Consider the following 144,179-nt stretch of genomic DNA (forward strand, 5'->3'; position numbering starts at 1 on the left):
GCAGTTTAAAACGTTTTTCCCCGATTGCCAGTACAAATCACTTCCTGTTTTCTTACACACGCTATCACTGTGCGTAAAAAGTCGTGACCCACCACACGTCAACATTACGCAGAGCTTTCATCTTCCTTGCCCCAGCGTGTATAGATCCGTTTCAAACCTCAGATCTGTGTAATGGCGCGTTTGCTCGGAAGAAGTGGAATCGCTGCGCGGAGATACGAAAAATATAGACACAACTGGGTTTTAATAACTCAATGCGTCGACATTAGTTGCGGTCACGCTTACTCTCTGTAATCGAGGATTGTTTTTTATTTGGCTTTTCGCTACTTTGTATCATCACTCACGTTTGCTGGTAACGCGGACGTGTGGGAAGGAGAGTGGACCAAAAGAATCACTTGTCTCTGTAGGACACCTTCCCTTTTCATCTATGATTGAAACACGTCACAGAATTAATTAATAGCGCCATAGAATAACTATTACGTGGCCAAAGAAACACTTGGGGAGATCCACAAATAGTAAAGAGACACGGATCTATTGTATTTTTACAGTGCTCGGGAGCTTGCAAACCCGTACCACCACTACCAGTACTCTCTCCTCCACCTTTTTAAATTAAAAAGTTAGGATTTTCTTAAATATTTCATGTTAAAGAGCAATATCTTCGGCAGCTTGACCGGTATACAGACTAAGCAATGGAAAAAAAGGCGACAGCAAGCCTGCGTTTTATCATGCACACTGAACCAGAGGAAATACTGGTCGGCCCGAAACGTCGTCTGTTTACTCCCACCCATAGATGCTGCCCGACCTGCTGCGCCTCTCTAGGTAGGTCTTGCTCGAGATTTCCAGCACCTGCAGTACCTCTTGTGTCAAAAAGGAGATAAACTGCTGCGCTCCGGCCCAATTCAGTGGGGGTGGTTAAAGGTCTGTTTCTGCCTCTATGGTGCTCACATAAAGGGGAAGCAGGGGGAGGGAGAATGGAGCAGAGGCTGATGGAGGGGATTATGCCTTCTGGATGAATACACTAGGACTTAAATGCATTTGGCTCCCGGGACTCTGTCTACACTTCTCGCTGCCTCAGTGAAGCAGCCAGGACCCACAGATTCTAGATACTTTCCTTGTTAATGGCCTTGCACCTTATTGCCCTTTCTCTGTAACTACACCATTTTATTCTTCATTCTGCTACTGTTCTGCCTTGTAACGCAACGGCACGGGAAACAAAGCTTTTCAGCGTGAGAGGGTACATGTGACAAGAATAAAATACTATTGGGCTGCAGGAAACCACAAGCATTTACTCACTGAGTAGACTAAACTGGTTTACAGAAATTGGTTTACAGAAGTGAGCAAGAGGAGAGAAAGATGGAAAAACACACAAAAAGCTGGAGGGACATGCGGGTCAGGCAGCATCTATGCAAGGGAATTGGCGATCAATTTTGTAGGTCAAGACCCTTCATCAGAACTGGAAAGAAAGAGAGGAGATAGCCAGTACAAAGAGTTGGAGGGGAAGGATGGAGAAAGATCTGGCGGTGATAGGTGGACCCAGATGAGGAAGGGTGAGGTGTAAACGGGGGAGCAGAGAGTGGAAACAGTGTCAGAAGCTGAGAGATGGTAGGCGGAAGTGACAAAGTGCTGAAGGTGATGGAATCCGGTAGGAGAGGGAGGTGGGGAAGATCGGACAACTGTGTGAATGATGGGCATATTATCACCTTCCAGTTCTGCCACCATTCCGACTTCTCCTCCATCATCTGCTTATCGCCACCTCATCTGGATTTACCTGTCTCCTATCAACTCTTGCTACACCCCTTCCTCTACCTTTTTTTTTAAAGCTGTCAATCTCCTTTCTTTCTCCAGTCCTGATGAAAGTTCTCGACCAGAAACATCTACTGTCTATTTTCCTCTGTAGATGCTGCCTGCTCCAAATTTTTGTGTGCTGACACAGATTTCGGCATCTACAGTCCCTTTGTGTCACCAGAGAAAGTACGTGATAAGGAGATAACAAACTCCAGCTTGTGAATCTTGAGAGACAGATGTAGGTAGTATCTTAATGTCCAGGACTAGCTCAGAAGAAATTTCCTACAAATAAAAATTGTAGTCATCCAGCATGAAACAGATCCATCACTAAGCATTGTGATACAGTATACAAATTCCATTTACCAGAACTTGGTCCACAACCTTTTATGCCTTGGTTATCCAAGTATCTGCCCCCACAACCAACTCAGGCTATATTTTCCAAATTGCCACGAGCCTCTGAGTGAAGATGATCTTCCTCAGATCACCTTATTCTAAGGTCTATGTTCTCTAATTATAGACACCTCTGTTACAGGGAAAGGGTTCCTGCCGTCCATCCTTTTTATGCTGCTCATAATTTTGTACACCTCTATTTACTTCCCCCTCAGCCTCCTCTGTCACAGCAACAGATTCGGCAGCGCAGTAGAGTCGGCAATTGCGCTTGTGAATTTGTACGTGTCAGCTAATTATTATTTAATCGTGACAGTATTTAACTCCATACCTGTTCTCAAAGTGCTTGTCGAGACTTGGACAGAGCACAGCAATGCTTCACTGCCTGTTTGCTTTTGGCCTTTCAACTGACTCTGAAGTCTAGCGGTATTCATTTAATGTTTAGATTTTCATTTCAGACGCAATGTAGGCTTCGTTTTCCATTTGAGAGTTTTAATTACAGCCCTGTTTGGCCCAGCGTTTATTGTTTTATTTTCCCTTTAACACTGTTCGCATTAAAGTTTGTAAACCATCAACCTGCTTCTGTGTCTCCCACTCCACACTTGGGCCATATCCAGGTTCGGAAGCTCAATTGCCGTATCTACTGCGCTGCCAAATCTGTGGTTGTGACATCCTCTGTTCCAAGAAAATCAAACCCAGCAGTGCATCACTGAAATGCTCACTCTAAGGCAAAATCTGCAAATTCTCCAGTATAATCACATCCTCCCTGTAGAGTGATGAACAGAACTTCACACTGTATTTCATCTGTAGCGGACTAATTTTTTATATAGTTGTACCATATCCTCCCTGCTCTTACATTCTATACCTTTGGCTAATGAAGGTTAGTATCCAGTATGCCTTCTTCATCACTGCAGTACCCCTCTATTCATAGCGCAAAAATGCATCATGTCACGCTTATCAAGATTAAGTTCTGTCTTCCCTTGCTCTGTCCAATTGATCAATATTGTTGGGTAGCTTAAAATATACTTATGATCAATTTTCATGTCATTTGCAAACATATTAATTATCCTCCAAGTCTTTAATGTATATAAGAAACAGTAAAGGCCTCAGCATTCATCCATTTCAATTGCAAAAGCAATCCTCAAATGCCCTTTATTACCAAGTCAGCTTTGGATCCATATTAGAAAGAAATATTAGGAAGAGTAAGCCCATCAGTTTAGATCCCTGACACAAGCTATTTCTATTCCTCTTTCTTTCATTTTTAAAAAAAAACTAAATCACAATGCCATATTAGACCTCGAGGTGAGTTCTGGACAGATTCCAATCAATTTTTTGAATGTGGATTGCCACCTCTACAACACAGCCAGATTCTGGCCTTGATTCAATTTGGCTGCTCCCAAAATTCTCATTATTTCAGCTTTACTGCAAGACTTAACTAATATAGTGCTCTTCTGGCCAGCCTCCTTCAATCTACCCACCATTCTTCTGATGCTTCCCAAGTCCTAACTTACATCATCTCCTTCTACCATGCTTGCTGTCCAAATTTCTGCACTGTTTCACTTCTCTATCACTGTACAAGGCTCCAGCCCTATAACCCTCCAAGTTATCTGAGGTTCTCCAATTGTCCAATACTGGTATTCATGTCTTCAGGTGAGACATTAAGCACAGGAAATCCACCTAAAACTTCCTACCTATCTATTTCCATTTCCCCCATTAAAACACTCCTTAAAACCTATCTGTTGAATCATGTTTTTAGTCATGTGTTCCATTATCTTTTCCAATGTCAATTTACTTTGTTTGATTATACTCCTTTGAAGCACTTTGGGGCATTGTTGTTACACTAAAGGTGCTCCATAATTGAAAGTTGTCAGTGTTTGTCAATGTCCAAACAACAATGAGGACATGAAAGAAATGAAAGTAAGATTAGGCCTTCGTGACTGTCATATGATACAATGAAATCATGGGTGATCTTGTCTGTTGCTAGATATCAGCTTCCATCTGCCTAACACCACCCTCCAAAAGTAAAAGTTCATGGTGAATGATGCACCATCAATAACTCTCTCTGAGATGTGAAGGCGAGATATCGGCTTTTATTGACTGGAAGAAAGAACAAGCAGTGGTTGACCACCATACTACATCCTGGAGACAGAGAGGCCGGGCTCAGGCCTCAATCGCCTTTATACCGGGGTCTGTGGGAGGAGCCACAGGAGCAGTCAGCAGGGGGCGTGACCAGACAGGTATATGTAGTTCACCACAGTGAAATCCTGGAAAGTGTCCAAACCGCTTTTCTTATCTTGGAAAGCCATCTCTCAGGGGAAAAAAAACAGGCATTGATGATGAGTCACTATTCCTTTCAGTACTTAAGCACAGACTCTGAAAGATTAAGAAAGTGAGGGCTTGAAGGTCAAGACTTCAAATGCAGAACAACACCCGTCTTCCATGGTGCGGAAGTGATCTGTCCCCCTTGTACGCTCCTGAGGTTTTGACTACCTACACCCTGTACCTCAACACATAGTTGATGTTTTACCAATACAGTCTCAACAAAATGAATTGGAAGGTTAAACAAAACCTTATTTCTATTCCAGACCAACATACCCATTACTGAGGCCTTAATTATATTCTTCTCCAATGAGCAGACATTGTCGTTTACATGCCTGACACCATACTCCCAAAGCTCTATACCAAATTCTTTCACCTGGAGTGATCATCCCGCTGGGTGGGCAGAGGAAAAGATTCAAGGATGTGTTCAAGTTTTCTCAAAGAATTGCATTGTTCTTGGTGATTTTCTGGCCTATTACCACTTGAAGTTAGAGGGCAAAAGATTAAATTGGAAGTAAGGCCAACTTCAGTCCTGAATGCTTCAATCACCATAAGACCATAAGATATAAGAGCAGAAGTAGGCTATTCGGCCCATCAAGTCTGCTCTGGCATTCAATCATGGACTGATCCAATTCTTCCAGTCATCCCCACTCCCCTGCCTACTCCCCATACCCTTTGATGCCCTGGCTAATCAATAACCTATCTAATTCTGCCTTAAATATGCCCAATGACTTGACCTCCACAGCCATTCGTGGCAACAAATTACACAAATTTACCACCCTTAAACATCTTTAAGCAATCCTTAATTTACAATCCTTAAACATCCATGGCTGTAAGGAGGCCAGAATACCAAAGTTCAAAGTCAATGTATGATTGAAGTATGTATACATTACCATAAAACAGCTTCAGGTTCTTTTCTTTTACAGAAATCAGATTTCTGCTTTAAAACAGAAAATGTTTTAAACAGGCCTGGCAGCACCTATGGAAACAGAAACAGAACTAATGCTTTGGGTCAGTGACTTCTAATAAGAATCATTAAAAATAAAACAAGTTAGTTTTAAGTTGTAGAGAGGATAGGTAAATGATGGAAAGGATGACTGGAATACTTCTGATAGGAAGAGGGTAAGGTTGCAGTGGGTATATGTGAGGTCAACTGTGGGTCTGTTTAGTGGGAAAAATTAAATCAAAGCTACCAGAATGAGAAGAGTTGGGGAGTGAGAGTATAGATAAAGAAACTTGAATCCATGTGAATAACAAGGCTGCAGGGCAAGCTGTGCTAACATTTTCAGTTTTTATTTCAGATTTTTATGCAGTTTTTTATTTTTGAATTTCAGTTCCTTTTTGTGTGAAAATTACTTCTGATTTATCTCAGAGACAGTCCGATTCTGAGCCCAATTAATTCTGATTTCCCTCCTAGATGGTCTAATTTTGAGTCCAATATTACACTCCTTATTCTTATTCTCGTCCATTGTGGAAAATATTGCCTTTGTGTCTACACGATATAATGTTATAAACATTTTGATCAGATTGTCCCCTGACTCGTATATATACTGTATTGCTATGCTTATGGGGGAAATAGCTCTCCAAATACAAAGCTTGATGTTATTGGGGAAAGTGGTCTTTCGCCGATATTGACCCGTTTATAATAGCATAGCAGCCGGATCCCGGTAAGTTTGGACACTTTAACTGGGGCAGTACATTTTTATATGCTTCTAAAACAGATGGTGTGATTCAAGATTGTTGCTTAGTTGTTAATGAATCAACCCTTCCTGTTATTTTATCCATTAAATTAAGTAACGCTTTAGATGATATCTCAGTTTAGGTCGAGTTTCAATAACCCCAAGCCCGCATACTCCACGTCTGCTTGACAATAGTTTTTACATTACAATATAATCATGCACCAATGTGATCGAATTTGCATAACGCCAAGAACTACTGACATTCCATGGAAGAGGGAATAACTGGCTTTCTCACTGGATCATGAGGCTCGTTTCTAAAGGTCACGTTAATACAGACATACGCATGAGCTCATACATTTAAATTTAAGCGATGCAATTTGGCATTCTCTTTCTCTCCGAAGTCGGCCGTAAATGCCGAGTTCGGCCTGACTGCAGGAAAAACGCAAAACGCTTGGTCAATCAGTCTGATAGGTAGTGCCCGTACAACTGAATCGAAACTCACAAAACAAAAACGCCTTTTTGCTTTCGCTGCTAGTTTCGCCGCTTGAGCGGGTTAGCAAGAATTGTGCGCATGTTGACTTTAGTTTACAATCCCTGACGAATACACACGGCGAATATAAGTGGATTTCGGGATGAATTGACAAAGCTGTATAGTTGTTTTTCGGCTGGTTCCCAGTTTCAAAGTACAGGTAATATATTAGATCAGTTATGCCACCTAAATTAAGGGATTCATACATGAGGTTGACAGGGTCTGAGTTTTCTCGTGTACTTCCCCGTATCGCTGAAAAACGGGAAGGCCCGGTTTCACTTCTGCTGAGCCCTTTGACCTAGTTTTTGAAGGTTTTCAATAAAACTTTCAAAAATGAATCATTTCTTTTGTTTTTGAGCCCTTCTGAAGAATCAGGAAAGAAAACCTTTGTGGTGAGACTTGCCCTGGATAATTCCGAAGACTCACTGCCCTTTAAGCGTCCTTCTTGCTCATTTCTGTTCAAAATGACAGCGGGTGTAGTAAGATAAGATGAAGCAGGGAAGGAATCAGAAGAGGGTAGTGAGGGAGGGGTGAAGGAGGACGTGGGCATGGACGAGATGCTGTGTCTATGTCCCTCTATGCTTAGAACATCTGCCCATGGGGTCCATATATATGCAAAGTCTGTGCATAGGATTTAGGCCTCTCTTAAGACCCAATGATAGTTGTGCAATAGCCACACCATAAGACATAGGAGCAGAATTGGGCCATGCAGCCCATCGAGTCTGCTCCGCCATTCAATCATGGCTGATCCCTGATCCCACTCAACCCCATACACCTGCCGTCTCACCATGTCCCATACAGCATGACAGCACAGAAACAGGCCCTTCTGTTCATCTGCTTCATGCAAGCTGGGTCTTCTGCCTGGTTTCATCTATCTGCACCAGGAATATAGCCTTCCATACCTTTCATTTCAACCTGCATCTACCACTTCCACTGGCAGCTTGATCTGCATTTACCCCACCCTTTGAGTGAAGAAAATCCCCCTCAGATTCCCCTTGACTATTTCACCTTTCATCCTAAACCTATGACCTCTAGTTCTAATCTCATTGAAGCTGAGGGGGAAAGCCTGCATGCACTCACTCACCCAATCCCCTTTATTCTCCTGAAGTCCTACCCTATTCAGGACCTCAAGCCTCAGCAGCGCCCTTGTAGATTTTCTCTGCACTCTTTCAATATAATTGATAGATTTCCTGTAGGTAGAGGACCAAAACTTCACACAGTGCTCTGAAATAGGCCCTACCAATGTCTTATACAAATTCAACATAATAATTCAACTTTTGTACTCAATGCCCTGAGTTTTGAAGGCCAATGTTCTAAAAGCTGTCCTTACAACCCAATCTACCTGTGACACCCCTTTCAAGGAATTATGGAACTGTATTCCCAGATCCCTCTGTTTTACCACACTCCTCAGTGTCCTACCATTCACTCTGTAAGTTCTACTCCTGATTGGTCCTCCCAAAGTGCAATACCTCACACCTGTCTGCATGAAATTCCATTTGGCATTTTTCAGCCCATTTTCTCAGCTAGCGAGATCATTCTGCAAACTTTGATAGCCTTCCTTACTGTTCACTATCCCACCAAACTTGGAATCATTCACACATTTGCTGACCCAGTTTATCACATTAACATTTAATCATTAATATAGATGATAAATAACAATGGATCCAGCACAGATCCCCATGGCACACCACTAGTCCCAGGCCTCCAGTCAGAGAGACAACCATCTCTGGTTTCTCCTGCTAAGCCAACATTGAGTGCAACTGCCTTCTTCATCCTGAATGCCAAGCAAGTTCACCTTCTGGATCAACCTCCCATTCAGGACTATGTCAAAGGCCTTGCAGACAATGCCCAATACCTTCATCAACCTTCTTGGTAACGTCCTCAAAAAAGCATTGTGGTTAGACAAGACCTGCCACACACCAAGCAGACCCTGTCCAAATACTTAGGTATCCTGTCCCTTAGAGTACCCTCCAGTAATTTACCCACTACTGCTGTCAGGCTCACTAGTTTATAATTCCCTGGCTTATTCACTCTGCAGCAGAATAACATTAGCTATCCCCCAGTCCTCCAGCCCATCACTGATGGCTAAGGATGTGTTAAATATCTCTGCCAGGGCCCCTGCAACTTCTGCGCTCGACTCCATGTCATTTTGTATGGCAACATAATCAGGCTGCATGGTATAAACTTACAACAGATCCAAAACTGGCCCTCCATGTGGCTCTGTAGATAATCCTCGGCGGCAGAGATGTACAACAACACTGCCTGTAACCTGGTGGTCGGGTTATCCTTCAACCTACCATTAGTTCGGCTTGTTCAGCACCGGTAGTGTGGGCCGAAGGGATTGTTCTTGCGTTGCACTTCTCTACGTACAATCAAGCAAGGGGATACATCCCAATTTTATGATGAATGACACGCTCTGAGCAACACCAGGCACACCTAAAGATGAAATGCCGATTTGGTGAAGATGCCTCACTTTATTAGGTACACCTGCTCATTAATGTAAATATTTAATCAGCCAACCATGAGGCAGCAACTCATTGCACAAAAACATGCAGACACGATCAAGAGTTTCAGTTGTTCAAAGCAAACATCAGAACAGGGGAGAAATGTGATTTCAGTGACTAACTGTGGAATGATTGTTGGTGACAGATGGGGCAATTTTCTGGAATTTTTACACATAACAGTCTCTAGAGTTACAGAGAATGGTACAAGAAACAAAAAACATCAGTGAGTGGCAGTTCTGTAAGCAAAAATGCATTTTAATGAGAGAGGTCGGGGAGAATGCTGGATTGTGCATAATTAGGCACTTGGCAAGAGCCAATAAAAAGGTTAGGCTGAAGAGGAGTGGACATTGTGGGAGTGGGCCAGAGTTAGAACAGGGAGCTCAGGCTTTGGCTCATAGGGGCTTCGGTGGGGAGATGCAAATGCTGTAGGTAGATTTTTTAATTTAATTTTTCTTTCTTTCTTTCATATTGCACTATCAGAGTAGTGGGGATGCCAGACAGGCATCTGCCTTATTTTCACCATGGACGTCCAGTCCCTATATACCTCCATCCCCCACCAGGACGTTCTCAAAGCTCTTCACTTCTTTTTGGAGGAGAGTGGTCTCCTCCATCTAGCGGAATTAGTTCTTACTCTCAATAATTTCTCCTTTGGCTCCTCCCACTTCCTCCAAATCAAGGGTGTAGCCATAGGCACCCACATGGGTCCCAGTTATGCCTGCCTTTTTGTTGGCTTTGTGGAACAGTCCAAGTTCCAAGTCTATACGGGTATCCGTCCCCCTCTTTTCTTTCTTTGCATCGACGACTGCATTGGCACATGCTGAGCTCGTTGACTTCATTAACTTTGCCTCCAACTTTCACCCTGCCCTCAAATTTACCTGGTCCAATTCTGACACTTGCCTCCCCTTTCTTGATCTTTCTGTCTCCATCTCTGGAGATGGCTTATCTACTGATATCTACTATAAGCCTACAGACTCTCACAGCTGTAGGCTGGATCTTCCCACGCTGTCTCTTGCAAAAATGCTATCCCCTTCTCACAATTCCTCCATCTCCACTGCATCTGCTCTCAGGATGAGGCTTTTCATTCCAGGATGAAGGAGATGTCTTCCTTTTTTAAACAAAGGGGCTTCCCTTCTTCCACCATCAACTCTGCTCTCAAGCGCTTCTCTCCCATTTCCCTTACATCTGCCCTCACCCCATCCACCCGCCACCCCACTCGGGATAGGGTTCCCCTTGTCCTCACCTACCACCCCACCAGCCTCCAGGTTCAACGTATAATTCTCCGTAACTTCCGCCACTTCCAACGGGATCCCACTACCAAGCACATCTTTCCCTCCCCCCCCCCCCTTCTGCTTTCCGGAGGGATCGCTCCCTACGCAACTCCCTTGTCCACTCGTCCCCCCCATCCCTTCCCACCGATCTCCCTCCTGGCACTTATCCTTGTAAGCGGAACAAGTGCTACACCTGTCCTTACACTTCCTCCCTCACCACCATTCAGGGCCCCAGACATTCCTTCCAGGTGAGGGGACACTTCACCTGTGAGCCAGCTGGTGTGGTATACTGCATCCGGTGCTCCCGGTGTGGCGTTTTATATATTGGTGAGACCCAACACAGACTGGGAGACCATTTCGCTGAACACCTACGCTCTGTCTGCCAGAGAAAGCAGGATCTCCCAGTGGCCACACATTTTAATTCCACGTCCCATTCCCATTCTGATATGTCTATCCATGGCCTCCTCTACTGTCAAGATGAAGCCACACTCAGGTTGGAGGAACAACACCTTATATACTGGCTGGGTAGCCTCCAACCTGATGGCATGAACATTGACTTCTCTAACTTCTGTTAATGCCCCTCCCCTTTTTACCCCATCCCTGAAATATTTAGTTGTTTTTTCTCTCTCTCTGCCCATCACTCTGCCTGTTCTCCTACTCCCTCTGGTGCTCGCCCACCTCCTCCTTTCTTTCTCCCGAGGCCTCCCGTCCCATGATCCTTTCCCTTCTCCAGCTCTGTATTACTTTCACCAATCACCTTTCCAGCTCTTAGCTTCATCCCACCCCCTCCGATCTTCTCCTATCATTTCGCATTTCCCCCTCTCCCCACTACTTTCAAATCTCTTATTATCTTTCCTTTCAGTTAGTCCTGACGAAGGGTCTCGGCCCGAAACGTCGACAGTGCTTCTCCTTATAGATGCTGCCTGGCCTGCTGTGTTCCACCAGCATTTTGTGTGTGTAGGTTAAGAATCGGATGATTTAGCAGATGAATGTGTGGTTGAGGAATTGGTGCAGGAAGCAAGGTTTCAGATTTCTGGACCATTGGGAGAAGGAAGGTATGACCTGCACAAAAAGGATGGGGTACACCAAAACACAAGGGGGACCAACGTCTTTGCCAGGTTTGCTAGCGCTGTTGGGGGATGAGAGTCGGAGAACAGGACTGAGGATGGGAAGTTGGTATACAATAGATGCAATGTGTAGTGAGATTGTGAGGAAGGACAGGCAGATGACGGTGAAAATTGCAGTCAGTGGATGAGTTCAAGTGTAACATGGGAGCAAAATAGCAAAGAGTGATGAATACAAGATAGAAGATATTATACTTGAATGCATGCCATATATGGAATAAAGTAGATGATCTTGTAGTGCAATTCAAAATTGGCAGGTATGATGATATGGGCATCACTGAGTTGTGGCTGAAAGAAGATATAATATTTGGTGCTTAAAATCCACAAATACACCTTGTATCAAAAGGACAGGCAGGAAGGCAGAGGGGTTGATCTGTTAATTAAAAATTGAAATCAGATCCTTAAAAAGTGGTGACAAAGGATCGGAAGATATAGAATCCTTGTGGGTAGGGTTACAAAGTTACAAGGGTAAAGAGAGCCAGAGCTATATGTAAGTCCTCCGAATAGTAGCCAGGATGTGGGTAGAAATTACAATGAGAGATAGAAAAGGGATGAAAAAAGGGGAATGCTACAATTGGCATAGGGGATTTCAGTATGCAGGTCGATTGGGAATATCAGGTTGGTGCTGGATCCCAAGAGTTTGAATTTGTAGAATGCCTACAAGGTGGAATTTTAGAAAAGCTTGTGGTTGACCCCACTAGGGAAAAGGCAATTCTGGATTGTGTAATGAACCAGGTTTGATTAGGGAGCTTAAAGGGAAAGGATCCCTTATAGGAGGCAGTGATCATAATCAGATAGAATTCACCCTGCAGTTTGAGAGGGAGAAATTAAAGTCAAACGTGTCTGTTTTACAGTAAAGGGAATTATGGAGGTATGAGAGCAGAGCTACCCAAACTTGATAAGAAGGGGACATCAGCAAGGATGACAGTAGAACAGCAATGGCTGGAGTTTTTGGGAGCAATTTGGAAGGTGAAGGATTGATACGTCCCAAAGAAGAAGTATTCTAAAGAGAGGTTGAAGCAAATGTAGTTAACAAGGGAAGTCAAAGACAGCATAAAAGCAAAAGAGAGGGCACATAATATAGCAAAAACTAGCAGGAAGTTAGAGGATTGGGAAGCTTTTAAAAACCAACAAAAGCCAACTATAAAGCCATAAGGGCAGAAAAGATGAAATATGAAAGTAAGCTAGCCAATAATATACACGAGGATATTAAAAGTTTTTTCCAGATATATAAAGAGTAAAAGAGGAGAGAGTGGGTATTAGACTGCTGGAAAATGACACTGGAGTGGTAGCAATGGAGGACAAGGAAATGGCAGGTGAACTGAAGAAAGTATTTTGCATCATCTTCACTGTGGAAGACATTAGCAGTATGCCAGAAATTCAAGAGTGTCAGGGGGCAGAAGTGAGTGCAGTTACTATTACTAAGGAGAAGGTGCTTGGGAAGTTGGAAGTTCTGAAGGCAGATAGATCACCTGCACCAGACGGACTACTCCCCAATGTTCTGAAAGGGGTAGCTGTAAGAGATTAGGGAGTATTCTGGATGTATGTGAATATAGCAGGTATTAATTCAAGCAAGAGCCATTCTTCAGTTCTTAATGTAAAATATAAATTACAAGCAGTAAATGGAAGATAAAAGCTGACTAAGAGATATGGTTTGCAAAATGGTGACCATGAGATATTTGAGTATGCATCAGCCAAATATTAAGAGTTGTGTTAGTTGGCCAGCATCAGTCCTGGCAACTATGGGTGTAAGTAATTTGCACCATTGTAACTTGAGTTAAAAGAAGCTTGCAGTCCAGACTGATATGGTAATGTCAACAGGTTTCCCCAGCAAAGGTATTTGCAAATTCAAAGGTTGGCTGGCACTAAAGATATGCAATTCAATGGAAGCATTGTCAACTCAAAGTATTGAAGAAAACAAATGTCATTGCAATGATTGAAATTGTATTGAATGATCTACTATGACCATTGATATTCAGGTTATAAAAATGCAAAGTACTTTTGAGTTTGTGAGACTCTCCAGAGAAGGTCTCCAGGAGAACGTCTGCTTGTGACGAATAAAGACTTCTGTATAGCCAGCATCAGTGTCTCTCCAGTGACTTTGACCACAGTCACAACATTAGTAATGATCTTTCAAGAATCACTAGGTTCTGGAGTAGTTCTGGAGGACTGGAAAATTGCAACTGTCACTCCATTCTTTAAGAAGGGAAGGAAGCAGAAGAAAGGAAATTATAAGCCAATTAGCCTGATGTAAGTGGTTGGGAAGATGTTGATATTAGGGACAAGGTCTCAGTGCACTTGGAGGCACATGGTAAAAATAGGCCATAGTCAGCATGGGAAAACCTTGCCTGACAAACCTGGTGGAATTCTTTGAAGAAATAATATGCAGGATAGACAAAGGTTGTTGTTGTGTACTTGAATTTTCAGAAGACCTTTGACAATGTGCCACACATGAGGCTGCTTAACATGTTTTGAGCCCATGATATTACAGGGAAGATTCTAGCATGGATCAAGAGTGGCTGATTGGCAAAGGGCAAAGAGTGAGAATAAAGGGACCCTTTTTCTGGTTGGCTGCCGATGACTAGTGGTGTTCTATAGGGGTCTGTGTTGGGACCGGTTCTTTTTACGTTATATGTCAATGACTTTGATGACAGAATTGATGGCTTAGTTGCGAAGTTTGCAGATGATACAAAGATATGTGGAGGAACAGGTCGTATTGAGGAAGTAGAGAGGCAACAGAAGGACTGACAGATTTGGAGAATGGTCAAAGAAATGGCAGATGGGATACAGTGTTGGGAGGTGTATGGTCATGTTCATGCACTTTGGTAGAAGAAATGAAAGGGTTGGCTATTTTATAAATGGAGAGAAAATACAAAAAAAAAGGAGACACAAAAGGACTTGGGAGTCCTTGTGCAGGATTCCCTGAAGGTTAATTTGCAGGTTGAGTCTGTGATGAGGAAGGCAAATGCAATGTTAGCATTCATTTCAAGAGGACTAGAATATAAAAGCAAATATGTAATGGTGAGACTTTATAAAGCACTGGTGAGGCTTCACTTGGAGTATTGTCAGCAGTTTGAAGCCCCTTATCTTAGAAAGGATGTGCAGAAACTAGATAGGGTTCAAAGGAGGTACACAAAAAAAATTCCAGAATCAATGACTTGTCATATGAAGAGCATTTGATGGTTCTGGACTGATTTCACCTGAATTCAGATGAATGAGGGATGACCTCATTGAAACCTATTGAATAGTGAAAGGACTTGATAGAGTGGATGTGGAAAGGATGTTTCCTATGGTAGGAGAGGTTCAGCTCAGAGGACACAGCCTCAGAATAGAGGGGCGTCCTTTTAGAATGGAGATGAGGAGGAATGTCTTTAGTCAGAGAGTGGTAAATCTCTGGAATTCATTGCCACAGACGGCTGTGGAGGACAAGTCTTGATGTGGATTTAAAGCAGAGATTGATAGATTTTTAATTGGTCAGGGCATGAAGGATTATGGTGAGAAGGCAGGAGATTGGGCAGAGAGGAAAATTGATCAGCCATGATGAACTGGCAGAGCACACTTGTTGGGTCAAACGGCCTAATTCTGCTCCTATATCTTCCATCCATGCTAATATTTTTCCTTTAATACCTTGGGCTCTTACCTTGTTAAGCAGCCTCATGTGTGGTACCTTGTCAAAGACCTTCTGAAAATCCAAGTATACAACGTGCACTGACTCCTTTGTCTATTCTGCTTGTTATTTTCTCAAAGAATTGCAACAGATTTTTAGGCAAGGTTTCCTCTTAAGGAAATCATGCTGATTTTGGCAGTGTTCATGGGTTCATTTCCATTAAGTAATCTGATAGCAGAGGGAAAGAAGCTCTTCCTGAAATGTTGAGTATGTGTCTTCATCCTTGCTGGTAGCAATGGGAAGAGAGCATGTCCTGTGTTACTGGGATCCTTAATGATAAATGCTGACTTTTTGAAGCATCAGCTTTTGAAAGTGTCCTCAATGCAGGGGGGGAGGTTAGTGCCCATGATGGATCTGGCAGAGTTTACAACTTACTGCAGCTTCTTCTGATCCACTGAAGTGGCCATTCAATACCAGACAGTGATGCAACCAGTTAGAATGCTCACCAAGGTGCATCTGTAGAAATTTGCGAGTGACTTTGGTAACATACCAATTCTCCTCAAACTCATAATGAAATATAGCTGCTGTTGTGCCTTCTTTGTAATTGCATCGATCTGTTGGGCCTCAAAGATGCTGACAGCAAGGAACTTGAAACTGCTCTCCCTTTCCACTTCTGATCCCTCGATGAGGACTGTTGTATGTTCCCTTGACTTCCTCTTCTTGAAGTCTACAATTAATTCCTTGGTCTTACTCATGTTGAGTGCAAGATTGTTGTTGTGGCACCACACAACTAGCTGATCTATCTTGATCCTATATGCCTTCACATCACCTGAATTTCTGCCAAATAGTTATGCCATCGGCAAATGAATGGATAGAACCGAGCTACACACACTCATGGGTGTAGAGAGAGTAGAGCAGTGGCTAAGCACACATCTTTGAGGTGCATCAGTGTAGATGGTCAGTGAGGAGGAGATATTATTTCTGATCTGCAGTGAGTGTGGTCTCCTGGTGAGGATGTCAAGGATCCAATTATAGAAGAACATGAGGACACCCAGGTTTTGGAGCTTTTTGATTGAACTGAGAGTACAATTGTGTTGAATGCTGAGTTGTTTTCAATAAACAGCAGCCTGGCATAGCTATTGCTGTTGTCCAGGTGACTTAAGGCCAAGATGAGAGCCGGTGAGTTTGCATCCAATATAGACCTTTTGGGGCAACAGGCAAATTGCAACAGGGCCAGGTCTTTGTTTATATTGATTCTAGCTTTGACCAACCTCTCAAGACATTTCATCATTGTAGATGTGAGCAATATTCATTGAGGCAGCTCACCCTGCTTTTTTTGGGCACTGGTTTGATTGTTGCCCTTTTGAGCAGGTGAGAACATTCAACTGCAGCAGTGAGAGATTGGAGTTGTCCTTGAACACTTCCACCAAATGGGTGGCACAGGTTTTTAGCGCCTTGGGTACACCATTAGGACCTGATTCCTTGCACGATTTCACGATCATAAAAGATATTTTGACGTTGGTCTCTGAGACAGAGATCACAGGGTCACCAGATGCACAGAGATTTTAATCTCCCTTTCAAAGTGTGTGTAAGAGGCATTGCGCTCATCTGGAAGTGAAGCATCATAGCCATTCACGCTGTTAGGTTTTACTCCGTAAGATGTAATGGCCTCCAAACCCTGCCAGCACTGGCGTGCATCTAATTCTTTCTCTAGCCTCAATCGGAATTGTATTTTGCCCTTAAAATAGCCTTCTGTAGGCCGCACCTGGACTTCTTGCGTAATTCTGGGACAACATTCTTGAATGCCACAGATCTAGCCCTCAGCAGACTATGAATCTCCTAGTTCATCCATAGCTTTTGGTTTGGGTATGTCCAGTATTTTCTCGAAGGTAGGCACTCATCCACACAGGTCTTGATGAAGTCGGTGACAAATGTGGCATACCTAATCAGACACGAAGATGAATCCCTGAATATTGTCTAGTCCACTGACTCAAAGCAGCCCTATAAGCATTCCTCCACATCCCTTAACCAGCGACCCTCACCACTGATGCCGAGGTCTTTAGTCTCTGCCTATACACTGGGAGTTAAAGTACATCCAGATGATCGGACTTTCCAAAGTATGGGTGTGGGATGGCACAGTAGGTGTTCTTGATGGTGGTATAACAGTGGACAAGTGTGTTGGCTACACAGGTTCCACATCTCAAAGACAAAGTTTTTTTATATCAGAGTACTATATGTCAGCACAATCAACCCTGAGATTCTTTTTCCTGTGGTTATACTCAGTAAATGTATAGAATAGTAACTAAAACAGGATCAATGAAAGATCAAGTAGAGAAAACAATATATAAATAAATAGCAATAAATAATGAGAGCATGAAATAACAAGATAAAGAGTCCTTAAATTGAGATAATTGGTTGTAAGAATATCTCAATAGATGAGTGTAGTTATCCACTTTTGTTCAAGGGCCTGATGGTTGAGGGGTAGTAACTGTTCAAGGGCCTGATGGTTGAGGGGTAGTAATTGTTCAAGAGCCTGATGGTTGAGGGGTAGTAACTGTTCTTGAACCTGGTGGTGCGAGTCTACAATCAGTTCCTTGGTCTTGCTGACATTGAGTGAGAGGTTGTTGTTACAAGACAGCTCAGCCAAATTTTCAATCTCCCGCCCGTATGCTGAATCATCACCACCTTTGATACGACCCACAACAGAGGTGTCATCAACAAATTTGTATATGGTGTTGGAGCTGTGCTTAGCCACAGAGTCATAGGCGTAAAGTGAGTAGAGCAGGGTCTAAGCACACATCCCTGTGGTGCTCTTGCGCTTACGGAGATCGTGGAGGTGTTACTTTTACCAATCCAAACTCTCTGGAGTCTGCAATTGAGGAAATCCAGGATCCAATTACACAAGGAGGTATTGTGGCCCAGGTCCTGGAGTTTACTGATTAGTTTTGAGGGGACGGTGGTATTAAATGCTGAGCTGCGATCGATAAAGAATGTCCTGATGTATGTATCTATGTTGTCCAGATGTTCCAATGTTGTGCAAAGAGCCAACGAGATAGCACCTGCTGTGAACCCTTTGCTCCAGTAGGAAAATTGGAGCAGATCCAAGTCACTGCTCAGACAGGAGCTGTTATGTTTCATCACCAGCCTCTCAAAACACTTCATCACTGTGGATGTAAGTGCAACTGGGTGATAGTCATCGAAACAGGTTACCATGCTCTTCTTGGGTATAATTGAAACCTTCTTGAAGCAAATGGCTACCTCACTCTGCCGAAGCGAGAGGTTGAAGATATCCGTAAGCACACCAGCCAGTTGGTTAGCACTGGCCTTTAGTACTTGGCCAGGTAACCTGGCTGGACCAGAAACTTTCCTTGGATTCACTCTACTGAAGGCAGCCTGCATGTCATCTTCAGATACTGAGACCAAAGAAGATGTGGGGGTTTGATGATTCCTCCCTCTTCTGATGGTCAAAGCAAGCATTGAAGGCATTAAGCTCATATGGAAGCAAAGCCCTGCTGTCGCTCATGTCACTTAATCCAACTTTGTAAGATGTTACAGCATTCAAACCCTGCATCCCTCATTGATTTAAGTTTAGTCCAGCAGTAGTTGTTCAGACTTGCTCAGGTTGGCCTGGTTGAAATCTCCCGCAACGATAGGGAAGACATCGGGATGCTGGGTTTCCTGCCTGCTGGTTATGTGCTTAGCTCCTCCGATGCCTGTCTGACATTGGCCAGATACCAGTGATAAAGTAAGATCAACAACCAGATGAGGGCAGTGGATAATACAAAGGCTACAGGACCAGACAACAACCCAAATGTAATACTGTTGTATATGTTCATGTTGGAGAATTACGGCCTTGTGGGGAGTGGTGGTGAAGAGGATATTGGGTTTCAGTTGAAATGTAAAATCAAATTCAGTCTGTTCAATGCACCCACAGCAGCATTTGAAGAAGAGCAGGTTATCTAACCAGTTACTTTCCCTATGGGATTTATCTATGCAAATATGTACAGTATATTGTAATCTTCACTATAAATAAAGAAATTTGAATGTTTAAGTCAACAACATTTAGTGTTTGATTACCTCCAGCCAATTCCAATCATGAAAATTGTAAGCTCAATTGCTGACTTAACAGCCAAAAAGACTGTAGTATCAAGTCCAAATCTGATGGGCTGAATGGCTTTCTACTGCGCCATATCTAACTTTCACTGTATACTATGAAGGATCATTAAAATAATTACAGCCAAAGATCTTTTCAAGGAAAAAAAACTTCTACTTTGATTTGCAAACACGAGGAAATCTGTAGATGCTGGAAATTTAAACAACGCACACAAAATGCTGGTAGAACACAGCAGGTCAGGCAGCATCTATGTTTATAGGAGACAATGGCCTGGTGCTCTTTAGTGGGGTCATGATCAACGGGTAAATAAGAGGAGGTATCAGAGAGTTGTTGCCGTGCCTCGGCCAGGTAGAGGTCAGTACGCCAGACAACAACAGCTCCCCGCTTATCAGCGGGTTTTATAGTGAGGTTGGGATTGGTGCAGAGGGAGCGGAGAGCAGAGTGTTCGGATGCTGACTGGCCTGCTGTGTTCTACCAGCATTTTGTGTGTGTTTTTACTTTGATTTGTTTAGTTTAAAAAGGCTCCTTTATCAAGCAGTTCCAAGCACAGAGAATGTTTAAACCATTTTGGAAAGGATACAGTAAATGCAGGGCCCTTCAGAGCAGTGATGTACAGAGGAATCTTGGAGTGCAAGTCCATGGTTCCCCGACAGTGCTAAAACAACTGCATAGGGTGGTGAAGATGGTGTACTGCATGCTTGTCCTTCTTTAGTTGGGAAGTCATGTTACAACTGTATAAAACTTAGATTAAACCACATTTAGTGTATGTGTCCATTTCTGATCATCACACGATAGGAAGGATGGGGAGGCTTTAGAGAAGATGCCGAAGATGTTTACCAGGTGTTGCCTGAATTGAATGCTTATTAACTAAGGAGAGACTGAATAAATGTGGTTTGATTTTTCAGGAGTGTTGGAAGCAACTGATTGAATTGAATTACATTATGAGAAAGAATCAATAGAGTAGGTCCAGAGACTTTTCCCCAAGGTGAAAATATCAAATAGAAAAGAGCTTAAGCAAGAGGAGGAAAATTTAAAGCAGATTTGCATTGCAAATTGTTTTTTTCCCTCCACAGTGAGTGCAGGCGCCTGGAATGCACTTTCCAGAGGAAGTGGTAGAAGCAGATATGAAAGCAGCATTTGAGAGACGTTTAGACAGACACATGACCACAGAGAATAGAGGGATACACACCATGTGTAGGCAGAGTGGTTTAGATTTACTTGGCATCATGGTCGGTGCATTTATGATGGACAAAGTGACATGTACTGTTCTTACTATGTTCTTTAATCATAAAAGGACTAGAGAAGGCCATTGATTGGAAATATATTTCTTCAACTCCTGTGGAAGAGAGGTTGAATCAGGGTGACGTAATGTCACCCATAACATACGGAATGGCAGGTTGGCCACATGGCCTGATCCAATATTTACAATGACAGCAGAAACTCTATTACCATCACTCCATTATTCAAACACATTTTGCATTCGCTTTTAGGAACAGACCAAACCCAGCTTTTGTTTCAATAATCATTAGATTCAGCAGAATAGCAGACGTCTGAAATGTTACTCCTTCTCATTTGAGCCCATTTATTAAAGCAAAGAATAGCTCAATCCATATTTGGGCTTGATGTTTCTGAAGGGAACAGCTGAAATCCTAGCTAAGACTTTCCACTTCTGAGGTTTCATTTTGACTTTGTGCTTATTGTAAAACAACCAACAGTTAAGCCCTAGCCGGTCTTACATCACTTCTGTTATATATATACATATCTACTGACCTTAGTGCAGAAACTCTTGCTTGAATACTTATTTGACCACGTACTATAGACCAAGAAAATTCCATTTTGAATTTCTCATAGAGGAACATTCAGTTACCGTAATTAAGTCCATTTGAAAACCATCACACCAGAAACACTTTGCCTCACACTTTTACAAAAGGATGGTATACACAAGAGACAGAAGATGCTGGAATCTGGAGCAATAAACATCTGCTAGAGGAACTTAGAGCATTGAGCAGCCTTTAAGTGAGAAAAAGAATTGTCATTCTCACACCTCTTCCATTTCTCGTACTTCCGCTGTCACCCCACTGCCTCCAGTCTGAACAGAGACGGTGTTGTTCCGGTCCTCACCTTTCCCGTACCAGCACATCATCCTTTGTTCATCCAGGATCCCACCATCTCATCCTCTATTCCTGTCTTCCACAGGGACCCCTCCCCCATGAGTCTCTGGTCCATTCATCCGTCCTTGATTCCTGATACTTACCCCTGCAGTCACACACACACAGAGGAAGTAATACTTGTTCTCTATTACTTTTTCTCTCAGCTAAACAGTCCTTCCAGGCGAGGCAAAGGTTCATGTGCATCTCTCCCAACCTCACCTGATGCATTCAGTGCTCCTGATGTGACCTCCTCCACACCATTGAGCCCGAGAGCAGACCGGACAACTATTTTGCAGAACTCCTACACTTGGTCAATGTTCCCAATTGCATGACATTGCAGTTCTCCTTCCCATTCCCAGGTTGGCCTGTCCATTCTTGTCAGTGAGGCACAACTAAAATTACAGGAACAGCACCTCACAATTCACCTGGATGGTCCACAACCTAATATCAAGCACAGTGAGTTTTCCAGTTGTAAGTAACCTCCCCTCCAGCTTTTCCCTCCTTCCAACCCTCCTGGGGTTCTTCCAAATGTGCACCTTTTTCCTCGAACCACATATCTTTACCATCAACCACCTTTGTCACTCTCCCCCTCCGGTTTCTATCCATCTACTACACACTACTACCCACAGGCTCCCTCAGCATCCACCTATTACCTCTTTCCCCATAGTTCCCATAACAACTTCTTTACTTATCAGGTTACAGCACTGATAACCTTCAGAATCAGAATCAAAATCAGGTTTAATATCACCAGCATATGTTGTGAAATTTGTTAACTTAGTGCCAGCAGTACAATGCAATGCAGGTACATGATATAAATATAGAAAATAAATACACACACACACACACACACACACACACACACACACACACACACACACACACACACACACACACACACACACACACACACACACACACACACACACACACACACTAGTTATATTAAAAATATTGCAAAAACAGAAATAAATAAATAAAACAAGTGAGGTTGTGTCCAAAGCTTCAATGTCCATTTAGGAATCGGGCGGCAGAGGAGAAGAACCTGTTCCTGAATCACTGAGTCTGTGCTTTCAGGCTTCTGTACCTTTCTGTACCTATTTATCTCACTCTAGCTGCTTTCTCCAACCTTCATGCTCTTTTCCCTTCACCTCTCATGTTTTTCTTTATCTGCTTCCATCTACCATTCACCTGCCACTATCCCCCAACTCCCCCCTCTCCTCCCCGAGCTGGCACTACCTTCTTGCTATTGCCTCTCACTTCCCAGACTCCTCCCTCACCACTTCCTTTCTCCTCTTTATTCTGTCCATTCTGCCCCTCCACTCTGAGTCCTGATGCAGGATTTTGACACAAAATGTCAACAATTTCTCTCTTCCCACAGATACTGCTCAACCTTCGGAAGTTTTCCTGTTAAACAAAAGGCCTTTACAAAGTGTGCCTTTACAATGTTGACCAACACATATCACTTTGGTGAGTGAGTATATGTTGCTAGATCGAATTGAACAGTCAGCATAAACCAACTTAACAGATAAGGAAATAGGGCAAAAACAAAAAGTGGGTTAATTTTTTTAAATGTTAAAGAACTGGCATTCCATTGGGAATTGTTTTCACACATTTTAAGTGAATCTACACAGGCACTATTGTGATATTTATATCTGTAAGTGAAGTCACAGTACTACAATACATTTCTAAATTCTAAATTAGTTTTAAAATCATAAATAATGGGCCAGATTTTGCTGAACTACCAGCAAGTCCAGGATAATTAGGCATTTGTCATTAAAGGCACGTCTTAAATTTACTGGCAAATTGCAGGTGTGTGTTTGAAAATGCTCAGCCGCAGCATCTCCAAGGGATCAAACAGCCTAGTGCTGGCCTACTCAGAATCCTTTGTCATAAACAAGAGAAAATCTGCAAATGCCAGCAATCTAATCAACGGACACAAAATGCTGGAGGAACTCAGCAGGCCAGGAAGCATCTATGGAAAAGAGTATAGTCAACATTTTGGGCCAAAGCAGGTTCCAAAGCCAAACTCCACCACTATCAATGCAGGTGTCCGAGGTTGTTGGAGGCTTCAGTGATGCAGTGGAGTCTGGGTTTTGAATCTGCTTCAGCCTGAAACATCAAATGTATCTTTTTTCCCAGCCTTGCCAAAGGGTCTCGGCCCGAAACGTCAACTGTACTCTTTTCCATAGATGCTGCCTGGCCTGCTGAGTTCCTCCAGCATTTTGTGTGTACTGATGAGAACCCCTTGTATTCACTCTGGGAAACTGGGTCTTAGATCCTGAGAAGTTCAATTTTGTACAGTACTGGAATGGGATTGATATGATTACAGAGACTTGAGGGAACAAACAGTCCCCTCTTATGTCATGACAGTAATGTTCATAATAATTAAAGCAATTAAAACAACAGTAATAAGAATTTCTCTCTCCATTGATTTCATAGGACTTTAGGATTGCAGGGTGGACAGATTTCATTTTCAAAGTGTTTCAGGTTATTTTAAAGAAAAAATTCTTAGTCTTCATAAAATTCTTTAGTTCATTTTTAATAGTGCTGTATTGATTCTGAATGTCCACCATACAATGTTGGGGTGAATTAAATTTGTCATGAGATGCACTTTGTTAAGAGTTAACAGCTGCAACAGGAAAGATATCCATTTCTCAGTACTTGCTAATATCTCTGCCAAAACTACCCAACCCCAGCCTCACACATCGACATGAAGAATCCCTGAATTTTCTGCTTTTTCAGAAATTTAGGGAAGTTACTTAGGTTACTCCTCATTGATGTAGGACTGAGTTTTGTTTTCTTAAAATTCATGGTCATTCTTAGCAAAGTTAAGGGCAGGATTTTATCAAATGTCAAAGGCTTTGAGGGAGTTTTGGGGGTTTGACTACCCCACTGAATCATATGAGATCATACTGGTGTTTAAGTATCGTTGCTGGAGTACAGATTATTTTGCTTCTGGATCAGTTACTGTGGCCACTAACTGTAGCCAGTGGGCCCTCAAGAACTACCCCAGTTAGTATTTCTTTTCCTCGTGCATCTACATCTACATCCACTGCAATTACTTTTAAGACAGTATAGATACTTTTAGAAGTCAACTCTTGTGGTGTGGTTCTCAGAATTCATTGTTCATTTTGAGAAGAGGTTCCTAAGAGGTTGTGGTGTTCCCACCCAAATGCTCACATATTTTTTACGTGTGTGGAAAATTCACGAGTTTGGGAGGTGATGCCGTGTGATAATGGGCATCAGTACCTTTTATAACCAGGTTTCATACTTTCTGAACATCCTGAACTTTGCCATTTTATTAATATGATCTCTCCTTGTACTTACTCTAAAATTCAAAAAATTCTTATAAACTTCTGTGCATTTATTTTCATATGTCACTGTTGCCAAAATGTCCAATTATTGTCATGTGTAAATTTGGAATTTTACCATGCAGGTCAAGTCCAAGCCACTCACATCAGCAAAGCAGAGGTCTCAGCAGTCACCCTTGGGGAACACCACTATCATCTTCCAAACCTGAAAATTAATTATTTGCCATTGCATTTTGCATCACATGTTTAAGCCAATATCTCTTCTTAATATTAATGACCCTTTCTTAATTTTGTAAATCAATCTTTTATGCGAGACTTTATTAAACATACATGCAAACAACATTTAAATGCATTCTTTTCATCAACATCCGGAAAACCTTCAAAGTAAATTTATTATCAAAAGTCACATGTGTCACCAAATGACTTTTAATTTCAGTAGCTAAGTTTGACATATGGATGCCAGGCTGGTAGTATTCCTAAGTTAATTTGCAAGTTGAGTCTTTGTTGAGGAAGGCAAATGCAATGTTAGTATTCATTTCAAGAGAACTAGAATATAAAAGCAAGGGTGTAATGTTAAGACTTTATAAAACACTGATGAGGCCTCACTTGGAGTACTGTGAGCAGATTGGGCCCATTACCTTACAAAGGATATGCTCAATTTGGAGAGGGTTCAAAGAAAGGTTAACAAAAATGATTCTAGGATTAAATGTGTTGTCATATGAAGAGTGCTTGATGGTTGTGGGCCTGTATTCACTGGAATTCAGATGAATGAGGGATGACCTCTTGGAAACTTAGCAAACAGTGAAAGGCCTTGATAGAGTGGGTATGGAGAAGATGTTTCCTATAGTGGGAGAGTTTAAGACTGGAGGCAGAATAGAGAGGCGTCCTTTTAGAATGGTGATGTGGAAGAATTTGTTTAGCTAGAGAGTGGTGTATCCATGGAATTCTTTGCCATAGGCAGCTGTGGATGCCAAGGCCTTATGTATGCTTAAGGCAGAGGCTGATAGATTCTTGATTGGTCAGGGCATAAAGGGATTTGGGGAAAAAGCAGGAGATTGGGTTTGAGAGCAAAATTCAATCAGCCATGATGAAATAGCAGAGCAGACTCAACGAGCCAAACAGCCCAATTCTGCTCCTGTATCTTATGGTCTTAAAAATATGGAATCTCCTTGTTTCTTTGGATGTTTTACCGGGTGCACCATTGCTGTCGGTTGAGAACTTGATACTGTTTAGTTCTGTGTTCAGCTTTTTTGTTAAAGCCTTGGTACGGTGAGATCTGTTTTGGGATCAGGCTTTGCCTTGCCCAGGATGAATCCAACTTCACTATATCCAGCAGCATATGTAACCTTCAGAAATACAAAAACAGCAATAGTTTTAGCTGATGCATCACAGAAGACGCAGAATTCTTTCTTTTGAGCTTTAGATAGCAGATCTGTAGTGAAGTTTCTCAGAATCTTCAAACCTTGAAAACTCCTGAAGAAAAGAGCACCACTGTTGTTGCTGCTTGTCTTTCTCTTTGGGGAGTGGGACATCCCATCCACAAGAGTCCAAGATAAAATCTCTTAGTATAAAGTGTCCCTGGATACTGACTGGAGCAGCAATTCCAAGAGGGCCAAATAGACTGTTGTTAGTCCCGCCATAACACACAAAGGGTCTTCCTGTATCAGTGACCTGGAAAGTAAGGGTCTTGGTAATGAGGTCCATCCAAGGCCCAGCCTGCACTACATAGGAGGGAGGTCCTGTCCAAAGTAAATATTCCAGAGGCCGTTGGCCAGACCTTCAGATGGGAAACAGTACCCGGCCTCAGCTCTGACATGCAGTCTGAGATTAGACTGTGCCAACATGTCTTGTGCTGCTTTCAGCAGACTGAATGCTTCTTCTGTACTAGAAAATGATTTAAGACCACCATCAACATAGAAATACCTTTCTATATACCTCTGTGCTTTGGTCCTGAATTCCCTCTCTCCTTTGATAGCTGTCCTCTTCAGGCTATAGATTGCCACAACTGGTGAGGGACAGTTTCCAAATCCATGAACTCTCCTGTGGTCCTCCAGAATCTAGTTGTCTTGCGGTCACAAAACCACAAGAATATCGATAATCCTTTCTCACTAGGAAGCTGTGGAACATTTAATCGATGCCTGCCATCACTGTGATAGACTCAGTTCTGAAGCACATGAGGACCCCGAGCAGACTTATTGAGGTCTGGACCCCGCAAGAGGATATTGTTCTGTGATATGCCTTTGAACTGTTCATTTGAATCAAAGAAAATTTGTATTTTAGCAGGTTTCTGGGAGTTAAACTCCAAAGCTGGGCAAATACCAGTTTTCTTTGTTGGGATCCAGTGGAGGAGCCACATCACCATGAATCTTTCTGCAGAGTCTCTCCATGAACTCCACATAGTGACCTCTCATTTCTGGTTTCCTTCTCAATGTGCAGCTAAGGGCCTGCTCTCTGTTGTTTGGTAGGAGAGCAGAAAGGAAGAGGAGCCACATAACTAGCCTTTGCAAAACTCTGTTCATGATTCGAAGGAAGACCTCTTCATCAATGGAAGGCACCAGCTTATAAACATCTTCCGAGCGACAGCGTTAAGTATGTCAGTGTGTTTGGTTTGCTTACATACAATCTTCTCGTTTATACAGATTCTACTCTCACACAGTCTGAAATAACTTGGGTGCCCATGACGTTAATCTTAGCCTTTCCACCATCTGCTTCAAATCGGATCAAAATTAACCTGCGTAGAAAATGATATAAAAAGCAGCTTATATACAGGAAGCGATGTTCATACAAAACAAACTGCACCTCTAAAGATCAGTACACTAGTGGTATGGGACCTAAAGCTCCTGTACCTTCTACCTGATGGTCGCAGGATGAAAAGAGAATGGCCAGGATGGTGGGGTCCTCAGTGATGGATGTTTCTTTCTTGTGGCAGTGGTTTTTGGAGATGTTCTCAACAGTGGGGAGGGTTTTCCTGTGATGAACTGGGCTGTATCCACCACTTTTTTGTAGGCCACTTTTACATCCTCCTTATCTTAGAAAGTGAAGAGAAAGAATCAACAGCCAGAACATTAAATGCCAAAAGGTCAGTTCCTAGCCTACTTTAGACCATAACAACATAGGAGCAGAATTAAACCATCGAGTCTGGTCTGCCACTCCCTCATGGCTGATTTATTAACCCTCTCAACCCCATCCTCCTGCTTCTCCCTGTAACTTTTGACACCCTTACTGATTTAGGGTCCTGTTAACCTCCGCTTTAAATATACGTATTCAATGACTTGTCCTCTACAGATCTGTAGCAATGAGTTCCACAGATTCAAAACCCTTTGGCTAAAGAAATTCTTCCTCATCTCTATTATAATGGGATGTCCTTGTATTCTGAGATTATGCCCTCTGGTCTAGATTTCGCCACTATAGGAAACTTCTTCTGGGCCTTTCAATATTCTTTTGTCACTAGAATTTTCAGATGTTTGGTTCCAGTTCACTTTCTGGTAGATGACATCTGCTGGAGATAGGTGGTGAAGTACTTGGCCCTGACTTTCAAGAAGTACAGTAATTTCATTTTTATAACCTACATGCTGCCCTAGCTGGCATTGCTCAGGTTATTATGTTAGTGATAACGATATTCCCATTTATTTGCATGCAATTGCGGTTTAAAACACTCCAGTAAATGCAGAGTCATTTGAAGAATAATATCATTGGGGTTAAAGTTATGTATTTAATTAAAGACACCAATGAAATTGATAAGAAATATATAAACAAAAAACACATTTAGTATACTCAGATGCAGGGGGAGCTCTGCATTTCAGGCAGCATCTATGGAGAGGAGTGAACAGTCAGAGCTTTGGGCTAAGACTCTCTATCAGGACTGGAAAGGAAGGGTGAGGAAGCCGGAATAAGAAGATGGGGGAGGGGAAGGAGTACCAACTGGCAGGTGGTTGGTGAAGCCAAGCGAGGGGGAAGGCGGGTGGATGGGGCAGCAGGGTTTGCGGTCACATGCTGGGAGGGGACGTGTGGAAAAGGCGAAGAAGGAATTTAATAGGAGAGGACTGTGGACCATGGGAGAGGGGGGAGGAGGAGGGCATCAGAGGAGGGGATGGGTATGTGTATAGAAGAGCAGGGACAAGACGGGAGCCAGAATAGGGAATAGAAAAAGAGACGAGGGAGTGGAGAAAATCACTGGAAACTAGAGAAAACTATTCTATTTCTGGAGTTATAAGAATGTACCTACTGTATGCACAATGTTTAAATTTACCTTAAGTGCTTCTAATTATACAATATTTCTTTTTTTGGAATTACATATAAAAATGTATATATTACATCTTTCTCCAGCTCTGGATCTAACAACGTTGAGTTTTGATATTAAGGCCAACTCCCTCACTGACACTCCCCCATTGACTGTATGCCTTTACCTGAGTAATTCCATAAGTGCCTTGTTAATACTCATAGCAAAACTAAGGGTGAAGCAGGGAATCGAAATGCTTGAATTGAAAAGGTAGATCAGCTGGGATAATTGGTTCTAAAGGTATAAAATCTTTCACAGCAGCATTTCAAGGCATTATAGTAGCCTCAATTACATCTGCTAGTGATTTATTGAACTGGCGATCTTATGCAGCTGCAGCTGGACAGGAGGAAGAGTATAGGAAACTGATACAGGACTTTGTGATATGGTGCAACTCAAACTACCTGCGTCTCAATATCACCAAGACCAAGGAGATGGTGGTGGACTTTAGGAGATCTAGGCCTCATATGGAGCCAGTGATCATTAATGGAGAATGTGTGGAGCAGGTTAAGACCTACAAGTATCTGGGAGTACAGTTAGATGAGAAGCTAGACTGGACTGCCAACACAGATGCCTTGTGCAGGAAGGCACAGAGTCGACTGTACTTCCTTAGAAGGTTGGCGTCATTCAATGTTTGTAGTGAGATGCTGAAGATGTTCTATAGGTCAGTTGTGGAGAGCGCCCTCTTCTTTGTGGTGGCGTGTTGGGGAGGCAGCATTAAGAAGAGGGACGCCTCACGTCTTAATAAGCTGGTAAGGAAGGCGGGCTCTGTCGTGGACAAAGTACTGGAGAGTATAACATCAGTAGCAGAGCGAAGGGCGCTGAGTAGGCTACGGTCAATTATGGAAAACCCTGAACATCCTCTACATAGCACCATCCAGAGACAGAGAAGCAGTTTCAGCGACAGGTTGCTATCGATGCAATGCTCCTCAGACAGGATGAAGAGATCAATACTCCCCAATGCCATTCGGCTTTACAATTCAACCGCCAGGAGTAAGATATGTTAAAGTGCCGGGGTTAGGACTCAATGTATTTAAGTAAACTACTTAAGAACTTTTTAAAAGCTATTATTAATGCTTTTTGAGAGGGTGATTTTAGATGCATATCATATTTTTACTGAGTTAAGTATTGTATGTAATTAGTTTTGCTACAATAAGTGTATGGGGCATTGGAAAAAATGTTGAATTTCCCCATCAAATAAAGAATAAAGTATCTATCTATCTATCTATCTATCTATCTATCTATCTATAATATTAGTGGAGTATTATTCCTGAGTAGTATAATTGCAGATCCTTATTTTAGTTCAGGGTTATGTGATGGTACACCAGGTGGTAACAGAGAGTTTTAAAAAGTCAACAGAAAACTGAAGAGCTTTATCAACATCTGTCAAACTGTCTAAACATTTATATCGTATAGCTCCTCCTCGCTGACGATCAACACTGGCGCACCTCAGGGGTGTGTGCTTAGCCCACTGCTCTACTCTCTATATACACATGACTGTGTGGTGAGGCATAGCTCAAATACCATCTATAAATTTGCTGACGATACAACCATTGTTGGTAGAATCTCAGGTGATGACGAGAGGGCGTACAGGAGTGAGATATGCCAACTAGTGGAATGGTGCCGCAGCAACAACCTGGCACTCAACGTCAGTAAGACGAAAGAGCTGATTGTGGACTTCAGGAAGGGTAAGACGAAGGAACACATACCAATCCTCACAGAGGGATCAGAAGTGGAGAGAGTGAGCAGTTTCAAGTTCCTGGGTGTCAAGATCTCTGAGGATCTAAACTGGTCCCAACATATTGATTTAGTTATAAAGAAGGCAAGACAGAGGCTATACTTCATTAGGAGTTTAAAGAGGTTTGGCACGTCAAAAAATATACTCAAAAACTTCTATAGATGTACTGTGGAGAGCATTCTGACAGGCTGCATCACTATCTGGTATGGAGGGGCTACTGCACAGGACCGAAAGAAGCCGCAGAAGCTCATAAATCTATCAGCTCCATCTTGAGCACTAGCCTACAAAGTACCCAGGCCATCTTCAGGGAGCGGTGTCTCAGAAAGGCAGCGTCCATTATTAAGGACCTCCAGCACCCAGGGCATGCCCTTTTCTCACTGTTACCATCAGGTAGGAGGTACAGAAGCCTGAAGGCACACACTCAGTGATTCAGGAACAGCTTCTTCCCCTCTGCCATCTGATTCCTAAATGGACATTGAACCCTTGAACACTACCTCACTTTTTAAAATATACAGTACTTCTGTTTTTTGCATGTTTTAAAAACTATTCAATATATGTATACTGTAAGTGATTTACTTATTTATTATTATTATTATTATTATTATTTTATTTATTATTATTTTCTCTTCTATACTATGTATTGCATTGAACTGCTGCTGCTAAGTTAACAAATTTCATGTTAATGCCGGTGATAATAAACCTGATTCTGATTCTCCAGGAAACTTCAAACGAGAATATTTACACTTGTTGGTGATAAAATGGTTCTTGCACCAGATCAAGAGGTGAATTAACAATTCAACTTAAGCTTTCCATTGAAGTCATTCCTGTTGAGATTTTGTGTTCAATTTCCCCATTCCTAATTTGAGTAAATTAGTGGCAAAATGTTTTGCAGATGAATCACCTGTCAAATTCACTTACATATTGGTTTTCGAATGTAATCATTTAACATTTTCCAAAATACCTGTGGGGTTTTAGATCATCTATTATAGGATCTTGTGGAATAACTGGCAGGTGCTTGAAGAAAATCTCCAGCTGGCACTAAAGGAACACCTCGTGTTATTTTATTAATATCCTGCAGTCTTGCCATATTTGAATCTATTGCTTCATTGGTTGCTTTGTGAGCTTCTGTACATTTATCCTTGTCACAAAAACAAAGGAGCTGGTTGTGGACTACAGGAGTAATGGAGACAGGCTATTGACATCAATGGATCTGGGGTTGAGAGGGTGACCAGTTTTAAGTTCCTCAGAGTACACATCATCAAGGATCTCACATGGTCTGTACATACTGACTGTGTGGTGAAAAAAGCACTACAGTGCCTCTTTCACCTCAGACAGTTGAAGAAGTTTGGTATGAGTCCCCAGATCCTAAGGACTTTCTACAGGGGTACAATTGAGAACATCCTGACAGGCTGCATCACTGACTGGTATGGGAAGTGTACTTCTCTCAGTCGCAGAACTCTGCAGAGAGTGGTGCAGACAGCCCAATGCATCTGTAAATGTGTTCAGGACATTTACAAAGACAGGTGTGTAAAAAGGGCCCAAAGGATCATTGGGGACCCAAGTCACTCCAACCACAAACTGTTCCAACTGCTATCATCTGGGAAACGGTACCGCAGCATAAAAGCCAGGACCAACAGGTTCCGGGACAGCTTCTTCCACCAGGCCATCAGACTGATTAGTTCATGTTGATACAATTGTATTTCTACGTTATATTGATTGTCCTGTTGTACGTACTAATTATTGCAAATTACTATGAATTGCACATTTAGACGGAAACATAACGTGAAGATTTTTACTCTTCATGTATGTGAAGGATGTAAGTAATAAAGTCAATTCAATTCACACTTGTCAAATTTAAAAGATGTATAAAATCCAAATGTGCAGCACTCCTCCATGTCAGAAGTTTGGACACAATACATGATATGACTTCAAACAAAAACCAAACAGATAATAATATGGAAATTTCTTCCTAATCCATCAGAAGCATCCAAAGAAAAGTGATTCTTTGGTCATTGTAAACAACCCTGTAAACTATTAAAGGTATCTCTTTGCCATCTCATTAAACTAGGTTCTGAATCTAAGATATTATTGTCTAACGAATCGCTGACAGAAACTCAGTGTAGAAATTTTCAATTTCACTCTGTGGTTCAGGTAGACCAAAGATATTTAAATCAGGTCCACCCACATATTTATTAACTCAAAACAGATATGAAAAAAAAACTCACCAACTTTCAAGGGGGGAAATTTAAATTAGGCCTCCATATCCCTATGTTATGCTTAACTTTGGACATCACGGTGGCATAGTAGTTAGCTCAATGTTATTACAGCTTGGGGTGTTCAGAAGTTTGGAATTCAGTTCTGGCACCGTCTGTAAGGAATTTGTATGTTCTCTCCATGAACCAGGTGGGTTTCCTCCAGGTGCTACAGTTTCCTCCCACATTGTCATTGTGAATGGTCCTATGATTAGGGTGGTGTTATATTGGTAGGTTGCTGGGTGGTGTGACTTGTTTGGTAGGAAGGGCCTGTTCCGCATTGTTTCTCTAAACAAAAAAATAACTAGACACAAAGCTTCAGATTTCCAGGGAGCATTTTATTTTATTATATGTCATTAGATGCAACACCAACAGAGTCTAATGATTTCATTTGATTCTTGAGAAATTTACTTTCATTTCCTTCTGTCCTCATAAACTGCATATAATATTTTACAAGATCTTGATAGATCGTCAATATCTGCACAATTTTCTTACTCTGCCTCCACATTTCTTTAACATCTCCAACTGTAAAACAGTGGTAACTCTCATGTAATTTAACTTCCCTGTCTTTACCACCAAGAAGGCAAAGAAAAACCCTTGCAATCTTACATTAAATTCAAAAATAATTAATAAATACTTTCAAGTGGCTCCTATTGCATCATTAATATGAACCAAAATTCTACCCAGTCAATTATATTCATGGTTACTACAAAGTACCATAATCAACAAAGTGACAAATACTGGACAACACGAGGAAATCTGCAAATGCTAGAAATTCAAACAACACACACAAAATACTGGTGGAATGCAGCAGGCCAGGCAGCATCTATAGGAAGAAGCACAGTCGATGTTTCGGGCTGAGACCCTTCGTCAGGACTAACTGAAAGAAGAGGTAGTAAGAGATTTGAAAGTGGGAGTGGGAGGGGGAGATCTGAAATGATAGGAGAAGACAGGAGGGGGAGGGATAAAGCTAAGAGCTGGAAAGTTGATTGGTGAAAGTGATACAGAGCTGGAGAAGGTAGAGGATCATGGGACGGGAGGCCTAGGGAGAAAGAAAGGGGGAAGGGAGCACCAGAGAAAAAGAGAAAAAAGAGAGAGATAAAAAGGGGGGGGGGAATAATAAATAAATAAGGGATGGGGTAAGAAGGGGAGGAGGGGCATTAACGGAAGTTAGAGAAATCAATGTTCATGCCATCAGGTTGGAGGCTACCCAGATGGAATATAACGTGTTGTTCCTCCAACCTGAGTGTGGCTTCATCTTGACAGTAGAGGAGGCCATGGATAGACATATCAGAATGGGAATGGGACGTGGAATTAAAATGTGTGGCCACTGCGAGGTCCTGCTTCCTCTGGCGGACAGAGTGTAGGTGTTCAGCGAAACGGTCTCCCAGTCTGCGTCGGGTCTCACCAATATATAAAAGACCACACCGGGAGCACCGGACGCAGTATACCACACCAGCCAACTCACAGGTGAAGTGTCGCCTCACCTGGAAGGACTGTCTGAGGCCCTGAATGGTGGTGAGGGAGGAAGTGTAAGGGCAGGTGTAGCACCTGTTCCATTTACAAGGATAAGTGCCAGAAGTGAGATCGGTGGGAAGGGATGGGGGGGAGACGAATGGACAAGGGAGTCGCGTAGGGAGTGATCACTGTGGAAAGCAGTAGAGGAGGGGAGGGAAAGATGTGCTTGGTGACGGGATCCCAGAGTATCTGTTTATTTTATATTAGTTGGAAAGTACATTGACTGATTCTGGGAGAACATCACAATTTTTGCTCAGAACAGTACATGGATTTTTAAAAAAAAAACAACCCAAGACCGTCAATGGCTCTTAGAAAAACAATTCCATGAATTGCCCTCCACAAAAACTTTCACAAATGTCGCGCTATTAAATCTAAGCTATGACTCGCAATTTTTTGTTTGTTCCCAATTAAACTTTCTATCCATTCTGCCATTGTCTTTAATCAGAATCAGAATCAGAATCAGACTTTAATCGCCAAGTACCTATGCACATGCAAGGAATTTACTTCCGGCAGTTGTTGTCTCTCTGCTCATAACAATAATAATGATAAATATAAATGAAAATATAGATTATTCATACAGGTAGTGCAATCCAAGTAATAGTTAGCCGACAGTTAACCGGCAGTTAACTGTTCAGCAAAGTGACCGCAGTAGGGAAAAAACTTCTCCAGTGCCTATTAGTCTTAGTCTGGAGGGATCTGAAGCGCCTACCAGATGGAAGCAGATCAAACAGTCCGTGCGCAGGATGGGAGGAGTCCTTTATGATACTCAGAACTTGAATGGAATAATTGTTTCCTTTGTGATCTCTTACCTGTGCCTTTTGAAAACATTCACCAATCTACGGTACTCTATTGACTTCCATGTAACCTATTATTTCCACACATAAGTGTTACACTTTATTATGGTAATTGGTTTTGCCTTCCTAAGTGAATATTCATTTTATTGGTTATTATGTCTCCTGGAAACTTTCAGTGCTTCCACAATTCTATATCGTTATTTGTTTGTATTTAATGAACAGTTATGGTATCCTGCTTTCAGAAAAAAACTGTCAGATAGAAAGAATTATTGAAATATTGTGCCAACTTCTCTTGATAGAATTCCATTCTTTGCACCTCAGCAAATAAAGCAGCCCTTGCCTGCATGCAACATGACCTAGACAATATTCAGACACTGACTCAAAACAGTCAAGTAAAATTTGTTTCATGGAAGTACCAGAAATAACCATCATCAACATCTACCCCTGACATTACCATTGCTAGGTCAGAACTTCTACCAAGAGATTTTCCTGTCAAGCATCTCCCTACATCTCTGCTTGTTGTGCAGAGTTGTGCCAGCACTGTACATCCACAATTCAATGCCCACGTGGCTCATTAGTCACAGCATACACCAACAACTTCCCAAGGTCAATCAGGGATGGGTAATGGATGCTAGCATTGGCAATGATGCTCAGTTCCCCCATAGATGACTCAATATAACAGATTATCTTCAAAGTTAGGCTTTTCCTAAATACCATTTAGCCATTTTTCTCTGTTTAGTATAAATACTTTATAGCAGATTTTAAAAAAATTTCTTGCTTCTCAGAACATTAGATCTGAAAGCTTTCCATTTTTCTTCCATTATTTTATATTCACACTTGCCCCCAGCAATGTTAGGCTGGCCTGCTCTGTGACTTACTTACATCCATCATTTCAACTTCTAAAAAGGCTGTCTTTGATCAATTCCTAATTCCCTTATCAAACTTCCTATTATATAGCTGTCCTGCAATATTCACTCTTTCCAACAAACTGAATTTGAAACAGATTATCTAGTTGGCATTACTGTTGATCTTATGACTTTGTTATGATGAACTATTTCCCATAATACAAGAGTGACTAACTTGTTTGCTGAACTGCTTAGATATTCTGAAGTTGGGAAAGGACAAAGCAAATACTTTTCCTTTCTTTCATAGTTAATGTCATGAATTAAAAAGGGCCACTTTCACACCCAGTTCATAACCTTTGCCAGCACCCTCTTTTCTCTCATTCAACCAATACAAGGTCAATCCTTCTCTTAAACTCTTTGCTCTGCAATAGATCCGTTAGCTGCCTGAGACCCACTTCATCTCTCCCTCATTTCTTTCAAAATCCTTATTGATGCTTGGGCTTTCCTTTATAATTTCATTGTTCTACATTTTTGCATTATAGAATCATATAAAATTGACGATAAAAATGGTGCTTTGGCCAATTGCATCTGTCTTGTCTGAAAGGGAGCTAACTTCATCTAATCCCACTTTTGAATTGTAGATATGTAGCCCAGCAGGTCACAGTTCATCACATATCTATCCAGGCACTTAGTAAATGTGATGAAGGTTTTTGCTTGTACTATTGATTAATATTATTATCTTGAGGTCTCTCCATTCTACTGAGTGACCTACTTCCACTAATATCACCAAACCTTTCCACTAATTACATCAGATTCATTGTTTTTGAACCTTTCGCTAATTCCTTGCAATCATGTTCCCAGTAATATGATGATCAGATATGTATGCAGTACTCAGTTTGTGTTTCCTTAAGGTCGTTGTAGCCGGGGGTAGTAATGGGGACAAGTTCCCACTACCTATTAAACACTCCCAATGGTGTACACCTAAAATTGCCAAGTCCAGCTCCTGGCCTTCACGTGTGGCTTAGTTAATAAGCCTGACAGAACTGTTTCTACTGACAGGAGAAGGGGCAAAGGTGGGTTACTCGTGCCTTAAAACCTGTCACTTCTGGCAGATGGTGCTCATCGGCCATGGTTGGCAGCTCATCTAGGAGAAGGAAAACTCTGATCTCAAACCTCTGCTGCCTTGCAGTTATACCCACTCATGGGGAAGGCTTCAGGAGTAAACCCAGAGGGAAAAATCCAGAGCTGAAGTCCCTAAAACAGTCCTACATTGGGTTTAATGCTGACTGGCAACTCCTGTGACGCTTCTGATAACAAAATATATCGGTCTCTGACTTTCCTTTGAGTCTGTGGAGAGGTTGAGCTTGTTACATGGGCAACAGCTTGTTACCCATATTGTACTGTCCAGGCTTGCATATTCAGACAGCAAGGACACAATATCCATAGTCAATTATGACCGACGAAAGCCTCAACCAACCAACCATAACTCAATCGGTAGTATAACCTGCGTATCAGACAGTTCTGGCATGATCATCCTGGTCCTTTATCTATGTCTTGGCTTATTGGGAATTCAATCCCAATTGTTTTATTAACTACCATACACAGGCTTCTTTAATAATCTGTGAATATGACACTCCAAAGTTTCTTTATTTCTTAAGTTTCTTTATTTCTTTATATGTTGAGAGTTCTCAACAAAAAAAGTCTTGAAGAAAGGTTTCGGTCTAAAACGTCGACTGTTTTCTCTTTTCCATAGGTGCTGCCTGGCCCACTGAGTTCCTCCAGCATTTTGTGTGTGTTGTTTTAGATTTCTAGCATCTGCACATTTTATTTTGTTTGTGGAACTTTAAATGATAACTGTTTTTCTTTCTCACGGATATTGCTTAACCTAGAATTTCTAGCATATGTTTTTTTCTGCATTTCCATTATTGAGAAATGTTTTGCCACTTTTCTTAAATGAAACATTGAAGAAGTTCTTTTCCTTTTGATGAGATTTCTACTTCTTTCCATTACCTTGTTCAGCTGCATGTTGTACATTTGCTTCCTTCTTGTTTTTACTGAACTCATTTCCACAGCCACAACTCTTTCTTTAGTTAATGTTTCTGGCTTTGACTTACACCTCATGGATTCAGTTGAAATTCCATCTTTCAAATTACAGATCCAGCCAAGATTACAGGCAAATTCGATGTATTCAGAATTTCTCAAATCACTCTGCATTACGAGATCTACCCGAGTACCACAAACATGGCCTTGCTAGCTCTCTCTAATAGCTATTTTTAAAACCCTTTTCTGGCTCAAGCTCTTTTATTAAATTGTTCTGGGGGTGGGGAAGAGAAGCGTGGAGATAAAACCAGATCGAGTAAAGGAGACTTTTAATTGAATAGGGCTCCATTCCTCAAACATATGTTTGTATCCGGTACTTCAACAAATAAATGCTCCTTACTTTCAGATATTAAACATTGTTTCTGCTGAATGAGCATCAGTTTGAGGCGTTAACAGTGTCTCTTTCCGTGAAAGCTGCCTGGTCTGCCGAGCATTTCGAGGATTTTCTGATGCTCTTGAAGGCGAGCCGAGAAATATTTCGGCCCCTGCAGCAGCCCGTACCGCTTGTGCGCAGGCGCAGTGGCGCTAGCGAAGATGGCGAACTGTGTGTGGTTACACGGGCTGAAGGCGGCGGAGCGGCGGCTGTGGCCTGGCCGCTTCTGCAGGAGAAGCAGTAGCTCGGCCAAGGCAGCGCCTGTCGTGGATGGCGGCCAGGAACCAGGTGACGGTTAAATCTCGAGCAGAATGTACACGTCAAGCGGTTCGCTTGGGACCTTGAGCCTGTTCTTTGGTTTGGGTCAGGGGAGGATGGAGTCAGGGAGTCCTTGAGGATCCGGGAATGGCGGCAAAGTAATGGGCTTAGGAGGGAGAGTTAGGGTGGATATGAGGGGGAGGGAGGGAAGGACGGAGGCATCCGTAGGAAGACGTGGGTTGGGAGATCACAGGGCGTAACTTACATCAGCAGTAAACATGACGGACAGGTCAGGAGGCCATCAATTTGGGTCGGGTCTACGTGTATTATTGTCCATTTCCAAGAATGAGGTTTCGGGGTACTCGTAGGCACATAATAAAGTACCCAAAGACAGCATGGTTTCCTTAAGGGAAATATTTGCATGACAAATCCATTGGAATTCTTTGAGGAAATAGTAGACAAGATAGTCAAAGGAAACTTATATATTTAGATTTTCTGATGGCCTTTGACTTACATGATGCTGCTTAACAAGATAAGAGCCCCTAGTATTGCAGGAATGTATTAGTATGGGTAGAAGATTGGCTGACTGGTAGAGGCAAAGGCTGGGAATAAAGGAGACCTTTTCAGGTTTGCTGCCAGTGACTAGTTCTGTAGGGGTCGGTATTTGGATTCCTCTTCATGTTTTGTCATTGATGGCTTTGTAGCCAAGTTCTCAGACAACACGAACGTAGGTAGAGGAGCAAGTAGCATTGAGTAGGCAGGGAGTCTGAAAAGGACTTTTTTTGCATTGCACAGTCCCAAGAAACAACCAGGTTGCTTGGAGGGAGAGGGTGTTTAAAAGAAGCGAGTGAGGACAGTTGCCACATTTTGCTTGCCACAGCCCCAAGGGGACATTGGATTGCACATAATTAGGCACTTGGCAAGGACCAATTTAAAAACAATTTAGATTTAAGTGGAGCAGCCATTGATAGATGGATTGATAATTTATTGATCCCAAAGGAAATCAGTGTCACAGTAGCATTACAAATGGACTGATAGACAAATAAACAAATTATGAGGGAAGGAAGAAAGAATTAAAAAATAAATTACCTCAGTCTAACAGGTGGGGGAGGGGTCATCACTTCCCTGACTATAGGTTGGCTCAGTATAGAGCCTAATGTTCGAGGGTATGAATGACCTTATATCATGCTCTTTGGAGTAGTGCAGTTGTCTTAGTCTATTATTAAAAGTGCTCCTCTGTTCAGGCAAGGTGGCATGCAGTGGGTGAGAAACATTGTCCAGAATTGGCAGGATTTTCCATAGGGTCCTTTAGAAACATAGAAAATAGGTGCAGGAGTAGGCCATTCGGCCCTTCGAGCCTGCACCGCCATTCAGTATGATCATGGCTGATCATCCAACTCAGAACCCTGTACCTGCTTTCTCTCCATACCCCCGATCCCTTTAGCCACATCTAACTTCCTCTTAAATATAGCCAATGAACCGGCCTCAACTGTTTCCTGTGGCAGAGAATTCCACAGATTCACCACTCTCTGTGTGAAGAAGTTTTTCCTCATCTCGCTCCTAAAAGGCTTCCCCTTTATCCCTAAACTGTGACTCCTCGTTCTGGACTTCCCCAACATCGGAAACAATCTTCCTGCATCTAGCCTGTCCAATCCCTTTAGAATTTTATACATTTCAATAAGATCCCCCCTCAATCTTCTAAATTCCAGTGAGTATAAGCCTAGTCGATCCAGTCTTTCTTCACATGAAAGTCCTGCCATCCTAGGAATCAATCTGGTGAACCTTCTCTGTACTCCCTCTGTGGCAAGAATGTCTTTCCTCAGATTAGGGGACCAAAACTGCACACAATATTCTAGGTGCGGTCTCACCAAGGCCTTGTACAACTGCAGTAGAACCTCCCTGCTCTTGTACTCAAATCCTTTTGCTATGAATGCCAACACACCATTTGCCTTTTTCACCGCCTGCTGTACCTGCATGCCCACCTTCAATGACTGGTGTACAATGACACCCAGGTCTCGTTGCATCTCCCCTTTTCCTAATCGGCCACCGTTCAGATAATAATCTGTTTTCCTGTTCTTGCAACCAAAGTGGATAACCTCACATTTATCCACATTAAATTGCATCTGCCATGAATTTGCCCACTCACCTAACCTATCCAAGTCACCCTGCATCCTCTTAGCATCCTCCTCACAGCTAACACCGCCACCCAGCTTCGTGTCATCTGCAAACTTGGAGATGCTCCATTTAATTCCCTCGTCTAAATCATTAATATATATTGTAAACAACTGGGGTCCCAGCACTGAGCCTTGCGGTACCCCACTAGTCACTGCCTGCCATTCTGAAAAGGTCCCGTTTACTCCCACTCTTTGCTTCCTGTCTGCCAACCAATTCTCTATCCACATCAATACCATACCCCCAATACTGTGTGCTTTAAGTTTGCACACTAATCTCCTGTGTGGGACCTTGTCAAAAGCCTTTTGAAAATCTAAATATACCACATCCACTGGCTCTCCCCTATCCACTCTACTAGTTACATCTTCAAAAAATTCTATAAGATTCGTGAGACATGATTTTCCTTTCACAAATCCATGCTGACTTTGTCCGATGATTTCACCTCTTTCCAAATGTGCTGTTATCACATCTTTGATAACCGACTCTAGCATTTTCCCCCACCACCGATGTCAGACTCACTGGTCTATAATTCCTCAGTTTCTCTCTCCCTCCTTTCTTAAAAAGTGGGGTTACATTAGCCACCCTTCAACCCTCAGGAACTAATCCAGAATTAAGGAGTTTTGAAAAATTATCACTAATGCATCCACTATTTCTTGGGCTATTTCCTTAAGCACTCTGGGATGCAGACCATCTGGCCCTGGGGATTTATCTGCCTTTAATCCCTTCAATTTACCTAACACCACTTCCCTACTAACATGTATTTCCCTCAGTTCCTCCATCTCACTAGACCCTCGGTCCCTTACTATTTCCGGAAGATTATTTATGTCCTCCTTAGTGAAGACAGAACCAAAGTAGTTATTCAATTGGTCTGCCATGTCTTTGTTCCCTATGATCAATTCACCTGTTTCTGACTGTAAAGGACCTACATTTGTCTTGACCAATCTCTTTCTTTTCACATATCTATAAAAGCGTTTACAGTCAGTTTTTATGTTCCCTGCCAGCTTTCTCTCATAATCTTGTTTTCCCTTTCCTAGTTAAGCCCTTTGTCCTCCTCTGCTGGTCTCTGAATTTCTCCCAGTCCTCAGGTGTGCGGCTTTTTTTTGCTAATTTATATGTTTCTTCTTTGGACTTGATACTGTCCCTAATTTCCCTTGTCAGCCACGGGTGCACGACCTTCCCTGGTTTATTCTTTTGCCAAACTGGGATGAACAATTGTTGTAGTTCATTCATGCGATCTTTAAATGCTTGCCATTGCATATCCTCCGTCAACCCTTGAAGTATCATTTGCCAGTCTATCTTAGCTAATTCACGTCTCATACCTTCAAAGTTACCCTTCTTTAAGCTCAGAACCTTTGTTTCTGAATTAACTACGTCACTTTCCATCTTAATGGAGAATTCCACCATATTATGGTCACTCTTACCCAAGGGGCCGCACACGACAAGATTGCTAACTAACCCTTCCTCATTGCTCAATACCCAATCTAGAATGGCCTGCTCTCTAGTTGGTTCCTCGTCATGTTGGTTCAGAAAACCATCCCGCATACATTCCAAGAAATCCTGCTCCTCAGCACCCGTACCAATTTGGTTCACCCAATCTATATGTAGATTGAAGTCACCCATTCTAACTACTGTTCCTTTATTGCACGCATTTCTAATTTCCGGTTTAATGCCATCCCCAACCTCACTACTACTGTTAGGTGGCCTGTACACAACTCCCACCAGCGTTTTCTGTCCCTTAGTGTTATGCAGCTCTACCCATATCGATTCCACATCCTCCAGGCTAATGTCCTTCCATTCTATTGCGTTAATCTCCTCTCTAACCAGCAATGCTACCCCACCTCCTTTTCTTTCCTGTCTATCCCTCCTGAATATTGAATATCCCTGGATGTTGAGCTCCCATCCTTGGTCACCCTGGAGCCATGTCTCTGTGATCCCAACTATATCATATTCATTAATAACTATCTGCACGTTCAATTCATCCACCTTGTTACGAATGCTCCTCACATTGACGCACAAAGCCTTCAGGCTTGTTTTTACAACACTCTTAGCCCTTATACAATTATGTTGAAAAGTGGCTCTTTTTGCTTTTTGCCCTGGATTTGCCTGCCTGCCACTTTTACTTTTCACCTTACTACTTTTTGCTTCTACCCTCATTTTACACTCCTCTGTCTCTCTGAACTTGTTCCCAACCCCCTGCCACATTAGTTTAAAGCCTCCTGAACAGCAGTAGCAAACACTCCCCCTAGGAAATTGGTTCCAGTCCAGCCCAGGTGCAGACTGTCCTGTTTATACCGTTCCCACCTCCCCCAGAACTTTGTTCTATCACAGCTTCCATTGTGGGAGTGGGCGTTTTAAGTTTTGGTTCATTGAGACTTTGGTGAGGAGAGGCTAAGCCATAGGTTTTTTCCCCATTATTTATTTATTTGTTATTGGACATTTAGAGCAGTGGAATGCCAGACAGGGTAATGGAATGCACGCTTGTGGAATGTGGGAAGGTAGATAGATTGCCAGTGGCCTTGAAGGCTACACCTACAAGAAGTGCCCCAGCTGCAGCATCTAACAGACATATTAAGGAGCTGGGACTAGATGAACTCTGGAGCATTCAGGTGGCTGAGTGGTTGTTAGACATGAAATATGTGAGGTAGTTACACCCAAGGTGTAGGGCACAGCTAACTGAATGACCATTAGGAGGGAGAAAGGTGATAGGCAGCCAGTGCAGAGTACCCCAAGGTCTTTGTCCTCAACAATAGGTACAATGCTTTGGGTTGGGTGGGGTGGGGGGGGGGGGAATGGCCTTGCAGAGGAAAGCCACAGTGGTCAGGTCTCTGGTGCTGAGTCTTGCTCTCTGATTCAGTAGGGAAGTGGGGAGAGAGGAGATGAGCTGTAGTAATAGGGGATTCGTTGGTTAGGGAAACAAATGAGGTTCTGTGGATGAGAATGAGATTTCCGGATGATCTATTGCCTCTCAGGTGCCAGGGTCAGGGACATCTCGGATCAAGGTATTGCTCTTTCCTAAGTAGGTTCCTATGTGTGAAGAAGCTGTCTTGTATGCACTGCACGACTGCTGTCTCATTGAGGCCCTTTGTGTATTAGGTGGTCCAGTCGATATCAGAAAAATAGAAATCTTCCACTAGTCTGACGTTGCTGTTCTCACAACTATGTGCAAATTCATGACTCATTTTCTCCCTGAGTTCCTGTTAATTATGGGGTCTATGATATAGCCCTATCAAGGTGACCAGCCCCTTTTTATTTCTAAGGTCTCCCCGAACGGGTTGTTAGATGATCCCTCAAGATTATCTTCTCAAAGCACTGCTGTTATGTACACCTTTATCAAAAAGTAAACATCCCATCCACTCTTACCTGTTCCTCTGTCTTGCCTAAAGTATTGGTAACCTGGATTATTGAGCTGCCTGTCCTGTCCTCCTCTCAGCTACATTTCTGTTAAGGCCAGAATACCCCAGTCCCTCGGTTCAATCACTTTACATCTTGGAAATCTGTCCTGCCTTTTGTTAACTAAACCTCGGTCCTGAATGAGGCAAATAGAGTTTCACTCTGCACATTTAGCATTTATTCCCTTTTGCTAGTGCACCACAGTTGCAGTATTGTATAAGGTGCTCCACAATTCGTTAGAATTTTGACAATTTCCAAATCAATGATCACCAGCCAAAGAACAAGGGTACCAATCTTATGAGAACCTCAACTGCAAGTTTTCAGTGAAGCCATGATCCTTCCTTGAAATGTATTTACAATTATTCATTAAAGTTGTGAAAATATTGGAATTTCCCCGTATAACACCACTGACAATTTCTTCCCAGGCAGTTGTGCAGCATTAGGGATGACTTGCTTCTACTTTTCCCTGGGTTCTGTATGAGATGACTCAGATATAATGTTAAAACTTCCTGAATATGAGAAGATCCAACCTGATGTGAACCCCTGTTTGATTTTTTTTTACACAGTCAGCTTGGTACATTTCAACTGGTGAAGTTAACACAATGATCTTAAACATCTCAAACTACTTTTTTATTGTGAGACTAAACAAGTTAGCCTAAGATGGATAAAGTGTAGAACCAAAATAATACAACTGCCCACCAGCTTCAGCAATCATTCCTTCCGCCATGGCTGCATCATCTCATACCATAAGATGCATTGCAGCAACTTAGGAAAGCTTTGTTTACTGCATCCCCCAAATGTTTAGTTGCTTAGATGTGACTGAAATCTAAATGTTTTATAAAAATATATACGAGCCAACCCATATCAATTGTAAAGTTGCATTCTTTCGGGTATACTTGGATTTGGTAGCCAGGCTGAAGGTCACTGTTGAGGATCTGGGAACTCTGGTATAAGTAGAGCATGTGGATTTTGATGTGTGAGTAGTATACTGTGTACTCCAGTTACTGTTTGTGCATGGCCACAAAACTCAAGGCCTGTATAGTCTTTCTGGCTGCTGTTTCTCCTCCATTTTTGATGGTCAGGAACTAGATGTGATTTTGTAAAGACTTTACACTTTCACAGGGAGGTTTTCTTTGTTCTCCTGGAGTTCCCTTATCATGAATGAACACAGATTATTTATTCCAAAAGTCTGCTGTCTCTTAATTCCTATTTCTCTGTTCAGCTCTTTCAAGGTATTTACTATGTGCTCTCCAACTTTGGTTAGCTTGGGGAAAATCCTGTGAAATACAAGCAGAAATTTCTAACATTAAGGACACTGAAACCATTGACTAAACTTGCCACTGGAAAATATGATTTCCCAACCACTGATTTCATCTCTATCCGTAGGCTGTTTGGTTGATGACTACATAGGTTTTGGATATATCTCTACTAACACTGTGACTTTTTTGTTTCTCATTTCCAAAACATCACCGGATCCTGCCCCTGCTCATCTGCTGCTGACACCTTTAAGTTTTTATTACTTCAAATCCTCATTATTCTGGCACCCTGTATTATTTAACTCAACCCACCTGAAAATCTCTTGTTTTTTTGTACTCACTAAGTCTCATATGTTGGGGAATTCTCAAAGTTAAGTTTATTGTCATCTGCACAAGGATATGTGCGCTGGGGGAATGAAAAACTTATTTGTAGCAACATTACAGGCACCTGGCATCAGATACATAACAAAGGAGAGACATAAATTATGCAATATTATTCAAGAAAGAAACCAAACCCCTTTGTTCACTGAGCCACATAAAATTTTCAGCTTAATATTCACCCCACCTGACTGCCATGACCTTACCCCTTATCTTTAAAATATTCTCTGGCCTTTTGGCAATTCCTAATTCTAATCATTGTATCACCAGCATCCCAACACTTATCCTCTGGACATTTCTTTCTAAATCTTGCTGTTATTCCACCATCTGCGGAGTATTAGTAGCTCGGGTTGGCTATTTGGAAGTTTGGTTGATTGCCCTGCTCTTTTTGCTCCAGTGTTGTGCTACTTAATAGATTTTATTTAGAGCAGGTATCTAATCACCTGTCTCCATTTGTGGATTGAAAAGAAATGTGTTTGAGAATGCTCCTGTGAAGTGCCTTAGAAAATTAGGGTAATCTTAAGTTGTTGCACTAGCAGTTAAATGGTTTTAAATTTGAAAAAGAATGAATAAACTTTTTAAAGAACCAAATACAAAAACCAACTTGTGGCAGTGATTTATCTTGTGTGCTTAAGCTTTGTAAATATTTGTTACTTATCATTTAAAGATGTACTGTGGCATGAGCAAACATGTTCCCTTCTTAGTTCTCTCACTGTTATAGCTACAGAAGTGTAGCAGTTAGCATGACGCTATTATAGCTTGGGTCGTCAGAGTTTAGAATTGAATTCTGGTGTCCTCTGTAAGTATGTTTGTACATTCCTTCCTGTGTGCACGTGGGTTACCTCCTAAAGTCCAAGATGTGCTAGTTAATGGGTTAATTGGTCATTGGAAATTGGCCTGTGATTAGGCTAGGGTTAAAATCATTGGGTTGCTGGGCAGCAGGGCTCAGGCTGGATCAGTTTATTTTGTGCTGTATCTCTAAATAAATAGACCTGTTCAAAGAAAGGCCACCGGACTCTTAAACCTGCTGTACCTTTCCTTATTTTTAGACTTCATTACATGCAACTGGCTCTCAATTTCCTGAACTTTCAAAACATTTACTAATCTCCTGTGATTAGCCTCTATAACACTTTGATAGAGTTAAGAATACACAAAATTGACTAAGGGCTTTTGTAGTAATGCATTTGTGTACTGATTTTGCATTGTGCTATTTTCCTCATAAGTTAGCCACTTTGTTGAGAAATAATTGTTAATTGTATGCTTCATTTTATTTTAAGCACTACTTAACATTTTATTTTCAGATTTACCTGAGGGAACTGTTGCAAAGACATTCTCAGCACTGCAAGCAGCAAGGCATGAACAAGCAGAACGGACTATTTTGATTAGCTGTCCTCCCAATGTCACTGAAAAGAAATTCTACAAATACTTAGCAAGCTATGGAACGATCAATAAATACTTTTTCTATGAAACTTTCGTAAGTGCTGTAAACCAGAACCTAAAAATTGAGTTACAAACTATTATGAATTTAAGTAAAATTGGCCCCGGACACTACAGTTAGAAATGTTACTACAGGAAAGTAGTTTTGAAGTAAAAGACGGACATGATGCTATTGAATGACAAATAACAACAATGGGTGTAATGCCTTATTATTGCACTTAATTCTAATGCTAGTATGGTCTCAATAACTTCAATAGAGAGAAAATGTACAATAATGTAGTGCAGTATACTTCTATACCCTACTTTTGTAAAAGAAAACTATTTTGTGTGCATAATGCTTCTTGAAATTGTGTACTTTGTTCACTATATATTCAATTAATTATACGATTCAGCATAGCTTCATTTTAATAATAAAGATTTTTATTTTCAATGATTCAGCTGCATTCAGAACTATTTATGTCATGCTAAAATTAATGTTTAATGCATGCGACAACATGTTTAGTAACATACTTAAAGCAAATTCTTTGAAATGTTATACAACCTTTAGTAGGATGAGATTTGCATTACTATTTTAGTTTTGATGGTATACAAATTTATGTGATTAAGAACAATCACAGTTTATTTCTTACTTTTTTTCTTAATGTTCCACAGGGCATTTATGCACTTGTAGAGTTCTCTGATAAAGAAAGTATAGAAGCAATTCAACACTCTTCCACTATCCCAAGCCTCCAGCATGAATGTGCTATTCCATTCAAATCCAGATTTTTCAATTTGAGGAATAACCATCTTGGATCGCTGACTTCCACTCATCCTTCTCTACCACTGCTTAAACAATCCGTCATCCCTCTTAATGAACTCCGACAGAAACTCTCTGGGGCCAAGAGTGTAAGTTAGTAAATAATTTATTATTGTCATGTACTTTGTTTTGCTTGCTATCTATGCAGACCATTTCATTACATTAGTGAATTGTGGCATTATAAGCAAAAACCAATAACAATGCAAGATAAATTGTTACAGAGAAAGTGCAGGCAGAAAATAAGATGGAAGGTAGATTATGTGGAATCTGAGGTTAATCTTATTATACCAGAAGACCATTCCATAATATTACAACAGTGGGAAATTTGTGTTTCATTTATATTGAAATGGGAGTGAAACTTCATTAAGTACTTCACTTGTTCAATAATGTGATGGAATTCAATATCTCAGTCAGTGAAATTTATTTCAGAGTACATACATGTCACCACATACAACTCTGAGATTTGTTTTCTTTTTCTGCAGGCATACTTAGCAAATCTACAGAACAGTAACAGTAAACTAAATATCTGGAACTGTAAATAAATTGTGTAAATGCAGATACAAATAACAATAAATAATGAGCTTGAAATAACAGTGTAACAGAGTCCTTAAAGGAGTGTAACTATCCGCTTTTGTTCAAGAGTTGAGGGGTAGTATCTGTTCTTTAACTTGATGGTGCAAGTCCCGAGGCACCTGAACCTTCTCTACCTGATGGCAATAGCGAGAAAAGAGCATGGCCTGGTTGATGACGATCCTTGATGATGGATGCTGCTTTTCTATAACAAAGTTTCATGTAGATGTGCTGAATGGTTGGGAGGGTTTTGCCTGTGGTGTACTGGGCCAAATTCACCAACTTTTGTAGGATTTTCCATTCAAGGGCATTGGTGTTCCCTTACCAGGCCGTTATGTAACCAGTCAACACACTTTACACCACCCATCTTTAGAAGTCTGCCAAACTTCCGCAAGCTCCTGAGGAAGTAGAGGTGCTTACTTCGCAATAATAATTATATGATGGGTCCAGGATAGGTCCTCTGAGATAGTGACACCTGGGAATTTAAAGTTTCTGATCCTCTCCACCTCTAATCCTCCGATAATTACTGGCTTGTGGACTTCCGGTTTCCCTCTTCTGAAGTAGACAGTGATATGCTGTGATGTAGATGATAAATTTGAACTTGTTGCTTAGAAACCTCAATTTTCTTTAATTTTACACTTTAATCTCCTTTGTCCGGGGCACCTTCTGGTGATCTGGAGCTGCAGAGCTCAATGGAAAAGATTAAATATTCCTGTGTCAGCCTGATAGGGCTGAGAATCACAAATGCTTCCAAGGTCTATGTGATAAATAAAGATGTCTTAATGTGATTGAATAAACTATCACTGCTTAAAACCGATGGAAGCAACGCCAATTGTGGCCATACTTCTCACCAGATTCCACGTATGAAGCGTGGCCGCAGGTCAGGTATCAACTGCGTTTAAGGAAACGAGGTTTTATACTCCCAATACCGACTATCTTGCTAGTAAATGTACAGTCTCTAGTAAATAAAATTGAAAACCTCAGAGCTAGGGTGCTGTATCAGAGGGACATAAGGACCACTTAGGTCCTTTGTTTCACAGAATCCTGGCTAATCCCTTTCTTATCGGACGAAGCGATTCAATGGATGGGTTTATTACATGCTGTCAGGAAAGAGCTATCGAGTCTCAGAAGCAGAAGTGGAGGTGCATGCCTCATGATCAACTCCTCTTGGTGCAAGAATGTGACAGTGATGTCCCAATTCTGTTCACCAGACCTGGAATATCTCGTAATTAAGTGCTGTTCACTTTACCTGCCGCTGGAGATTTCTGTGATCATTTTGGTAGCGGTATATGTTCCACCTCAGGCCAATGTCAAACAGGCCTTAGATGATTTGAGCAATGGGATCACATGCCCAAAACGGCACACCCCGACAGCTTCGCCATCATTTTGGGGGATTTTAACCAGGCTAGCCTGAAAATAAAAATCACTAAATAATTACCATCAACAAATCACTTGTACCAGAGGAACCAACACACTGGACCACTGTTACACTAACATCAAGAATGCCTACTGTGCTATTCCACGTCCTCACTTTGGAAAGTCTGATCACTTGGCTGTACTTCTACTCCCTGAGAATAGGCAGAGACTGAAGACTGCAGCACCTGTAGTGAGGACTAAGAAGGTACGGACAAGGGAAGCTCAAGAGCACTTACAGGATTGCTTTGTTTTGGTGGACTGGACAGTATTCAAGGATTCACCTTTGCATCTGAGTGAGTATGCTGCAGTTGTTACCGACTTCATTAAAATCTGTATAGGTGAGTGTGCCTACAAAAACTTGCAGTACGTTCCCAAACCAAGAGCCAAAGCTGAACCAGGAGGTATGTTGTTTGCTGAGAGCTAGATCTGCGTCATCTAAATCTGCTGACCTAGGTCTGTTTAAGGAAACGAGGTATGATTTGTAGAGGCTATTTCAAGGGTGACATAGGATGCATATCAACTTTAGCAGGGTTTGCAAGACGTTACTTCCTACAAAGTGAAACCCAACAGCATGAATGGCAGCAATGTGTCACTACCAGATGACCTCAACGCCTTCTATACCCACTTTGAAAGGGAGAAAATAACTACAGCTGTGAGGATCCCTGTTGCACCCAGTAATCCTGTGATCGCTGACTTGGAGGCTGATATTAGGTTGTCTTTTAGGAGGGTGAACCCTTGCAAGGCGGCAGGCCCCAGTGGAGTACCTGGCAAGGCTCTGAAAATGTGTTAACCAACTGGCGAGTGTATTCAAGGACGTTTTCAACCTCTCACTGCTACGGTTGGAAGTTCCCTCCTGCTACAGAAAGGCAACAATTATACCAGTGCCTAAGAAGAGTAGTGTGACCTGCCTTAATAACTACCACACAGTAGCACTGACTTCTATGGTGATGAAATGCTTTGAGAGGTTGGAGTGGCTAGAATGAACTGCCTCAGTGAGAACCTGGAGCCACTGCAACTTGCCAATCGCCACAACAGATCTTCACGCAGTCTTAGATCACCTGGAGAATACAAACACCTATATCAGGATGCTGTTTGTTGACTATAGCTCAGCATTTAACACCACCATTCCCACAATGCTCATTGATATGTTACAGAACCTGGGCCTCTACCTTTCTCTGTAGTTGGCTCCTCAACTTCCTAACTGGAAGACCACAATCTGTGTGGATTGGTGATCGTGTCTCCTCCTCACTGACAGTTAACACTGGCACACCTCTGGGGTATGTGCTTAGCTCACTGCTCTGCTCACTCCATACCTATGACTGTGTGGCTAGGTATAGCTCAAATACCATGTACAAATTTGCTGATGATACAACCATTGTTGGTAAAATCTGAGATGGAGATCAGAGGGCGTACAGGAGCAAGATATGCCAACTAGTTCAGCAGCAACAAACTTGCTCTCAATTTCAGTAAGACGAAAGAACTGATAGTGGACTTCAGAAAGGGTAAGACAAGGGAACGTGAACCAATCCTCATAGAGGGATCAGAGAAAGTGAGCAATTTCACATTCCTGGGTGTCAAGATCTCTGAGGATCTAACCTGGTCCCAACATATCTATGCAGCTATAAAGAATGTAAGACAGTGACTATTATTTTATTTGGCATTTGAAGAGATTTGGTTTGTCAACTAAAACACTCAAACTTCTATAGATGTATCATGGAGAGCATTCTCCATGATTTAGATGATCATGGCTGCATCACTGTCTGATATGGTGGGGGGTGGTGTGTGGCTACTGCACAGGATCAAAAGAAAGTACAGGAAGTTGTAAAATTTGTCAGCTCCATCTTGGGTACTAGCTTCCATCATACCTAAGACACCTTCAAGGAGTGCTGCCTCAGGAAGACGACATCCGTAATTTAGGACCTCCATCACCCAGGCCTGTCCTCTTATTGTTACCATCAGGAAGGAGGTACAGATGCCTGAAGGCACACACTCAACGATTCAGGAACAGCTTCTTCCCCTCTGCCATACATGGACATTGAACCCATGTACACTATCTCACCTTTATTATTTCTGTTTTTGCACTATTTTTAATTAACTACTTAATATGCATATACGTATTAATAATTGGATTAGTAATGATGGAGTGTGAAGTTGATCTGGAGCTGTGATCCATGTTTTGTAAGAAAACAACCTGTGACATTTAGATTTGCCTTTCCACACCTGGATTGAGGAGTGTGCTTAGAACTTAAACACTTCAAATACAGGAAGAAGACAAGATCTTATGAGCCATACAAGTCTTTTAATTGGATATGTAAGGGGGTTTTACCTGAGGGCTGTAGATTTACTATTGTTGGGATTTTTTCTCTCAGATAGATGAACAATTGTACACTGTCCTCAACGAGAGTCAACTTACTGAAGAGAACATACGCCTTCGTTTCCTTGTTTGCTCCTTGCTGAAGGAAGTTTCATCAGCTTACTTTCCAGAATGTTCAATTAAACCATTTGGATCATCTGTGAATAACTTTGGCAAGATGGGCTGTGATCTGGACATGTTTTTGGATCTGGACAGCATTAGTGGAATAAATAACACCAAGGTAAAAAGTACTGTAATTCAATAGAGGGAATTGAATTTTCTTGTTTTTCAATCAAAATCATATTACATAAAGTCATTCTATTTATCAGTTTTTAGTTATATATTCAAGCAATTGAAACTGCTGATTTACAGTATTTCTCAATTGTAATGACTGCTTGATGGTGCCAAGCGGTATTGGGTTAGGAAGCAGAATGTTTAATGGGTGACAGACAATGAAGGTCACAGGGGAAGCAAACATGGAAATGGTATCAAGTCTGTATGTGGGTGATTCTTTAATTAGGGTAACCTTTCTCTGCTTGGGGTAGATAGACATTTTCCTGGATAAAAATGGCATTAGGGGATACGGTGAGCGAGCAGGTAAGTGGACATGAGGCTAGGTTTAGATCAGCCATGTGATCTCCTGGACCAGTTTTTGATAGCCTGGATGGGTCGGAGAGGAATTTTCCAGATATTTTCTCCTCAATTGGCAACTCGGTTTTTTTCCCCCGGGTGATCACATGGGTTTGGGCGGGATGAATAATAAAATAAAATGGGCAGCATGGTGCCCTGTTGGTTGGCACTGTTGCCTTGTGGGATTCGGTGAAAACTAGAGTTAAGATTGGATCAGCCATGATCTTGTTGAATGGCGGAGCAGGCTTGAGGGCCGATTGGCCTACTCCTGCTCCTATCTCTTATGTTCTTATGTAAGTACTGTAGTTTTAAAAGTTAAGTAAGAGTAACTCTTAAACTTTTTGTTTCAGTATGCTTCATAAATATTTTCTTAATTTTTAAATTGAGTTAAAAACTTGAATATGCCAGAGTTTCACTGTTTTGGGAACACAAAATACTCTGCAGATGCTGGGGTCAAGCAACATGCACAACACGCTGGAGGAACTCAGCAGGTCGGGCAGCATCTGTGGAAACGAATAGTTAACGTTTCGGGCTGAGATCCTTCGTCAGAACTGAAGAGGGATGGGGCAGGGGCCCTATAAAGAAGCTGGGGGGTGGGGAGGGTGGAAAAGAGAAGGCTGGTAGGTGCCAGGTGAAAAACCAGTAAGGGGAAAGCACTATGGGTAGTAGCAGAAGGCGGAACCATGAAGGAGGAATCCCTTCCCCCATCCCAGTTCCTCTCTGTCTCCTCCTCCAGCTGCCTATCACCTCCTTCATAGCTCTGCCACCTTCTACTACCTGTAGTGCTTTCCCTTACATTCCTTCTTCACCTTTCCTGTCTATCCCCTCCCCCACCCCTTGATCTTTCCCCTTACAGGTTTTTCACCTGACATCTACCAGCCTTCTCCTTTCCACCCTCCCCCCAGCTTCTTTATAGGGCACCTGCCCCCTCCCTCTTCAGTCCTGATGAAGGGTCTCAGCCCGAAATGTTGACTGTTCGTTTCCACAGATGCTGCCCGACCTGCTGAGTTCCTCCAGCGTGTTGTGCATGTTGCTTCCACTATTTTGGGCTTGTCTCCTACCCAGATTATGTAACTTTGTCTTCAAAGTAAACTAATGTTAGATTCATGAAACTTTTAGTTTGTGTTTTCTCATGTCAAATTCATGTGAGTTTTTTATGCAATTTGTACATTTTTTATGACAGAACTGCTACCCCCATGGTCAGCAGGAGACGCTCATGGAGTGAGCACTGTTTCAGATTCGCTCCATAACCTTTACTTTTTTTAACCTATGATCACCCTTATTTAACTTACTTTTACCTACACCAAAAGATTCTTGCTACTTTTTCAGACTTATCTTTAAGAGTTTATTGTGAATTTTTGAAGAAATGGCTCATAGATCTAAAGGGCGAGAAACTGGGAAAAATCCTAACGGAAACGGAAAAAAGCAGATTGATCCTAAACGTACTGAATTGACTTATGAAATGTTATTGGAGGTCTTAAATGAAAAATTTGAAGAACAGCGACAAATTTTTAAACCAGATATAAAGGCTTTTCAAGATAATATGGATAAGACGGATTCAGTAGTTAACCAGCAGCAAGTTCTAATCGCAACTCTGCAAGAAGACGCTCGGAAGCGAGATTTGATAATTGAAAAACTGGAGCAGAACCTACTTTCGGCGATTAAACAAGTGGAAACACTTAAAGCCAAGAGTGTCGACTTTGAAAATCGGTCCAGAAGACAGAACCTACGCATACTTGGTCTCCCGGAAGGTATTGAACAAGGGGACCCCTCGAAGTATTTTGCTCAACTTTTAAAGGATGCGTTCCCTTCTGTATTTCCAGACAGTCCTCCGTTACTCGATCGCGCTCACAGAATTATGTGTCGATCAACAAGTGCTTCAGCTAAACCACCGGTTGTAATTGTCCGATTTCACTATGTGCATGTTAAAGAGCAACTTATTCGTGTGGCTCGGCGTGTAGGGATGGTCAAATTTCAAGATCACAACTTCTGTTTAGTAGAAGATTTTAGTCCAGAAGTAATGAAGGCAAGGCTTCTTTTTAAACCTCTGATGTCTGAATGTTATGAGAAAAATCTAAAACCTGCGCTCTTATACCCTGCGAAGCTCAGAATATCCCCTCCGAATGCTCCACGGCAGGTCTTTTTTTCTACATGTGAAGTGAGAAGATTTCTGAATGAGAACTTCCCTACTGCTACGGATTCTCATTCTTAATAAATGAGTGATTTAGATCGTGCAAGATGGTTTTTATTTCCAAAACCAGATTTTGTTTTTGGCTATTGGTGTAGGTTTACTTTATATTTTATACTCTAGTTAAAGTTTTTTTTTGACTTACTAATCTTGTTATTTTACTTACTTCAACCACTGTACTTTATCTTTGGTTATTATTATTAATCCTTTGAAGGTGAATTTTTTTTACTAAGATGGCGGTTTCTACTCTAAAATATTTTTGGTTTTTTTTATTTCGCCATTTTTTTTTATCTCGTCTTCTTCCTATAATGCATCTCTTATCACAGTTTAAATTTTTTTTTGGTGTTTGGGTTTTTAACCCGATTTATAAGTTACTAGTGATTATATTCTTTTTGGTTTTTTTTACGATTAATTATATTAAGAAGTTTGGTTTTAGTATAGTGATTATTATTTCTTTAGAGTTTGGGTGGATCTTTTTTTTATCCTTTATATACGGAGTTGTCTTCTGCTGATATGGGGGTAGAGTTAGTTTCATTTTTCCTTTTTTCCAGCCTATCCCTGGCTGGGATGGTCTTTTTTCTTCTTGGGTGGGGGGTGAGAGGTCTTTTTCTAAATCTTATGGTTCTTATATTAGTTTTTTCATTTGGGCTGATTTTAAACTACAAAAATGCCCGCTATGTTGTCACTTCCGGGTCCGCCCCTTATTTTTGTTCCTCTTCCGGGTGCATGAGTTCATAATTTGGTTAACCCTTTATATACCAAAGGGTTGATTTCAGAAATATGGCTCAGACTATTAATTTTGTCTCTTGGAATACTAATGGCTTAAACCATCCAATTAAACGGAAAAAGATTTTCAAAGTATTCCAAAGACTTAATGCTCATATTGTTTTTGTACAAGAAACTCATGTGAGGAAAGAGGACAATTATCGCTTTTTTAGGTTTTGGAGGGGTCAACAGTATCATTCAAATTCGAATGCCAAAGTAAAGGGAGTTTCAATTTTTATTGACTCCTCTATTGCATTTGTCCAACATGATATCTTTTCGGATCCGAATGGTAGATTTTTGTTAATTACTGGCTTACTTTTTAACAAAAAGGTTGTTATGGTTAATGTTTATGCTCCAAATGTGGATTGTCCTGATTTTTTAAAGTCCTTATTTACTTCTTTACCTAATCTAAATGAATATAAGTTAATAATGGGCGGTGACTTTAATTGTTGTTTAAATCCTTTGATGGACAAATCTATATCTACTCAGATTTTACGTAATAAGTCGGCCACTTATATTAACTCTTTTTTGACTGATAATGGGATTTTTGATATTTGGAGATTTCGGCATTCTAAGGACAAAGAGTTTTCATTTTTCTCACATTTATCATTCCTACTCGAGAATTGATTATTTTTTTTATTGACTCTTGTTTTATTCCATCGGTAATTGGTTGTAATTATGATATAGCCATCTCTGACCATGCTCCATTAAAACTTTCTATTAAATTTACGGATACAGCTTTTAGTGCTAGACAATGGTGATTTGAAGGAACAGATCGATTTCTTCTTCTCAACTAATTCCACGGATGATATTTCTTGCGGAACACTTTGGGACACTTTTAAAGCATATATACGTGGACAGATTATCTCCTATTCTGTTGGTCTGAGAAAACGCATTAAGATGGAAGCTCTTTTATTGGTTGATAAAATTAAAGAGATTGACAAGAAATATTCAATTACTCCTAGCAAGGAGCTTTACAAACAAAGAGTTGAACTTCAAACGGAACATAGTTTATTACTTACATCTTCGATTGAAAATCAATTAATGAAAGCCAGATCTGATTTTTATATACATAGTGATAAATCGGGTAAACTGTTAGCTAGTCAATTGAAGAATGCTTTGGTTAAATGTCAAATTACTAAGATCGTCAGCAGAATGGGGATCTGACAGTTAACCATGATGAGATAAATAAATCATTTCAAGATTTTTATACCTCCCTGTATCATTCCGAATTCCCTAATGATCGTAATACCATGTGTGATTTTCTTGGGAAATTGAATTTTCCAAAATTATCATCAGATGATCTTTCAATATTAAAAACTCCTATTACGGATGCAGAAATTAAAGGGGTTATTTCCTCTATGAATTCTGGGAAAGCACCAGGTCCAGATGGGTATACAGTAGAATTTTTAAAATGTTTTTCCGCTACTCTTTCCCCTTGGTTATGCAGGGTTTTTGAAGAAGCAATTAGACTGGGCAATCTGCCACAATCTTTTTATAGAGCTTCCGTTTCTTTAATACTGAAGAAAGATAAAGACCCTACTGACTGTGAATCCTGTAGACCAATATCTTTATTGAATGATCTTTTCCAAGATCTTTTCCAAGCTACTGGCATCCAGGCTGGAGAAGGTATTACCCTAAATTATTTCGGAAGATCAAACCGGTTTTATTAAAAATCGCTATTTTTTCAATGTTAGGAGATTATTGAATATTGTTTATACTCCTTCACATAGCACTTCAGAATGTGTTACCGTAGATTCCGGACTACAGAGCGCACCTGATTAAAAGACGCTGGCTCTAATTTTAGAAATAAAATCAATTTTTTAATTGTAAAGGCCGCACCGGATTTTCGGCCGCAGGTGTCCCACGTTGTAATATGAGATATTTACACAGAAAGATATTACACGTGAGGATTTTTTTAACTTTTAATTAAATCCATATGGTAACAAAAACAAATACATATTGCAAATGCTTTTTTTCGAACCGTGCCCGTACGCGGCTACTTTTAAATATACGTTGCGTATACTTCTTTACTGAACAACATTCCAATATCTCCTAACGACTGGTAAAAAATATATATATTGCAGCCTACCAGGAAAAGTTATTGATCACCTTTAACTTAAAAGCAGCGTTCACTCAGATCCAAAGCCACTCGCGTAATGCGCTCCCTCCCTCCGTTCCGTTTCATCGCAAACCGGCATTTTCCCACAAGACACCGCGAAACCGGGTGTGACGTCATAGCATCCCGCGATGCAGTACAGAAAACAAATATAGTTAAAACTCTTCTAACTTTAACTAGAAAATGAATTACTAAGCGAAAATATTATAAACTAAGTAACTTCCATAAGGCAGCACAATGCTTCGAGTGTTTTCCATGTTGATGAGGGTGAGTACAAATGACTGATTTACAATAATTTAATTGTGAAAGTGCGCTTGATTTGTGAACTACTCATCAATTTTATTGGTCTACTGTTATGAGGCAAAATGTTTACGAGGCGGCATGAAAAAAAACCATGTATTAGCCGCTCTGGATTATAGGCCGCAAAGTTCAAAGCTGTTCAAAATGTGGGAAAAAAGTAGCGGCTTAAAATCCGGAATCTACGGTATTTCATTAGATGCGGAGAAAGCATTTGATAGAGTTGAATGGCCATACTTACTTTATGTGCTTGAGAAATTTAATTTTAGTCCGACATTCATTTCCTGGATTAAACTGATATATCATACTCCAGTAGCCTCGGTGCTTACTAACAATCTAAGATCTCCCTTTTTTCGTTTATTTCGGGGTACTTGACAAGGCTGTCCTCAGTCCATTATTATTTGATATTGCTTTAGAACCCTTGGCAATTGCTATCAGAGAATCACAGAACATTTTTGGCATTAATCGTGGGACAGATATACATAAGTTATTATATGCAGATGATTATTATTTATTTCTGATCCTGAGAAATCCATTCCTGCAGTTTTATCATTGTTGGTTCAATTTAGTGATTTTTCCGGGTATAAATTAAATCTTAATAAGAGTGAATTGTTTCCTTTAAATAGACAGGTTCCAATTTATGGAAATTTACCCTTTAAATTAGTTAATGACTCTTTTATTTACTTAGGGATTAAAATCACAAAAAACTATAAAGACTTATTTAAGGTTAATTTTTTACCCTTAATTGATCAAATTAAATGTTTGTTTACTAAATGGTCACCACCATCTTTATCTCTGATAGGTCGGATTAATGCTATTAAGATGGTTATTTTACCCAAGTTTTTATATATATTTCAAGCGGTACCAATTTTTATTCCAAAATCTTTTTTTGCTAATGTTGATTCAAAAATTTCCTCATATATATGGCAAAATAAAAATCCTAGGTTAGGCAAAATATATTTACAGAAGGCAAGGAAGGAAGGTGGATTGGCATTGCCTAATTTTAGATTTTATTATTGGGCAGTTAATATCTGATATTTGATATGTTGGTTAAAGGATTGGGATATATCTTTTAGCCCTCATTGGGTGAACTTGGAAATTAAATCTGTACAAGGATTTGCATTGGGTTCTATTTTAGGGACTTCTCTTCCCTTTGCTCTTTCTAAATTGCCGAAACGAATTGACAACCCGATAGTTAAACATACTTTACGTATATGGTTTCAATTTTGGAAATTTTTTGGGTTGACTCAGTTTGTTTTAAATATTCCTATTGTATCCAATTGCTTTTTTTTATCCTTCTATTATAGACCAAGCTTATTCAGCTTGGAAGACTAAAGGATTACTACGATTTTCCGATTTATTTTTGGATAATTGTTTTATGTCTTTTGAGCAATTATCTAATAAATATAATTTGCCTAGATCTCATTTTTTTAGATATTTACAGATTAGGAATTTCTTAAATACTGTACTTCCTACTTTTCCAAATTTTGTGTCTTCAGGTATTTTGGAGAATTTGTTTGAACTAAATCCTTTTCAGAAAGGGCTAATATCAAAACTTTACAATATAATTATGAAGATACGTTCAGAGCCCTTTTATAAGACTAAAAATGATTGGGAAAGAGAACTTAACCTTATTATCCCTATTGAGAATTGGGATAAAATTCTTCAATTAGTTAATACATCATCTATATGTGCTAAACATTCATTAATACAGTTTAAAGTTGTGCACAGGGCTCATATGTCCAAGGATAAATTGGCTCATTTTTATTCCTATATGAATCCTATTTGTGACAGATGTCATTCTGAGATAGCGTCTTTAACTCATATGTTTTGGTCGTGTCCGCTTTTGAAAAAATATTGGAAAGATATTTTTGATATTATTTCTGCGGTATTGAACATTGATTTACAACCTCATCCTATTACTGCAATTTTTGGTTTACCAATGATGGACTCACTCCATTTATCCTCTTCCGCTTGTTGAATGATTGCATTTCTTACATTAATGGCTAGAAGTTCTATTTAGTTGAATTGGAAAGAAATCAATCCTCCTACCGTATTTCATTGGTTTTCTCAGACTATGTTATGTTTAAATTTAGAAAAAATTAGAAGTGTTGTATTTGATACTTCTATTAAATTTGATAAGATATGGAGACCATTTATTCAATATTTTCATATGATGTAATACGATCCTGTTCCAAGCCTATTTGTTTTTCCAGTTTTGAATGTATATATGTTGAGAGGATCGGAGTTGACGACACTGATGATTTTCTATTGTTGTGAGATATTATAAACAGCCCTTTTTTTTCTATTTTTTCTTTTTCTCCTTTTTCTTGTTTTTTTCTCTATTAGTTATTAGATTATTAGATTAGTTTTTTGCATATTTTTTTTTCTTTTTTCTGTTTTTAAAAAAATATATTATGATATACCTAGGCTTGACTTGTTTATTTGTATATTGTATCGTTCATGATTTGGGAATACTCATTTATACTGTAATCATTGCTTATGTATTCTCATGTTTAGTCGGAAAGTGTATGTTTGTAATCCCATTATCTATGTATCATTTTATTTTGTTGATATTAATAACAATAATAAAAAGATTGAAAAAGAAAGAACTGCTACCCCAACACTTCTGCCATTACCACATGTAACACATTTTAGAGACCACTCAAGTTTTTTCAAATAACTGCTTATGTGGTTGCCATGGAAATGAGATGTGACAGGGGAGCATGTGGCTGTCATGGCAGAAGACTGACATTTTGATGTCCAGAAGTGTGAGCAATTTAAAGATATATACCTCCTGTTCTGAGAGTATGTTTATTACATGTTATCACCAAATGAGTTACTATTTGAGTGTTTTAACTGAGAAATAAATAACTTCACTCTATTTCTGTATACTTAAATTACACTTACAAGCTAGCTATCCAGTCGCGTTAGCAAGTGCGAGACTTAGCCAACTTTTTCTTTTTAAAAAAAAGACTATTCTCATTGCTATCTTATTACCATCACACAACTAGTTGTGATGGTAAACACACAGTGGTGGTACAGACAGATCAATTTTTTATCAGCTTTATTTCTATTAAAGTATAAAGCTGAACACCAGAATCCTCAAAAATGTAAGTGAAGAAACAAATACATCCAAATCCTAAGGAGGACATTGCTCTTCCACAACGTGATGCTCTCCGTACTTAAAAAAAAATGTACAGTCGGCCCTCCGTATCTGCAGGTTCCACATCCGTGGATCGAAAATATTTGAAAAAAAATTCCAGAAAGTTCCAAAAAGCAAAATGTGAATTTGCCGCGCGCTGAACACTATGCTGAATCCACGTGAATGAAGTGATGTGTAGGCATATCCTCCTGCCATTTCACAGATTCTCAATCTCTCTCCAGCACTCATCGTTTGAGCATTGTTCGCCCCGCGTCTCGTTCGTTCGCTACTTGTATTATGAGCGAGAGGACAGAGTTTAAGGCTAGTTTAAGAATGGCTGGCTAGCTATGTAAAGCGCTACAGCCTAAAGAACTTAAAGATCACGAGAGATTCGGCATCGGCTGATGCCGAGGCAGCATCAGCGTTCCCAGAAGAGCTACAATGGTTGCGTCTATACTGAACATGTACAGACTTTTTTCTTGTCATTATTCCCTAAACAATACAGTATAACAACTATTTACATAGCATTTATATTGTTTTAGGTATTATAAGTAATCTAGAGATGATTTAAAGTATACGGGAAGATGTGCATAGGTTATATGCAAATACTATGCCATTTTATATAAGGGACTTGAGCATCTATGGATTTTGGTATCCGCGGGGTATCCTGCAACCAATCCCTCGCGAATACCGAGGGACGACTGTATCAGCAATCTGGCATGAAAGACAGCAAATAGTGTCAAAGATTCTGGCTGTAAAAAGCAGAACAGCAAGTTGGATGCCCTGCCAAGATAATGTGTAAAACAGAAAAAGGCCTGCTGGTCTTAAGTTCTGCAGGAATTATGTCGGTGCATTTTGGAGAGTCACACAAACAAATCTCTCTCCACATAGAAGTGGCCTACACTGGCAATGGTGTAATCTCTGTTCATTTTCACAATCAACAAGGCACGATCTTGCAGCTGTATGGGCACATCTCTCTCATGTGCTTGCCTACTTGAAGGATTAGAACTCCTCTACAACCACCCTCCATGTCATAAGTGATGGCCCAACAACTCAGTACCACTCCACAAAGAATTACAACTTCCTATCCACTCTGCCATTTCAGTATGGATTCAGCAGTGTGACCTGGAACTTACTGGAAGCCAAGCATGGCAAAGGGCCAGCGGAGAGAATCGAGGCAGGAGTTCAATGGACTGCAGATGCTCTTGTTGCTCGAGGAACCGATCTCCCAAGTGGTGAAGTCCTCTTCAATGTTATGTCGAAGGAGCAATTGAAGGATATTTTGGAAAAGGATGATCCACCAAAACAACTGGAGAAAACTGATAACAAATGAGGGCATTTTTGTGCAAAGTGTAGGGATTGTACTCTTATGAGTACAATTTAGAACACCAGAGAGCTGCTGTTGGCATAGGAAAAGATGAAAATCCTACCAATATGAATTGGCAAATCTTTGTAGCTTGTTTCTTTGACATTGCAAGCAAGTACTGCAACTTTACTGCTGCCTGTAAAGATCTATACTAATATTTGTTGAAGTAATGGTTGAAAAATTAGAATCCTATATCCAATCATGTAGCAGCTCTTAGGTAGTATACTCGGTCACAATTGATTAAAGCAATACTGATCATTAAACCTGAAGAATAAAAATGTAACCGAATGTCCTTGGGAGAGCAAAATACTGATTTTGTTAGGTAGTATAATAGCAAAATTAATATTGTATGCTTTGATGTAAGACATTTTCATAATCTTGTAAGAGTGTAAAGTACAGTCATCCTTCCTTATCCGCGAGTTCCGCATGCGCGAATTCAACCAACCACAAATTGAGAAAACCCAGAAGTGCTCTTCCAGCACTTGTTCAAGCATGTACAGACTTTTTTTCTTGTCATTATTCCCTAAACAATGCAGTATAACTATTTTACATAGCAGTTACATTGTATTAGGTATTATAAGTAATCTAGAGATGATTTAAAGTATGCAGGAGGATGTGCGTGAGTTATCGTGGATCAAAAAAATTGGAAGTTCTCTTATTAAGTAAGTCGGAACAGATACATCCAGTATTATTTAGCATCAACCAAATGTTTGTCTTAGTATATAGTATATATTTTACCTTTCTATGCATATAAAACGCTTAAGAGCATATGTTTCAGCGCTGGGAGGATCCAAGACCCAGTAACTAAACCACTGCGTTGCTTAGTAATAATTGTAGCTGTCATCAGGGCAGGGTCTTTCTCACTTTATCCTTTAAAATTATTCCAATTCCGACTTAACCTAACACTTTTCCAATGACCGATGGCATTTCACCTCTTTCCGATTGCTTTATTATTTTCACTTTATTTTCAATCGTGATTGTGATTATTTTCTTGAACAGAAACACTGCGGATTCAGAGCTCCACCGCACTGAGACAGGTTAAATAAGGTCTGGGGTTCCGCTGGGTCCTAAGGTCCACCGCATTGAGACTGGTTGAATAAGGGACTTGAACATCCGCTTTTTTTGGTATCCGCGAGGGGTCCCGGAACCAATCCCTCACGAATAAGGAGGGTCGACTGTATTAGGACAAAATCCTTGAGTATTGGTTCAGAGTTTGAAAACTGCTTTTAATGTTATTTCATGAGTAAGGATGTCAGTTTTGTCTGCAAACAACTACTTTCCTAGAAAATTGAGTCTCTGCTATATTTACCTTAATTGCAATTACTGAAGTCTGAGCCACTATCTGCTTATCAGTGCAGAGGCGGAGTAGACAGCTAATCACAAAGTGGTTAGAAAACACTTGTTGCTGCAAGCTGTCCTTAATGATACATCAGAACCTTTCAGCTGACTTTAATGAATTCCCCTTGTAGTCTGTTGATGTTTAGGTTATATAGATTAATATTCTTTGTAAGTTTTGATTTTGAAGTAACTTACTGATGAAAATAGTCAATTTACCTTTCCTTAATAGATTATTAGACATAGGAGCAGAATATGCTATTCAGCCCATCATAAAACCTAGTATTTATTTCCCATTACCCTTTGATCTCAAAAGTAAAGGTTAGCTTCTCGATCAGCCACAGTGTTTGTGATGAAGGCATTTTCATAATTCCACTGGTGAGCCATTTCCAAGGTTTATAGCCAGTGATCAAAAGCTTCTCAACCAAGTGATTATAGCCAGAGCTGATCAAAATTAAAAGTGTTATTTCTAATATTACTTAGAAGAATATGAAAATCAATCACTGAAAAATATTTTAATAAGCAGGTTATTAGTCACTTATAAGTGTTGCTCATGGATTCTGCCATATGGCCTTCTTCACTTGCCTTCTATTTGTAAATAACATTGTAAATATAGATATATGCTTAAAGCCGTGTGCAGTATATCTTCTGATGTCTGAGAAGAGAATGACAAGAAATCAGTTGAAAGGGCAAATGATGATATAAAATGATCCCACCAGTGTCTGGGGTTCAACTTTATCAACACATTTGTAAAAGAAGTGCATCCTTGGTCTCTCAGAAATCCCTGAACAGACTTCAGGTATCTTAATTGACTTTCATTGTTTTTGTTTCTCTTCGTGTACTTTGTGGAGTTCAGACCCAAGGCACAAGAACCTAGTATCGAAATGTCTATCACTGGCTATAAACCTTGGAAATGGCTCACCAGTGGAATTATGAAAATGCCTTCATCACAAACACTGTGGCTGATCGAGGAGCTAACCTTTACTTTTGAGATCAAAGGGTAATGGGAAATAAATACTAGGCTTTATGCGAGGGGTGATTGATAAGTTTGTGGCCTAAAGTAGAAGGAGTTAATTTTAGAACACCTAGCACATTAATTTTTCAACATAGTCCCCTCCTACATTTACACACTTAGTCCAGCGGTCATGGAGCATACGGATCCCTTCTTTGTAGAAGTCGGTGTCTTTGACCTCCAGAAGTGGTCCACAGCAGGGGTGATTAATAAGTTTGTGGCGTAAGGTAGAAGGAGATGAGTTATTAACTTCAAACTTTCTGCATAATCACTCACAGAGTTGAACTGCACGTTGATGTAACAAGAGCTGTATAACTCAATCTCCTTCCACCTTAGGCCACAAACTTATCAATCACCCCTCATACAATGCTGCCGCCCTGAAAAAGTGAATAGGCTTAAAAATATTTCAGCTGAACAAGTATAATACTTTGCTATTTCCTGTAATTAACAGATCTTAGCATTTTTAAAAAGAATTCACTGGTGGAATTTGGTTCTTCTTTTGAAGATTCTAGCTATTCCCAGCTTTCCATTTCTTTGAACTTCATGTGTTTGACATCATGGAGATATCTAATGTCCATTGACTTCATTTGCAGTTACAGGCAACCCCCCCCCCACGTTATTGCCTTTGGATAACAAAAGTCCACCCTTACAGAATTTTCAAATAACTATCTAAGAATTATACGTGTGGAATAAAATTTGTTTTTGCTATAAATGTTAAAAGGTCGAAATGATGCATCATCATACATTGCACAATGTTTTAATTCCCTTGTTAAGTTGATGTTTTGTGATTTTTAAGGATGCCTAGGATGAATCAGAATTTGTAGATTCTAAGTGTTAATTACGATTAAGTTAATTGCTTACATTTATTTCCATTTATAGCATATATCAACTGCACCTACAATAACATGAGATCTGGTGTGCAATCAAAGGAGTCAAATGTCCTTGCACATCATTGGAAATTTGAAGAGCCATTTGCCAACTAGTTTCCTTCTTGTTTAGACAGGACATGCTTTCTCCATGGAGTACCAGACAAAAAGAGTGGCATCAGAGCGGGTGGCAACACAAAGCATCCTTTCTGTGATAGGGGAGTGCATTGATCAGTTTGCCCCGGGTTGTACAGGAATGCAGAAGATACTCAATGCTCGATGCCCATTGGTGCGATTTTCACATCAGCCTTCAGGATTTCAGTGTGACCTCACTGCCAATAATAGGTGAGAAATACCAAAGTTAAAGCATTTTTCTTTTACTTAATTTATCTGTATTACCTTTTGACTTTTTGAATGTTAATTTTTTGAGGTGACTACTCATGATAGGCATTGAAGACTGGTACTAAAGAGAGCCAATTGTTGCACCATTGTAGTTATTGTGATCGCTGCAAGTGAATCATAGGTCTCCTTTCTAAAAGCCATACTTGAAATTTAGAAATGAATTTGATTGATTCTGGAAATTTGGGAATTGAATTTGATTCTAAATACTTAAAGCTTAACTATGGTTTTGACCTTGGTTTAGTGACAGTATTCTTACTCCTGTGTCAGAGTTAAGCCACAGTTTCATCAGAAGTTCTCTGTTTTCTTGGGTGGGTGTAAGAAATGCCCTGAAAAGAAGCTGTGACAGCTTCTGATGCCGATGGATAGCAATCAACAAACGTAACTTTTCAGAGCAGTGTGTAATTATATATTTTTGCATTCCTGCACCTTACCCTAATTTTAAAAGCATTTAATTTTTCATGAAAAACACTAAGATTACCAGTTCATTTTTCTTTGAATTTTCAGAATTTGTAATTGTGGCAAAAATAATTTTTTTTTTGTGCTTCTGTTTATTTACTATTGTGCATTTCTTAGCAAACTTATGAAGAGGTGAGGCAAAGAGATTAGGAATTAAAATAGCTTTCTTTGTGAAGAGGACATTTTCCCATATATTCAAGGTCAAAGCTGTTTCCATATCTTGCATGTTTCAAGATTATTTGCACAGTAGTTGATTATCAACCTAGAGGAACAGATATTTAAAAGCTGCTCTCAACTGACACCTTTAAATCATGGAAGTTATCATTTGATTTTCTTTTGTCAGCCTCCTCACAATCATGTGCATTAGGTTTTCACCATTTCATTGTCAACTGTTAATTTGTCATAGGGTGTAGTAGAACAGCATTTCAAGTATGAGCTTAAAAATTAATTAGTTATGGGAACTGAACTCTACAGTTTAATTTGCTGTATATTTAAAAAGTTAATTGTTTTGAGTTGAGCTTTGAATTATTTGGAGCTCCTTTTGCTTTGACTTTTTAAAAAAAAAATCAATACCTGTTCAGGAAATACAATGGCATATATTAATTGCATTATCTGTAACTATATATAAACAAAACAGGTTGATATTGTTGGAAATCTGTAATAAAACAAAAAATGATGCAGATGATCAACAAGCCAGGTAGTGTCTATGGAGAAGGAAACAATTAACATTTCAGATTAATAACCCTTCATCAGAACTTAATAGAAGGTTAAAAAATGCAACAAAAACATTGAAGAGTTTATGGGTATTCATGAAAGCAAATTCCGTTGTGACCACTGATTCAACATTATTAAGATCTTCAGGACATCTTTGCTCTTGTACAGGGTAGCAAATAAAGAAATTCACTTGGAAAATGAATTGCTTAAAACATAAACATGAAGTTTTGATTTTTGAAGGTTGTGAAAGGATACAGCAAAGTAAGGACCTATAAGAGATTTGGACAAAGAAGTATCAGGTGAAATTTAATCTGGGCAAATGTGAGATTTAACATTTTGGGAGATTAATGGAAAAAGAAAGTATAAATGGCAGGGCCCTTAGGAGCATTGATGTACAGAAGGATCTTGGGGTGTAAGTCCATAGCTCCCTGAAAGCGCAAAATGAAGGCATAAGGTAGCTTGCCTTCATGAATGAAGTATTGAGAATAAAAGTTGCAAAGTTGTTTTGCAGAGGATAAACCCTTGGTTAGGCTTCATTTGGAATATTATGTGCAGTTCTGGTCACCACACTCTAGGAAGGATTTTGGGAGTTTGCAGAGAGTGCGGAAGAGGCTAACCAGGATCTTGCTGGATTAGAGTACAATAACTAAAAGGAGAGGTTGGACAAATTTAGATGGCCACCCTTCAGCTTCTGAGAAAGCAATGATAGGAAATTAACATATTGATTACATTTATTAATATGCTCAATTAACTTGCTATTTTTGTCACAGAATTGCTATGAGAAGCACAGAACTCCTTTATATTTATTCTAATATTGACCCTCGGGTTCGGGCCCTGGTGTTCAGCATTCGATATTGGGCTCGTGTCCATGGTATCACCAGTAGTATTCCTGGAGCCTGGATCACTAATTTTTCCTTGACTATGATGATTCTTTTTCTGCTGCAAAAGAGAAATCCACCAATTATACCAACACTAGACCAGCTAAAAGACCTAGCAGGTAATACAGACATAGATTTCAATATCCTTTGACAATGGTTTCATAGCATACATGGTGTTGATATACTGTATACTCAATGTGCTTCTGAAAGAGCTGCCCATTCTGTCCTATGTGTTTTTTTATTTATATACCCTCAACATGTTCTAGTATTTTATTGCCTTTTAAAATAAATTACAGATTCTATTTAATGTACTTTTTTGTAATCGTTTTTCTTGTCCTAACAACCCTGCGCGTGCAAGTAAAAGTTTTTTCTAATCTCTTTATCCTTCTAATTATTGACTACCGGTATATACTTATATAGTGAGCAATAGAAGTATTCTCTTATCAAGTCTCACCTTTCAGGAGAGTCTCAATGAGGTTCAATAAGAAGAGATTCAGTTTCTTTCGTTGTTTCCACAACTAATTAATTTTGTTTTTGAAAAGCTCATTCAATTTGCTTAAGTGGATGTTGACATCAAGCCAAGTAATTCAAAGCTCATTGCTCTTGTAAAGTTAGTCTGTGGCCTCATTGAGTTGCTTCATTTCTTCAATTGATTATACACCCAAATGAGCACTTCTACATCTGTGATATAACATTTGATGAAGCGCTACTGGAAGAGCACTTTGAAGCAAATATTTCATCTCTCTCCAGTTTATTTCTGAGTACCAATTCTGAACGTGTGTTTATCCAAAATATTTATCCTTGTTCCTACTCTGGTTCCTCTTCCTGGCCTCTGTATTAGATAATATCAATAACTGTTTTGATGAAGATTAGCGATCTGCAATGTTAACTCTGGTTCTTTCTCTAAAGATGCTGCTTGACTTACTAAAATTTCCAGCAAGGGCAGTGTTTTGCTTCTGAGCCATTGTTTCCCTTTTGGGTTTGTCCACTTCTCTTGCATATTTATAGTCGTCAACCCTCTGCTCCAAATACCTACCCTTGATCCCATGACCTTGGAAACTACCACCGCAGCTCCATCCTAACTCCTCTCAAGTTTTAAATGTAGTGTAGCCTCCCAGATTCATGTTTTCTTCCCCGTTTTTGAGTTCTTCCAATCTAGTTTACACTTTTGCCATGGGCTAAACACCTATTTAGAATCATACAGTGAGAAAACAAGATCTTCAGCCCAACTTAATGCACCAACCAAGGTGCCCTCTAAGCTAGTCCAATTATTTTCCCGCCCCACTTTTGATCTCTTTAACATTTTCTATACAAATAACTGTCCAAATGTCTTTTTAATGTTGATATTGTACCTACCTCAATCACTTCCCCTGACAGCTCATTTCAAAGTGAGATTCTATGTGATATGACAAAGATAATCTATTATTCATAATCTCACTGAAGTTTGCTGCAGCCGGTTAAAGTAGTTGACTGCAGCAGCATCCTCTAACACCTCTGCCACAGTCCACTGGGGTTAGGACCTCACCATTCTGACCTTATCCAGCGGTTGTATCCAAAAAATCATTTTGTCTGCACATATCATATTTTTTTTGCCCAAAGGTCTTCTGAATTTGCACCCCCCCCCCGCCTTTTGTTGGCCCTTAGCAATGTCATCAAAAAGTATGGCATCTTTGACTAAACCAAATTGTTGGACCCAAACAGAATTACAGATGAATTCCAGAGCTGAGTTGAATTTGCTTGATATCAAGGCATATTTGACTGAGTGCAGCACTGAGGAGCCTTTGTTTAACTGAGGTCAGTGGATTTCAGAGAGAAGACTCTTCAATAGCTGGAGTCATAAATTTGCACTTTGAAATATAGTTGTAGTTGTGGAGGCTGATCATTTCAGTCTGGGAACATTGCTACTGAATTAGCTCAGTGTGTCCATCATCCAACCATTTTCAAATACTTCATAAGATCAGATGTTGGGAAATTTGCTGATGATTGCACATTATTAAATTCCATCAGTTGAAACGTACTTAATGAAGGATAGCTTACAGATGCCAGCATGTCTTTGAGATATGGAGGGAAACAACTGCACAGACAAAGGGAGAACATACAAATTCCATGCAGACCAGCTCCCAAGGTCAGGATCAAACCCTGGAGCTGCCACTAAATACTTGGCCACAATGCTGCCTGTTCTCTCTATTGAAGCAGCAGTGTATCATGAGGTATCCTTAAAACCTCTGACCATGCAACTTTATCCGGGAGGATTAGGAAAAGCTTATAACTTCCATTCTTCTCTCAAAAAATATAATTTCAGCTAGCTCTGGTGTTTAATCCATTTTTAAAGATACAAAACTTATAACATTTCCTTCCTATTCCTTTTAATATTTCACAATCTTCTTAGTTACCTTTTAAGAAAACAGGCAGACAGCATTTATTTGGAACTACTGAATATCCTTGTTTACCGCATAGGTAACTATATTCATCTCTAATGAGTCCGATTTCTAGTTTGTGTCTTGTTTTTGGAGGTTTCCTTGATTTCTATTTTAAAAATTAATTTAAACATAGGCATATTTATAGTGACGTAGGAGTTCATTCAAACATGAGTACGGACTTCAAACTCTGATTATGCAGAACCAAGCAAAGTAGATGCTTCTTAATTTGTTTTGAGATGTTCATTCCTATATCTACAAAATTCAGTAAATCATTTAATAATGTGCACTGTTACTGCTTAAAAGTAAGACGCTATTCTGCTAATCCATTTCTGTTTAAATTGCGGTATGTGTCACATGACAGAAGTGAGTTAATCTTTTTATGGCTGCATTCATCATGTGCTCTCTTCCAACAATGGATGTGATTAATCATGTCCCAAATATAGACGAGAAACATAATTGCTTGTATAATTGCAGAAATTAAGTACAAATAATGTAGCTGTATTCTGTAGTCCCAGACACGTGAGTTAAAGATTGCGCCACAATAAATAACATGGTCATTGCAGCTCTGAATATTACTCAAGGGTAAATCATGCTTGACTAATCTTTGGAGTTTTTCGAGGATGTAACCAGGAAGTTAGATGGGGGAGATCCAGTGGATGTAGTGTACCTCGATTTTCAGAAGGCATTTGATAAGGTCCCACATAGGAGATTGGTGGGTAAAATCAAAGCTCAGGGCATCAGGGGGAAGACATTGACATGGATAGAAAACTGGTTGGCAGATAGAAAGCAAAGGGTAGCGGTGAATGGGTGTTTCTCGGAATGGCAGGTGGTGACTAGTGGGGTGCCACAGGGCTCGGTATTGGGACCACAGCTGTTTACAATTTACGTCAACGATTTAGTTGAAGGCATTGAGAATAACATCAGCAAATTTGCTGATGATACTAAGCTGGGTGGCAGTGTGACATGTGATGAGGATGTTAGGAGAATTCAGGGTGACCTGGATAGGCTGGGTGAGTGGGCAGATACTTGGCAGATGACGTTTAATGTGAATAAGTGTGAGGTTATCCACTTTGGGAGTAAGAACAGGAAGGCAGATTATTATCTGAACGGTGCAGTTAGGTAAGGGAGAAATACAAAGAGATCTAGGAGTCCTTGTTCATCAGTCACTGAAGGTGAATGAGCAAGTGCAGCAGGCAGTGAAGAAGGCTAATGGAATGTTGGCCTTTATTACAAAGGGAATTGAGTACAAGAGCAAGGAAATCCTCTTGCATTTGTACAGAGCCCTGGTGAGACCACACCTGGAATATTGTGTACAGTTTTGGTCTCCAGGGTTAAGGAAGGACATCCTGGCTGTAGAGGAAGTGCAGCGTAGATTCACGAGGTTAATTCCTGGGATGTCTGGACTGTCTTACGCAGAGAGGTTAGAGAGACTGGGCTTGTACACGCTGGAATTAAGGAGATTGAGAGGGGATCTGATTGAAACATATAAGATTATTAAGGGATTGGACAAGATAGAGGCAGGAAATATGTTCCAGATGCTGGGAGAGTCCAGTACCAGAGGGCATGGTTTGAGAATAAGGGGTAGGTCATTTAGGACAGAGTTAAGGAAAAACTTCTTCTCCCAGAGAGTTGTGGGGGTCTGGAATGCACTGCCTCGGAAGGTAGTGGAGGCCAATTCTCTGGATGCTTTCAAGAAGGAGCTAGATAGGTATCTTATGGATAGGGGAATCAAGGGATATGGGGACAAGGCAGGAACCGGGTATTGATAGTAGATGATCAGCCATGATCTCAAAATGGCGGTGAAGGCTCGAAGGGCCGAATGGTCTACTTCTGCACTTATTGTCTGTGAAAATCCATCACAAAGAGGTTAACTCCAGTGCAGAATGTAATTGCAAATTAACTTCACCCCAGAGGAAGTGACTTGATGATTCTTCCTAGAAATCAGACCTTTTTCACACGAACAATTGCTTGAATTGCCACAGGAGATCTTGCCCTGTAGTGGTACAGCTTTTGCAGGGATGGCTGTTAGTGAAAATAAGGGTCTTGAACTTCATCCTAAAGTTGGATGCACAGTTTAGCAACTCTATTCCACTTTTGTCAGCCCAGTAGATAAGTTCATAATATAGCATGTTTAAGGTTGTCCCAAATTTAACTTCAGGGTTGTGATAAATATGCCAAGGTATTTGAGGTTCCTGTGAGCACCAATTAAGCAATTGTTTAATATTTTTTCAGTCTGGAGGATCCTGAAATAATTTGTAAATAATTGCTTGTCGCTCTTGAAAGAACCTTGTTTGGAAATGAATTTACATGAGGTTGGCACAAGGACTTGCTGAAAGTCCATTCAGCTGTGCCTCTTTGACCAGTTCTCTCACCTCTCTGCTCTCATAACTCATGGCCACTTAGGTGAAATGCAAATAGCTTCTATCATTTGGAGATCATGTTTAGGGAATTGTGGCTTCTTGAGGGAGGAATAGTGAAGGTAATTTTAATTAAACATAGACAGCTTTCAGGTGAGAAGCCTTCAGCCTTTGAGTTTATCCAGCTGTTTAACACAATAATCTCAATATCCTAGCCCTAATTCCAACAATCATCCTTCCCTCATCCAATCTGTGTAGCCCTGTCTGAATTTCTGTTTCAATGAAACACTCTCTCATTCTTCTAAACTCAGTAAATTGAGGCATACTCAAACAAATCTCTCTGCAGACGACAATCTTGCCATCCAAAGATTCAGCCTGATCACCTTCCTTGTACTCCCAGTACAGCAAAGTGTACAAATTGAATGCACACAATATTCTAGGTGTGGTCTCAGTACAAATCTTTATAATTATACTAAGGCATCTTTGCCCTTGTAGTCAAAACCACTTGTAATATAGCCCAAGAAACCATTTGACTTCCTAACTTTTCTGCATCTACATGTTTGCTCTCTGTGACTGATGCACAGGAACACCATTTAATGAATACTCTGCCTACCTTTCATACAGAACTAAATCACTTCACATCTCCCTCAATCTGCAATACTAATAGGGTTTTTGCTGCTAGCAACCTTAATAATGCAATAGTTTATAACTTTCCTATTAAAGGAATAGGGATCTATATTCCACTCTTCCTCACTTCTACTAGAAAAATATTACACCTGTTAATTTGAAATATGCAGAATAATCACTTTAAAAGAATGTTTATAATTACATTTGCATTCCATCACATTGCAATTCCTTTTGGTGTATAAAAATTCTACCTTGAAGAATGGTAGAACATCTAGTACTGGAGGCCAGTCAGTCCACTGCTGCCTCATAACTACAGATTTCATGATGTACAGTGGCACGCAAAAGTTTGGGAACCCTTTCTGTTACTGTGAATAGTGAGTGGAAGATGAACTAATCTCCAAAAGTCATAAAGTTAAAAATCAAACATTCTTTTCAACATTTTAAGCAAGATTAGTGTATTATTTTTGTTTTGTACAATTTTAGAGAGAAAAAAAGGAAAGGAACACCATGCAAAAGTTTGGGCACCCCAAGAGATTTGAGCTCTCAGATAACTTTTACCAAGATCTCAGACCTTACTTAGCTTGTTAGGGCTATGGCTTGTTCACAGTCATCGTTGGGAAAGGCAGGTGATGCAAATTTCAAAGCTTTATAAATACGCTGACTCCTCAAACCTTGTCCCAACAATCAGCAGCCATGGGCTCCTCTAAGCAGCTGCCTAGCACTCTGAAAATTTAAATAAATGATGCCCACAAAGCAGGAGAAGGGTATAAGAAGGTAGCAAAATTTTTTCAGGTAGCTGTTTCCTCAGTTCATAATGAAATTAAGAAATGGCAGTTAACAGGAATGGTTGAGGTCTGGAAGACCAAGAAAACTTTCGAGAGAACTGCTCATAGGGTTGCTAGAAAAGCAAATCAAAACCCCTGTTAGACTGCAAAAGACCTTCAGGAAGATTTAGCAGATTCTGGAGTGGTGGTGCACTGTTCTACTGTGCAGCGACACCTGCACAAGTATGACATTCATGGAAGAGTCATCAGTAGAAAACCTTTCCTGTGTCCTCACTACAAAATTCAGCGTCAGAAGTTTGCAAAGGAATATCTAAACAAGCCTGGTGCATTTTGGAAACAAGTCCTGTGGACTGATGAAGTTAAAATAGAATTTTTTGGCTGCAGTGTATGTTTGCAGAAAAAATGGTGCAGAATTTCATGAAAAGAACACCTCTCCAACTGTTAGCACGGGGGTGGATCGATCATGCTTTGGGCTTGTGTTGCAGCCAGTGGCACAGGGAACATTTCACTGGTAGAGGGAAGAATGAACTCAATTAAATACCAGCAAATACCTGAAGCAATCATCACACTGTCTGTAAAAAAAAAAGCTGAAGATGAAAAGAAGATGGCTTCTACAACAGGATAATGATACTAAGCACACCTCAAAATTCACAATGGACTACCTCAAGAGGCGCAAGCGGAAGGTTTTGTCATGGCCCTTGCAGTCCCCCAAACTAAACATCATCGAAAATCTCTGGATAGACCTCAAAAGAGCAGTGCATGCAAGACAGCCCAAGAATATCACAGAACTTAGAAGCCTTTTGCAAGGAAGAATGGGTGAAAATCCACCAAACAAAAATTGAAAGACTCTTAGCTGGCTACAGAAAGTTACAAGCTGCGATACTTGCCAAAGGGGGTGTTACTAAGTACTGACCACGCAGAGTGCCCAAACTTTTGCTTCAGGCCCTTTTCCTTTTTTGTTATTTTGAAACTGTAAAAGATGGAAATAAAAAATTAATCTTGCTTAAAATATTAAAGAAATGTGTCATCTTTAACTTCATGCCTTTTGGAAATCAGGTCATCTTTTACTCACTTAGCTATTCACAGTAACAGAAATTTTGACCGGGGTGCCCAAACTTTTGCATGCCACTGTACAAGTCAGTGATAGTAAACCTGACTGTGACAATATTAGAGCTTTAATTGCTACTTCTGATTAGTCTTCCCTTCTGTCTTATTATAATTTGTGTTAACTGTAACATTGACAATGATACTAATTTTTTTTTAGAAGAAAAAGATAAGCATATTATTGAAAGTCACGACTGCACATTTGCTTCTGCTATCAAAGTCAAGCCTCCCCAAAATGGAGAGACACTGGGTAAGTTAATCAAAGTAATGCAGCACGGAAACAGGCCTCTTGATCCATCTCGTGCCTCCTGAACTCATCCCACTTTCATCTATTTAGTTCATTTACCTCTAAATCTTCCATGCTCACCTCTGCCTCTGTCAGCTAATTCCTTGTATTCACCACTCTGTTTGAATAAACATGTACCTCAAGTCTTTCCCCTCTCACCTTAAAGATATGTCATCTGTTTTTGTACCCGCTCTGTCTCAACTGATACAGACAAGCATGCCATATGCCTTCTTCACCACTTTGTCTGCCATTTTAATTGCTTTCTGGAGACTGTGTACTTTAACATGGAAATAAAATGGTTTAGATTGCCTTGTGTCGTGTCTCTGTTCTACAGTACTCCGCAGAACACTAATTAACTGTGTTTGACTTGTCCTGTATGAAATTCCCAAAATGCATCACTGTACACTTGTCTGAATTAAAGTTCATCTGCTGTTCCTTTGCCCATTTTCCCAGTTGATCTGGATTTGGCTGTAGTGTTGGATAATCTTGCTCATTGTCCACCACAGCAAAAATCCTGGTGTCAGCTGCAAAGCTGCTGTTCATGCCTCACCTTTTTCATACATTATGTTAATGTCTGGCAAACAACAGAGGCCTAAGCACTGATTCCTTTGCCTCTCATCTGGAAAAACAACTCTCCTCTGCTCCACTGTCAGTTTTGGATCTGGTTAACTAACTCACACTAGGTCAGATGTGACCTAACTTTAAAGGCCAATCTACCATGTGGAATCTGATCAAAAGTCTTGTTGAAGTCTTAAGTAGTCAATGTTTACTCCTGTCCTTTTCAATCTTCTTGGTCATCTGTTTAAAAAAAAAACAGCTAAATTTTTGATAAATGATTTCCCATACAATAAACATGCTGTCTATCCCTAATTAGTCCCAGCCTTTCCAGGTGAAGATAGATTCTATCTCTCTGAATCCCCCTAGTAACTTACCAACCATTGAGGTTGAGCTCACCTGTCTTTAGTTCCCTACCTTGACCTTCCAGCCCCCCCCCCCTTAAATAAATGCACAACATTCTTCTAGTTCCATTCCATTCTTCTAGTACTTTACCTATGGCTAAGGAAGATAAAAATATTCCCCATTATTTTCATCCCTTGCTTTCCACAACGTCCTAGGATAGTCTTGATCAGGCCTTGGGGATTTAGCCACTTTAATATGCTTCAAGACCACATCAGCTCTTTCATAATATCTGTACTATCATTGTACACTTACCTGAATTTTCTAGCATCCATCACCACCTCCAGGGTGTATATGGAGATGTGAAATTGATTGTGTGAAAGTACCATGTAATTCTGGTTTGTGAATCTAATGGCATTCATTACATTTCTTTGCAGAGGAGCTCTTACAAGAATTCTTTGAATTTTATGGATCCTTTCCTTTTAGTAAAATGTCCATCAATATCAGAAAGGTTAGTAGCATGATAATTGTACATTTGTTTTTTTGTATTATAGAGATACTTGTGATCTAGATTAAAATAATAATTTAGCATTGTTTTAATGGAACTTTCAACAGGATTGTAGACATCAAAATAATCTGTGCTGGAGTTTGTATGAAGCAAGAGGAAAACATCAACTTAGACAAGTTATAACTATCAATCCATAGATATTCTTTAATGGGGACTTCCTTTAATGCAGTAAAACTGAACACTGTTCATTTTGCAGAGTGATAATTTGTAAAAGGAACTTTTTTTTGTTTGTGTTATCATTTGTATTTTTTTAAATGACATACAGGTCTAAGTCATTAACATATAGTAGAAAAATAAGAAACTGAATGCTGAGCCTTGTGAAGTATACTGATACCAACTTTCTACAAACTTGCTCCTTGCTCACTTTGGATCCATTTTACCACTTTCCCATGGCTTGCATGGGCTTTTACTATTTTGACCTTTGTGAATGTTTGTTAGAAGCCTTACTGAAAGGCTTTGTAGGCTGCAGACTCACTGCCCTCATCATCACCCTCAATGACCTCCTTTAAAAAGAATCATTGATCACAGTCTTCCTGTAATAAATCCACAGAGGCTGTTCTTGATTAATCTATGCTATTTAAAAAAAAAAGGCTTATACTGTCTTTCTGAATTGATTCCAATAATTTTCCCAATATTGAAGTTAAACTAATTGGTTATTTCTTCCCTTCTTTCCTTTTTTAAGTAATGTCATAATGCCAGCGCGTCCTCAGTCCTCAAGTACATTTGCCAAAACTGGGAGGTGCGAAGATAAAAACTATCCTCTTCTACATAAGTATCCTGTTTTTCCTTGTTAAATCATCTTAGTGGCATATCTATGGCTGGAGTTAAAAATAGCAAATATAGGATTATTTTAAATTTACTCAATAACTGATAATTAAGAATTAAATATCAGATACTTTGAAGTGGATGTTGCAGGGAAAATGCAACTTGTACTAAATGATTAATCTAAATGGCAGTGAGTAGACTGATAATCCTTCCAGATTTTTGGGCTGATTTGCTTTTAAAGCATTAGGACTGAAGATTATTTATCCAAAGGGATCACTAATACTACTTGAGCCATCAGAGAAGACAGAGGATATTTTGATTAATGTTTAAACTTAAAAGCCAGAACTAAAGTTTCGTCAACCTGTCAATGGACTGTTTATAAGTTAGGCCAAGGCAAGGATTTTCTTCTCTCAAAGTAATCATAATAATTTGCTTATCAAATTTTATGTGCTATTAAAAGAATAAAATAGAAATTGATACAGTTTCTAACAAAATATGTTGTAATAAAGCAAGCAATTCTATTTTCAATTATTTACAAATGATTCTACTGTTACAAGGATTAACCCTCAATAGTAATTATCAGTTAGGCACAGAAAGAATCTATTTACTGACAAATACGTTTAGTGGCTCAGTTCACAAACATGTCAATTTACACAACTGAATACCTATGTAAACAATTAGTTTCCCTGATTCTCCATGAGCAGTCAAAGAAGAGACAAGGTAATACCCAGGATAAAGAGTTTACGCTCGCCAGGCATCCCTCTGTGTCCCCATTGACTCTGGTCCGATGTGGCACCATTTTCTTGCTCTTCTCAGAAGTGACAACTTGTAATTGATGTCCCTGTTCTGAATCCGAGCAGACCAGTCAGTTACTAGACTTGAGTTAATCATGTCAGATACAGCCTCCCCTATTCAGAAACCTGCATGTTCTATCGTACCAAAGAAGTCCGCACAGATAACTTATTTGAAAATGATAGCCAGTTCAGCAGATTATCAGGAGCATCATTGTGTCCATTTTAAAGCACTTTGATACAACTATTCCTGAGCAAAAACAGTTCACAAGACAGCTCACAAAATGGAGGTTACATAACAGCTGCATAAAAAGGCCCCTCCATTCCTTCAACCACGTGGCAAGAACAAAGACTGTATCCACTGTCCTTGACTCATTCGAGTTCACTGATTTGTAGACTGTAGTTCTTTCTGGCAACCATCTCCCTCTGGATCCAAACATATTGATCTTAGGATCATCAACTTGCTCTCATTCTGTTGATTGCCCATAGGACTGCCAAGGACTCCCAGCAGGTATGCCACACTTGCATTATATAAAGATAAAGGTAACATTTACTTACTGAATTCACACATGCTGTACAACGACAATTGTCTCGTGTTTTCTAAGAGTATCATCCTCTCACCTTTTGCAAAATTTCAGCCTTCCACCTTCTGTTGTAGTACATTAAGCATTACAATTACCAACATGTATAAAATTAGTATTATAGCAGCATGTGATACTATCCTCACCCATGGATGTATTTGAACATTTGATCCCCAATTTCAAAACTTACTCCAAAAGCTGAGTCACTAAATACTACTTCTGCCTTATCAGTGTATGTTTTAATTACTTTAGTGTATTTAGTCCATTGATAGATTATCTCCCTTGCCTCCTCCACAACTTGTGTCCAGTCTACAGTCAAGAGAGAAATCAGTGGTAACTCGTTAACGACATAGTCCCACATATATTGATCTATATCAGTGTGTTGGATTGTGGGGTTCACCCTTGTTACCATGTCTACTACTGGCTGAGGCAAAATTCATCCTCCAATAACCAGACCTAAAGTCACGTTCCCAATGGCAACGTTGTAACTTTCCAAAGGATACGGTTTCTATCCCTCGCTGTAACTCGTGCCACTGTTGCTATATGTCTGAAGCACCAGTGCATATTGCAAGAAAGACTGATTATTCACAGGCAAAATAGACAATGTCATTGCATTGAATTCAAAGCATCTCAATTTTATACACTTATAATTCAAATGTTGTGTTTCGATCTTGTTGCTCTGACCCATCTAGTTAATGTGTGTCAGCACCCCATTGGACCTGGTCAAAGACAGCATCATTTTATTGCACTTCTCACAAGTGACAACTTGTAATTAATGTCTCTGTTCTGAATCAGAGCGGACCAGTCAGTTACTAGGCCCAAGTTACTCAGGTCAGACGCTGACTCAACCTGTTCAGAAACGTGCATGTTCTTTCTATCATACCAAAGAACAGCTCACAAATAATGTATTATTTGAAAATGATTTCTAGTTCAGATTATCAAGATCATCACTGTGTCCGCTTTAGAGCGATTCAATACAGTTAATCCTGATCAAAACCAGTTCACAAGATAGCTCACAAAATGGAGGTTACAGAACAACTTCATAAAATGACCACCTCCATTCCTTCAACCACATGGCAAAAACAAAGATGATTGGTTTGCCTACTTTCACTGTCATTAACTCATTCAAATTCACTGATTTGTAGACTGTAGTTCTTTCTGGCAAACATCCCCCTGTAGATCCAAAGATATTTATCTTCGGATCATCATCTTCCTCTCATTCTGTTCATTGCCCATAGGACTGCCATGGACTCACAGCAGGTATGCCACCCTTGTATTATATAAAGATAAAGGTAACATTTACTTTCTTTATACCACCAATTGTCTTTTCTGTTTTCTAAGAGTATCATCTTCTAACTTTTTGCAGCATTTCAGCCTTCCACCTTCTAAGTTAAAGTACATTAAGCATTACAATTATCATTAATTATCAATTACTATAAGTATTATAGTAGCATGTGATACTGTCAAAGATTATAGTTCTTTCTGGCCAACACTGCAAAACAAAATTGAGTGGTATGATGGAGCTATCTAATGCTTGATTTTTAGCTGCAGTCAATACTGCTAATGCAGAGAAGCCAAATGTGGGTTTACACAAAGCAATTTGAAGGATTTTATTTCCATGAACTCTGGAGTGATCTGTGAGTTTACTGAATGATGTATAAAGTTTGAATATGCAACCAAAAGCCTACAATTTAATACAAACACACAGAATTCCAAAAACCCATCAGTTTATCTTGGGCAGCAGTCCAATTCATTTATACAATGTTACTCTGGATGTTTACTTGATGTAAGGCAGTCTTTACTGTTTTAAAATCTTTGTACAGGAATAAAAGCTTTAAAGGTGTCATTGTGGTACAGGTGAACAAGAATATTAAAGTGGATTCTAAATAAGTATTTCATTTACCAATGTGTGTATTATTAATATACTTATATTAATAAATAAATTCTTGTATTTATGAACTTGTTAATCCTGAAGTTGTGGAATTCTGGAAGTTATTGATGTAGTTTAATCTTTGATGCTTCCTTCTACCTTCAGTTGTTCCAGTACTCAAGGCAGAAATAAACCTGAGAATATATATGTACCTGCAAATATATTAAACTCCATGAATTAATTTTTGTTGCTTTTTAGACAGTATTATAAATAGTAGGTACTACAAAATCCTTATTTTTTTCTGTAACCATTCCAGGGAAAGGAACAGAATAAATCTGAAGCATCACCACTGCACATCCAGAATCCATTTGAACAGGCACAGAATGTTAGCAAGAATGTCAATCAAACCCAACTGGATAGGTTTGTGACAGCAGCCAGAGAGAGTGCCTGGATCTTACAGCAGGAAGATCTAAAGCATCCAAATGGCAGTGCCTGGGGATTAGCTGCCCTGCTTCTTCCCAACTCTCAGTCGTTCAGTGGAAGGAGCAAAAAGAGGAGGAAACAGCCAGCCAGTGAAAGAATTAAAAATTTGTTGGATTCGTTAAAGTTAAACAAGGAAGCCACTGAACATTTGAACAGGTCAAATGGCTTTCGAAAGTTTATTTCCACTGTTGCACGGTAGCAGCCCGCTGGATACAAAAAAGGAGTTTGTGTCTTCTGAAATATTGGTGCCTCAAATGACTAGTAAGATGTCAAGAACCTGAAGACTTTAATTTATGGATTTTTTTTGTACAAAGTGCTTTAGGAATTATTGAATGAAGCATTTAGTTGCCTGTAAGGTTTAAATTTCCTAAACACTTAGTCTGAATTTGTTTTAATGAACAATAGTGCACAAATTGAATTTCATTCTAGCTAATCTGAAATGTAAACATTTCAAGTGCACAAGAGACTGCAGATGCTGAAATGTGGAGCAACAAACAATTTACTGGAGGAACTCTGACATGTTCACAGTTCTTTTCTTTCCATCAGACGCTGCTTACTTGCTGAGTTCCTCCAGAAGATTATTTGTAACTTTTGAACAGTATTGGTTTGAAATCCAAAAGATGGACCTAAAGAGACAATTCCTGCATATTCCTGTGTTCACATAAAGTTCACTGCATGTGCCCAAATAATTTAGAAAGGTACAGACAAATGTCTCAGATTGTACTTTTAAATTACCAGTGGTGCATTTTTAAATGATCAGTAATGGTTTACAAACTTTGTCTTTTTGCATTTGTTCATTTTTGTTAGCATCTGTGTTTGTAATTCCCACCCAAATGGATTTTATAATCTCATTGTTTCAGCCCTTTATAAATGGCTGACTTTTTCCTCTTAGTGGGAATCTGTTTCACCCTGCTGTGGCAGTAATAAGACCAACTCTCTCAGTTTTGCACAAATGAACTCAATGCTTTAAGTACAAGGTAAACATGGTAAAAGTACATGGTAAAATAAATAATTGTTTTCATTAATATGTTGCAATGAATATTGAAACAAATATCAGACAGTTTTCATATGTGGAACCATATGATTTATATCAAGGGCATTACTTTGTAATGCAGATTAAAAATAAAATAATGTGGGATTTACAAAAGTATTTTCTGGATCTTAAGATGTCCCAGAAGTATTTCTTAGCTAATAAAACTGAAGTGTAACAACTGTAGGAATCCAGGGTATCAGTATTGTAGCTTATATGAAGAAGAAAAAAAACAGCATGTATTATTGGAAACTTGTAAGTTTATCATGTGTTTTGCAGAAGCATTATCAGTCCCAGGTCCTTCAACATGTACAGGTGGTTTACCAAAAGCTTGAGCAAAGATTTTTTTCAGGATAATCAAAAGAATGGCAGATGCTGGATATTGCAATAAAAACAAAATGCTGAGAATAAACTAAAGTCAGATCAGGAGCATTTGGGACTGAAGATTAGAGGCTCAATATCTGAAAAAATGTCAGCAAAAAATAGCATGGATGAAAAGCACCATGTTTACAGATATTGCAAGATTTCAAATCTTTGGTTAAAGCAGATAATTGAATGTAACAGATTTTAATAATTTTATGGTAGCTACTTTATGGTTTTCAGAAAAAAATTCAAATATACTCAAATATATCCAAGTTGCCAGAACAAAACTGTGCTGTAGTGTCATAGAACATCTCAGCACAGAAACAGGCCCTTTGGCCCATCTAGTCAAGTTACTTTTTATTGTCATTTCAACCATAACTGCTGTACAGTACACAGTAAAAACAAGACAACGTTTATCAGGACCGTGGTGCTACATGAAACGGTATAAAAACTACATTGAACTACGTAAAAACTACACAAGACTACAGACCTACCCAAGACTGCATAAAGTACACAAAACAGTGCAGGCATTACAATAAATAATGAACAAGACAATAGGCACAGTAGAGGGCAGTAAGTTGGTGTCAGTCCAGGCTCTGGGTATTGAGGAGTCTGACGGCTTGGGGGAAGAAACTGTTACATAGTCTGGTCGTGAGAGCCTGAATGCTTCAGTGCCTTTTCCCAGATGGCAGGAGGGAGAAGAGTTTGTATGAGGGGTGCATGGGGTTCTTCATAATGCTGTTTGCAGATGCAGAGTGTGGTGTAAGTGTCTGTAATGGCGGGAAGAGAGACCCTGATGATCTCAGCTGACCTTACTATCGGCTGCAGGGTCTTGCGATCTGAGATGGTGCAATTTCCGAACCAGGCAGTGATGCAGCTGTTCAGGATGCTCTCAATACAACCTCTGTAGAATGTGATGAGGATGGGGGTTGGGAGATGGACTTTCCTCAGCCTTCGCAGAAAGTAGAGATGCTGCTGGGCTTTCTTTGCTATGGAGCTGGTGTTGAGGGACCAGGTGATATTCTCCGCCAGGTGACCAAGAAATTTGGTGCTCTTAACAATCTCTACCAAGGAGCAGTCGATGTTCAGCAGAGTGGTCGCTCCTTGCCCTCCTGAAGTCAACAACCATCTCTTTTGTTCACATTAAGAGACAGGTTGTTGGCTCTGTACCAGTCCGTTAGCCGCTACACCTCCTCTCTGTATGCTGACTTGTCCACACTGAACTATTATTCTGCCTAGTCCCATCAACTTGCATCTGGACAGTTGGCCTCCATACTCCTCTCATCCATGTACCTATCCAAATTTTTCTTAAGTGTCGAAATTGACCCTGCATCTACCACTTCCTGGCAGCTCAATCCACACTTCCACCACCCTCGGAGTGAAGAAGTATCCCTTCATGTTCCCCTTAAACATTTCACCTTTCACCATTAATCTGTGATTTCTAGTTCTAGTCTTACTGAAGCTCAGTGGAAAATGCCTGCTTGCATTTACCCTATCTATACCCTTCATGACTTTGAATACCTCCTATCAAATCTTCCCTCAATCTCCTATGTTCTAGGGAATAAAGTCTTAATCTTTTCACACTGTCCTAGAACCCGGGTCCTTAAGTCCCAGCAACGACTTTGTAAATTTTTTATGCACTCTTTCAATCTTACGTTTCCTGTAGATAGGTGACGAAAATTCCACACAACTCCAAAATTCGGCTTCATCAAAGTACTACACAATTTTGCCATAACATCTCAACTCCTGTACTCAATACTTTGATTTATAAGGCCAATGTGCCAAAGATTTCTTAATGACTCTACCTGTGATGTCACTTTCTTTTTCCATCTTTTTATTATCATTATTAATAACAACAAAATAAAATTGGTACATAGATAATGGGATTACAAACGTACATATTTCAACTAACTATAAAAAATTACAAGAACAATGATTACAGTATAAATGAGTATTCCCACATCGTAAATGATACAATATACAAACAGACAAGGCAAACCTAGGTGTATCATGATATAAAATAAAAAATAAGAAAAAGAAAAAAAAATCATGCAAAAAAAATCTAATAACTAATAGAAGAAAAAAACAAGAAAAAATAAAAAAGAAAAAAAGCTGTTTCTAATATCTCACAAAAATACAAAATCATCAGTGTCGTCAACTCCAATCCTCTTGACATATATGAAGTCAAAACTGGAAAATCAAATAGGCCTGGAACAGGCCTATTACATCATATGAAAATATTGAATAAATGGTCTCCATATCTTTTCAAATTTAGTAGAAGTGTCAAATACACCACTTCTAATTTTTTCTAAATTTAAACATAACATAGTTTGAGAAAACCAATGAAATACAGTAGAAGGATTAATTTCCTTCCAATTCAACAAAATAGATCTTCTAGCCATTAATGTAAGAAATGCAATCATTCAACAAGCGGAAGAAGGTAAATGAAGTGAGTCCATCATTGGTAAACCAAAAATTGCGGTAATAGGATGGGGTTGTAAATCAATGTTCAATACCGCAGAGATAATATCAAAAATATCTTTCCAATAATTTTTCAAAAGCGGACACAACCAGAACATATGAGTTAAAGACGCTATTTCAGATTGACATCTATCACAAATAGGATTTATATAGGAATTAAAAATGAGCCAATTTATCCTTGGACATATGAGCCCTGTGTACAACCTTAAACTGTATTAATGAATGTTTAGCACATATAGATGATGTATTAACTAATTGAAGAATTTTATCCCAATTCTCAATAGGAATAATAAGGTTAAGCTCTCTTTCCCAATCATTTTTTGTCTTATAAAGGGGCTCTGAACGTATCTTCATAATTATATTATAAAGTTTTGATATAAGCCCTTTCTGAAAGGGGTTTAATTCAAACATATTCTCTAAAATGCCTGAAGACACAAAGTTTGGAAAAGTGACTTTGATGTCATTTTCAAGGAATTATGGATCTGTATTCTGAGATTCCTCTGTTCTTCCATACTCCTAGGTGCCCTAGTGCTCATTGTGTAAGACATGCCCTGGTTGATTCCCCCCCACCCCCCCCCCCCCAAAGTGCAGCATCTCACACTTGTCTGAATTAAATTTCATCTGCCATTTTTCCAGCTGTTCCAGATTGGTTTAAAGGAATCCGAGGGGTAAATATTTCAGAGTAGTTGGCATTTTGAATGCATTGCTTGAGGTGTTGGTGGAGGCAGAAGTAGTATCAAGTTTTAAGAGATATTTGAATAGGTGAGTGAGCAGGACAGACATATGGAATTAATGGAGGCAAGTATTAGATTAGGATTTTTGCTTCAAGTTCTGGTATCTAGTCACTTGCACATCCTCTAATGTAGGTAGAGATCCGCTGAGGCAAAAGGTCTATTTCTCTGCTCTACAACTGTGTGATTATAACAATGCTAGCTGGTAGAATATAGTTAATATCACAGGCACAATATAAATATTAGTTTATACATATAGTTTCACAATACAAGCCCTGTGTAGGGAAATTACAGCTTGTAGCTGGTTGGTCAGTGTTGAGGATATTCCAAAGATCAACATCAACTGTAGAACTTTTCTAATCCCACTGCTGGTAAGTGGATCTCACCACATGGACATAGTTTGAATTATTTTCTGCAGAATGGATGTTGCAAAATTGATGAAGTTAAAATACAGAAGATAATTCATCACCATTCATTCATTGCAAATAGCAGATGCAATTATATGTTTGGGTTCACACTACAGTTGCTTACAAAGCCAGATATGTGGATCATGCTTAGAATCAAAATGTTATAGTTGTAAAAATATGGCCCTCTAATTACAAGCAGTCAAATGTAGGTTTTGATGTGGTAGAATTAGAATGTTGCACCAAAAAATAGTATTCGATTGGACAGCTATTATTGTGTTTGTGCTCATGGATGGTGGTGTAGATTATACTTGTTCTCTTCCTGCTGCTGGCTACTACAGCTGAGAACTGCTTGTCACATTTCCATTCATGGCTCAATCCACAGCTCTATGTCACTGCTTTCCATTCTATTGGGATTTTTCCTTTAGTTAACAGTGAGAAAATTGTAAGGTTCCATGTTACATTCCTTTTAAGAAAATACTGGTATTACTTCGCAGACCATTCAGCAAATGTGGAGAAAGAAGTTATTTAATTTGATGACCTTTACTTGGAATAGGGAAAGTTTAAGAATAAGGTTTAATTTGCAGGCAAAGAGGCAAGAGATGTGAAAGGGTGAAAAATAGGACAACTGTAACAGCTGAATTGTTAATGGCTGGGAACAGCACCTCTTCTGAGGGAGGAGAAAATGCTGAAATTCCAAAAGGGATTGGAGCGAGGGAAAAGAAGAATTGCTGAAAATTAGAAGACTGAAAGGTCTGATTATCTGAAAGTATTGAATTCACTTAAGTGCTCTAGGCTAAAGTGACCATTCTGTAGGTCCTACCTCTACCATTTGCTAAAATTGTTGGATATGGTAGTAATGTTTCGTATGGCAGGTGTTTTCCTTTTTCACAATTTTAATTGGTTATTCTTAAGCCACTCCCCCAGTTCATGGTTGCATCTATGGACCGTGGCAAAGCTGTGTCAATCTTGGTGAGACCAGGTGGAGGACGTTCACAACCTGCAACAACACATTGATGTCAAGTAGAGGCTTGCGTGCTTCAATGGCTCCATCAGGTGATGCCAACTCAGGTCACCCATGTTGGAACAGCCGTGGATGAGATTGATCCAACCCTGGCTCCCAAATGGACAGACTGGTGTCTGCCCCACCTGGGCCACACTTCGTTATGGTAGTATTGAGGCTTCAGTAAAGAAACAACAAAGAATGCAACAAGGTTAAATGGTTATTAGCAACATCAAAGTTCAAAGTCAATTTATTATTGAAGTACATTTTTATGTCACCATATTCACCCCTGAGGTTTGCATTAAATATTGAGAACATGAGATGATGAGTCATTGAAAGTGAGCCCATAGGTTGTGGGAACAGTTGAGTACGGGAAATTATCCCCACTGGTCCACATGCCTGATGTTTGAGGGATAGTAACTGTTCCTGAACTTTGTTGCATGAGTCCTGAGGTTTCTGTATCTTCTTCCTGATGGCAACAGCGAGAAGAGAGCATGACCCATGTGGTGGAGGTCCCTGATGATAGATGCTGCTTTCCTGAGTCAGCACTCCGTGTAGATGTGCACAATAGTGGGGAGGGCTTTACCCATGATGGACTGAGCCATAGCCACTACTTCTTTTAGGATTTTGCATTCAAGGGCAATGGTGTTTCCATACCAGGCTGTGATGCAACCAGTCAACATACTCTCTACCATATACGCATAGAAGTTAGTCCAAGTTTTCGATACCATGCCGAGTCTTCGCAGATTTCTAAGGAAATAAAGCTGCTGCTGTGCTTTCTTCATAATTGCACTTACATGCTGGGACCAGGACAAGTTCTTTGAAATAATAACACCAAGGAATTTAAATTTGCTGACCTTTTCCATCTCTGATCACCCAAAGAGGGCTGGTTCATGGAGCTCTGGTTTCCTCCTCCTGAAGTCAATAATCAGCTCCTTGGTCTTGCTGACATTGAGTGAGAGCTGGTTGTTGTGACATCATTCAGCCTAATGCAACATCTATGCTGCATTAATGGGGAAATGACCAACATACTTTGTACTGATTTTTTGTTTTTTAATAGGGGCTGTGTAATACCATTCTCACTGACTCTCCCACCACCCCATCCAACTGAGCCACTCTAACTGCCTCGCCTACACCAGTTCATGCCACATCTCCACACCCCATCCCATTGTGTTCCTTCTACAATTCTTGCTGACTCTCTTTCATGAGCTCCTTCTATTCTCCTCCATCTCCTTTAAGTCCTCTTCTTGTCCTCCTCCACAGCTCTTGCCCACATCTTAGATCTATCCTGCGCTCAAGTACATTGGTGCATTCAGGAAGAAGGCACACCAGTGGCTATATTTCATAAGGTTGTCAGAGGAGCTTTTGTATGTCATCAAGGACTTCTGCAAAGTTCTATCGATGTATAGTGGAGAGATCCAAAGTACAGAGGGTTGTGGACTCAGCCATCTCCATCACAGGCACAACACCATTAAGGATATTATCGAAAAGCAATGCCCCAAGAAGGCAGCAACCATCTATAAGGACCATCCAGGACATGCCTTCTTCTCATTATTATCATTAGTGAGGAGATGCTGAAGCCTGAAGATCCAGCTCAATGTTTTAGGAACAGCTTCTTCCCATCTGCCATCAGATTTCTGAGCTCTCCATGAACACTACTTGTTATTCCTCGTGTGTAATATTATTTATTGGAACTTTGTAGCAGTTTTTTGCCTTGCACTGTACTGTTGCCGCAAAACAATAAACTTCACAACCTATGTTAGTGATAATAAACCTGATTCTAATCCTGCAGCCCAGGCCCTCGCCCTCTTTCCCCACCACTCGCCATTCACAGACGATAGCTTTTGACATTTCCTTCTCCCACTTTCCCAGTTCTTCTTATTAATATTCTGTTTATTGTTATGTACCAAGGTAGAGTGAAAAACTTGTTTTGCATTCTGTCCATACAGATCATTTAATTACAACTGTGCTTTGAGGCACTACAAGGTAAAACAATAACCGAATGCAGAATGGAGTGCTGTGCAGGCAGACCATAAAGTGCAGCAAGGCCATAACAAGGAAAACTTTGAGGTCAAGAGTTCATCTTACACTAAAGGACCATTCAATAGTCATACAACAGCAGGAAAGAAGCTGTAATTGATCTCAGTGTTGGGTGCTTTCAGGCTTTTGTATCTTCTGTCCAATGGAAGGGAGAAGAAGAGAGAGTATTTGGGATGGGTGAGGCTTTTGATTATGTTGGCTGCTTTCTTGAGGCTGTGAGAAGTGTAGACCAAATCCATGGAGGGGAGACTGCTTACCATCTCATTCTTCCAAACTCTAATGAATACAAATCGAGTTGACCAAATCCCTCCTCATGCTGCAGTTCTAACCTTCCAGGATTCAGTTCAGTGACCCTTTGTTACACTACCTAAATGGCATGCAAATCCTCTTTCCAATAAGGAAATGAAAGGTGTATATAATATTCTAGGTATGGTCTCACCAAGGCCATGTAAAGCTGTAACATGGTGCATTGATTCTGGCTCAAAATATTTGCCGCCTTATCTGCTTTTCGTGGCGGATGCTCAAAATACCCAAATCTCACACTAAAATTATCCCCAGTCAAAAATACTACCTTTCTATTCTAAACACAAGGAAATCTGCAGGTGCTGGAAATCCGAAGCAACACACATAAAATGCCAGAGGAACTCAGAAGGCCAGGCAGCATCTATGGAAAAGAGTAAACAGTTGATGTTTCGGACTGAGACCCTTCATCAGAACTCCTGAAGAGTCTCAGCCTGAAATGTCGACTGTTTACTCTTTTCCATAGATGCTGCCTGACCTGCTGAGTTCCTCCAGCACTTTATGTGTGTTACCTTTCTGTTATTTCTTCCAAAAGTGATACATTTACCATGTATTTACCCACTCACTCAATCTATCCAAATTATCTTTAAGCATCTTTTCATCCTGTTCACAACTTGACCCAATTTAGTGTCATTAGCAAATTCTCAAAATGTTAGGTTGGTTCTCTCATGTAAATCACTGAAAAATATATCATGAACAGGTGGACCCCATGCACTGATCTCTATGGTACTACACTAGCTATCGCCTGCCATCCCAGAAAAGCCCCAAATATTCCTGCTTTTTTGTTGTCAAACCAATTGTCAGTGCATGACAAATGCACCAATATCATGCACTTTAATTTTATACCTTAACATTTTATTTGGGAATTTACAAAAGCCTTTCGAAAATCCACGTGTTATATCTGCTGCTTATTGGCCCACCTATTCAACCAGTTACAAAATACTCTCCAAAAATTAAAACCAGAAAAAAACTGCAAAAGCTAGAAATCTAAAATTTAGAAAAAAGCAGTAAATGCTGGCAGAACTCAGCTGATCGGGCTGTGTCTGTGCAAGGAGAAATGAAAAGTGATTCAGGCCAAAATCCCTTTGTCAGAACTGGGCAAAAAAATCACAATAGGTTTTGTAAAAATAATTATCCTTCCAGAAATACATATTGGCTTTATCAATTCCTATTGATTTTTGCCAAATATTTTGTGAGCTTATCCTTTATTTTCCCTATGACTAGTGTCAGGTTAAGAGTTCGACAAGCTTTCTGTTTTTTGTCTATCTCCTGGTTTAAATCAAGTTAACCAAATCTCTCCTCATACAATGTTCTGTTCCATAATCTATACAACGATAACTAATGTTTCTACCACCTATGTGAACAAGGATTCTTTATTGTACCCTGGTGCATGTGACAATGCATCTAAATTAACTTAATTGAATGGGGCATGTAATGTAAGAGCTGGAATGCTGTGTTGCAAATTTGCAAAGGACCAGTTAAGCTGCACATTGTCTTCAGTTCTGATTGCCGCACTGGAGGATAGATGTGATTATCTTGGAAAGAGTGCAGAGGAGATTCACCAAGATATTCCTTAATTGAAAGACTTAAGTTACAAGGGTAGGTAGTAAGAATCCTTTTTCCCTAGTAACAATGTCTGAAACAAGAGGGCGTAGTTTTGAGGTGAGAAGGAGGATTAAAGAGGATTAGAGGTGAAGATTTTTCACACAGAAAGGTTGATCCCTGGAGCGTGCTGCTACAGTGGTGGCAAAGACAGATATAGTCATGACATTTAAGAAACATCTGGACAGGCACTTAAATAGCTGAAGTACAGAAGGCTACAGAGCTAATGCTGGGTCTGGTATTAACAGGTGACCATTGGCATGGATTTGGTGGGCTATAGGAGCATTTTTGTGCTGTGTGACTGATTCTATGATAAATCCAAATAGCAGGTTCTACAGAGAACTCAAGATGAGTATGGGAACGTATTACTCAATAAGTTTAATCTCTCAGGAGATTGAGTGAGGAATTATTTTTCTACCAGATTGCTTTTTAAATCTGGTTTTCTCCTCTCCCAGGAGATTAGGTAGTTTTTGTATGGTGCGGAGAAAGTGTGGAGTTATACAGTGTATAAACAGGCCTTGTAACTCACCATGTCTATGGTAATCCAATTTGTCTGCATAAATTCCAAATTCTACTATACCTTGCTCATTTGACTACATGTCTGGATGCCGCTGTCATTTTTTTTTACTGTTTCTACCTCCATTTCCTTCTCTGGCAGCTCACTCTAGATACTAATTATTCTTTGCGTGAATAATTTACCCCTCAGATCACTTTCAAACTTCTTCTGTCTCACCTCACATATCGTATAACTTTTGCTTTAGTTATGGTGATTTGGATTTGGGTTGGTTGAGGGGCTTTGCCTGTCCTTCACTAACTGATATATACAACTATTGAACAGAAGTCTCAGAGACAGACAGACAGACATACTTTATTGATCCCGAGGGAAATTGGGTTTCGTTACAGCCGCACCAACCAAGAATAGTGAAGAAATATAGCAATATAAAACCATAAATAATTAAATAATAATGTTAATCATGCCAAGTGGAAATAAGTCCAGGACCAGCCTATAGGCTCAGAGTGTCTGACACTCCAAGGGAGGAGTTGTAAAGTTAAGTATGTATATAATCAGTCTTATACAGTGAAATGTCTATTGCATAACTTTATATTGTGGTCGTTACCATTGCTCTTCTCTGCATATACTTTCTCACCAGGTTTCATGATTTTAATCACCCCTGTTCGGCCACCTATGCTGCTTTTCTTTATGTGGAGCAAGACAGCCAGCATTGCAGCCCTTAGTAACATGGGTATTTATGCACATGAATCGTTTTGATCCCTAACACTAAATTCCATTAAATAAGTAACTAAATTTTTCTTACTCATACCCTATAGCTAGTCAGTAATGAATGCCCATTCTGCAAGGTTACTTACATAGTTTGTGGATGGGTTATTAATGCAAAGTTCTCATTAAATAGTCCATACCATTTAACTACCCTGTGGTTCTAGCCATAAATCTCAACAATGGTAGACATCAATGACACCAATTTCACCATAGTCTTTGTCCATGTGAAGAAAGGAATATTTGAAGATTAAGTCCTCAAATGCTACCAAGGCAGCAGTAATTCCTGCCTTCCTTTATGTTGTGTACACTAATAAATCAAGAACCAATTTCTGTCACATAGACTACAAATATCAAACTCCTCAAAACAATGATTTGCAATTAATACAGGCAATTCCTGTATTATAGAAGAGTCTTCATCACACTTTCCAATAACATAAAGCTACATCATCTGTGCATTAGCCAAATGTAAATTGAAGAAAGTGTTTATTTTGTTACTTTTCACGTAAATTTAGTGATAGTGGATTTTTATCCTGTATCTCAGACTTTTCAGTGGTGATTCGTGAATTTCTTATATTATCTAATCATGTTACTGCATAGTTGCATGTGCCTGTAGCTTACCAACCATATTCATCACGTTTTAAACCTCATTCTGCTTGCATCTGATATGATACTTCCTCCTTCCCCCCTGTGTTCCAGCATCCTTACTCCTTTTATGCATCTTAGTTCTATTCTTTACATCTCTATAGGCAGCTTTGCATTGAATTGATCAGATGGGTTTGGACCACGTTGCACAGAATAGAGTGGTGGATTTGGACTGTAGGACGCTAGGTGGGAAAGTGATGGAAGTAGGTTGCTATGTTGAGTGGAGTGAATGGACTGAAATGCTGTCCTTTCTGTTGTGGTTAGTGGATTTTGATTGAGGTGTATTCTGTTTAATCTGGTCCATGTATTTGGATCATATTTGGACAATATCCCAATATCCCATCTATCCCAAAGAGAGTATCATTTCAATGAATTATATAATTAAATGTCACAAGTTACAAAGTGAGAATTTTATGAGTTGTTGCCAAATACACTGGAGTATAATCAGTTAACAGCAGGTCATATCCATGGGGTATAGCTTACAATGTCCAAGCACGTGAATGGTACACAGTGAGTAAAATCTATCAAGCTGATGAAAACCACAAACCTTTGTTAAAAAAAACCCTGCATTGTTGAAATGGAAGAGAGCATTCAATAACCCTCCTGCTGTGATGCCTGTGCTTGTGACCATGGCTTTATTCTGCCACCCGGAGTGACTGTTCTTCATACAACAGCAGCAAATATTTGTGGGCACTTGGAAAGTAGATGCAGTAATGGAGAGAGCTGACTTTAGTGTAGGGTTCAGGAAGTGTGGGCGACAGGGAGCCCAATGCAATGACATCATTTTAGATTTTGCTGATTTCGCAGTCAGACAACATTTTATTTGTACAGCTAAAATCTTAGAAGGTCAATACAGCTTCATTTCTCTTTACATGTGATGATGGACAATGTGTGTATTCAGAAGTGTTGGCTTTGAAAATCAGTAAGTACTGACCAATTACTTCAATAATGTTGGCACAATTGCTCAAAACTCCGGCTTAAAAATAGATGTGGAAACAATGAATATGCAGAGAGTCTACTGCACACAACCATTGATTCCATTTACAGTAGATTCAGAGCAGAGTGATTTCCTGATTACTGAAGTGGGAAATAGAAATGCTAATCTCAATTAGTTTCTATGTGAAAATGCCTGCTCCTCCCAAATCCCTCGACTTTAGCATCACAATTCTCTAACAGTAAGATCATAAGATATAAGAGCAGAATTAGACCATTTGCCCACCAAGTCTGCTCTGCCATTCATTCATGGCTGAATTTTTAAAATCCATTTTCACACCTTCTCCCCATAACTCTTAACTTTCTTTCCAATCAAGAACCTATCAGGCTCTGCCTTAAAAGCGCCAGTAACTTGGCCCAACAGCTCAAACTGTGGCAACTAATCCCACAGACTCACCACCATCTCACTGAAGAAATTGCTCCTCATTTCTTTAGACAGTGCCTCACCAATGCCTTTGATTGGAGAAACCCACAAAAGGCAGTGGATTCAGCCTTGTACATCACAGATAAAGTCCACCCAACTATTGAGCAGATCTATATGAATCACTGTTGGATGTAATTGTTATCACTGCAAATAAAAGAAGTATGTTTTAAACTACTTTGTTAGCTTGAAGTATCTTCTCCTTGGTAGGGAGAGGGGACCCATCACTCGGGTAGTGGGGTGTTGGTAGCTTAACTCTCCATGGAGAATAAACAGGGAAGTAAACTAGTCTTTGAAGATTGTGTAGCTACAGGACAATCTCCCTTTAGGGAGAGTATTTATGGGTAGTTATATCTGATAGGGCTTAGGGGCTTCATTTGAGATTAGAACATTGCACTCAACAAACCCAATACCATCACAACATCTCTTCTCATCCTGATCTACATCGAGTACAGGTCCAGAGACATCGAATGCTCCTCATTTGTTAAGTCTTTCATTCCTGGGATCATACTTATGGATCCTCACTAGGGCAAGCACATAATTTCTTAGATACAGGGCCCAAATCTGCTCACGATATTCCAAATTGTGAGCTAACTTTACATTACATATACAGAAATACACCTAAGGGATACTTGCTCAAAGCCTGTCAACACAGTCACCACCAGGAGCCACCCATCCTTTCTCAAAGAGTCTAGGTCAGTGAAATTAAGATGAAACTCTCACATATATAGTACGTAGCACTACCAGGCTTGTTCCAGAATGTTTCTTTGGAGGGAAACACTTTATAAGTTACACCTTAGCAGCAGCCTCTCCGGACTCTGGATTGGGGATTGCCAAATGTTATGTGGATTTTCTGGTGTAGTCTGTTTTGTCATGTGCTTTTGTGATATCATTCTGGAGGAACGTTGTCTCATTTTTTAACTGCGTTGCATTTGTGGTTTCTAAATGACAATAAACTGAATCTGAATCTGAATCTTAGTTTTTGTTGCTGGGTAGTTGCCAGTTCTTTGTTGACCAGTGCCAACAATCACTTCCCTGCGCCTTTTGAAACTTGTATTGGAATTGCCATTGCCCTGCAAATTGCTTGCTCTCTACTACAAGTTCTTTTAAACAGATGTACAATTCTGGAACTACTGGGGTGGGATACTCCATCACAGAAGGCACTGGATATATTTCAGAAGAAGACAAGAAGATTTTTGGTCCCAAAGCTTCAAGAAATTGGGAAGAGACTGGGAATATGTTATAGAGAAGCAGGCTGAAAGGGAAAAATAGTCTAATCATTTTGCTGGGTTTTTTTTCTGGGGTTCTCTTTACATCAATCTTGAGTTTGATTACAAAAGGTTCAGTATGTTACTGGTAGATGAAATTCACACAGATGTCCATTAACCATTCTGTGTAATTACCAGGGCCTCGTATCTAACCTTCAGTTGAGACTGAGAAAGCTAACTTTCTGGGACAGGCGTTTTCTTATTGACACCCCCCACTCCCACCCCCCGCCAAAGACAACCAGCTAGAGTGCTCATTCTCAACATTCTAGTGGACATGAGGATGATCATAACTAGTTAAGCTTCAGTTATAAGTTATTTATATGATGCTCATAGACATGTCCTCTGAGTAGAATAATCCAAAGTCCTTCACCAATAATAAATCCTAGTTGACTGAATTATTTACCCAGAAAGACTTGTCCCTATTTATTGAATCTAATTTCTCACTAAAACTAGAATTACACCTAGGAGAGAAATGGCTATTGGACAAAAGTTTTAATATTTTATCCCTCCACACACATCCTGATGAAATTGAAAGGATTTAAGTATATACTTTATTGCACAGAAATAAGCCAAGCACCAGGTCAAAGGTAGAGCACGCGGTCCATTAAATCCTCCCCCTAAATTTCCTCATCTAAATCTACCAGTATAATTCTCTATTACCTTCATTTCCCTTCCCTTCACTCTTGTCCGCTTGAACAGCCTCGCCTTTAATATTTCTGCACTATTCCCTGAGTTGGCAAGCTCCAAATAACCACTCATCTACAACCTTTTAGGTAAAGGAGCTTATTCTGAATTCAATATTGGATTTATGAATGACTATCTGACACTGAAGGCTTATGGGTAATCTCTGCTCCACAAGCAAAAACATTTTCCTTGCGTGCACTGTTCAAACATCTTCATTACATTAACCACAGAAAAAAAACAAGGTCATACAAAATATTGAGGAGATAATGTGGAAACAGGTCCCATTGACCTGAACAGTAAAATTAAAAAGATCAATGGATAATAACAGAACAATTGTGGGCCTTAAACTACAGCCAGATGCACCAAAACTTTGGGGGGGGGGGTGGTGTGTGTGTGTGTGTGTGTGTGTGTGTGTGTGTGTGAGTGTGAGTGTGTGTGTGTGTGAGTGTGTGTGTGTGTGTGTGAGTGTGAGTGTGTGTGTGTGTGTGTGAGTGTGTGTGTGTGTGTGAGTGTGAGTGTGTGTGTGTGTGTGTGTGTGTGTGTGTGTGTGAGTGTGTGTGTGTGTGTGTGTGAGTGTGAGTGTGTGTGTGTGTGTGTGTGAGTGTGAGTGTGAGTGTGTGTGTGTGTGTGTGTGTGTGATAAGCATAAACGAAGAATAAAGGTCATCATTTCATAGAAAGCCGCTGAAGGGTAAAGGAGAAGATAACCCTGAGGGCTTAAACACACAAGCCTGGAAAATGTGTACTTGCATTTATTGTTATTAACAAATCGCAACTCCCTCAAAAAATTACAAAAAAGTTAATAACTACAAAATCAGTTAAAAATGTTTGAAATAACATCATGATGTAATACACCCAAGAGGAAAGTAACAGAACTTCACACAATTCAGCACAGCTGTTGACATTTTGCTGCGCAGCACTCGGAGAGGCGTACCAGCCCTTAAAGGCACACAAACCTGAACTCCGAGATGCACCAAGAGAACCGTACTCACACGGCCCAGCCAGCAGAGGGCTAGGGTAGTCCTGTTCAAGGGAGCAGCCACAGATGTGACAAACATCACGGAATTACTCCCTCACATGGGCAGTAAGATGTCCTGAGGGTGCAGGTTACTCTACAGCTGGAGCAGAGACATGCCAAGTCCCTCAATGCGCCGCTTAACACAGCTCTTCATTAGAGCAGAATCCTGCTCTGGTTATGCAGATTTCACTCTAAGGAGAAGCATGGAAATGGCAAGAATGAGAGCCTGGAATTCAAGGTCTATTCATTTTGCAGCTGAAGGATTGCTACACCATGACATGGGGAAGTCATTACAATACGGTGAGTTGTAATCTGGAATTCGCAGCCAAAGTGCATTGGAAACAGAATCTTCCTTAGCTTTCTAAAAGAAAGCAGGTAAGAATTTGAAGGAAAATAAATCAGAATCAGCTTTAATATCATCGGTATATGTCACCGGTGAAATTTGTTAACTTTATGGCAGCAGTACAATGAAATACATAATAAATATAGAGGAAATAAAAACAAGCTGAGCTACGAACAACACACACAAAATGCTGGTGGAACACAGCAGGCCAGGCGGCATCTATAGGAAGAAGCACTGTTGACGTTTCGGGCCGAGACCCTTTGTCAGAACTACAGTTAATGTGTATATATATAAAAATGTCTATTAAATAGTTAAGATAAAATAACTAGTGCAAAAAAAAAGAAATAAAAAAGTAGTGAGGTAGTGGTCATGGGTTCAATGTCCATTTAGGAATCGGATGGCCGAGAGGAAGAAGCTGTTCCTGAATTGCTAAGTGTGTGCCTTCAGGATTCTGTACCTTGGGACTTTATTCTCTGGAACATAGTAAATTGACGGAGATTTGATAGAGGTAATTTTGGTCACCCAATTACAGGAAGGATATTAATAAGGTTGAAAGAGTGCAGAGAAGGTTTACAAGGATGTTGCCGGGACTTGAGAAACTGAGTTACAGAGAAAGGTTGAAGAGGTTAGGACTTTATTTCCTGGAGCATAGGAGAATGAGGGGAGATTTGACAGAGGTGTATAAAATTAAGATGGGTATAGATAGAGTGAATGCAAGCAGGCTTTTCCCACTGAGGCCAGGGGAGAAAAAAACCAGAGGACATGGGTTAAGGGTGAAGGGGGAAAAGTTTAAAGGGAATATTAGGGGGGGGGGCTTCTTCACACACACAGTGGTGGGAGTGTGGAATGAGCTGCCAGATGAAGTGGTGAATGTGGGCTCACTTTTGACATTTAAGATAAACTTGGACAGGTATATAGATGAGAGGGGTTTGGAGGGATATGGCCCAGGTGCAGGTCAGTGGGACTAGGCAGAAAAATGGTTCGGCACAGTCAAGAAGGGCCAAAAGGCCTGTTTCTGTGCTGTAATGTTCTATGGTTCTATGGTATACAAAAATATGAGGAGTACAGATAGGGTAAATGCATGCAAGCTTTTTCCACTGAGATTGAGTGAGACTAGGACTAGAGGTCATGAGTTAAGAGTGAAAGGTGAAATATCTTAAGGGGAACATGAAGGGAAACTTCACTCAGAAGTGGGTGAGATTGTGGAGCGAGAGTATGCATCCACCCATGGAAGTAGTAGATGAGGGTTGGGTTTCGACATTTAAGAAAAATTTGGGTAAGTACATGGATTAGAAGAATGAAGGGCTATGGTCGATGGGACTAGGCAGCATAATAGTTTAGCACTAACTAGATGGGCCACAGTGTCTGTTTCTGTGCTGTGGTGTTCTATGACTCTATAAGTTGGTAGGGTTACAGACAAAAAAGAGCCAGTGATTTAGATGCACTGGAATGCCTTTTCGAAAGTCTAGAATAGGTTCAATGTACTGAATGATTTCCCTTCTACTGAAATGATTCTGTGCGAGTGTTTGGATAAAAGGTCTATTAACACTAAATGTCAAAAGGTCTGAGAAAATAAAACAAGAGATCTCAAGCACTTAGATAAATATAATGATGAAGGGTTTGGTAATATGAAAAATGAAAGATTATTTCCTCAGCAGATGCTGGAATCTGGATGAATTCAGCTGGTTGAGGAACCTCTATAGGGGTGGGGGGAGATGGAATTGACTGATGCTGAAACTATTGCTTAATTTGTAAACACATAATCCAGAAGGTGATATAGGAATCTGAGAAAGAGAGGAATGGGAATTGGTTCTGGATGTGAATACAAATGTCAGAGGCTAAATGCCCTCCTTTTGTGCCATAAACATCTTTGACTCTAAGAGAGTAAAAGACTCCGCACTGCCTGGCATAAGCAAACCAGTGTGGAATAAAGTTCTTAAAGTGCACTTGACATGGTATAGGTATATCCAAAGTGTCGATGTTAGTTACACGACAGCACGGTATTTACACATTGAGTTGCTGAGTTCTTGCTGACAAGCAGGTGCACCACAAGAATCAGCTGTCCACTACGATCATCATTTAAACACACTCGTGGATACATAAAAAAGCAACATTTCCCATAAATAAAATATACTAGAAGCCATGAAGCTTACAAAGAATGAACTCAACATTACAGTACAGAAAAAAATCTCATTTGTTGTAGATGGTAGAATTACCCTGAATCTCCCCTTCCCACCAGTATTAACTTCTGTCCCTATCTCCATTACAGGCTTGGCTTACTTAACACTCATAAATTGTTCCATGGCATTTAGCTCCATTTCTTTCTGCCGGAGTTCGTCTTACATCCCAACCACTATCCGGGCACAGCCAATTCACCTAGTTTTAGTGACTTTGATGCATTTATGACCTTTGGTTCTGGTGTCTCTTACATGGAAATTTTTGTACATAGAGTCATAGAATTATTCAACAGGGAAACAAGTCCTTTGGTCCAAATGGTCCATGCTGATCAAGATGCCCACCTAAGCCAGCCCCAGCTGCCCATTTGGCCCATGTTCTTGTAAACCCTTTCTATCCATGAATCTGTCCAATTGACTTTTAAAAGTTGTTATGGAACCTGATTCAACCCCTCACTCTGGCAGTTCATTCCATATACCACAAGACCATAAGATATCGGAGCAGAATTAGGCCATTTGGCCCATCGAGACTGGTCCACCTTATTTTCTTTCTTATACTTATTACCTCTGTGTATAAAGGTTGTCCCTCAAGCCCCATTTAAATCTTTCCTCTCACCATGTCCCCTATTTCTTGATCCCCCCCACTCTAGGCAAATTAACCATTAACCATACCAATGCCCTTCACAATTTTAACATGATCTCCTCTCGGTGCCCCATGCTCCAAGGAAAAAAAATGTCCTGACCTGTCCAGCCTCTTCCTTAACTCAATCCTTTGAGTCCCTGCAACATCCTTGTGAAATGTTTCTGCACTCTTTCCAGTTGAATAGCATCTTTCCTATAGCATGGTAACCAAATCTGAACACAACACTCCAAGTGCCACCTCACTAGCATCATGTAACCTCACAATGTCTACACTTAGTGTCCTGGCTGATGAAGGTCAATGTGCTAAAAGCGTTCCTCATCACATTGTTTCCATGTGACTCCACGTTCAGGGTACCACGTACCCAACTCCCTCTGTTCTGCTGCTCTCACCAGGGCCCAACTGGATTTGACTTTACAAAATGCAACACCTCACACTTAACCGAGTCAATCTCCACTTCCCATTTCTCAGCTCATTTACTCAGCTAATCAAGATGCCCCAGTAATTTTTGATAACCACTGTCAAAGGTGCTGTCTATTTTTGGGCCATCTGCAAAATTACAAGCCATGTTTTGTGGGTCCCCATCCAAATCCCAGAAGCCTCAGGTTCAGGAACAGTTATCATCCGTCAATCATCAGACTCTTGAACCAGAGAGAATAACTTCACTCCCCACAACACTGAACTGATTCCACAACCGATGGAGTCACTTTTAAGTACTCTAAACTCATGTTCCCCATAGTTATTGCTTATTTATTATTTTATTATTCTTTTATATTTGTGGTTTGTTGTCTTTTGTACAATAGTTGTTTGTCTGCCTTTGTTGTGTGCGGTTTTTCATTAATTCTGTTGTGTTTCTTTGTATTTACTATGAATGTCTGCAAGAAAATGAATCTCAGGGTAGTATATGGAGACATATATGTACTTTGATATTAAATTTATTTAGAACTTTTGAACTTTGAAATCGTTGATACAGCCAACAACAATGGACCCGGCGTGTACTGTATCTCATTAAATTCTTTCATGGTCTTAAAGTTTTCTATTACATCACCTAAAGGCTTTGTATTACTGCAAAGTCCTGTGATGTAACATACCCAGATCTCTAGGACACCTCTGATGAATGCATGGCACTTAAACTTGAAGGATAGAATATCTAATTAAAACCTGGAAATTACTAAGGAACTGGCTGAGAGAGTGAAATATGAATATGAGTTTTGAACGTACTGTCAAGATGCTGCCAGGAGAATACTGGAAAGCAGAGTGGGAGTCCTCATTGTTAGTTCATGATTTAGGTTCAGCCCTGCAATCTCTATAGATAATACTGAATGTCAAAATGAATCAAACATTTAACACAGACAAGCAAAACGAGCTAGAGGGCAGATGATCTAATTCAAAGCATGCACTTGGAGAAACATGGGGGAATGTTATTATTCAATGAATGTGAAGACTTGGCCGAGGAGGAGCCAATTCATCATGTAGGGGAATGTCTGAGCCCTGATGTTGTCAGGTCACACCAAAGCAAACATCAGCCTGAGCTCTATTTCCAACCTGGATTCTCTGCTGCCCATTATGTGCTGGTGTAAGCTGGGCAACTAAAAGAAGTTTTCACTCTGTAATATGTGAGGCGCTAATTGCAAGTTGCTTAAAAGACATGAAATTTATCATGTAGCAAGTGTAGTTTTCCTTCCACTTGATGACAGCAGGCTTCTGTTTGGAAATATTCACCAGTGATGTAATTAAATACTAAAAAGATAGCAGAGTACTTAATACATTAGTTGCATGTGCTCCATAAAATTTACCAGTTAAGACTGCATGTTACAGGAAGTACGTGATATTAGAATGCTTGCAGTATTGCTGATTATATCTATAATTAGCATAATGTCATTGCAGTATTATGCATATGTTATGATAGCTTTTCTTTTAATAATCTGTGAAATGAAAGTCTGCTCTCTGTCAAGGTAAATTAAAACCATTTAAATTGTGCAAAAACTTCATTGACTATACTGAATTAGCCCTGTGTCTACCACTAGAGGTCAGAAGAGGACTTTACAAACAGAGAAAATCTTACAAATCATACACTAGCCAACTGGGTGCCAAAAATACCAAGATATGTAGTAGAAGCAACGAGATAACTGCAAATACACTTTTACTGCAAAGCAAACCAAAGAAAAACTCCTGGCACCCACATTGAACAGTGAGAACTGGAACAGGTTATCTGGTCGATCATGTCTGTGCCAACCATGACGACAATCCGAACTAATCTTGTTTGCCCACACACGGTCTGTACCTCTTCATTCCTGCTCTTCATGTGTCTGTTTAATTGCCTCTTGAACCTTGCTAGAGTGTATGCTTCTGCCACTTTCCCTGGTGTCGTATTCTGGACACCGACCATGCTCTGTGTGGAAAACTTGCCTTATAACCCTTCTCCCCCACACCTTAAATCTATACTCCCTAATACTTGACATTTTCAGCCTGGGAAGAAAAACCTCCATCTGCCTCATCTCTACCCCACATAATGTTATATACTTTGGGCCTCCCTCTGCCTCTAATGCTCCAGAGAAAGAAATCCAAAGTTTGTCCAACTTCTGCTTATAGTTAATCCAGACAGCATCCTGGTGAACTTCTACAGTCTCTCCAAACCCCCGTACCCTCTCCATCACGTATTGGCCAGAACTGCACTCACTACTCCATATATGGCCTAGCCAAAGTTTAGCTGGGTTAAAGTTGGAAATCTATCCACATTGCATGAATGATTTAAAATGGTGTATCTGGCACCAACACTTGGTGTAGGTATACATGCACCAGTTTACAGTCGTGCTGTTTGTATGATGGATACCTACTGAGCAAACAGACCTGTGAAACCAGTCCACCCCCCTGCAGCTGAAATTCAAAAGGTGTAGTTAATGCTAATTCCAGTTGGTAATCTCTTTATCACTGAAAAATATATACTTGACAATTCATAAGTTTCAGACTGTAATTTTTCTTGGAGATTTTTAAACAGTGAAAAAAGTTTGATGACGTTTTACTTTGTTTCCTTCAATGTTCATTCTTAATCCTTCCTTTTCTCTTTTTTTAAAACTGCACATATTTTGGAATTGGATTAACTACAGATCCTCCCTAGTTTACAGATGCCTGACGATTGTACAGCCTATCTATTCAAATGAACAGAGAGCAGTGGGACAGATTTGCTGGCAGCTGCAGGTATCCACCGCTGCTTGACAACTCCCTTTGAAGCCACATTTCCAATCTGCCAACTGTTCAGGTTACAAACAATTCTCAGGAACGGACCCTTACTGAAACCTGGGGATGACCTGTGCTCCGACACTTCCTGCTCTAGTCTCCTTTGGTCTTGGAAAGGTTTCTTCACCCTGCTGGTGACTGAGGCACACTGTTTTGGTTGTCCTGCTCACACAGGCCCTAACTACCGGAGACTCTGCTTTTGATTTCAAACAGTAGTATTTTCCAGTTCCAAGGCCCACGGGAATTTACAGGCAAGTATAAGGATTACAAACTTTCAGTGCCATCCATGCATTCACTGCTAGTCCATGTAATTGGAATGTCATAAAAATCTTAAGCAGGAATGGACCACGCGGCCTGTCAGGTCTGTTCTGTGTGGCCCTTATAGTTTATTATCAACCTGCACTATACTTTCTCTGTAACTGGAATACAATATTCTGCATTCTGCCATTGCTTTTCCTTGTGCCACTACAATGTACTGTTGGAAACCACTGATTTTTGTTAAATAATACTTTCTATAAGATTTTTACTTTATAACAAAATCATGTATTTTTCACACTCAATGGCAGAAAATGGTAAAGCAGCTAAACTAACGGTGCATCACCATTCTCATTTTTTATTGGCTAAGTACTAGCATATCACCCACATGATGTACTTGTTTTAATTATATAGCCTACTAATTAATTCATCACCATCTAAGGAATTTTCTTCATCTTATCTGTGAAACTGATTGATTTTTCAAAAGTGCCATATTTTATTCCTTTGTCTTACACCACTTAGCATTAATTCCCCTGTTAGCATTGTTTCTCAGCTCTTTATTTAGCTTGCTTGCTATTTGTATGCCAGTTTGTACTCCAAAATAAACTGAAATCTTGGAATTGAGACTGCAGAAGAACCCTAAGGATCAGAAACTAAACAGAGAAGTTTTGAAACTATGTGTATGGGGTGGCTTGCAAGACTAAGTTTTCACTGTATCTCACTAATGATGGTTGGCATCTGTCTGTCTCGAAGGACAATGGCTGATGATCATTATCATCACAATCATCAAGAACGCCTCTCAGTCTCACCAGTGTAGTCCAAAGGAAAGCTTAGAAGCAATACGTTTGGCACCAGCTTGGCTGCAGGAGCTGCTGGAAGGATGTTCAGTGACGTCCAGCCACCTTTAGGGGCTCCACTCCGGATTTGCTGTCTGGGTTTACTCCCGTAGCTTTCATCTCTCCCAAGGCTGCCCACAGGGCAGTGGGGCTATTTACCCATAGCTGGGGATCTGGTTCATTAGCAGCAGGGTGTGTCCACACACTGGTGGGCCTGCATGCTACGTATGCAGGGGCAGACCTCTTCCCCGTCCCCTGCAGTTCAGCCTCAGTCCAAAAGGAGTTCAATTTCTGTGTGTCACCAGCGAGGATTCAATACATGAAGCTTACTGTTGGAGAGGCCATGTACTGGCAGAGAGAGACTTACACATTCAGCTCTCCTTTTCGCAAGACTGCTAGCCAGCGGCAGAAGCTGAAAGTGAGAGCGACGAGCACGAGCACTGCACTATCACACTAGACGCATCACAACAACAATTTTGACTCAGTAATATGGCAATAATAAACCATTACCATTTCCATTCGTACTCTGATCCCAGTTCTAGATTCCTCAGCCAGGAGATAAAGGATCACTCACCCTGTCTGTCAGTTTCACTAAGTTCCACTGAGTTTGACACTCACTCACTCTAAATTTAGCCAAATCAGCCCAACCTATTCAATCTCTCCTCCCATGGCAAACCAGCTGAAGAGGTTCAGTTGCAAGACCGATTGTGCTTTGGAGTAAAACACAAAAAGCACTGGAGGAACCGAGCAGGCCAGGCAGCATCTACAGGGGCGTATCTACAGAAAATAGTGCCTATGGCAAGCACTGAAATTGCGCCCCAGTCCAAACATCTGACACCTATCTTTTAGATAACTTTAGCATAATATCAGCTCAAAAGTACAAGTCAAGCTCGTTAATCTTTTAATTAACAAATTATGGCACTACATGAAAATTATAACTTACTTACTTACTTTACTTTATTGTCACCAAACAATTGATACTAGAGCGTACAATCATCACAGTGATATTTGATTCTGCGCTTCGCATGCCCTGGAGTACAAATCGAAGTAAATATGATAAAAATTTAAATTATAAATTCTAATTAGAAAATAGAAAAGGGAAAGTAAGGTAGTGCAGGTCAGGTCCGGATATTTGGAAGGTACAGCCCAGATCTGGGTCAGGATCCGTTCAGTCTTATCACAGTTGGGAAGAAGCTGTTCCCAAATCTGGCTGTACGAATCTTCAAGCTCTGATTTTCTGATTTTGCTGGGATTTTGGAACAAAGTACTCATTCACATTGATTGTACTCAAAAGAGGCTGCAGTATCCTAGCGTGAACTTCCACGATGCTGCCCTGGATTTGAAAGCCCTCCAAGATCATTTTTATGATGAAAGAGAAGTGTTGTTGTTTGCTTTCATTGATGCAAATTGGTCTATGATGTGACAAAGTCAGTTTTTTCAGTTTCTTTTTCTTCTTACACTCAGCAGAGCAAAATCACAGAGTCTGCCTTGACCCATGGAGGCTCTCAAATATGAAAGTATTAGTTTTAACTTGCTGAATGATCTCTCACAGCTGGCGATGGAAACTGCGATGGTTAGCATTATCTGAATAGCAATGCGAAGTTTGGGGAAGACGCTCTCATCTCCATACTGAACAATAAATTCAAGATGCTCTTCAGGTCTTGATATTTTCATGTTGACCCGACTTGATAGCAACATTCTGCTATCCAAAATGTTTTCATATAGCTGCTGTCCAACAACATCAGAGCTGTACAATTCACCCAAATTTTCACACTTCTTCTTTAGGTCGTTACTGTTGGCGCCCTAACACAGTCCCTCGACATTGAGAAGGAACCCAAACTTGGCGTCAGTGTCGTGCAAAGGAACGAACCTTTTGTCCATTTCTCTGTGAAGAAGGTTGAGTGTTCCCTTCATAACTCATTCCATTTCCTCCTTAGCTGTTAACCCAGCGTCTCTCAAGTTCTCATCAGCCATTCATTTCTTTCGTCTCTCACGTCTTTCAACTTCAATATTCCATTCTTGACAGAAACCAACTCCTTCTTCAAGTGACTCACTGACCAACACTTCTCTTTCATCATAAAAATGATCTTGGAGGGCTTTCAAATCCAGGGCAGCATCATGGAAGTTCATGCTAGGATCCTGCAGCTTCTTTTGAATACAGTCAATGTGAATGAGTACCTTGTTCCAAAATCCAAGCAAAATCAGAAAATCGTAACTTAGCATGCGGTTGTACAGCTGCCTTGCATCATTTCTTGTTTCACTGGTCTCGTTTTCTATCATGTCCTGGAGAACTTGAAGTATCTTCTCAAGGTACTTGTTGATGGGCTTCACTGCTCATGTCCTTGCGCTCTACCTGGTTTCGGACTCTGACTTAACAACCACAGGCACGGCGTTTTTGAGTTTTTCCTAGCGCTGTGTTGAACGAGAGAAAAACTTGTAGAGAGCTTCGATGGTTCCAAAAAACGTGACAATCATTGTACGCTGCTTGGCTGCATGTACACCCACCAAGTTGAGTGAGTGATTGCTGCATTTCACAAACACTGCCAGGTTGTTTTTCTCACTTATTCTTTGATGAACACCACTTCTGTGTCCAGCCATCACAGCAGCATTGTCATAGCACTGTGACCGACAATCTTGTAGCTCCATTTCATCTTTCTCTAGCTGTTTCAAGTTGTCTTCAACCAAGCTCTCAGCATCCTTCTGGCTTATCTGGATAAAACCAAGGAAGGACTCTCTAACACAGACTGTTTTCCTCTCAAAATCAACTTCCACATACCTCACTACTTCTGACATCTGCTCACGGTGTGCCTGATCAGGAGTTGAGTCGAACATGAGACCATAGTACTTGGCTTTACGAATGCTTCTCAATAAACTCTGGCGAACTGTGGATGCCAACATGTGGATGAATTCCTTCTGGACACCCGGTGAAAGATAAGACGTAGATCCAGGATGACTTTCCAAATGAGTGAGGTGTTTTTTATGACGGTCAAAGATGGCCTGTAGTTTCAGTAAGACAAGGAAATTTCCCACATTGGAGTCACCGTCTAGCTGAAGTGATTCCCTGTGTCCACGCAAAGCCAGGTTCTGAGTCGCAAGGAATTTTATGCAGTGAAGGATTCTCGTCAAGATATCACACCATTTCTGCTTTTCCTTCTCAATCTCTGACTGAAATACCGCGTCAATAACTCCTGTTTCCAGCTAAATTTATTTCCATTTCTTTCCACTGTGTGAAGCCTTCCCGATGATTCTTGGCATTTTCATGAACACTAATCCTTTCAGGTGTTTTCCACTGGTTGAATCCACTTTCCTGCTCCAATGAGGATTGATGGTCTGACCAGGAATAGAGAAGACAACAGATACAAAATACAGACATTTTAGAAGGGGAATAGACCAGCCATGAGTGAGTCACTTCCTCACCATGACCCATTTCCCAAGTTCCTCTTGAACCAAGTTTTGTTCATTGAGCGGTTATTTGTTGGTAGGAAAGGCCCCTCACTGTTCTGGAAATACTTCAAACCCAGCTTTATTATTTCTGTTCTCAACGCGTTAGGCAGAATTGCTTTTCCAGTATCCTTGTCGAACTTCAGAAGTCCAATGTCATGCTGTTCAATCATTTCTGGTATGACAGTTCGAGGCTCTTTGACACCATCCAGTTCACTAGGTTCAGTGTCGTCAGGTTCAATCTGGTCAGGTAAAATCTCGTCAATAAACTCAACATCACCACCACCACCATCGTCTTCCCCTCCTGTCATGTCCCCGCTTTCTGTGGCAGCCTCACTCTTAATCTCATCATACTCGGATTTATCTGACTTGACTTCCTCCTCGGCTTGTGATGCTGACACATTTGTACTTGATCCACCTTCGGATTCTAACAAACTTGTAGCAGGTGCAGGCGACTCCATGGATCGTGTCGAACTACTTGTTCGGGCTTTTCAAAGAAGGGCATGAAGAACTTGCTCAACTTCTTGGTTTCCTCCACCTCCAACTTTCATCTTTTCTGTCCTTCAGCTCCACTTTCCTTCTTCTTCGTGGAGAAACATTTCATGGTCTTCTTACACAATGCTCTGAAATAAGGCCATCCTAGTGCTTCTCACCCATGATAATCAAAGAGAGAGCATGCATCTAAAGAAAATTCTTTTATCACTATCTGAGGCTGGCTTGTCTGACTTTAATAGAAACTGCTCAGTGGTGCCCCCTCCAAGTGGCACCCAGGGCACGTGCCATACCTGCCATACTTTAGATACGCCACTGAGCATCTATGGTGAGAAGTAAATTGGAATCATCGAAAGCATTGTGCATCGGAATCATCTGCGTTTTAGTTAAGAATGCAAAATGGCTTGCAGTCCTGGGAAGAACATGCTTTTTAAATCTCCCCTTATGGTAGGCAAACTGGAAGCCAAGAATTCAAGACACACAATGAGAATTGAATTCTAACCTTTGCCCCTGGTGCATTGAAGTGCAATTTCCAAGCAAGTAGGTTGATGCAACAGCATCGGGAACGTATGGGTATGGGAGGACATGCCTCCTGCAATCATTGTCACCTGGGTAACGATGGTACACTGAGGTAGCCTTTTGTTTCATAAGTCGTGTCTTAATCTTCAGATGCTGGGGACTGAAGGAGGAAACGCCCTGTGAGAGAAATGTGCTCGATACTGTTGTGTATTTGCAACCTAGCTCAGTATTTAGTTAGTGCATATACCACTAACTAACTCAACACTTCATGCTTAGAATGTGTTCATGCTCCTTCACATCATGTGTTGTTCGAATGACATCATCACCAAACGTATCAAGCTACATTAACTGACCTTACCATTTCAATACATGACAGATATGTACATCTGCCTGAACGTACAGGAAGTTATGCAGTTACATTTCAGTCTCTGGAGCTGATAAGAATATAGAAGATGCAGGTGTGGCGAAGTCCTTATTGTTTCCTTAGAGTGTGACCAGCTGAAATATATGTCTCTGAAGCATTGAAAGAGGATTGGTGGGGGGCGGGTGGTTTTTGATGAGCAGAAGGAGTAAACTGGGTTATTTGGGTGGGCGGTACATCAGGACACAGGGGTACATACCGCCAATGAGAAGCTATGGTACTCTCAGAAATGCTGGCCTACTGAAACATATTCTCTATGCTGCCCCCTTTGTGGTCAGTAATAGACATAAAGCCATGTAACAATCTCCTGCTTTTGACCGAAAGTACAAAATTGTACAAACAAATTCCTGAGGCCTGGCAATCAATCGATCATTTCACATCAATTCACTGTCGATGCAGCAAAATCAAGTCTTTGTACCTTGGAGAATAACATCGTCATTAATGATCCCTTGGGCTGAGATTAATCTTTTTAATAGGTTTTATTTTGCATGGGACATTAAGTGACTTAGAACTCTTTGAACTGTGAACATGTTGGCATGAATTGCAGCTGATGTCAAAAGCAGGGTTCAGTCAGAATATCCAAAAGGCAGCTTTTGTATTTTCCTCTTCGTCAGAGAGAGAAGATTTTCTTCAAAAGCGGTCTCTTCTTTCCTGACTTATCAGGGATTTTTAGAGTAATAGAGATGTACATGATAGAAATAGGCCCTTCAGCTTGAAACAGTTATTAACCCACAAGCATCAGGCTCCTGAACCCACATGGATAATTCAATCACCACTAATCTGAACTGATTCTATGACCTACCAACTCACTTTCAATTACTTTCTACAACTCATGTTCTCAGGATTATTTTATTTCCATAGTTTGTCTTCTTTTGCACATTGGCTGTTTGTCAGTCTTTCTCCTGTTCATGTATAGTTTTTCATCATAATCAGCACATATACAATGAGTAGAGCAGCAAACTGGCTTAGGATCTTCACTCCAAAGATATCTGACATGTCTTCTGTAACACACATCGCATATGGTTACATTGCTCTTTGTTTTATGGTTGTATCACTTTAAGGATTGTATCATGTGACTAACTACTTTCTGTTGCAAAATTTTAAAGTCTACCTCAGCAAGGAATCAAAATCAGGTTTAATATCATTGACATACGTCATGAACTTCGTTGTTCTGGAGCAGGTGCACAGTGCAATCCATAAAAAACTATAAATTACAACAAGAAATGTATATTCGAACATTTCCCACTACTACCACCCCAGGCACCCACCACTCTCCAGGTAAAAACATTGCCCCTCAAATCTCCTTTGCAATTACCCTCTCTCACCTCAAGTGCACACCCTCTGGTATTAGACATTTCAACCCCTGGAAAAAGATATTGTCTGTCTACTCTATGTCTCTCATAATCTTATAAACCTCTGTCAGATCTCCCCTCAGCCTCCATCGCTCCAGAGAAAACGACCCATGTTTGTCCAACCTCTGGTTATAGCATATGGCCTCTAATTCAGGACACATTGTGGTAAACCTCTTCTGCATCCCCTCCAAAGCCTCGCCATCCTTCCTACAATGGGGTGACCAGAACTGTATGCAATACTCCTAATGCAGCCTAACTAGAGTTTTATAAAGCTGTAACATAACTTCCTGACTTTTGAACAAAATAACTTGAATAATTGAGGCAAGTATGCCATATGCCTTCTTAACTACCCTATCAACCTGTGAGTCACTTCCAGCAAGCTATGAACTTGGACCCCAAGATCTCTTTGCTCATCAAAGAGCACCACACTCCTTTGGTACAGTCCCTTTGCATTTGAGCTACCAGCATGCAACACTTCACATTTGGCCAGGTTGAAGTCCATCTGCCATTTCTCTGCAATATCTGTAACTGATCTATATCCCGCTCTATTCTTTGCCAGTCTTCTACACTAACCATAACACCGCCAATCTTTGTATCATCTGCAAGCTTACCAGCCTACCCATCAACACTTCCGTCCTGGTCATTTGTACATATGACAAACAGCAGAGGTCCCAGTACAGCTCCATGTGGAACACCACTAACCAACCAGAATAAGTCCCTTTGACCACTGCCTTGCCAAATTAGTTTAAACTATCAACTAGCACCAGCAAACCTCCTGGTGAAGAGGGTGGTTCTGTAATGTATGGATCTATTTCTTTAACAGCAATGATTCCACTCAGCACTACGCAATGAGCTATTATCGATGCATGTGCACTCTCTCTCCCCCCCCCCTCTCTCTCTCTCTCTCCCTCTCTCTCTCTCCCCTCTCTCTCTCTCTCTCTCTTCTCTCTCTCTCTCTCTCTCTCTCTCTCTCTCTCTCACTGCTGTATGACTACACTAGTTAAAACTATCTCCAGCTTTCATGCTTTTATTTAATTTATATGTGGTTGCACAGAAACAAAAATTGGCGACGAGGACAAACTGGAATATCAGAGAATATCACCAACTGCACCGACAGTTATGGGATAAAACAGTGAGAGTTAAACAGTATGGAAGGCCGTCACACATCAACACTAACGAACGGACACGTGAGTGCACTGCATAGTGTACAGTGAAAAGCACATAACTAGCAAAGTTAAAGTGAAGATAATGTAGTGATGGCTTCAGTCAGGAAAATTGACGAATTTGATAGCACTAAGGAAAGGCTGGGAGTTGTACATTGAGAGGGTGGAATGTATTGTAACGTGAACAACGTGGAGGAGACAAAACAAAAACAGGCTTCTTAGCTTATTGGGACCTAGGACATACTGTCTCTTACACGGCTTAGACAGCAAGCAAGACGTTCAATGAAATTGTTACCATTTTACAAAATCATTTGAGCCCTACACCACTGATAATAGCAGGGCTTTTAGATTTTTGAAAGGAAAGAGTCAAAGGATGAAAGCATTTCTGAATAAATTGCAGAACTGCAAAACTTTCCCAGTACTGTGACTTTAGAGATCGATTTTCTGATGCATTATGGGACAGGCTTGTATATGGCATGCATAGTAAAAGCATGAAAAGAGCTTACTAGAAGAAAGAGACTTAACTTTAGAATGGGCATTGACCATTGCAGTATCATTAGAGGCTGCAGCAACAACTACAAAAAAAAGGAGTTTAGAACATGAAATGCACAAAATGTCCCTGAATGGTACAAAAAAAACAAAAATGCTATCGATGTGGCAAATCCTTCCATCATACAAATGACTGTCGGTTCAAAGAAAAAGTTTGCAGAAGGTGTCACCAGCAAAGTCACATAGAGTGTACAAGGCAGACAAAAACCTCAAATGAGTGAAAAGTTTCAAACACAAAACTAAGCGAATGCATAAAGTGACCAAATGTGAAACAAAATCAAACAACACAGAGTCAGACAAAGGTGAGCTACCTAGAATTGCAGAGCTGCAGCATTACCTCTCGGCTCCTAAACTCAATCCCACGACAGATGAAGGCCAATGCACCGTATGCCTTCTTAACCACAGAGTCAACCTGTGCTACAGCTTTGAGTGTCCTATGGACTCAGATCCCAAGATCCCTCTGATCCTCCACACTACCAAGAGTCTTACCATTAATACTATATTCTGCCCTCAGATTTGACCTACCAAAATGAACCATTTCACACTTATCTGGGTTGAACTCCATCTGCCACCTCTCAGCCCAGTTTTGCATCCTATCAATGTCCCGCTGTAAACTCTGACAGCCCTCCACACTATTCACAAGATATATGTCATCAGCATATTTACTAACCCATCCCTCCACCTCCTCATCCAGGTCATTTATAAAAATCATGAAGAGTAGGGGTCCCAGAACAAATCCCTGAGGCACACCACTGGTGACTGACCTCCAAGCAGAATATAACCCATCTACAACCATTCTTTGCCTTCTGTGGTCAAGCCATTTCTGGATCCACAAAGCAATGTCCCCTTGGATCCCATGCCTCTTTACTTTCTCAATAAGCCTTGCATGGGGTACCTTATCAAATACCTTGCTGAAATCCATATATACTACATTTACTGCTCTTCCTTCATCAATGTGTTTATTCACATCATCAAAAAATGCAATCAGGTTTGTAAGGCACGACCTGCCTTTGACAAAGCCATGCTGACTATTCCTAATCATATTATGTCTCTCCAAATGTTCATAAGTCCTGACTCTCAGGATCTTCTCCATCAACTTACTGAAGTAAGCTGAAGTAATTGAAGTAAGATTAACTGGTCTATAATTTCCTGGACTATCTCTACTCCCTTTCTTGAATAAGGGAACATCTGCAACCCTTCAATCCTCTGAAGCCTATCCTGTCCCAATTGATGATGCAAAGATCATTGCCAGAGGCTCAGCAATCTCCACCCTCATTTCCCACAGTAGCCCAGGGTACATCTGGTACGGTCCCGGTGACTTACCAACTTGATGATTTCCAAAAGCTCCAGCACATCCTCTTTCTTAATGTCTACATATTCAAGCTTTTCAGTCTGCTGTAAATCATCCCTACAGTTGCCAAGATCCTTTTCTGTAGTGAATACTGAAGCAAAGTATTCATTAAGTACCTCTGGTATCTCCTCTGGTTCCATACAAGCTTTTCCACTGTCACACTTGATTGGTCCTATTCTCTCATGTCTTATCCTCTTGCTCTTCTCATACTGGTAGAATGCCTTGGGGTTTTCCTTAATCCTGCCCGCCAAGGTCTTCTCATGGCCCCTTCTGGTTCTCCTGATTTCTTTCTTAAGCCCCTTCCTGCTAGCCTTATAATCTTCTAGATCTCTATCATTATCTAGTTTTTTGAATCTTTCGTAAGCTTTTCTTTTTTCCTTGACTAGATTTTCAACTCTCTTTGTACACCACAGTTCCTGTTCCCTTCCATCCTTTCCTTATCTCATTGAAATGTACCTATGCAGAATGCCACACAAATATCTCCTGAACATTTGCCACATTTCTGCGGTACGTTTCCCTGAGAACATCTGTTCCCAATTTATGCTTCCGAGTTCCTGCCTGATAGCCTCATATTTTCCCTTACTCCATTTAAACGCTTTCCTAACTTGTCTGTTCCTATCCCTCTCCAGTGCTACGGTAAAGGAAATAGGATTGTGATCACTATTTCTAAAATGTTCTCCCACTGAGAGACCTGACACCTGACCAGGTTCATTTCCCAATACCAGATCAAGTATAGCCTCTCCTCTTGTAGGGTTATCTACATACTGTGTCAAGAAACCTTCCTGAACACATCTAACAAACTCCACCCCATCTAAACACCTTGCTCTAGGGAGATGCCAAATAATATTTGCAAAATTAGTATCTCCCACCACGACAACCCTCTTCAGAATCTGTCTCCCTATCTGTTCCTTGATGTCCCTTTTACTATTGGGTGGTCTATAAAAAACACCCGGTAGAGTTATTGACCCTGTACTGTTCCTAACTTCCACCCACAGAGACTCTGTAGACAATCCCTCCATGACTTCCTCCTTTACTGCAGCTGTGACACTATCTCTGATCAGCAGTGCCATGCCCCCACCTCTTTTGCCTCCTCCCTGTCCTTTCCGAAACATCTAAAGCCTGGCACTCTAAGTAACCATTCCTGCCCTTGAGCCATCCAAGTCTCTGTAATGGTCACAACATCATAGCTCCAAGTACTGATCCACGCCCTAAGCTCATCCTCTTTGTTCATAATACTCCTTGCATTAAAATAGACACATCTCAAACTATCAGTCTGAACGCGTCCCTTCTCTATCACCTGCCTATCCTCCCTCTCGCACTGTCTACAAGCTTTCTCTATTTGTGAGCCAACCACCCCTTACTCCGTCTCTTCAGTTCATTTCCCAACCCCCAGCAATTCTAGTTTAAACTCTCCCCAATAGCCTTTGCAAACCTCTCCGCCAGGATATTAGTCCCCCTTGGATTCAAGTGAAACCTATTCTTTTAGTACAGGTCACACCTGCCCCAAAAGAGGTTCCAATGATCCAGAAATCTGAATCCCTGCCTCCTGCTCCAATCCTACAGCCACGCATTTATCCTCCACCTCACTCTATTCCTACACTCACTGTCACGTGGCACAGGCAGTAATCCCGAGATTACTACCTTTGAGGTCCTGCTTCTCAAATTCCTTCCTAACTCCCTGTAGTCTGTTTTCAGGACCTCCTCCCTTTTCCTACCTATGTCATTGGTACCAATATGTACCACGATCTCCAGCTGTTCCCCTTCCCAGGATGTTGTGGACATGATCAGAAACATCCCGGACCCTGGCACCTGGGAGGCAAACTATCATCCGATTTCTTTCCTGCATCCACAGACTCACCAGTATGACCCCCTAACTATAGAGTCCCCTTTTACTGCTGCCATCCTCTTCCTTTCCCTACACTTCTGAGCTACAAGTATAGCTCCTATGTATCACCTCCTCACTCTCCTTGACCAGACGAAGGTCACCGAGCTGCATCTCCAGTTCCCTAACACTGTCCCTAAGGAGCTGCAGCTCGGTGCACCTGGCGCAGATGTGGCCGTCCGGGAGGCTCAGAGTCTCCAGGACTTCTCACATCTGATACTTCCTATTTTTCACGAGTAACTTACCTCACCTCGACCCATTGTCAGCTAAGCTCTGTTGAGTCAAATCCCTCCTACTCTGTTGCCTGCTCTATAAAGCTGTCTTCTTTTTAAATTCTTCCAGCTGGTCTAACTTGCTGACGTCCACACGCTGGCACAGTCATGCCTCGTATTGGTATTATCTAAATGGGGAGGAGTCTCAAACGTCAGGGGTGCAGAGGGACTTCTCAACTTAGGAGTTTTCATGCAAGGCTCCCAGAAGGTTAATTCAGAGGTTGAGTCTGTGGTAAAGAAGGTAAATGCAATGTTGGCATTTATTTCAAGGGGAATAGAATATAAAAGCAAGGAGATAGTGTTGAAATGATGTGTTGTCATTGGAGAGAGTCCAGAGGAGGTTCATGATAATGATTCCGGAATGAAAGAGGGAGCGTTTGGCAGTGGATCTCATTGAAAGCTACCGAATGTTGAAAGGACTAGATAGGATGGGTGTGGAGAGGATGCTTCTAATGGTGGAGGCATCCAGAACTAGAGGGCACAGCCTCAAAATTGACCGGCGACCTTTTAGAACAGAGGTAAGGAGGAATTTTTTCAGCCAGAGAGTAGTGAATCTGTGGAATGCTCTGTCACAGAGAGTGGTGGAGATCAAGTCCATAGGTATATTTAAAGCAGAAGTTGATGGTTTCCTGATCAGTCAGGGCATCAAAGGATATGACCAGAAGGCAGGTGTATGGGGTTGAGTGGGATCCGGGATCAGCCATGATGGAATGGCAGAGCACTCTCGATGGACTGAATGGCTTAATTCTGCACTTATATCTTATGGCTGTATGGACTACAGTAGGCTGTTTTCTAAGCTACCATTAGAAAAGACCTTAGTGATGCTAAAGACTTACACAGCGAAAAAGAGTCTCCCAAAGGCAAATTGAAAGTCAATGTGATGTATGGAGGCCAAACACAGTAGTCAGAGCTTTATGTTTTGAAAAGTAGAGGGCCAGCTCTTTTCAGACATGAATTGTTGAGAAAAATCCAATTAGACTGGCACTCAATCAAAGCTCTCAATGTGGCGTCAACAGGCAACTGCAGCCCAAATGGTAGTACCAACCAGAGACTGGCACAGCTGCTTAAAGATAATGAGAAGGTGCTTGAAAGGGTATTGGTAAACTCATAGGCATGAAGGCCAGAATTGAAGCAGCAATATCAAAATTCCATAAAGCACGCCCAGTGCGTTCAAGCACTATGTCCTAAAGTGGGTGCTGAACTTCAGAGCTTGGAGGCATTTGGAATTCTCTCCAAAGTTGAGTGGAGTGTTTGGGCCACAGCCATTGTCCCAGTAATCAAGAAAGGGAAGGCTGGGGCCATTCACATATGTGGAGATTTTAGAGTGAGCATCAACCCTGTGCTGCGTACTGTGCAGTATTCCCTACCACAAAGAGAAGACATTTTTGTATCTTTGGCAGGCGGGGAGCGACTCTCAAAGAATGACTTCACAACGCTATCTGCAAATGGAGATTGAGGAGTCATGCAGGAAGTTCCCCACAATCAACACTCACAAGGGACTGTTCCAGTATAATCACCTTGTCTTTGACCTTGCATCAACTCAAACAATTTGGCAAAGAGCAATGGATCAAATGCTCCAAGATGTCTCAATAATACCTTGATGTTGTCATCATGACTGGCAAGAATGATGAAGAGCTCCTCCAGAACCTTGGTAAAGTTCTTAACAGGCAGAGAGAGTACGGTCTGCGCGCAAAGAGAGAGAAATGAGTTTTTGAGGAATGAAATTGTGGACCTATCATTGACAAGCATGGCTTACCTAAGTCACTAGAGAAGAATGAAGTGGTGCTACAGGAACCCAAACTGGAAAATGTTTCACATCTCAGGTCATTCTACAACTACGAGCACCGGTTTCTCCCAAACATTGCTACAGTGCTGCACCCACTGAATGCACTGTTACAGACTGAATCAAAATGGCAATGGTCAGAAAGATGTGAAAAAGCATTGAATTGAATTGAATTGACTTTATTACTTACATCGCTCATATACATGAGGAGTAAAAATCTTTACGTTACATGCCCGTCTAAATGTGCATTGTGCAATTTATAGTAATTTATAATAAATAGTATGTACAACAGGCCAGTCAATATAACATCGAAATACAGTTGTGTCAGCATGAATTAAGCAGTCTGATGGCCTGGTGGAAGAAGCTGTCCTGGAGCCTGTTGGACCTGCCTTTTATGCTGCGGTACCATTTCCTGATTGTAGCAGCTGGAACAGTTTGTGGTTGGGGTGTCTCAGGTCCCCAATGATTCTTCGGGCCCTTTTTACACACCTGTCTCTGTAAACGTCCTGAATAGTGGGACGTTCACATCTACAGATGCGCTGGGCTGTCCGCACTACTCTCTGTTTCAAGGAAACGAAAAGACTAATAACATCAGATGAACTGCTCATCCATTGTGATCCATCGTTGCCCATCAGACTGGCATGCAATGAGTCCCCTTATGACATTGGGGCCATTTTGTCGCACATTATGAAAGATGGATCTGAATGTCTGATTGCATTTGCTTCAAGATCACTGATGAATGCTGCAGGCAGCTATGCACAGATCGACCGAGAGACCCTTAGTCTAGTATAGGGAATAAAGAAATTCCAGCGCTACCTCTATGGACAAGAGTTTATGCAAGTGACAGATCACCAGCCCCTTGTGTTGATTTTCAATCCCAGGATGGGAATTCCAGTGATGACTGCTACCCGGTTACAATGTTGGGCACTGTTCCTAGGAGCCCACTCTTATGACATAGAGTTCAAGGGCACCAAACAACACACCAATGCTGATGGCTTGTCATCTCTTTCACTGTTGGCAACTGAAGAAGCAAAGCCCAGCAGAGGTGTTCCACACTGCATTGCTCGACCAGTTGCCGGTAACAAACTCTGTAAAACAAAGGGAAGCAAGGATTAACCCGACATTATCAGAAGTCACCATGGGAAATCACCATGAATTGCCAGCTCATGATACCCTATGCTTCCAGAGTTCTCAGTGAGATGAGACCAACTGTCAGTATGTTAAAGAACGCTGATGTGTGGATCTCGTGTTGTGGTTCCCTCTAAACTGTGCACCCGAGTGTTAGAGACTCTGCATGAAGGACACCTGGGTAGAGTCGAGATGAAGATTCTCACCCGGAGTTATCTGTGGTGGCCAGGAATAGATAAACGGGTTGAAGACTTAGCCAAGCTGTTTAAGGTGCCAAAAAGTTCAAAATGCACCCCCATAAGCACCACTGGGAGTGGCTGTCTTCACCATGGCAAAGAGTACATATTGACTTTGCTGGGCCATTCATGGACTCCATGTTTCTAATTGCTGTGGATGCTCATTCGAAGTGGCCGGAGATGATACCAATGAAGTCAACCACCTCAGCAAAGACTGTCTCCACCTTAAGGACTTACTTGGCCATAAATTGCTTATCATAACAAATTGTGAATGACAACGGACCACAATACACATCAGGAGAACTCCAGCTATTCATGAAAAAAAATGGTGTCAAACATTTCCGGTCAGCTCCTCTCCACCCAGCAACGAATGGGTTAGCTCATATGTGTCAAACACAAGGCCCACGGGCCATATCCGGCCCGGCGTACAATTATATCCGGCCCGCGAGATCATTTTAGATAGATCTATTATTTTAATTACCGGTATTAAAGGCCCGGCGATATGAAGCGCTGATAACACACAAACTACAGATCCCATAATGCAGCGCAACAGCTGCCAATAGGCTACCCGGCAACATTCCCGCGTCAAGCGTCTGTTGCTGTATACAACGCTATTCTGAAGTCAAAGCTAACCCCTAACAATGGCGAAGAGAAAAGAGAAGGCATTTCAAGTGAAGCTGCTCTTATGGGAGACACAAATGCACCAGTGCAACTTGCCTCATTTTCCCTGTTGCCAAGTAATGTTGAACCAGGTCGGCGCAATGATGTTCCCAAATGCGCACTTTGCTGATAAACTGAGCGCACTTCGCACTGAGTTCGCACGGCGCTTTGGTGACTTTGAAGCACAAAAAATTAATTTCGAGCTGCTTCGCAACCCATTTGCCGTCGACGTGGAAACTGCACCTGTACAGATTCAGATGGAGCTGATAGAGCTGCAGTGTAATGGGACACTAAAGGCAAAGTACAGTTTATTCGCTCCATTCCTGAAGCAATGTCTCAGCTCCGTCTACATGCGGCTCGAACCTTGTGCATGTTTGGTAGCACATATCTGTGTGAGAAGCTTTTCTCAGTGATGAAGATTAACAAAACATCACACAGGAGTCGTCTCACTGATGAACACCTGCAGTCCATCCTGAGAATCTCCACAACACAGAACCTTACACCAAACCTAAACAAACTTATTGCCAAGAAAAGATGCCAAGCATCCAGCTCTGACAAAACAGCATAAGAGCAAAGAAAACTGAGTGTTTTGATTTGTTGTTGTTTTAACTTTTGCTGAAAAGCACAAATTTTATTTATATTTTCAGGGTTTTTTTGCAGCATGCTCATATTTCTAACTTGTATAATACTGACAGGAGATATTTTTATGGAGAGCAAAATATTTAAGTTATTTAAAGTTTTAGTTTATTTTTTCTGGAATAATATTCCTGTCTGTTTTTATTCATATCTATGTTCAAAAAATGTTTAGTTTTAGTGTGTTCAATAAATGTTTATCCTGTTCGGCCCGCGACCTAAAGTGTGCTTTGAGTTTTGGCCCCATGTGCAATTGAGTTCGACACCTCTGGGTTAGCTGAAAGGTTCATCCAAGCATTCAAGAAGTCTATTACAGCTATACACAAGGAAGGCATTTCTCTACAACACAAAGTGGACAACTTCCTTTTTGTGTATCGGAACTCTGTTCTTGCGACGATAAATCAAACATCTGCAATGAACAGGAATCTGAGATCTCGCATAGACCTCCTGAAGCCAGATCTATGGAGGGAAGTGCCGAATAAACAGCTCAGCCAGTTGCCAAGTGAAGCAGCAAGGAGTTTCGAGGTTGGACAGGAAGTCATAGCACGTGAATACCTAGACACCTGGTAGGATAGCTACAAGAACGGGACGATTGATGTACACAATGGATGTTGGAGATCACACATGGAGACACCACGTGGGCCAGATACTGGATGCTCAACCGAAGAACACACCTGAGTCGACTGCATCCAACAAGCCAGACACATCACAGCCACTGGGCTTTCCTCTGAGTGAGGATGTCACTGACAGCAACATGACACTGGCAACTGAGATTGTTGTCTTAGACAAGCCACCTGATGCCACTCCACAGGTCCAGAGATGCTACAAGACACCTGCTAAACCTGATGCCACTCCACAGGTCCAAAGGCACTACTCTGAAAGAAACAGAGCACCACCTAAAAGCGTTGTGAAGTTAGTTACGGACCATTATTGTGTTTATTTGGAATATGGTTGCATGTTTATTTGATTATGGATTATGATAGGGAAATTGAATGTTTTGTATGTACGAGGGGTGATTGATAAGCTCGTGGCCTAAGATAGAAGGAGATGAGTGATACAGCTCTCGTTACATGCACATGCAGGTCAACTCTTTGAGTGATTATGCAGAAAGTTTGAAGTTAATAACTTTTGTGGTATTTCTGTTTCAGATAATTGAAAACTGCAAGTAAGCATTGTCTGAGAAAATGGACAACATCGGCCTTCGTGCAGTCATCGCTACCTCAGTCTCAAGGGCTTATCACCCAGGGAGGTCCACAAGGACATGGTGGCAACACTAGGGGAGGGTGAAAAATAAATGTGCTAGGTTTTCTAAAATTGACTTCTTCTACCTTAAGTCACGAACTTATCAATCATCTCTCGTATATAGTTGATGTTGCATTAATCTAAAGGGGGAGGAAGTGTAATGTATGGACAACACACACAAAATGCTGGTGGAACACAACAGGCCAGGCAGCATCTATAGGGAGAAGCACTGTCGATGTTTCAGGCCGAGACCCTTCATCAGGACATACTGAAAGGAAAGATAGTAAGAGATTTGAAAGTAGTGGGGGGAGGGGGAAATGCAAAATGATAGGAGAAGACCGGAGGGGATGGGATGAAGCTAAGAGCTAGAAAGGTGATTGGCGAAAGTGATACAGAGCTGGAGAAGGGAAAGGATCATGGGACGGGAGGCCTTGGGAGAAAGAAAGGGGGAGGGTGGGAGCACCAGAGGGAGATGGAGAACAGGCAGAGTGATGGGCAGAGAGAGAGAGAAAAAAAACAACTAAATATGTCAGGGATGGGGTAAGAAGGGGAGGAGGGGCATTAACGGAAGTTAGAGAAGTCAATGTTCATGCCATCAGGTTGGAGGCTATGCAGCCAGTATATAAGGTGTTGTTCCTCCAACCTGAGTTTGGATTCATTTTGACAATAGAGGAGGCCATGGATAGACATATCAGAAGGGGAATGGGACATGGAATTAAAATGTGTGGCCACTGGGAGATCCTGCTTTCTCTGGCGGACCGAGCGTAGGTGTTCAGCGAAACGGTCTCCCAGTCTGCGTCGGGTCTCACCAATATATAAAAGGCCACACCGGGAGCACCAGACGCAGTATACCACACCAGCCGACTCACAGGTGAAGTGTCGCCTCACTTGGAAGAACTGTCTGGGGCCCTGAATGGTAGTGAGGGAGGAAGTGTAAGGGCAGGTGTAGCACTTGTTCTGCTTACAAGGATAAGTGCCAGGAGGGAGGTCAGTGGGAAGGGATGGGGGGACGAGTGGACAAGGGAGTCGCGTAGGGAGTGATCGCTGTGGAAAGCAGAAAAGGGGGGAGGGAAGGATGTGCTTGGTAGTGGGATCCCGTGGGAGGTTGCGGAAGTTACGGAGAATTATACGTTGGACCTGGAGGCTGGCGGGGTGGTAGGTGAGGACAAGGGGAACCCTATCCTGAGTGGGGTGGTGGGTGGATGGCGTGAGGGCAGATGTGCGGGAAATGGGAGAGATACGTTTGAGAGCAGAATTGATGGTGGAAGAAGGGAAGTCTCTTTGTTTAAAAAAGGAAGACATTTCCTTCGTCCTGGAATGAAAAGCCTCATCCTGAGAGCAGATGCAGCGGAGACAGAGGGGATTGTGAGAAGGGGATAGCATTTTTGCAAAAGACAGGGTTGGAAGAGGAATAGTCTAGGTAGCTGTGAGAGTCTGTAGGCTTATAGTAGATATCAGTAGATAAGCCATCTCCAGAGATGGAGACAGAAAAATCAAGAAAGGGAAGGGAGGTGTTGGAAATGGACCAGGTAAATTTGAGGGCAGGGTGAAAGTTGGAGGCAAAGTTAATGAAGTCAACAAGCTCAGCATGTGTGCAGGAGGCAGCGTCAATGAAGTCATCGATGTAGAGAAGGAAAAGAGGGGGATGTAATGTATGGATCTATTTCTTTTAGAGCAATGATTCCCCTCAGTATGCAATGATCTGTTGTCTACATATGCACATTATTTTCTCTCTCTCTCTCTGTCTCTCGTTACAATGAGAATACATCAGCTAAAGCCATTCCCCATGTGCATGTATTATTTAATTAATATGTAGGTGCAGAGGCACAACAGGTTCCCCTCCAGTTTAGCTGTAACCTGTCCCTTTTGTACAGGTCATCACTGCCCCAGAAAAGATTCCAATCATCCAAGAACCTGAAACCCTGACACCTGCACTAGTTCCTCAGCCACTCATTCATCTGTACTATCATCCTATTCCTGCCTTGACTAGTGCTTGATGCCAGGAGTAATCCAGAGGTGATGACTTTGGAGGTCCTGCTCCTCAGCCTCTTCCCTAACTCCCTATTCTCACTGGGCAGGACTTCTTCACACATTATCGGTCATTGGTGCCAATATGCAGAGGGACCACTGGCCTCTCATCGTCCCCCTTGAATGTATTCTGCAGCTGCACTGAGACAACCTGGACCCTAGCACCTGGGAGACAGCACAGCATTTTGGTGTCTCTTGCAGCCACAGAATCTCCTGTCCGTTCTCCTAACAATAAAGTCTCCTATCACTATTGCTCTGCCCAACTTGCTGAACCTCGGATGCAGCCACAGTCTCACTGGTCTGGCTGCTGCTGCTGTGCGCTGATGGGTCATCTCCCTAGCAGTATCCAAAGGGGTATATTTGTTGCTGAAGGGAATGGCCATAGGCGAACCCTGCACTCCCCTTTCTTCTCCTGGTAGTCTCCCATCTGCTATCTGAAGTCTGCACTCTGGGTGTGGCCACTTCAGTTTAAGTTTCACCTGAGTTTTTCAGCCTCCCAGATGGTCCAGATTACGTCCAACTCCAGATCCAGTTCCATGACCTTGTTAAGTTGGGTGCACTTCCTGCAAATGGGGTCATCAGGCAGACCCTGCAATCACACATTTTATAGGGGGAGCATTGCACTACCTTAACCACCATCCCGCCGACACTTTTTATACATTTAGCTCTAACTTCTTAAGCTTAACTTCTACAATCAACTAAATGATCCCAGAAGGCTCAGTACCCTTAGCCTCTGCCGAAACCTGTTGAGCCGAAGCCTCAGACTCTAACCGTGATCCACTCTCACAATGGCTACTCTGCCTATACCTCTATTCTTTTTTATTGGCCCTTGCTAAGTTGCTAATAACCCAAATAATCTCCTGTTCTGCAGAGAAGTCCCAACAAGACCTACTTGTTTTTTAGAATAGGTGTGCAAAATCCACAACTGCTTTAGGGATACAATTGAGAGCATCCTGTCTGGCTGCATCACTGCCTGGTATGGGAACTGTACTTCTCTCAATCACAGAACTCTGCAGAGAGTGATGTGGACAGCCCAGCACATCTGTAGATCTGAACTTCCCACTATTCAGGACATTTACAAAGACAGGTGTGTAAAAAGGGCCCGAAGGATCATTGGGGACCTGAGTCACCCCAACTACAAACTGTTCCAGCTGCTACAATCAGGAAATGATGCTGCAGCATAAAAGCCAGGACCAATGGGCTCCAGGACAGCTTCTTCCACCAGGCCATCAAACTGCTTAATTCATGCTGATGTAACTGTATTTCTATGTTATTTTCACTATCCTGTTGTACATAATATTTATTATAAATTACTATAAATTGCACATTGCACATTTAGACGGAGATATAACATAAAGATTTTTACTCATGTATATAAAGCATGTAAGTAATAAAGTCAAATCAATTCAATATTAAAAAAATAAATACGTAGAGCAAAAAGAGAGCAAAGATAGTGAGCTAGTGTTCATGGGTAGTGGAGGGGAAGAAGCTGTTCCTAAAATGTTGAGTGTGTGTCTTCAGGGTCCTATACCTCCTTCCTGATGGTAATTATGGGAGAAGGGCATGTCCTGAGCGGTAGGGTCCTTCATGATGAATGCCCCTTTTTCAGGCATCACCTTTTGAAGATGTCCTTGATGCTGGGGAGGCTAGAGCCCATGCTGGAGCAGTCCGAGTTGGTAACCCTCTGCAGCTTTTTCCAATCTTGTGCAGTGGCTCCTCCATACCTGATGGTGATGCAACAAGTTACAATGCAGCACTATATGTTATTAATAAAGTCCCCCGGTTCTTCATTTGAATTGACGGCCAATTTTCAATATCTTATACAGAGCTCCATTCTCCATTGTGGAGTCAAGTTATCTTACAGCGTTGAAAAATCAATTGTTTCTGGTTCATTTATGCAAATCCCCAGCTTACATAAGCTTTCTGACATACATCCAAATGACTAACTGAGTTGTTGAGGTCGAGCCACCAAGCAGTGTTGGTGGGTGGTCCTGTGATTTCCAAATCTCCTGACTCAGCAGCTGTTGAGATCTTAGCAGTGACTTTCCAGGTAGCAAACTGCTGCTTTGCCAGTTCTGTGGCATTCTCTGTGCTTAATACGTTTCACAAACTTTTCCCTTTTGGATGAAATTATGGTGGTTCAATTTCTTCTCTTGCTTTTTAACAAACTTTTCCCTTTTGGATGAAATTCTGATGGTTCCATTTCTTCTCTTGTTTTTCAACAACACATCTCCTTTGCACAGCCTCCGCATCCGTCACTTTATCACTTCAAAGGTTCATTTTATTGGCTAAGCGTGCATGCATTGGCACCAGGAAAGAAAATACTGAAAACTGAAGGAGAGCAATATAAACTACAATCCAATAATCACATAAATCTCAGAATCAGAAAACATCCTCCCACCAGGACTGAGGAGAGCAGCCATTCCAGCTCAGTCCTTCTGCAAAGAGCAACCGCCCTTCAGAAATCCGAACGCCACCAACCCATCTACAAACCACCGTCAGCCCATGGCACCCATGGAGAGTGACCGCTGACTTCCGCATTTGCCTCGATCTTTCAATCTTCCTTGACGCTTCAAAATGGAGTCGATCGTGTCCCCGCATCCCATCTCTGGTCTTCTCCTCAAGGCAGCTCTCGGTCCTCTCTGGGGGACAGCAGAGTGCTAGATCACTCGATCGAGCTCTAAACTGCACATCACAGACTCTAACAGTCTGTGAAAGACAAACAAGACTAAAAGACCAAGCAGAAGGCATGGAAAAAGTGAAATAATTTAAGCGATTGGCTAGCTGGAAGATGCCACACAAGGAATCGTTGTTCGCATGTGCCGTCCTGACCAGAAGACCTTGAAACAACTCTGCTCAAACTACTAGACATGGGAAACGTTTGTTTTTACAGCTGGGCACTTGACTTCTTGAACAACAGACTGCAATCATTGAGGAAAGGCAACAACACATTCGCCATGATCTTTCTCAACACTGGTCCCCTACAAGGCTGCATCCCCAGCCCACTACTCTACTCGCGACACAATCACAACTCTGTGGGCAGATCTTGCTCAAATTCCATCCACAAGTTTGCAGATTGTGCTCAGCTGTATAGCAAATAACAATGAGTCAGAGTACTGGAAAGAGATAAGGACTTTATCATCATGGTGTCATGACAACAACCTTTCCCTCAGGGTAAGCAAAACAAAACAGTTAGTCATTGGCTTCGGGAAGAGAACTTCATCTGCTCCTGCTTACATCAATAGTGCTGAGGTCAAGACAACTTAGAGCTTCAAATCCCTAGGAGTGAACGTCACCAGAAACCTGCCCTGCTCCAAGTACATGGACACCTTGACCAAGAAAGTGCACTAGCATCCCTATTTCCTCAAGAGGCTAAAGAAATTCGGCACGTCTTTTCTGACCCTCGCTAATGTGGGGTGGCACAATGCTTTACGGTTCCAGCAAACCGGGTTCAATACAGGGGCGCCTGCAAGGTATTTGTACGCTCCTCCTGTGACTGTGTGAGTTTCCTCTGGGTGCTCCTGTTCCCTCCCATGGTCCAAAGACCTACCAGTTGGTAGGTTAAATCAGTCATTGTAAATTGTCCCGAGATTAGGCTAGGATTAAATCATGGGTTACTGGGCAGAGTGGTTTGAAGGGCTGGAAGAACCTATTCTGTGCTATATGTCAATAAATAAATAACTATTGTTTTTCAAAGCAGCAGAAAGACATCCTAATTAGACACATCACGGCATGGCATGGTAGCTGCTCTGTCCATGGCTGCTAGTAACTGCAGAGAATTGTGGACACACCTCAGCACATCACAGAAACTCTGCCTCTACTCTGTCTATACTTCTCACATCTCAGTTAAAGCAGCCAGACCCTATCCGCCCTGGACATTCTCTCTTCTTGCCCCTTCCATAGGACAGAAGATTCAAAAGCCTGAAAGCACATACCGGCAGGCTGAAGGACAACTTCTTTCCCACTGCTGTAAGGCATTTGGAAAGGTCCCCTAGTATGATAGGATGGACTTTTGACCTCACAAGCAATTCATTATGGGTATTACACCTTACTGTTTGCCTGCTCTGCAACATCTCTGCAATTATAGCACTTTATTGTTATTATTTTTCCCACATGATACTTCAATGCACTGTTGAAATGAAGCAGTCAGTATGAATGGCATGCAAAACAAAGCTTTTTCACTGTGCCTCAGTACATGTGACAATAGTAAACCACGTTACGAATCTTTCAGAGAGAACAGCTTTCCACCAATCTTGTTGAACAACCCATTCCTTGTTATTATCCTGGTGCTTTCCATAAACACACTCAAATCTCGCTTTCACATAAAAAACTCCACTATGTCTTGGCTTTAATTACCTGTCACGTAGGAGCAGTTCGGCCAAGTATTCCCTCCGAAGGCCGAACAAAAGGAAAGGCCACAAGTCAATCTAATCGCAGTGGAACTCACTTCCTACAGCAAGTTCCATGAATTGTTTGCGCTATTGTGCTAATCCCAAGACTGTTTCCTTCACCTTCATCTTCTGCTGGGAAAATCAAGCACAAGTTATTGTTTAAGAAGTGGATTACCAAGATGAGATAATGTGCTTGCAGTACAGTGGAAAATGTTATAACATTTTAATTTACTTCAGACATCAACTGAGTGCTCTTTATTTTACATGCTAAAAGGCCCTTTAGGGATAGGTATTGTTTGTTGACAGAATCTATACATAATACTTGTTTAAAAAAACTATATGTTAAAAATAATAATTTTTTCTCTGATGGCCTGCATCTTTCCAGAGACATATTTCTGCTTCCTGTTCTATGAGATTTGGAGGACAGAAACAGGCCCTTCAGCCCAAACAGTCTGTAGCAACAAAGATACCCATCTAAGGCAGTCCAATTTGCAAGTATCTGGCCCATAACCAGTCCAAAAATCTTTTAAAAATGGTTGTAATATCTGCCTCAACCATTTCCTCAAATTCCACATACACACCACCTTTTGAGTAAAGAACATGTTTCCTGAATTCCTTTTAAATCTTTCTCTTTTCCTCTTAAAGCTAAGCCCTCATAAAGTTTCATAAGGTGTGGAGACCTTTTCTTGAATACTTTCATAACTTCTCTTTAGATTAAGTTTATTCTTTTTTTGTACTATAATCCCTTACTTTCAGCTTTTTTCCTGTAAGTTTTTACGGTTTTCTCTTACGTGAATTACATTATAGTTTTGGTAGTAGGCATTATATTTTCTTTTTTTATATATATATTTACAGCTCTGTGGGGTTGAACACTCCAATTAATTTTTCTTTTACATATTGGCCTGGAGTTCTGTAGTGGGAGGGTGGGGAGGACACTAACTTTATATGATTTTATTTTATATGCTTTTTCCTTATTGTTATGAATTATATATTAGACACGTTTGTTTTGCACTATATAAATCTCCATTTTGTTGATTTTTTTTGTAGTTGTATTTGATGCACCATCAATAACTCACTCTGAGACGTAAAAGCGAGGTATCGGCTTTTATTGACTGGAAGAAGGAACGAGCAGTGAGTGACCACCATACTACATCCTGGAGACAGAGAGGCCGGGCTCAGACCTCCATCACCTTTATACAGGGGTCTGTGGGAGGAGCCACAGGAGCAGTCATCAGGGGACGTGTCCAGACAGGTATATGTAGTTCACCACATTCACCCCCCCCTTTGTTTTAAAAAGAGTCCCCATATGGCGAAGTTCCTGACAAGTATATTTACAGGTTAAGTCTATCAGGTGGTCGAATCTGTCGCTGCGATCTACGTAGCTCCGGCTGTGATTGCACAGGTGCCGGTGGTGGCGATTGCACAGGTGCCGGTGGTGGCGATTGCACAGGTGCCGGTGGTGGTGATTGCACAGATGCCGGTGGTGGTGATTGCACAGGTGCCGGTGGTGGCGATTGCACAGGTGCCGGTGGTGGCGATTGCACAGGTGCCGGTGGTGGTGATTGCACAGGTGCTGGTGGTGGTGATTGCACAGGTGCCGATGGTGGTGATTGCACTTTGCACAGATCCCGGTGGTGGTGATTGCACAGATGCCAGAGGTGGTGATTGCACAGGTGCCGGTGGTGGTGATTGCACAGATGCGGGTGGTGGTGATTGCACAGATGCCGGTGGTGGTGATTGCACAGGTGCCAGTGGTGATTGCACAGGTGCCGGTGGTGGTGATTGCACAGATCCCGGTGGTGGTGATTGCACAGATGCGGGTGGTGGTGATTGCACAGATGCCGGTGGTGGTGACTGCACAGGAGCCGGTGATGGTGATTGCACAGGTGCCGGTGGTGATTGCACAGGTGCCGGTGGTGGTGATTGCACAGGTGCCGGTGGTGGTGATTGCACAGATGCCGGTGGTGGTGACTGCACAGGAGCCGGTGATGGTGATTGCACAGGTGCCGGTGGTGATTGCACAGGTGCCGGTGGTGGTGATTGCACAGGTGCCGGTGGTGATTGCACAGGAGCCGGTGGTGGTGATTGCACAGGTGCCGGTGGTGGTGACTGCACAGGAGCCGGTGATGGTGATTGCACAGATGCCGGTGGTGATTGCACAGGTGCCGGTGGTGGTGATTGCACAGGTGCCGGTGGTGATTGCACAGGTGCCGGTGGTGATTGCACAGGTGCCGGAGGTGGTGATTGCACAGATGCGGGTGGTGGTGATTGCACAGATGCCGGTGGTGGTGATTGCACAGGTGCGGGTTGTGGTGATTGCACAGGAGCCGGTGGTGGTGATTGCACAGGTGCCGGTGGTGGTGATTGCACAGGTGCCGGTGGTGGTGATTGCACAGATGCGGGTGGTGGTGATTGCACAGGTGCCGGTGGTGGTGATTGTACAGATGCCGGTGGTGGTGATTGCACAGATGCCGGTGGTGGTGATTGCACAGGTGCCGGTGGTGATTGCACAGGTGCCGGTGGTGGTGATTGCACAGATGCGGGTGGTGGTGATTGCACAGGTGCCGGTAGTGGTGATTGCACAGGTGCTGGTGGTGGTGATTGCACAGGTGTTGGTGGTGGTGATTACAAAGGTGCCGGTGGTGGTGATTGCACAGGAGCCGGTGGTGGTGATTGCACAGGTGCCGATGGTGGTGATTGCACAGGTGTCGGTGGTGGTGATTGCACAGATGCCGGTGGTGGTGATTGCACAGGTGCCGGTGGTGGTGATTGCACAGGTGCCGGTGGTGGTGATTGCACAGATGCCGGTGGTGGTGATTGCACAGGTGCCGGTGGTGGTGATTGCACAGGAGCTGGTGGTGGTGATTGCAAAGATGCCGGTGGTGGTGATTGCACAGGTGCCGGTGGTGGTGATTGCACAGGTGCGGGTGGTGGTGATTGCACAGGTGCCGGTGGTGGTGATTGCACAGGTGCCGGTGGTGGTGATTGTACAGGTGCGGGTGGTGGTGATTGCACAGGAGCTGGTGGTGGTGATTGCAAAGATGCCGGTGGTGGTGATTGTACAGGTGCCGGTGGTGGTGATTGCACAGGAGCCGGTGGTGGTGATTGCACAGGTACCGGTGGTGGTGATTGCACAGATGCGGGTGGTGGTGATTGCACAGGAGCTGGTGGTGGTGATTGCACAGATGCCGGTGGTGGTGATTGCACAGATGCCGGTGGTGGTGATTGCACAGGTGCCGGTGGTGATTGCACAGGTGCGGGTGGTGGTGATTGCACAGGTGCGGGTAGTGGTGATTGCACAGATGCGGGTGGTGGTGATTGCACAGGTGCCGGTGGTGGTGATTGCACAGATGCCGGTGGTGGTGATTGCACAGGTGCGGGTGGTGGTGATTGCACAGTTGCCGGTGGTGGTGATTGTACAGATGCCGGTGGTGGTGATTGCACAGGTGCTGGTGGTGGTGATTGCACAGGTGCCGGTGGTGGTGATTGCACAGATGCCGGTGGTGGTGATTGCACAGGTGCTGGTGGTGGTGATTGCACAGATGCCGGTGGTGGTGATTGCACAGGAGTCGGAGGTGGTGATTGCACAGATCCCGGTGGTGGTGATTGCACAGATGCCGGTGGTGGTGATTGCACAGGTGCTGGTGGTGGTGATTGCACAGGTGCCGGTGGTGGTGATTGCACAGATGCCGGTGGTGGTGATTGCACAGATGCCGGTGGTGGTGATTGCACAGGTGCGGGTGGTGGTGATTGCACAGATGCCGGTGGTGGTGATTGCACAGATGCTGGTGGTGGTGATTGCACAGGTGCCGGTGGTGGTGATTGCACAGATGCCGGTGGTGGTGATTGCACAGATGCCGGTGGTGGTGATTGCACAGGTGCGGGTGGTGGTGATTGCACAGATGCCGGTGGTGGTGATTGCACAGATGCCGGTGGTGGTGATTGCACAGGTGCCAGTGGTGATTGCACCGGAGACGGAGGTTGTGCTGGTTCCGGCCTGACTGGAGGTGTCAGCCCACTAGGCGTCAGTGATCCCTCACGCGTGTGTGAGGCGCCTGGTATATGCGCGTGCGAGATGCCCGGTATAGGAGTGTCGTGAGGAGTCTGTGTAGGGCTTGGTGTGCGCGGTGTCACCTCGGGTACAGGGTTCATAGTTACCGTGGAGTGTTCGGGGTAGTGGTCTGCTGCTCCTGCGGGCGCCAGGTCGCGGACGGAGACCGTGTCCTCCCGCCCATCAGGTAAGACCACATAGGGCACTGGCCCTGGGGACGTCAGCCAAGCCGGTAGGGTGGTCCCAGTGACAGACTTCCTGGGAAAAGAGAATAGGCGCTCGTGAGGGGTGGCATTGGTGGATGTACATAACAGGGAGCGGATAGAGTGGAGTGCCTCAGGGAGGACCTCCTGCCATCGAGAGACCGGCAACCCTTTTGACTTAAGGGCTAGAAGTGTGGCCTTCCACACTGTGGCATTCTCCCTCTCCACCTGTCCATTTCCCCGGGGATTATAACTTGTGGTCCGACTAGTAGCAATGCCCCTAGCTAGCAGGTACCAGCGCAGCTCGTCACTCATAAAGGAGGACCCTCTATCACTGTGGATATAGCAGGGATATCCGAACAGAGTGAAGAGCTGGCGCAGGGCTTTTATGACGGACGTGGTAGTGGTGTCGGGGCAGGGAATGGCAAAGGGGAACCACGAGTACTCGTCGATAATATTGAGAAAATAGACATTGCGGTCGGTGGAGGGAAGGGGGCCCTTAAAGACAACACTCAGTCGCTCAAAAGGGCGGGTGGCCTTGATAAGTTGCGCCGTTTCAGGACAGTAGAAGTGCGGTTTGCACTCAGCGCAGATTTGGCAGTCCCTGGTCATCGTCCTGATGTCCTCCAGGGAGTATGGCAGGTTCCGGACTTTCACGAAATGTTAAAATCGGGTGACCCCCGGATGGCAAAGATGTGCATGAAGGGCGTATAGCTGGTCGAGCTGTGCGCTAGCACACGCTCCCCGGGATAGGGCATCAGGGGGCTCATTGAGTCTGCCAGGCCGGTACAGGATATCATAGTTGTAGGTGGAGAGTTCTATTCTCCACCGCAAAATTTTATCATTTTTGATTTTGCCCCGCTGTTGGTTGGTGAACATGAACACAACTGAGCGCTGGTCGGTCAACAAGGTGAACCTTTTGCCGGCGAGATAGTGCCTCCAGTGCCTAATAGCTTCCACTATGGCCTGGGCTTCTTTCTCCACCGCGGGGTGCCGAATTTCAGAGCCTTGAAGGGTACGAGAAAAGAATGCTACTGGCCTGCCTTCCTGATTGAGGGTAGCGGCAAGCGCGAAATCGGAGGCGTCACTCTCTACTTGGAAGGGAATGGTCTCGTCCACCGCATGCATCGTTGCTTTGGCAATGTCCCCTTTAATGCAGCTGAAGGCCGCGCAGACCTCAGCAGAGAGGGGAAAAGTGGTAGACTTGACCAGGGGGCGGGCCTTGTCTGCGTAATGGGGGACCCATTGGGCGTAATAGGAAAAGAAGCCCAGGCACCGTCTGAGGGCTTTGAGAGTGGTGGGAAGAGGGCGTTCTAACAGAGGGCGCATACGGTCGGGATCAGGGCCAATGACCCCATTTTCCACGACATACCCAAGGATAGCGAGCCGGGTGGTTCCGAACACACACTTGTCCCTGTTATAAGTAAGGTTCAGGGCTTTGGCAACTTGGAAAAATCGTTGGAGGTTGGCGTTGTGATCTGATCAGTTGTGACCATAGATGGTGATGTTATCCAGATAGGGAAATGTGGCCTTCAGTTGGCACTGGTCCACCATCCGGTCCATTTCCCTCTGGAAGACCGAGACACCATTTGTGACACCAAATGGGACGCGCAGGAAGTGATAGAGCCTGCCGCCCGCCTCAAAGGCGGTGTAGGGGTGGTCCTCTGGGCGGATGGGGAGCTGGTAATAAGCGGATTTCAGATCAATTGTCGAGTACACCTTGTACTGAGCTATCTGGTTGACCATATCCGCGATGCGGGGTAGGGGGTACGCGTCAAGCTGCGTGAACCTATTGATGGTCTGGCTATAGTCCACGACCATCCTATTTTTCTGCCCAGTCCGAACAACAACCACCTGGGACCGCCAAGGGCTTGTGCTTGGCTCAATGATCCCCTCCCTGAACAGCCGCTGCACCTCTGACTGAATGAAGGCCCTGTCCCCCGCGCTGTACCTCCTGCTTTTAGTTGCCACTGGTTTACAGTCGGGGGTCAGGTTGGCGAACAGCGATGTGGGAGGGATCTTGAGGGTGGAGAGGCTGCAAGTGGTGTCAGTAGCACAGCTGTCGGCATGGTGCTGGGTGGGATGTGTGGTTCGGTGTGTGTGAGTGGTCAGTAGCAGGGTATATGGCGAAGTCCCACCAAACTGAGGATTCCTGACAGTGAGCGGTGGGAGGGGCCCGTCATATGCCATAGTCACACTTTCGAGATGGCTCTGGAAGTCCAGCCCCAATAGCACAGGCGCGCACAGTTGAGGCATGACCAGTAGCGCAAAGTTCCGATATTCTGTGCCCTGCACCACCAATGTCGCTACACAACCCACCCGGATGTCTGTGGAATGCGACCCAGAAGCCAAGGTGATCCTCTGACTTACCGGCCGTGTCATGAGTCCGCAGCGTTGCACTGTGTCCGGGTCAATAAAACTCTCAGTGCTGCCCGTGTCAAACAGGCAGCTAGTCCTGTGCCCCTCCACCAGGATGTCCATCATTGACCTTGCAAGCTGGTGTGGGGCACTTTGGTCGAGGGTTACGGTGGCCGGAGTTGAACTGCCGTCTTGGTGCCCGGTAAACAACAGCGGGTCGGGGGCGGGGCATGTTGACGCCGACAAAGATGGCCGCCCACATCCGGGCATGCAAGATGGCGGCCCCCATGTCTCACACGCTACGCTGCCCGACCCCGCTCGTAGCTTAGACTTACAGACCTTGGTGAAATGGCCCTTCTTCCCGCAGCTGGAGCAGGTCGCTTCTCGAGCCGGGCAACGTTTTCGGGGGTGCTTTTCGAGCCCGCAGAAATAACACAGCTCAGGCTTTCACCTGGCCGCAGCCGTGGTCGGGTTCGGGAAGTTCGTGGAATCGCGACTGGCAGCGGCGTTGGTGAATTCGCTCACGGGATCCGGCAGCGGCAGGGTCTGAGGTGTCCACGGGACCGGCGGGGAATCGCGCGACTGGACAGCGTCAGCGTTGTGCAGAGCAGCCTCCAGCGTGTCGGCCATCTCGATCGCCGAATGTAAGGTAAGATCGGCATTTTCCAGCAGCCGCTGGCGCACATACACTGACCTAATTCCTGTAACAAAGGCGTCTCGTACTAGCAGCTCCGCATGCTGTTCCGCCGTGAGAGTTTTGTAGTCACAAGTTCGGACAAGTGTCTGTAGGGCTCGGAGAAATTGGGCGCTCGATTGTCCAGGCCGCTGTCGTCGGGTAGCTAAACAATGTCTTGCGTAGACGGTGTTCACCGGCCGCAGGTACTGTCTTTTGAGGGCGTCCAGTGCCCCTTCATAGGTCGACAGGTCCCTGATAAATGAATAAACTTTTGGGGCGACCCTCGAGAGGAGAATTCGATGCATAACAGCGGGTTCAGTTGCACTAACCTCCTCCAAGTATGATTGGAAGCATGCAAGCCAGAGTTCAAAGGCAAGAGCTGCTTCAGGGTCTTGGGGGTCCAAATCCAATCTTTCCGGATGTAAAACGCTATCCCTGTTTTAAAACTTCCAGTCAATAAAATTGATGCACCATCAATAACTCACTCTGAGACGTAAAAGCGAGGTATTGGCTTTTATTGACTGAAAGAAGGAACAAGCAGTGAGTGACCACCATACTACATCCTGGAGACTGAGAGGCCGGGCTCAGACCTCCATCACCTTTATACCGGGGTCTGTGGGAGGAGCCACAGGAGCAGTCATCAGGGGGCGTGTCCAGACAGGTATATGTAGTTCACCACAGTATTGTAGAAACTCATATAAAAAAATAATTAAAAGAAAGCTAAGCCCTCTAGTTCTTGATTCTCCAATCAAACAGTGATGAGAAACAGTAAACTGAAAAGAGGGGGTGTAGTGGAAGTTAATGTCATGAATATAGAAGTAGGGAGATATTATTATCTTTAATGAATATGCATGAATCTGGCTCTGTCTAACTTCTTTACCCAAAATAAGAAACAACAATGCTGGTGCCTCTCCCTGACTACTGGTATTGTTGTCCTGTCAGGGATGCATTTAATTTATTTGTAGAGGTACGAATGCTAGAACTGTCTGCTTCCTATTAATCAATCCTTTTTACTAAAGTTTCTGAACTACTTTGGAAGGCAGTCTGACTGTGCTGTAAACTAAGCACAACCCTTGGACTTCCGGTTATGGCGTTGTGCTGAGCGAACGTGTGTCGGAGCCTCTACGAAAAGTTTTGAAATTACGCAACTAAACAACTTTGAAACACCTGAACAGTTCCAGTTTGATCTGATTGGAAATTGAAGGAAAGCCAAAATGCCACCGAAGGCAACAAAGCAGACGCAAAAGTCTCCGAAATTGGCCTTCTCTTGTAGCTATGCGGTGCAGACCACCGACAATACCGGCGAGGAGGAGGCTTTAACAAGTCAAAGCCAAATCCTAAACGCCATTCAAGTAATGAAGGATGACTTTGTGTCGAGATTTGAAGGGCTACTGAGCGCAATACAAGGAATACAAACGGTTTTGAGAGCTGTTACAGCGCGCATTTCAGAAGCCGAAGGGAGAATTAACACCAATCGGGACGATATTGCCTCTTTACGTACCCAGAATACTACTTTGAAAGCAGCTTTGGAGGCGTTAGTGCTTAAACTGGATGATTTGGAAAACCGTAGCTGCCGTTCGAACCTTCACTTGGTGGGACTTCCAGAGAGGGCGGAAGGGTCGGATATGGTTTATTTTTTGGAAAAATTGATTCCCAAGGTTCTGGGTGCTGAAAACTTCCCTGGGCCCTTGCTAATTGAGAGAGCACACAGAATAGGCAGGGCAAACGAAACTGAAACAAAGTTGGCCAAGCGACCCAGGGTAGTGATAATGAAGTTTTTAAACTACGCCGATAAAATTCGGGTTATGAAGGCAGCCAGACTGAAAGAATCTGTACTTTTCGATAATCAAAGAATCAGGTTTCTCCCCGACGTCTCTGCCCAATTACTTAAGCAAAGGCGTGTATTTGATTCGGTGAAGAAAGAGTTGGCTTCGTTCTCGATCTCGGACTTAAGATATGGTCTGATTTATCCTGCTACACTGCTGGTAACTCATAAAAGAAAGCGCTACACCTTTGACAATGCACCGACAGCGGAGAAATTTGTGCAGGAATTGAAGAACTATAATTTGGAGGCTGTGGACAAATAAGACAATACAGCAGGTTTCTCTTTAACTTTTTGCTTAAATAGGCATGTTCACAGTGCCTATGGAACATAAATGAAAGCTAACAAACGTTAGCGGTGTGTTTATCAATGTATTATTTAGACTAATGAATTTGCATCGGTTCTCACCTTCTACAGTGGCAACGTAACTACGATTAGGTTAAATCTGATAAAGTCTCTTAGTATAACATAGTTGTAAGATTTTCTACTACTGATAACGTGGGGGCTCTGACCTGGTTGCTGGCTATGCTGTTCCTCAACGTGATAACATGGGAGGACCAGTTAAACTCCATAATTAGGCCCTCCCTCGGGGCCGTCAGGAATCTTTCATTATGGGGTGGGTGGGTCTATTTCAGTTTGGGAAATACACTCAGTTATGTTCACATTTTTCTATTTACTTTTCACAGTTTTTTATCTATTTTTCTTTTTTGTCACGTTCTTATCCCAGTTAGCAGTCATTCTAAATCAATTCAGCTCAACATGATTGAAATTATAACTACCGTAGATTCCGGATTATAAGCCGCTACTTTTTTCCCACGCTTTGAACAGCTTTGAACACTGCGGCCTTTACTACGGTGCGGCTAATGCATGGTTTTTTTTCATGCCGCCAAAAACATTTTGCCTCGTAACAGTAGACCAATAAAATTGATGAGTAGTTCACAGAGGTCCAATGAAATTGTACGATAAATCAAGCGCACTTTCACAATTAAATTATTGTAAATCAGTCATTTGTACTCACCCTCATCAACATGGAAAACACTCGAAGAAAAGCATTGTGCTGCCTTTATGGCAGTTATTTAGTTTATAATATTTTCGCTTAGTAATTAATTTGTTAGTATTTTCTAGTTAAAGTTAGAAGTGCTTTAAGTATATTTGTTTTCTGTACTACATCCCGGGATGCTAAGACGTCACATCCGGTTTCGCCGCGTCTTGTGGGAAAATACCGGTTTGCGATAAACGGAAAGGAGGGGGCGAGCGCATTAGACCCGAGCGAAAACGCTGCTTTTAAGTTAAAGGCGATCAATAACTTTTCCTGGTAGGCTGCAGTATATATTTTTTCACCAGTCGTTAGGAGATATTGGAATGTTGTTCGTGCACTGTTCAGTAAAAAAGTATACGCAACGTAATTTGTGTGTTACCGATACGTATGTATATTTAAAAGTAGCCGTGTTACAGGCACGGTTCGAAAAAAAGCATTTGCAATATGTATTTGTTTATGTTACCATACGGATTTAATTAAAAGTTAAAAAATCCTCACGTGTAATATCTTTCTGTGTAAATATCTCATATTACAACGTGGGACACCTGCGGCTTAAAATCCGGTGCGGCTTGTACAAGTACAAAATTGATTTTCTTTCTAAAATTAGAGCCTGCGGCTTTTAATCAGGTGCGCTCTGTAGTCCGGAATCTACGGTAATAGTCTATGTCCTACGGACTTCAGTTTACCTCTTGGAATGTAAGAGGATTAAAAAAAAAATGTCAAGTTAAAACAAGTAATGAGTAGGATAAGACAGTTAAAAGCCAAAATAGTTTTTCTGCAGGAGACCCATTTAACCCCTGAAGATACAGTTAGAGTAAGGAAGAGATGGCCGGGACAGGTTTTTTCAGCGTCTTTTAACTCACACTCAAGGGGGGTAATTACCCTTATACATAAGTTGGTGCCTTTTCACCTTGTTAATGTTACTGAAGATCAATCTGGCAGATACCTTATTATTCAATGTGAAATTTTCTCAACCAGGTTCAATTTGGGCAATGTGTATGGGACAAATGATGAAAATCCAGCTTTTTTCAGACACCTGTTTTTATCATTAGCTGCTCTGCCGGGCTACCTTATTATAGGTGGTGATTTTAATTGTGCACTTCAGCCTGAACTAGACAGATCTAAGGGGAAATATACCTCTCACAATCAAACAAGAAAAGAGGTATTGCAATGTGTTAAAGACTTTAATTTAGTTGATGTGTAGAGAAGGAAGTACCCAGATAAATTAGCTTTTTCTAGCTATTCTAGCACTTGCCAGACCTTTTCCAGAATTGATTATTACTTAGTTTCAGCTACCTTAAAATCTACAATTTCAAGCTGCTGGTATGACAGCATATTAATTTCGGATCATGCTCCAGTTTCATTTACTTGGAACCAGCCTAACGCTTTACATTACTCCCCAAGGTGGCAACTTCAAAATATTTGGCTTAGGGATCCAGAATTTATAGTTTATTGGAGAACAGACAGACTACTATTTTGGAATTAATACGGACCGGATATCTGCGGCTATAAGATGGGAAGCCTTTAAAGCTTTTCTAAGAGGTCAGATGATTAGATTCACCAGCTTTAAGCAGAAATCTTTTAGATTTGAAATAGAACAGCTCGAGAAAAGAATAAAAGAGACTGAATCTGAAATTTTTCAAAATCCCTCTCAGCAGCTATTTGCAGAACTTAAACTGAGAGCTAGAGATAATGTATTGTCCATTGACAAGGCAACAAAAAGTTTGATGACATTGAAGCAATCCTATTATGAGCAGGGTGAAAAGGCTAGTAAAATCTTGGCCTGGCGTATCAAACAGATACAAACAGAAAGGACAATAAACTCCCTACAATCAGATGAGGGGATGACAACTGCTGACCCAAAAGAAATAAATAATATCTTTCTGAGATTTTACCAACATTTGTATACATCAGAATATTCGGATTCAACTCCACAAATACAAAAGGAATTTCTGGATTTGCTAGAATTTACACCCCTGGATGAAATGTCCTTGACCTTGCTGGAGTATAACTTAAAGGATAAAGAATTGTCTGAAGCCATAACTAATATGAAGGGAGGGAAAAGTCCTGGGCCTGATGGCATTCTGATTGAAATATATAAAATCTTTAAAACTAAATTAATACCACCTCTGCTTGATATGTATCAGGAGTCATTTGATACTGGATCCCTTCCCCCCCCTCTCTTAATATGGCAGTAATTACACTACTACTAAAACCTGGAAAATCACCGTCCCTATGTGGATCTTATAGACCAATTTCACTTCTGAATAATGATCTTAAAATTCTTTGTAAGGTATTAGCTAGGAAGCTGGAGCCACTCTTGCCAAAGATGGTCCACCCTGACCAAAATGGTTTTGTTAAGGGAAGACAGGGCTTCCACAACATCTGAAGAGTGCTTAATATACTCTACAAAAAGTCTGGAAGCTCTGATAGTACTATTCTGTCACTGGATGCTGAGAAAGCTTTTGACAGAGTGGAATGGCAATATTTGTTTAAAGTTTTAGAAACATTCAGTATAGGGGGGAAATTTTTACGATGGATATAGCTTCTTTATTCTAACCCACAGGCTGAAATTTTAACTAATGGGCTTTTTTCGGCACCTTTCAAACTCCAAAGGGGAACAAGACAGGGCTGTCCCCATCTCCCCTCCTGTTTATCCTGGCCATTGAGCCGCTTGCTATGGCAATTTGAAAAGAGGCTACCATAGCGGGGGTAACTATAGGAGATATAGAACATCGCATAGCCCTGTACGCAGATGACGTAATTTTACTTTGTTCTAAGTTGAAACAAACATTACCTGCCTTAACTGACCTGATAAGTACTTTTGGTACTTTTGCAGGCTATAAAATAAACAACAATAAATCTGTAATATTATTCATGGATAAAGATGAGAGACTCAATCCCTCATTTCAAACTCCATTCATGGTGTCAGTACAGGGTTTTACTTATTTGGGTGTTAAAGTCACTCCTACTATTGATGAAATTATCCCAACTAATTATAATCCTCTCACAGACTCAGTTATTCAACTTATAAACAGATGGTCGAAATTGCCTATATCTCTGATTGGACGCATAAACATTCTAAAAATGTCAATTTTACCGAAGTTCCTGTACCTTTTTCAATCTATTCCACTTTCTCCTCCATCATCATTCTTTTATTTATTAAAGAAAGTTTTTTCTAACTTTATCTGGAATAATAGACGTCCAAGACTCAGGGTTTCTCTATTATATTTGCTGTATGATAGAGGCGGCCTACAGCTACCAAATCTTATATTGTATTTTTGGGCGGCCCAAATTAGAGCAGGAATGTTCTACTTTGTTAAGGATCACCCCCCTACTTGGGTCTCAATGGAATCCCAGTCGATCAATATCCCTCTAGGTCTTTGTTTGTATTCAGCAGGTAAGAAAAAACTGATTAAACAAACTAAAAATCCTTTTTTAAAAAATACAATGATGATTTGGCATGATGCTGTTGTATATTTGGGAGAGACATCACAGTTATCCCAGTTTACCCCCATCTTTGGTAATGATGGCTTTAGGCCCGGCAGAGCAGACCCTGGTTTTAAAACCTGGGCGACCCGAGGCATAGTAAAGGTGTCTGATCTTTATTAGGGCGATACATTTATGTCATTTGAAGAACTCAAGGCCACATATGGAATTCCAACAAAACACTTTTTTAAATACCTTAAGTTGTGAAGTTTTATTATGTCCAGGCAAGGCAACAGTTTGAAACTCCCTCCTTTATCTACCCTAGGAGACATCACTCTGAACTTATCTGAAGCTAGGGGACATGTTTCTGTACTATACAATTTATTTGCAAGCAAATGCAAAGAGTCATCAAACAACATACCTCAAGCATGGAGAATTTATTTGAATGAGAATCTATCTCTAAAAGAATGGTTAGAAACTTGTTCCTTAGCTCAAACCCAATCAGTGAACACTCACTCTAAATTACTACAATATAAATGGATAACCAGACAGTACATTACTCCAGTCAGATTGCATCATTTTAACCCCAACATTCCAGACACTTGCATTAAAAGCAACCATCAAAAGGGATCTCTGTTTCATTGTATGTGGGAGTGTCCCCGGATAATTTGTTTCTGGAAGAAGGTGCTGGATTTGATTAGTCAGATTATTGGGAAAAAGGTGCCCCTCAATCCTAAATTATGTATTCTGAATATTTATCCAAATGACTTTGTAACCTCCAAAAATGTAAGGTCTCTGCTTAACATTTGTTTTTTGGAAGCTAAACGCTCCATAGCCTATTCATGGAAGAAACCATCAACCAGTGGACTCTCACAATGGTTGAAAGGAATGACTTCTTACCTTGCTCTGGAA

The 144,179-nt window shown here is 41.4% G+C and overlaps 1 protein-coding gene and 1 long non-coding RNA gene across 2 annotated transcripts; both read left to right on the forward strand.

Annotated features, from left to right (window-relative positions):
• The first annotated feature begins 6,745 nt into the window (after window positions 1-6,745).
• On the forward strand, window positions 6,746-25,014 carry LOC140731473 (uncharacterized). The gene is made up of 3 exons (XR_012099847.1): window positions 6,746-6,856; window positions 22,842-22,930; window positions 24,900-25,014. It is a non-coding gene; the product is annotated as an uncharacterized lncRNA (long non-coding RNA).
• A 13,795-nt stretch (window positions 25,015-38,809) lies between these two features.
• Window positions 38,810-83,553, forward strand: mtpap (mitochondrial poly(A) polymerase). Its single transcript, XM_073054751.1, has 9 exons — window positions 38,810-38,958; window positions 47,426-47,598; window positions 48,213-48,446; window positions 52,713-52,937; window positions 66,553-66,764; window positions 68,762-68,988; window positions 76,323-76,412; window positions 77,783-77,856; window positions 82,237-83,553. Exons 1-9 carry the CDS (start codon window positions 38,832-38,834, stop codon window positions 82,600-82,602), a joined length of 1,728 nt encoding a protein of 575 aa, XP_072910852.1. The 5' UTR covers window positions 38,810-38,831; the 3' UTR covers window positions 82,603-83,553.
• The last annotated feature ends 60,626 nt before the right edge of the window (window positions 83,554-144,179 follow it).

The sequence above is a fragment of the Hemitrygon akajei genome, chromosome 8 (genome assembly GCF_048418815.1).
Source record: "Hemitrygon akajei chromosome 8, sHemAka1.3, whole genome shotgun sequence".
In the NCBI taxonomy this organism is placed as follows: domain Eukaryota; kingdom Metazoa; phylum Chordata; class Chondrichthyes; order Myliobatiformes; family Dasyatidae; genus Hemitrygon; species Hemitrygon akajei.

Excerpts from the sequence above, each read along its gene's own strand:
- mtpap (XM_073054751.1), top strand. The coding sequence starts at position 38,832 with ATGGCGAACTGTGTGTGGTTACACGGGCTGAAGGCGGCGGAGCGGCGG. Across the intron at positions 66,765-68,761 it reads GACCTCACTGCCAATAATAG|AATTGCTATGAGAAGCACAG; the intron begins GTGAGAAATACC and ends TTTTTGTCACAG. Across the intron at positions 76,413-77,782 it reads CCAAAATGGAGAGACACTGG|AGGAGCTCTTACAAGAATTC; the intron begins GTAAGTTAATCA and ends ATTTCTTTGCAG.